The sequence below is a fragment of the Gopherus evgoodei genome, chromosome 4 (genome assembly GCF_007399415.2).
Source record: "Gopherus evgoodei ecotype Sinaloan lineage chromosome 4, rGopEvg1_v1.p, whole genome shotgun sequence".
NCBI lineage: Eukaryota > Metazoa > Chordata > Testudines > Testudinidae > Gopherus > Gopherus evgoodei.
The window spans coordinates 132,294,343-132,416,238 of NC_044325.1; the positions used below are offsets into that span (position 1 = coordinate 132,294,343).

The 121,896-nt window shown below is 53.8% G+C and overlaps 1 protein-coding gene across 5 annotated transcripts; it reads right to left on the reverse strand.

The window, feature by feature from the left end:
• Window positions 1-42,149: 42,149 nt before the first annotated feature.
• On the reverse strand, window positions 42,150-121,160 carry KIF21B (kinesin family member 21B). 5 transcript variants are annotated; one of them, XM_030561125.1, is made up of 35 exons: window positions 120,953-121,160; window positions 85,612-85,834; window positions 85,051-85,233; window positions 80,390-80,539; window positions 78,517-78,651; window positions 78,140-78,295; window positions 77,605-77,720; window positions 76,644-76,839; window positions 74,213-74,402; window positions 73,994-74,057; window positions 72,877-73,098; window positions 72,354-72,429; window positions 71,566-71,665; window positions 70,908-71,099; window positions 69,703-69,902; window positions 69,451-69,558; window positions 68,133-68,201; window positions 67,181-67,410; window positions 66,748-66,895; window positions 66,418-66,612; window positions 64,255-64,356; window positions 63,753-63,918; window positions 63,227-63,287; window positions 62,710-62,767; window positions 61,777-61,982; window positions 61,188-61,262; window positions 60,347-60,460; window positions 58,509-58,547; window positions 56,291-56,427; window positions 55,603-55,783; window positions 54,622-54,786; window positions 53,296-53,413; window positions 52,071-52,241; window positions 50,464-50,663; window positions 42,150-49,026 (listed from the first exon to the last, which is right to left on the reverse strand). In XM_030561125.1, the coding sequence occupies exons 1-35, from the start codon at window positions 120,991-120,993 to the stop codon at window positions 48,972-48,974; spliced, it is 4,842 nt and encodes a 1,613-aa protein (XP_030416985.1). In that variant the 5' UTR covers window positions 120,994-121,160; the 3' UTR covers window positions 42,150-48,971. The 5 variants fall into 5 exon arrangements, with proteins under 5 accessions (XP_030416985.1, XP_030416987.1, XP_030416986.1 ...); XM_030561126.1 differs by lacking the exon at window positions 42,150-49,026 and adding an exon at window positions 49,640-49,823 and having other exon boundaries at window positions 60,347-60,415; XM_030561123.1 differs by lacking the exon at window positions 42,150-49,026 and adding an exon at window positions 49,640-49,823.
• Window positions 121,161-121,896: the final 736 nt, after the last annotated feature.

The window sequence follows — 121,896 nt, forward strand, 5'->3', positions numbered from 1 at the left end:
TGCCCCAAACCCATTGCCTTAGCTACACGGCTGTCCTTCCGCGAGCAGCCTGGGGCCAGGAAGCGTTCAGTATGCACAGCCTCCCCGGCCTCCAGGTAACTAGGCTAGTGGCTTCCAGCTCCTGTAACCATGGCCAGTTCGCCCTAGCCCCTCTTCTTCTGCAGGTGTCTTGAAACACCCTCAGCAGCACTGCACGATTCCTGAGATGGTGCCGGCTCAGGGCCCTGATCCAATGGTGAAGCTGTGACTGCCTGGTGAGGGAGCCCTCAGGTCATTCACCGCGCAGCCCTCACTGGCAGCAGTGGGGGAATCTGTGGATAGGGCACCCCCCCTTGCCCAGCTCTGTGCCCACACTGAGCCCCAGTCCTGGGACCACACCTGGCACTGGGTGTAGTCCCTCCGCGTGATCCCCTCGGCACAGGAAGGAGGGGCGAAAGCAGGACGTCCGAGCCACACACCTGGAACTTGGCCTGAGGAACGGAAAGGCCTTTAATAACCTTGTGCTCCCTGGTTCTGGCTCCTAGGTGATGCGCTACAAGGGGAGAGCCGACAACTTCTTGCGCCATAGCATGGCCTTCCTGGAGAACCCACAGGCTCCAATTAGAGAAGAGGCCGTTAGGTTCCTAAGTAACCACAGAGCAGAGGAGTCCCTTTAGCAGCAGGGCTGGATCCAGTCTCAGACTCTCCTTAATCCCTGCCGGCAGCGAGAAGTAACCCCTGGGCACCTGATTGTGTAATGAAGGCTCGGGGATGTCAGAAACCCGCAGGAGCAAACCCCAAACTGCCCTGATCGGCTGATGGGCCCCTCTAACCCCAGTGCTCCCCATGCAGTCCAGATCTCCATGCTTCCTCCCCCCACCCCCGCACCAGCACCATGGCCTCTTGGTAGTGGAACCTCAAGGCACTATGCACTCCTTTGGCAACCAGCCCTGTAGTCATCCCTGGAGACTTGCCCTTTCCCCTGGGGACTCAGGAACATGGCCTGGCCAGTGAGGGGAGGGGGAAAGCCCCACTGCTTGGAAGGTGATAGGTGCTTTGACATCCTCGCTGGGGATGCGGTGATGTGACAAGCTGTTTGTGTGTATGTAGGGCTCACTGCCTGGCATCTGGACCAGAGGAGCCAGGACAAGCTGATTGCCATCTGCAACGGTGAGTGGTACCCACCTTGAGCACTGAGCGTTAGGGGGATGAACGGCCCAGGGCCATGGGCAGGGTTCAATCTCTGATGCCAGCAATGTGATCTCGGGTGAGAGCCACAAAGGGATGTTAAATGTAGATCCCCAAACTCCTGATCAGCTTCCCCCTCACCCTGTCGTGTCTGCTGATTGGTTGAGGAATGGAGCCTCCCAGGGCAGGGACCATTCAGGAGACCCAGCGTTGGGGGAATCAGGCCTGGGATTCTCTGCTGCAGCTGCTACCATACAGGCCTTGGAGAGATGAGCTGTGGAACCCCCACAAAGCTGGCCCCTGGCACACAGCTCTGTAGCACTGGGACCCTGTATCATACAGGGCATGGAGGCTGCTCTGTATGCCAAGATAAACCCCAAAGTGGCCGTGCAGAGCTGCTCCAAACCGAGTGGGAATCCTGCCCTCTGAGTTACCTGGCACTGGCATAAGAGTGTAATGATCACAGCTCTTCGGCAGGATTTCAACTCAGGACCTGCAGCACCAAAGCACAGGCCTCACTGTCCAAGATAAAGGAGTAACTCTCTCCTAGGGTAGCAGTAGTAGGCATTTATCCTTCACATGCACCTGCAATTACTGCGGAACAGACATTCCCTTCACAAGCACATTCATCCCCAGTGTGTGGCTGGGGGCACAAGCCTGAGATCGGCTGCTTCAGACACACACAGGCCAAGGGAACCAAAGCTTGGTTGGAAAAATCCCCACCCTCTCCAAATGTGGAGTCCTCTCTGACTCTTCCAGTGGGTTAGACTGTGTGCAGTGGCCTCCCTGGGGACAGCAAAGGCAGATTGGGTCCTGTTGCCAGGAGGAATTTGCAGTAGGTCCCCTGCGAGTACAAGTGAGTGGGTGAGCTGGAAACCAGGGACTGCCATGGCCTGGGGGGTGTCACACGCCTGGGGATTGGTTCATCACCTGGCTGGGTAACGCCACTTCCTCTAGCTTCTCCTCTGCTCTGCATGCAGACTCTGAAAGTCATGGATGAGATGCTGAAGACCTTGATGTGTGAGGATGAGAAGCCCAACCTTGTGAAACTGCAGAATATCTTGGAGGTCTGGAGGCATGGGAACAGGAAGGAGTCTAGTCCTGTAGCTGGGGTGAGGCTCTGAGACCAAGGCTCCATTGAATCCTAAGAATGTGACCCCCACCCCTGCCTTCTGTTCCTCAGAGTAAGTTCTCTAGAAAGGTTCTTGGACTGGAGGGCCAAGTGCCCAGCTGTATCTGAGACATCTGCATGGGGTAGGGGTGAAGGAGCACAGGATCTGCCATGTTCTCCACTGAGTCCCCATCTGACCCTGGTGCTCACGCCCTGTCCTTGGCTGTGCACAGGGCCTTGCCTCCAGAGCCCATCAACACCACAGCTGAGCTACCTGTGTGCATGGTGGGTCTGAGACAGCAAAGCTTTTGAAGTCCTTCCTTGGCCAAGAGACCCCCATCCAGCAATCATACTGGGATCCCTGGGCTGTGGGCCTGAAGCACCACCCATGGGCCCCACAAACCTGGCCAGAGCCCAGACCTAGATTTCCCCAATGTTCTAGTTCCGGGGCCACAAGAAGTAGATTCTTTGGGTGGTTTGTTGTCCAAAAAGACAGAAATGTCCTTGGTAGAGACTCTGTCTCCTCAATCCCAGAGCCTGGGAAGAAGGAATCATAGAAGTGCAGGGCTGGAAGGGCTCTCAATAGGTCATCTACTCCACCCCCTGCACTGAGGCAGGGCCAAGCATTCCTAGACCGTCCCTGATGAGTGTTTGTCCAGCCTGTTTTGAAAAAACTCCATGACAAGGAGTCCACCACTTCCCTACATCACCTGTTCCAGTCCTTAGCCATGCTTAGCCTTTTTCCTAATATCCAACCTAAATCTCCCTTGCTGCAGATTAAGCCCATTACTTCTTGCCTTACCTTCTGGGGATATGGAGAACAATTGGTCACCATCCTCTGTATAACAGTCCTTAACATATTTGAAGACCATTATTCAGTGCCCCCTCCATCTTCTCAAGACAAAACATGCCCAATTCATTCAACCTTTCTTCACAGGTCAGGTTTTCTAAACCACTGACCATTTTTGCCTCTCTCCTCTGGACAGACCCCAGTTTGTCCACATCTTTCTTAAAGCGTGGTGCCTGCAACTAGACACAGTGCTCCAAGCTAGTACACCTCAGAATGACATTTCCCTTTTTTCTCAACAGTATCACACTGTTGATTCAAATTCAGTGCGACATCCATGATAGCCCCCAGATCCTTTTCTGCAGTACTGCCACCTAGCCGGTTATCCCCCACTTTGTTTTCATGCATTTGCTTCTTTCTTTCTTAGTGTGTTATGGCACATATTTTTTTACTGAATTTCATCTTGTTGACTTCAGACCACCTCTCCAATTTAGCAAGCTCATTTTGAATTCTAATCTGTCCTCCAAAGTGCTTGCAACCTCTCTCAGCTTGGTGGCATCCACAAACTTTACAAGCATCCTCTCCTCTACGTTAACCAAGTTCTTAATGAAAATATTGATTAGTACTGGACCCAGGCACACCCCTGGGGGACCCCACTTGAGACACTCTTACCTTGTAGTCAGTGATAATTCCTCTTTGAGTACAGTCTTTCCATCAGTTGTGCGCCCACCTTATAGTAATCTCTTCTGGATCATACTGGCTTAGTTTGCTTATGAGAATGTCTTGTGAAACTGTCAAAAGCCTTACTAAATGTTATATACATCATCATATACTGCCTCCCTCCATCCACTAGGCAAGTAACCCTATCAAAGAAGGGAATTAGATTTGTTTGGCATGGTTTGTTCTAGACAAATCCATGGTGACTGTTCCTTATCACCCTATTATCTCCTCTAGGTTCTTACAAACTATTTAATAATTTGTTCAGTATCTTCCTGGGTACCGAAGTTAGGCTGACAGGTCTATAATTCCTTGGGGCCTCCTTGTTCCCCTTTCTGAAGACAGGTTCTGTGTCTGCCTTTCTCCAGTCCTATGGGACCTCAGCCCTCCTAAAGGTTTTCCTAGCTTTATCTAGAGTTAATATCATGAGGCTCTGCCAACTTGAATACATCTAACTGACCTAAATTGTCTTTTACCTGTTCTCTCTCTAGTCTGGTCTGTATTCTTTCCCGCTTGCTGTTAATATTGTGTTAAGCATCTAGTCACCATTAACCTTTTTAGTGATAACTGAAGTAAAAAAGTCATTAAACACTTTGGCTTTGTCTGTGTCATCCATTATTTGCTCTCCTTCCCTGCTGAGTTGTGGCCCCACACTTTCCTTTCTCTTTCTTTTGCTCCTAATGCATTTATAGAGCAGCTTATGATAGCCTTTTATGTCCCTTGCCAGTTAGAACTAATTTTTGCCTTAAGCTTTCTGATTTTCTCCCTATGTGCTTGTGCTATTTTTTGGTACTTTTCCTTAGCAATTTGTCCCAATTTGTTTCTCTCAGGTCCTGCTCCCCTGGACCACATCCTAGGAGGTGCATGGGCAGCTGAGGGCAGTGGAAAGGATCGCCTGGCTGATCAAACTCATGGCTGGTCATCACAGATTCAAGGTGAACGGCCTGTGACCCTGGCTGCCTCCTAACTGCACTGAGCAGCCTCATGGTGCAGCACTCCCTGGCAGGGAAAACCCGGGCCAAGAATAGTGACTCAGCAAGATCCTCGCTGGGAGTCCAATCTAACGAGCACTGATGTCAGTGGGTCTGTCCTCTGACTCCAGTGGGCTTTGGGGCAAGCACCATAATTCTATCTCCAAGGACTCTCCCCGCTGTTCCCGTAGGAACGCCAGTTCTCCAATTTACCATGATGCCTCTGAATTTTAGCTCTATCCTCCAAAATGTTGGCAACTCCTCCTAGGTTTTTGTCACCTGCAAACTTGACTAGTCTGCTCTCTCAAAGCAGGACCAACCCAACTAAATCATCACAGCCAGAGCTTTGTCAAGCCAGGCTTTAAAAACCTCTAAGGATGGAGATTCCACCACCTCCCTAGGTAACCTATTCCAGCGCTTCATCATCCTCCTAGTGAATAGTGTTTCCTAATATATAACCTAGACCTCCCCCACTGAAACTTGAGACCATTGCTCCTAGTTCTCTCATCTGCCACCACTGAGAACAGCCGAGTTCCATCCTCTTTGGAACCCCTTCCTGCAGGTAGTTGAAGGCTGCTATCAAATCCCCCCTCACTCTTCTCTTCTGCAGACTAAATAAACCCAGTTCCCTCAGTCTCTCCTCATAAGGCATGTGCCCCAGCCCCCTAATCATTTTCGTTGCCCTCTGCTGGACTCTCTCCTATTTGTGCACATCCTTTCTCTTGTGGGGGACCCAAAACTGGACACAATATTCCAGACGTGACCTCACCAGTGCTGAATAGAGAGGAGTAATCACTTCCCTCGATCTACTGGCAATGCTCCTACTAATGCAGCCCAATATGCCTCCCTACATGACACATCAGAAGATGCACTGAGGCTCATCCAAACCTGATCCCAGCTCCTTATCAGGCATGGTGGGAGCTTCCCCAGAGATTAATGCAATAAAATGCATCATTGTATCTGCGCACCAGCCCAGCCCCTCCTGAGCACTAGAAAGTGTATCTGTGCTGCACAGTACTGTGCCCCTGTGCACTGCCAGGCTGGCCTCTGACATGCACGACAGCTCCTGATTGCTGGTGTGGGTACTGTGCTGCCCAGGTGCAGTAACCCAGCTCTGTCCTGGCAGAGCAGGGTTTGCCTGCACTCCTGGCCGGGCCCGTCCTGGATGCTCAGCCACTGACTGGAACCACGCTGGACAGCAAAAGGGGTTTCACTGGCAGGTTTGTTTCAGGTGTTTGGGAAGTACTTTCACTCTTCCAAGTGCATGGACTTCCTCCTCATTGCTATCAATGGCATGAGAGACACCAGCGTCCACGACTTGGTGGCAGCCAGGCACATGCTGCATGTGATCCTGGAGGTCCCTGGCCCAAGCGTGGAGAGAGTAAGAGCTGCAATGAGAACACCCTGCTGGGGGAGCCCATCCGTGGGAGAGTCTGTCTCTGGGTGCTAGGCATTACTGGGGGGCAGGTCTCTGGCCTGTGCAATGCGGGGTGGGGTGTGTGTGTCAGTCTACGTTATCACCATGGTTGCTTGCGGCCTTTTGGTCTATGAATTAATAGACTGGGAACTGGTCCTGTGTTCTAGGACTGGGGCTGGCAAAGAGGATCTAGGAGGGCAGATGGCTCTCACACGCGGCAGGTTCCTGGCACCCCAGATCAATAGCAGTGCGAGGAAGCCAAGGCCCCCATCTCTCTGTTTCCCTTCTAGGTGTCGGAGGCTGTGACTAGCATGTACCACAACCAGGACTCCAACAGCGAGCTGCTGGCCCGGCAGGAGCTTCTCAGGGCCCTTCTCCTGCTGGGCTACCAGTACAGCGAGGAGGTGGTCAGAATCCTGCTGGACTGCTCATTGTCATGTGACAGGTATGGGGCTGGGGCTGCCGCCACTTGCACTCTGGGTCCCCCGGACTGGTCCCACTGCCAGGGACAGGGGAATGCAGAACCTTCCAGAGATCTCCTGCTCCCTGCAGAGCTGCTGCTTCTCCTGGAGGGTTTTGCAGGCTAGCTGGCCTGGAGACAGGCCAGCTTGCAAAACCCTGTCTGGCATCCCTTGGCCTCCCCTGGGGCTGACATTCAGACCCGGCTCCCATGCAGCGTGCACCAGCCAACGGGGGCCCTTGCTGGAGCAGGAGGGCAAGAAAGGGCCAGCCAGTGGTGGGAAATCCAGCAGGTGTGCCCGTGCAGGAGGCTGGCAGGACTCTGACCAGGTGCCATTGGCTCTTTCCCTTTGCAGCGTTGCTGCGGAGATGTGGAGGCTGCTGACATCCCACCCCAAGACCACAGGAAAAGTCCTAAGGGAGCTGGTCAACAGGCTGCAGGAGCAGCCGCTGCACCAGTATCACGTCTCTCAGAAAGAGGCTGGCGTCACCCTCTTGACCGTAAGTACCAGCCCCTGTAGCAAGGGAAGGACGCTGTGTGTCCCCATCACGGCCTGAGAGGGTCTCTCAATCTCTCACGGGGTATAGTCATCGGGCCAAAGAGAGAGAGTGTGACCCTAGCCAGTGCTAAAGTCAAGCCGGAACATGCCAAAACACTCTCCTGGTGCTATTCAGCAGCACTCCTAGAACCACAGGGTGAGAAGGGATTGCAAGGTCAGCTCATCCAGCCCCCTGCCAAGATGCAAGACTTGTTGTGTCTAACCCACCCCAGAGAGATGGCTCCAGCCTTCCTCTGAAAACCTCCAGTGAAGGAGTTTCCACAAGCTCCCTAGGGGTCTGTCCCATTGTCCTACTCTTCTTACAGTTAGGAAGTTTTTCATGAGGCTTAATCTACATCTGCTGTGCTGTAGTTTGACCCCATCGCCTCTTGTCCTGCCCAATGTGGCAAGAGAACAACTTTTCTCCATTTTTTTTTATGGCAGCCTTCCAAATATCTGAAGACCATTATCAAGTCCCCCCTTAATCTCCTCTTTTCCTAACAAAACATAGCTAGTTCCTTCAGCCTTTGCTTGTATGGCTGTGTTCCATTCCTCTGATCATCTTTGTCACTTGCCTCTAGATCTTTTCTAGTTTCTCCACATCCTTTCTAGACATTGGTGATCAAAACTGGACACCGTACTCCAGCTGAGACCTAAATAGCACTGAGTAGAGCAGTACTATCGCTTCCTATGACTTGCATGCTATACCTCTCTTAATGCAACCTAAAATTGCATTGCTTTTTTTGCACCAGCATCGCATTGCTGACTTATGCTGAGGTTGTGATCCACCACAGCTCCCAGATCCATGGGAGGCAAGTTTGTAGAAATTTTGGTGGTGCCCAGAATCCGCCCCCTAACTCCGCCCCCTCAAACTCCACCTCCACCTGCCTAAGTCTCTGGGCGGAGTTTCATGGGGGAGGTCTGGGGTGCAGGTCCTGGGCTGGGGATTAGGGTGCAGGAGGGGTGCAGGCTTTGGGAAGGAGTTTGGGTGCTGGGTGTAGGCTCCAGGCTGGGGCAGGGGATGGGTGTGCAGGAGGGGGTGAGGGGTGCAGGCTCTGGGAGGGAGTTTGGGTGCTGGGTGCAAGCTCTGGGCTGGGGGTGCGTGTGCAGGAGGGGGTGAAGGATGCAGGCTTTGGGACGGAGTTTGGGTGCAGGCTCGGCTGGGGGTGTGGTGTAGGAAGGGGGAAGTGGTGCACACTGGGGCAGAGGATCAGGCTGCAGGGGAATGAGGGTTGGGGCTGAGGATGAGGGGTTCATGATGCGGGGGGGGGCTCAGGGCTGGGGCAGAGGATTAGGGTGCAGGGGGATGAGAGCTCTGGCTCGGGATGAGGGGTTCATGATGCGAAGGGATGAGGGCTCTGGCTGGGGATGACAATTAGGGTGCAGGGGGATGAGGGTTCTGGCTGGGGATGAGGATTAGGGTGCAGGGGGATGAGGGCTCTGGCTGGGGAAGAGGATCAGGGTGCAGAGGGATGAGGGCTCTGGCTGGGAATGAGGGGTTTGGGGCATTGGAGAGGCTCAGGGCTAGAGCAGAAGAGCAGGGTAAGGGCAGCCTGCCCTGCCATTAGCAGATGGCTGTTGCTAGGACCCTGGGGCAGCAGACAGCAGTTCTGCCGGGAGCCATTCTCTGGCATCACGAGCAGAGCAGACGGACCCGGCGGAGGGGGGGATGCAGGGGGAGGGGTGGAAGGCAGAGACTGGGACCCGCTCCAGGCAGGGATGTGGTGGGGCGGTGTGGGGAGACCCACGGGGGCTGGGGACGGATCCGCTCCAGGCAGGGATGCGGCGGGGCGGTGGGGGGGAGACCCGCAGGGGCCGGGACCAATCCAGGTAGGGTCCGGGGAGAGACTCAGCTCCAAATATTGCTGGAGAAGGGCACCCAGCCCTGAATATTCCTGGAGCCCGGGCACCTCGAGCCCATATAACCTGCCGCCTATGCCCAGATCCTTCTCAGCAGTGCTGCAGCCAAGCCAGTTATCCTCCATTCTGTATCTGTGCATTTGCTTTTTCTTCCCTAAATATAGCATCTCACATTTGTCTTTGGTGAATTTCATTTTGTCGTCTATAGCTCAGTCCTCCAATTTACCATGATCCCTCTGAATTTTAGCTCTTTCCTCCAAAGTATTGGTGACTCCTCCCAGTTTTGTGTCATCTGCAAACTTGACCAGCCTGCTCTCTCTATCACATTCAGGTCATTAATAAAGATGTGAAACAACACCAGACAACAATGTTGTAGTCGAGCCAGAATGCACATAGCAGGCAAGCTAAATCTCATGTTTCGCATCTCCGGCACAACTGTCTGTTACAGCCAGCAGTCCTCTGATGCAGTGAAAAGAGCATTAGGAAATACTTCTAATCCTAACTACTTCTTTGAGAAGGCTAAAGATGCTGATGAAGACAGCAGCAGCCATGCATCGACTGCACACACAAACACAAAAACAGATCTCTTTCTGGAATGGCGTTCACTGAGGTGGCTATTGCAGTGAGAACTAACCGTGAAGATTACCCTTCAACAGCCAAAGACCAGCTGGCACAAAGTCTGGTTAGTGGATGCCAAAGAAGAGGGATTATCCTTGGTTGTCCTACCATGATGGTTAGCTTGGATGCCTTATCTGTAGCAAAGTTTCATCAAGGTCTCACCATAGCTGTAGGATGATGGTAGTTTTCTGTTTCTCCTTATGGGCCTAGTTGAAAGTCCAGATTAACATCTTTGACAATGAAGATAAAGGAACACAAAGATTCAACTGCATCTGAGGTAGCTTTACAGCTTCCAAAAGAACCAGAAACCACAACTTTTGAAGTTGAAGTGGTTAACATGACAAAATCAGAACTTGACACAACTGTGCAGGAAAGTGAATGGCATATTACATTGCTAAACATGGCAGACCCTACTCTGATCATCCCGATTTAACTGAATTGCAGATACTAAATGGTGTAGATATTGGTATCAGTCTGTGTTCACAATTCAGTGCTACAGACATGCTAGACCCTATCTCATCTGCAATGCACTAAAAGCATTGCAAATGACAAATGTGCGCTCAGGTGCCGGAGAGTGATGGAAAGATAGCCATGTCTACTGATGAATCAACTACTCTGAGCAATGAATCAACAGTTAGAATCTATTTAAAATGTGACACTTTGAAGGATGATAATCCTCACTTCATGTTTCTTGATCTGACTGCACGTCCACATCAGATGGCTTCAGGCACTGTAGACTGTGTGCTGAAATGCCTCCATAAATCAAATTCTGATTACAATTACTCTTGTGGTATTTGCGAGTGATGGTGCTAGTGTTATGTTTCGGAAGCACTCTGGCATAGTGACCTGTGAAGAAGTCCCCAATTATTCTAGCACGGTAGCATTTGAATCACAGGTTGGATTTGGCAGGTGCTGACACATTACATGAAGTAAGAGCTGTAAATCATTTGGAAATCTTTGACAAACTGTATACGCTTTACAGCTGGTCACCTGAAACTAAGAAAGAACAATGTGGATGAGCAGCTGAGAGACTGGGGGTGTCAGTTTCCTATTGCACTGTATTTGCTGCCTGGCATAATCCCAGTCATTGGGCTTCACCTTCAGGCTGCATCTCATGACACACAAAGAGACAACAAAGAAAGATCTATGTTTATTGGGCTGCTGAAAAGAAGTCAGTCCTCTGAATTCTTGATGGATCTTGGCATAATGTATGACACGTTGTTTGAGCTGTCAAGTCTCTCTGAATTGCTTCAGCACTGAGACACTTTGTTGGCATCTGCAGATAAACTGACACATGGTACCATCCACATGCTGGAAACCGTGAGAGAAAACCGTGGCACAAAGTCATTCCAAGTCAACTGTGCAGCTAAAAAACTGAAGCTCACGACCAGCACTCTGGCTGAAAACTTGAAGCCTGTGAAAAGTAATGATCTATAATTTCTGACAATATGAACGCCTCATTATTCTGCAGCACCTCATCAAAGTACAGAAACCACGGTGATGGTGTTGCTACTAAGGAAGAGAGACAATATGCCGATTGGCTGAAGCAGTTCTTGATTGCTGACAAAGAGAGCTGGACAATAGATAGGTTTCAGGGTAGTAGCTGTGTTAGTCTGTATCAGCAAAAACAATGAGAGGTCCTTGTTGCACCTTAAAGACAAACAAATGTATATGGGCATAAGCTTTTGAGGGCTAAAACCCACTTTATCAGATGCATGGAGTGAAAAAATACAGTAAGCTATGTATCTATAGCACATGAAAAGATGGGAGTTGCCTTACCAAGTGGGGGGTCAGTACCAACAAGCCAATTCAATTAAGGTGGAAGTGGCCTATTCTGAACAGTTGACAAGAGGGGGTGAATACCAAGGGAGGGAAAAATTACTTTTATAGCACTATTGAGGCCAATGCAGTCTAGGTGGCCCATTTCCAACAGTTGACAAGAAGGTGTGAGTATCAGCAGAGGGAAAATTACTTTTTGTAGTGACTCTTTATTCTTAGATAAAGTGAAAAGCAGATAGGGCAGCTGTGTAACTAATTTGGTCTACCAGTGACAGGAATTGTCAATGCCTAGCGTGACTTTCTTGACTATACTGGTCAGAAGTGCTAGCTGAGCTGAAACCTCTGCTCAGCTCCAGGGGTGTGATTTCATGCAGCACGGCTGAGTGTGAGCATGGATTTAGCCACATGACTATGATTGTGAATGGCAAATGTAGCAAGGAGCTTATTCTGCATATGTCATTGCTCATGTTTAGCAATCTACATGGCCCTTCATCTTCCATGTGGCATCCTCTCAGCTGTGCCAGAACTTGGCTCAGACATCCTTGTTCTCCCTCTGATTCACAGACACATAAAATACAAGATGTAGAAAGACGCTTTGTGGAAATACTTGTAGAAATTAGACAAATGCATTACAGCAGGTCTTTGCTGCTACAGCCCCTGTTATGCCTTGATGTATTTTGTGTTACTTGTGTAGCCTACGGGCTAGTTTCAATTTAAAATAAACTTTTATTATTTCAGCCTGATACGGTAATGTCTCTAGCACAGCAGCATGATTTATTTTGTATTTTCATTAGCCTATAGGCTAAAGTAAAAAGAAAACGTGCTACGCATTCATTGGGTTTTTACTACTGTACTGTACACTATCTATATTTTACATATTGTGCTGTGTACACATCAGTGGCACTTCAGCACAATGATTTCAACAGTTAAAATAAATTAAATAGCTACTATAGGGGTGTGTGTGTGTGTGTGTACAATTTAAAAAAAAAATCCAATACCTTGTTATTTTGGACAGCCAGCCTGTCTCTAGACATGCCTGGTTTAACCAAGGATTACTGTACCAGAAATTCAGTAGATAAATAAAATGTGAATTTGTATAATTCATGTTTAAGAAAATCAATATTTTAGTGGCATTCCAGTACCTTCAGAATTTGGACTCACCACTCTCTCTAGCCAACTGGTTAGGGCACCCAAGTGGGAGACCCGGGTTCTAAACTCTGCTCCAATGACTATTTAAGTGTTCCCAAGTAGAGAGAGATACCGAATTCCCTTTAGGGTTGGGGCTTAGGCCACATCCCTCTCCTCAGCATTTCCTATTGGCTGGTTTAGACAGCTCCTCACTCTTAGCTTCATAGATTTCAAGGCCAGAAGGGACCTCTGCGATCATCTAGTCAGATCCCCTGCATGACACAGGCCAGAGAACTGCCCCCAGATCATTCCTAGAGCAGGTCTTTGAAGAAAAACATCCCATCATGATTCAAAAATAGTCAGTGATGGATAACACTGCTCTACAATTTTTGAGAAGTTGTCTGCTTCAGAGATAAAATGTGATATTTATTATGTATTTTGATGCGCTGAATTCAAATATGACAATTAAAACAACTGATTGGCTACTGTTTCTAAGATATTTAAGTTTTTACATTTTATGTCTATGTATATTGTGTAGATAGTAGAGTTTTAATCATAAATTGTAAACCTAGGTCTTTTCATGTGTTTATGGTTGCTTTACATTATAATATTTCACCCGTCCTGTTTATGTAACACTTCAAATATCAGCAAAACGGTTATATAAATAAAATTTATTATGAAACAAAAGGCAAAAAACTATTATGTACATAGTTTAGTCCTATTCAGTGTCTACTCGGTGCTTCTTGGCTTGTCTCCTGTATTCATTAAATGGAGCATCTCTTGTCACTGTCCAGCAATAGTCTGCAAGCATTGATGGGCTCCATTTGCCCTTATAGCCTGCCAGGAGATTCCACTGCTGTAGTCTGGAGCCCAACAGCTCTGCCTTACTCTTGGGTAGTTCCAAATCCCTGACAAGGTCATTCAGTTCACCTTGTGTTATGAGGTGTGGTTCAGAGGAGGAGGATGGGAGAAAATGTGGGTCCTGTGACATTGATGGTTCAGGACCAGAAGTTTCATCCTCTTCCTCTTCTGACTCAAGTGAGAATGATTCTGGTGCATCAGGAACCGGCAGTCCTTCTCCGTGGGGTACTGGGCGTATAGCTGATGGAATGTTTGGATAATGCACAGTCCACTTTTTCTTCTTTGATACACCTTTCCCAAGTGGAGGCACCATGCAGAAGTAACAATTGCTGGTATGGTCTGTTGGCTCTCTCCAAATCATTGGCACTGCAAAAGGCATAGATTTCCTTTTCCTGTTCAACCACTGGCGAAGATTCGTTGCACAAGTGTTGCAGCATATGTGTGGGGTCCACCTCTTGTCCTGATCTCCAATTTTGCAGCCAAAATAAAGATGATAGGCTTTCTTAACCATAGTGGTTATACTGCGCTTTTGTGATGCAAAAGTCACTTCACCACAAACATAGCAGAAGTTATCTGCACTGTTCACACAAGAACGAGGCATCTCTGCTCACTTTGGCTAAACAGAAATGTGTCCCTTTGCAAAATCAAACACTGACAAATAAGAGAGCACAACACTGTATGATATCTAGAGCTGATATAGGGCAATTTGTTCAGCAGAGTGATGTAAGCTTCATTATGATTGCATCATCCATGACTTCTAGGAATAAGATGATGCAATTCATATAATGTATGACGCAATACCAGCTTCAGATTGCATCATTCATTGTTTTGCCTAAAAAGCAAGTACTGTCCAAACCCAGTCATAGATTTATTCATAGATCCAGTCAAAGATGTATTTTAGTCATTTCTGGTTTAAATTGAGATCCCTTCCCTTTATAACTCACTTATCCTCTGCCATTCCCAAGTCAAGGGTCGTATATACTGACCCAATAGCATATCTTGAAAACTAGAGCCAATCAACAATTTTACGCATCATTTTCGTTCTCAGTGACCCAGAATTAGTAAAGTTGGACTACATTTATTTCAGAAGCATTTTGGCTGTAGAGCAGTGTAATCTATCACCACCCTGGGTAAATTGTTCCAATGATGAATTACTCTCATTGTGATGTATATGCCTTATTTCCAGTCTGAATGTCTACCTTCAACTTCCAGCCACTGGATCATGTTAGACCTTTCTCTGCTAGACTGAAAAGCCAATTGCTAAATATTTGTTCCCCAGGGAGATACCTATAGACGGTAATCAAGTCACCCCTGAACCTTCTCTTTGTGAAGCTGAGTAGATTGAGCTTCTTGAGTCTCTCACTGTATAGAGTGACCAGATGTCCCGATTTTATAGGGACAGTCCTGATTTTAGGGTCTTTTTCTTATATAGGCTCCTATTACTCCCAACCCCCATCTTGATTTTTCACACTTGCTGCCTGGTAACCCTATCACTATAAGACATGGTTTCTAATCCTTTAATCATTTGCATGACTCTTCTCTGAACCCTCTGCAATTTATCAACATTCTTCTTGCGTTGTGGGCACTGGAATTGGAACCAGGATCCCAGAAGTTGGTCACACTAGTGCCAAATACTCCCACTCGAGATTCTTCTTTTTATTTATCCCAGGATCACATGAGCTCTTTTGGCCACAGCATCACACTGGGAGCTCCTGTTCAGCTGAATAACCACCAGGACTCCCAAGTTCTTTTCAGAGTCTCTGCTTCCCTGGATAGAGTCCCCCGTCCTGTTCCTAGATGTATTCATTTACAATGAGCCATATAAAAACACATACTGTTTGATTGCCCCCCAGTTTACCAAGTCATTCAGATCGCTCCTTATCAGTCACTTATCCTCTTCATTATTTACCACTCACCCAATTCTTGTGTCATCTGCAAACTTTATCAGTGATGATTTGATGATTGATGAAAATGTTAAATCATATAGGCCAAGAGCCGATCCCTGCGGGGACCACACTGGAAACACATCAGTCCAATTACATTTCGAGACCGATCAGCCAGTTTATAAGCCAATTCATGTGTGCACGGCCGGCTCTACATTTTTTGCCGCCCCAAGCAAAAAAAATTTTGGCTGCCCCCCCATCCCAACCCTGGGCTCCCCACCCCATACCCTGCTGCTGCACCAGCCCTGGGCTGTCCCCCCCCTTGCCGTCCCAGTGCTGGGCTTCCCCCGTTCCCCCCCACCAGTGCCCTCTTCCCACCCCGCTGCCACCCCAGTCCTGGGCTCCCCGCAACCAGTGCCCCCCCCCACATCTCCTGCCACCCCAGCCCTGGCCTCTCGACCCCCCCACCTGCACCCTCCTTCCACCGCAGCCTTATTTCACTGGTAATTCGCTCCCAGGGCAGGTCATTCAGCAGGAATTTTGGATGTTGTCATCTCTCCTACTCAGATCTGAACCTTAGAGTTCAGAACATGAGAAGCTAGCATGAGACCTCCAAAGCTTAATTACCAGCTTAGATCTGATATCGCTGCCACCAGCCAGAAGATTCCAGTCTCTGGCTCACTCTGGTCTCCCCAAAACCTTCCTTGGGGGACCCCAAGATTCAGATTCCTTGAGTCTCACAACAAAGGGGAATAAACCATTTCCCTTCCCCCTCCTCCCCTCTAAGTGTTCCCTCCCTGGGTTCCTGGAGAGATATACAGATTCAACCTCCGTGAACCTAAACAAAGGGATTCCACCCTCTTTACCTCCTCCCAGATTTCCCCGCCCTGGGGACCCTAGGATACTCCCTGCTTCAAGTCCTTGAAACACAAATACCAAGAGATCTAATCTCTCTCCCCCCTCACCCAGAGGGTATGCAAAGTCAGGCTTAGTAAATCTAAAACAAAGAGATTTTCCCCCTCCCTTCGTTTCTTAGCCTTAACCAATGAAAAACACTCAAACAGGTCTTAAAAAGAAAGCTTTATATAAAAAGAATGAAAAAGGACATAAAAGGGTCTCTGTATCAAGGTGACAATATACAGGGTCAATTGCTTAAAAGAAAAAATGAATAAACAGCCTTATCCAAAAAGAATACACTCCAGCAACTACACACATGTAAATACACAAAAAACAATATAAACCTATCGTCTTACTATCCTTGTACTTACAACTTGGAAACAAAAGATTAGAAAGCCTGGAGATTCCTGTGGTCACTCTCAGAGCCGAGAAAGAGAACAGACGAAGAACAAAGGACTCACACCCAAAACTTCCCTCCACCCAGATTTGAAAAAGTCTTGTTTCCTGATTGGTCCTCTGGTCAGGTGTTGTTTGTTACCCCTTTCCAGGTGAAAGAGACATTAACCCTTAGCTATCTGTTTATGACAGATGTACACAAAACATAGACAGGATTGGTTCCCATATGGTTACAGAGTTGCAGTAAGGTGGAACAATTTTCAGCTTGTGTGATTGGAGGATATCTGGATGCATATTATAAGACTGTCCTCCATAAATGAGGAAAAGTTGAGGTGCCTTTATTATTCTTTTGTTCCACTCTTTCTTTCTATGGGGAATTTGCCAATGCAATATCACTGTCTTCCTTTTAAACAAACAAACAAACAAACAAAAAGGCAATGGATGTTGAAAATAGCAATTCCAGTCTTAATAACCACTGGGAAGCATTTCTTGCTCAATTTTATCCTACTTTTTCGACAGCAAGTTACAGTGGATCAGTATATTTGATTTAAGAGAAATGAAGTAACAGCTACCCAAACTGAGCTTGAGCACTCCTGAATTTTGAGGTGTTCAAATTGGGAAGGCAGGTGCTGTGGGGGGAGAGGGGGGGCTGTGGGCTCCATGTATGCAGCAGCGTGTCTGGAGCTGCGCGGAGCCAGACACGCTGGTCTGAGTGGCACAGTAAGGCGGCTGGGGGGTTGGAGAAGGGGTAGGGAGTTCTGGGGGGCAGTCAGGGGACAGGCAGCAGTTGGATAGGCATGGGAGTCCCAGGGGTTTGTCAGGGAACAGGTAGGGGGTGGGATCCTGGGTGGAAGTTGGGGTCTCAGGAGGGGGCAGTTGGGGACAAGGAGAAGGGAGGCTTAGATATGGGGTGGGATCCTGGGGGGCAGTTAGGGGCAGGGGTCCGGAGAGGGGGCAATCAAGGAACAAGGACTGGCGGCACTTAGATAGGGGGTGGGGTCCTGGGGGGCAGTTAGGGGCAGGGGTCCCGGGCGGGGGTGATCAGGGGACAGAGAGCAGGGGGGAGTTGGGTGGGTTGGGGTTTCTGTGGGGGGCAATCGGAGGGAGTGGATGATGGCAGGGTGGGGCTACCCTCCACCTGGAGTGTCCTGTTTTTTGAATGTTAACATATGGTCTCCCTACCATTCACAGCACTCACAGCACACTGCTGCATGAGGTCCCCCTCCTTCCTTTCGAGTTGGTGGTGGCCAAGGGAATGCTGGGAAATGTAGTTCTTTCCCTGCTCCAGGGCTGGCTCTATAGGCAGGGAGCTAACCAAGGAACTACAGCTCCCAGAGTCCCCTGTTGGTTCTCAGCTCCTGTGCCGCCCCTGCAAATGGGCTGCCCCAAGCGGGTGCTTGCTTTGCTGGTGCCTAGAGCTGCCCCTGCATGTTTGCCACGTTAGTTTTGTAACCTTCTAGGTTTTCAATCAAAGTGGAGTGTGGTGCCAATTCAAGCGCTTTACAGAAGTCTACATACATTACGTCAATGCCATTTCCTTTATCTACCAAACCCATGTTGATTTGCATTAGTTAAATTATTCTCTTTAATTCTTTCTTAATTGAATCTTATACCAGCTGCTCCATTATCTTGCCTGAGATCGATGTCAGGCTGACAGGCCTGAAATTACCCACTCCATCCCGTTTACCCTCTTTAACAATTGGCCCAACTGACTCTCCCTCTGGAGCGTATCTGGAGCCTGGGCACTTCACTCAGGACTGCGAGTCCACTGGGCAGCAGGGCACATGAAGCTAGGCATGGCAACGCTGAGCCAAAGTCCCTTCTGTGGTTTTAGCCAAGGTCACACAGGCTAGGAATTGAACCCAGCATCCCAGGCCTTAGCCCCTAGCCAACCCCACCTCTCTAGGTGCCCTGGGGGAGCGTAGGAAGGATAAAAGCCCTGCAGTGATGTCTGTCTCCTGTTCTTACTTCAGGCCACAAGAGCCCGGTACGAGATCCTCCAGGAGCAGGCCTGCAGGCAGAAGATGAAGGAGCTCTTTCCTCAGCACTACATCACTCTGCTGTTCCACATCACCTATACAGTGGAGCTGTCCATGCAGAACATTGCTTTGCACCAGAGGGTGCATAACCAGGAGGACACGCCCACACTCCTCAGCTCCGTCAGGTACCGCCAGCCCGACACCCGGCCTGGGTTCTGCACCGTCGCCCGCAGGCATGCAGCAGGGCCTGGCTTGGGCTCGCTCAGTAACAAGAGGCTTGCTCTGTACACAGGTGCACAGTGAGGGCCATGAAATCCTTGCTTCGATGTGCTGGCTACGGGGATCAGGTCACCTTCATCCTGAAGCAGGGTGGCTGGGACATGCTGATGAACTCCGACACACACCACAAAGGCATCTGTCTGCTTGCCTGGTGAGTGCTGGCTGCCCAGAACTGACCACAGCAGCAGCAGCTTTTCTCCCTGGGCTAGGACATGGCCACATTGCCTTCCCTGCTGGGTGAGACGTGGCTCTCAATCGCCTACATGGAATAGGCCACAGCTTCTGTGCTGTTGATCGAGGGGTCAGTTGGCTACTTCTCCACCCTGTGTTGCCTGGCATAAACCACTTCCTGCGTGGCTCTGGCAGGCGTGGCTGGACAAAGACAGCCTCTGTCATGTCTTTCTGCAGCTTTGGTATAGCCCTGTCAGGCCTGGCACATGAGAGAGACAAGATGGGGGACGGAATGTCTTTGACTGGCCCAGCGTCTGTGGGTGAGAGAGAGAAGCTAACACAGAAAGCTCCAGCGCTTGTCTTGGGTCAATCTAAGATATTCCCTCACCCACCTTCAGTCTCTCATCACCCAATATCTGGGCACATGAGGAAGGCCACCAACCCCACCGACGCCCTTCTTTGTCTGCAGATCTCTTGCAGCCCCAGCGCTGCGTGCTCCGAGCTGGCCTCGTGGAAGGGATCCCTGTCGAGTGATTAAGGGTTTGGGTCTCTAGCACGTAGGCCGCTGGGCATTTTAAGCCAGCAGGAACTAGTCCGTGCCAGCTGCGCATGACTAGTCGCCTGGGATCCCCTGTCCTGTGGCACTGGTCTGGTTAGATTTGTAAATGGAGGACCAGTCCTTGCCCACCTCGATGATGTGATGTTTGTGTTTCCTATGCCAGGGCCATGGTTTCAATCCATTTCCAGGAGCATAACTGGATTTTCCACAAGCTCATGACCATCCTCAACTGCAGGGACGATAGGGCGGCACATCCTGGCCATGGCACTCTTCATTCAGGTGAGCCTCACCAGTGGGTGAGGGTCGTGAGAACAGCGATGACTGGGACATGGGGCTGACCTATGACCAGGGGTGGCAGGTGTGTAGAAATTTTGGTGGTGCTCAGCAGAGCCTGCCCCTTCAAACTCTGCCCCTCACCTGCCTAAAGCTCTGAGAGGGAGTTTGGATGGAGGAGGAGGCCTGGGGTGCAGGCTCTGGGATGGAATTTGGGTGCTGGGTGCAGGCTCTGGGAGGGAGTTTGGGGACAGGAGGAGGTGTGGAGGGAGGGGGTTCAGGATCAGAGAGGGAGTTTGGGGGCCGGAGTGGGGTGTGGGAAAGGGGTGGGGGTGCAGGCTCTAGGAGGAGTTGGTAGGGTGTGATGCCAGGGCCATGGTTTGGGACTGTATTCAGGAGTGATCCTGGATCTTGCGCTAGCTGATGGCCATCCTCGACACCAGAGACGAAAAGCGGCACACCCCTGCCATGGCCTTCTTCATTCAGGTGAGCCTCACAGGTGAGTGAGGGTTGTGAGAACAGCCCTGGCCCAGCGGTGACTGAGGCACGGGGCTGACGTATGGCCAGGAGAGGGGTGGCCCTCAAGGCCCTGGGGGTGGATGGATGAGCAGGGGCAGGGAAATCCCCTAGAGCCCTAGTGGTGGAGTCACTCTCTCTGGACATTGTGGTGTTACCTGCCCCAGCTGGTGTCACGGGGCTGAAGCAAGGCCCAGAGCCAGATGTCTCTGGATCCCCCAGGCTCAGCTCCACAGCCCTCAAGTCCCTTCTGACTTCCATGTGCTGTGCACAAACCGGGCAACCACCTGCCCATCCACGACCAATTCACCGGAATCCCCCCACCCCCGCTCTGTGTGCAGCTGAGCCTTAGTGAAGAAGCAGGGCAGGCGTTGATCTCAGCTGGAGCCTCAAGGGGCTGTTGTGCTAGCAGCATTTCAGTGGGGCCCACCCAGTGACCAATCACAGTGCCCAGTGTACAGTGTAGCCCATGCTAGGCCCATGGCCACTGAAGCTAAGGGCCACATGGTGGAGATGAGTTGCAAGGGGCCAGCCCTGTTCTCTAACTTGTTTTGCTGTTTGGGTGTTAGCTCCTCCAGTATCCTGACCTCAGCAACGAGCTGGAAGATGCCATCCTGGACCAGATGAGCAGGCAGCTGAGAGACCCCAAAACTGTGGTGCGCTAGGTGGCGCTCAAAGGCCTCCTCAACCTGGCCCTTCACCCAGAGAAGGTGAGAGGGGAGAAGGGCTGGGGGATAAACCCAGAACTGCAGGGACATGCTGCAGGGCTGGGTCATTGAACCCTTCCCAGGGGACATGGCCTTGGCCTGGGAGTCAGGAGCCCTGCTTCAATTCCTGGTTCTGCCACTGACCTGCTGGGTGATCTTGGGCAAGTCCCTGCCTGGCCTTTGTCTGTTGTTCTGCAGGACAGGGCCTGACTCCTATGGGGTGCATCTCTGGGTATGTGCAGCACCTGGCACAGCCAGGCCTGATTGTGTCTGGGATCTCTGTGATCCAAAGAACCCTAGCACTAGAGTAGCAGCAGAGCTGTGAACTCTAGACCCCCAGCGAATGCTGGTCACACCAGTGATCAGGGACGCCCGGACAGAGCCATTTCACTTAAATTAGGAACCATTTTTTCCTACAAATCCCCTTTTAAAGCCTCGTAGGTTTTAACTGTTGATGTCACGGCTCTGTCCCGCAGCACTCGCTCTTCTGAAGAGCTCTAGAAGAGCCTTTTGCTGTTCAGACCTCATAACAAGTTTGATACCCACAGTAAAGTGAAGGCAGAGAAAACGCTTGGGACTTAAATACACAGATCTGGCAGCCTGGTCAAAGAGGAGACAAACTGAAGGCAACTCTCACTAATGATAATTTACTTCCCCTCAGAATAGTGGGTCAGTCTGGTTTATTAAACTAGATCAGACATGGAGAGGGCGTGACTGTAATTCTCTTTGTTATACACCATTCCCATTGTTCCATGCGCTTCAGCCTGGTTTTCACTTGCTTGTAGTTCATTTTCCCTTCTGGAACTGGTTAGCCTGTATTTGACATTTTTTTTCCCTGATGCAGTTTGAGATTTTGAAAGGTTCAAAAATCAAATACAGAAATGATTGAATGTGGCTTTTAGTAACAGACCAACCCTAGAACCAGTGTGCAAAATCGGCTCCCTCCCCTAGGCTGGGCTGTAAGGACTGGGACTCAGGAGAACCCAGGTTCGGTTCCTGGCTCTGCCAGACTCCCTGGGTGATTGTGGGCGAGTCACGTAGCCTCTCTGTGCCTGAGTTCCATGTCTGTACAATGGGGATAGAAATCCTTCCTTCGTGTGTCTAGCCTGTAAGCTCTAGACCAGGGACCATAAATTACTGTGCCTGGAAAGCCCCCAGCACAAGCTCTGATTGCAGATAGGCCCTCGAGGTGCTATTCGAACAATAATACACTTGATTTGCTTGGGGTCAATGTGTTGTGTAGAGAACTTTCCACAGATGATACCGGCTAATAAAAACCATCCCCTGAGATCTGGGGTACAAGGATGCAGCTGCTTATGTTGCAGGTATCTGGCCCCGCAGCCCGTGATCTTAGCTGGCTTTGCAAAGGCTCTGAGGCTCTAACACAGGGGTCGGCAACCTTTCAGCAGTGATGTGCCAAGTCTTCATTTATACACTTTAATTTAAGGCTTCGCGTGCCAGTAATACTTTTTAACATTTTTTAGAAGATCTGTCTATAAGTCTATAATATATAACCAAACTACTGTTATATGTAAAGTAAACAAGGTTTTCAAAATGTTTCAGAAGCTTTATTTAAAATTAAATTAAAATGCAGATCTTATTAGCTTAGTGTGATCCTTGCCCTTGCTTTTCCAATATCTGGCACATATTTGGATACTTTAAAGTGCACACAGGCTTCTGAGTGATCACTTGTTAACCGGCTCTGAGAGGGACAGAGGACAGATTTCGTGTGTGAAAATACCTGTTCACACATGTATGTGAATCCAAATGCTGAAAGCATTGCAAACGCAATTTTCTTCAAACAATTACATTTCACTGGCAGGGATGTCCAGTAGGTCAGAATAGAAGCCCCATGATCTCTCTTGGTGGCTTCAAGTGCGCTCTGCAGATCCACAAACTTTGATGTCCACAATTCTGAGCTTTTTAACTGAATGAGTTGCATTTTGAAATCTTCAACACCTATCCACTGAAATACAGACAAATCCAACTCACTTTCGTTAAACTTTTAAGATTTAATTAGAAAAGAAAGCATTTGGCCAAATCACTGGAAATCTTGAAATCTGTCAGAGAATTCTGATTCCAGTTTTTGCATGTACTTTCCAATGTCATCGACATTGACAGTTCAACATGTCAATAGCTCTTTTATGAGTTGGAAATAGCGGAAAGTAGAAGTTTGAATATCCCTGGAAAAAACTGCTAGTATCACAACAAATACTTTCCAGGCTTCATAAAGATCCAGAACTGTTTGCCCTGCACCCTGGAGACAGAGATTGAGTTCGTTTAGGTGAGCGGTGATGTCAGTTAGAAACATGAGCTTACACAGCCATTTGTCATCATCCAGTTCGGGGTAGTTTTGTTCTTTTTCCAACAAAAAGGCCTTGATTGCATCAAAACAGTTTACAAAGCGCACCAAAACCTTGCCACGACTTAGCCACCGAATGTTGCTGTGAAGTGGAATGTCGTTATAAGCACTGTCCATCTCTTCTAGTAGTGCTTGAAATTGTCTGTGAGTCAAAGCAGATCGAGCAACAAGGAAATTCACAATTCGCACCACTGTATTCATCACATTATTAAGCTCTGAATTAGAAATGTTAGCACACAGGTTTTCTTGATGGATGATACAGTGAAATTTGACTGTTGGATGGCCAGTTTGATCTTCAGGCAACTTTACAAATCCCTTCTGTTTTCCAACAATGGCAGGAGCACCATCTGTTGTCACACAAAATATTTTTCTGATGTCAACTCGTTCTTCAGAAAGGTTTACAAAACTTTCCAGTATATCTTCCCCATTTGTTGTGTCATGCAGGGGTTTTAGGCAACAAAGTTCCTCTTGGATTTCATCGGAAGCACAATATCTTGCAACAACTGCAAAACGTGGAATGTCGTTTATATCCACGCTCCCATCAACTGCAACACTAAACACTGCTATGTCTTTCAGTGCAGTCGTCTGCTTTTCCTTAATGTTTTCTGCCATTTCACTTATGCGCCTCTCAACTGTTCTGGCAGAGATGGACAGTTCTTTTATTCTAGATATGATTGTATCTTTATTTGGCAAATCATTGAACAAAATCTCCAAACTGCTGAGAAAAAACTTCTTTTATATATTCCCCATCTGTAAACAGCTTTCCGTTTTTTGCAATGTACTGTGCAATCTTGTAACTTCCTTCTGTAGCTTGATTTTTACTTACACTTAAGCTTTTAAAAACACTACTTTGCTTCTCATAGGCTGCTACTGCTTTTTTGATTGATTCTGTCTTGTCTGTTTCGTCAAAAACAGTTTTCTCGTGCTTCGTTTCAAAATGTCGTCAAACACTTGACGTGCGACAAACAACACTTCAATAACAGAAAGCACAAATAGCACAGTCCTTCTTTTCAATAAACCCAAATGCATCTGTCCAAGCAGGCTGAAATGATCAGACATCTAGCTTCACTTTCTTAGGAGCTGCCATTTTGTCAAATGTTCCCTTCAACTCTCAGTGGGGAAAAAAAATGGCGATAGAAGGCAGGCACAAGGTCAAACGCAGTGTGGTCTGAGATAAGCAATTTTAAGATGGGGGTGCTGAGCTGCATCCCCTCTTCCCTTGTGTGCAACCCTCACTGTCCCAGGCTGGGAACAGTGGGCCACAGCGGGGAAGCTGCAGAGCAGTGATCCAAGGCCAGAAGAAAAGCCCAGGGTGGCCTGCAGGGACTCCAGGCCAGAAAACAGGCTGAGCAAGGGTGGAGGTCAGTAACTGGAAACCCAGACTGGCAGCTGAAGTGAGTGAGCTGGCCCCAGTAGGGCTGAGCAGGGTCGCAGGCCTGGACCCTGTCTGGAAGGGCGCCTGCGCAAGGTAAGGGGGCTGCCACAGGGGGGAACCCTGGCTGGCAAAGGGCCAGCAGCGGGAACCCCAGAGCGGCTAAAGACTTAGCAGCTCAGCCTGTCACCACTCTGGGGTTTCAGCCGTGGGCTCCTGCCAGCTGAGGTCTCAGCCCCCTGCCAGCCTGGGGTTCTTTCTCCCAGGCTGGCAGTGAGTGCTGAGTGAGGCTGTGGCAGGGGGGACCCTGGCTGGCAAAAGGCCAGCAGCGGGAATCACAGAGTGGCTCACTCAGCCTGCCATGACTCTGGGGTTTCAGCCATGAGCTCCTGCTAGCTGGGGTCTCAGCCCCAGGCCAGCCTGTGGTTCCTTCCCCCAGGCCAGCAGTGAGTGCTGAGTGGGACTGGCAGAGGGTCCCCAGCTGGCAGGAGCCGGCGGCAGAAAGCGCCAGAGCAGCAGTGGGTTGAGCAGCTCAGCCCGCCCCACATGCCATTAAAAATTCGCTCGAGTGCCACATATGGCACGCGTGTCACAGGTTGCCAACCCCTGCTTTAGAGCAAGCACTAGGTGAAGAGGGTAAGAGAAGAATTTCTGTGAGGGGTGAAGTGTTGCTTAGAGAAGCTCCTAGGGAAAGGAATCCTCATGGTAACCTGTGCAAGCAGCTTGCTACAGCTAAAGGATGTGAAAGTGATTTAATCAAGGAAGTTTCAGTTCCTAACAGCTAGAAATTTTGTGTTAAATGGATCCACTGACTTCTTCGAGTGCTTTCTCATATCCATTCCAGTTAGGTGTGCGCATGCCGCGTGCACGTTCGTTGGAAAACTTTTACCCTAGCAACACTCGGTGGGCCGGCAGGGCGCCCCCTGGAGTGGCGCCGCTATGGCGCTTGATATATACCCCTGCCGGCCCATCCGTCCCTCAGTTCCTTCTTACCGCCCGTGTCGGTCGTTGGAACAGTGGAGCGTGGCTTAGCTGATCTCCACCTACCTAGCTATTCGCTCGTTTATATAGTTATTGTGTATATAGTTAGATTTTCTATAGTTCTAGTTAACTTTGTTTTAGTACTTATTGTAGTAGTTTTTGTATATAGTTAAAGAGGATCGGGGCTTAGCCCCTTCTCCTCACCCGGTACTGGGGCCCATGCCCGGTTCACCGGGCTTCAAACCCTGCGTGGCCTGTCATAGGCCGATGCCCACAGGAGACTCGCACAACTCCTGTTTAAAGTGCTTGGGCGAATCCCACCTCGCGGACAAGTGCCAAAATTTCAAGGCTTTCAAGCCCCAGACAAAAAAGGAATGGGACATTCACCTGAAGCAACTTTTGATGGAGGCAGCTCTAACTCCTCCATCTTCAGCACTGTCTGCGGCACCGGGGACAAGTGCCTCCTCCGTACCAGAACTCACGGCTACAGTAAAGGCTCCTCGGCACCAGCCCTTCACCGGCCCAAGCTTCTGCTCGGCACCACTCCCTCTCCCCAAGGAGCAAGAGGCATAAGACTCCTGTGGCCCCTGTATCTACGCCGCAGTCAGAGCGTACTACCAAGTCGGACCGCCTGGCACCGCCAATGGCTGCAGCACCGCAGACCTCTGCACCGTTGATTCCGGTCTCACAAGAGCCATCGAGTCTGGTGCCTATCAGCTCCCCGGCACACGCTGTGGTCGAGCTTGTTGTGCCCTCTACGCTGGAGACTTTCTCCACAGCACGAGAACTGATTGCCTTGACGGAGCCAGAGCTGCCTCAACCCCCGGCACCGCCGGTGCTGGTTGTTCAATCATTGGGCAAGTCTGCCCTGATGAAGCCACCTTCACCTGGTACCATTGAACGTTGCCGGTCACGATCCAGGTCCCGCAGGCACTCTCGGTCCCACCATCAATCCCGATCCCAATGCCGCTCACAGTCCCGGTACCGCTCTCCATCTCTGTACCAGTCGTACTCGCGCACTGCTCAAGATCCCAGTTACCGTCTCGGTACTCTGGGCACCGATCCAGATCCCAGCACTGCCATACCTCTCGCAGCCAATCTCGGCACGAAGATTCAAGGCATCGGTCAACGTCCCGGCACCGTGCTGGTCGCAGGTCCCGGTCCCACTCTCGGCACCGATACGACTCCCAGTACCGTGCTCCAGTACCGCGTAGAGAAGGATCGACTGGACACAGAGACCTGATCCAATCGGCCTCAGCTCCCCCGTGGCCTCCTTGTCACCCATCCGCCTCATCCCATGCGGACAGTGCTTCCTATGGGGATTCGGAGACGCATACCCATGGCCCGGACCACTTACCTCATCAGTGGTCCTTTTGGACACCTTGGGCTTATCATCAAGCCCAAGGCGAACCGGCTGGCCCATCACGCTCCGGTCACTCAGAGCACCGCGTGCCAGAGGCCACTGTAAGCAGACCTCCCCCGGCTGGTACAGAGGAAACCAGTACCCACGCACTGGAACCGCACGATCTTACGGCTCCGGAGGTCCCCCAGGATCAGGAGTCAGTGCAGGACCCACTCGTCCTTGGGCTGTCATCCTCCTCTTCTCTGGATGAGGCAGTAGCGGGGACATCATCGTCGGGCCCTCTTCCGATTGACCTCAGGTCACACCAGGACCTTCTGCGGTGTGTTGCCCAGAATATTAACTTATCGGTAGAGGAAGTTCCAGAGGTGGAGGACCCGATGATAAGCATTTTGTCTGCGGAGACACCAACCAGAGTGGCTCTTCCCTTCATCCGTTCGATCCAGGCTAGAGCAGACACCATCTGGCAATCCCCAGCATCCATTCCACCCACAGCCAGAGGGGTCGAACGGAAGTACATGGTGCCCTCCAAGGGGTATGAGTACCTCTATGTGCACCCCCCTCCCTGTTCATTGGTTGTACAGTCCGTCAATGAACGGGAGCGCCACAGCCAACAAGCTCCTGCGCCTAAATCTAGGGAAGCCAGGTGAATGGATTTGTTGGGATGGAAATCTATTCCGCGGGAGGCCTCCAACTCAGGGTTGTGAACCAACAAGCCCTCCTGAGTAGGTACAACTACAACACCTGGGAGGCGGTAGGGAAGTTTACAGAGTTGGTCCCGCAGGACTCCAGCCAGGAATTTACAGCACTCCTGGAGGAGGGGAAGAGAGTTGCGCGGACCTCTCTACAGGCCTCGCTAGATGCCGCCGACTCGGCAGCTAGAATGGTCGCCTCTGGAATAGCCCTGCGACGTATATCATGGTTGCAAGTGTCCGGCTTGCCACCTGAACTTCAACATACCATACAAGACTTGCCATTTGATGGACAGGGCTTGTTCTCACAAAAGACGGACCCCAGACTGCAGAGTCTAAAGGACAACCGCGTAATTATGCGTTCGCTGGGAATGCATACGCCTCAGATTCAAAGACGGTCATTCCGCTCCCAACCTCAGCGCCCTTACCCCCCAGCTAGGCCAAGGCAAGACTTTGCCAGAAGACGAGGTCGTACCAACCACAGACGTCAGTCTGGACCTCAAGGGGGTAACAATTCCGGTCCCACCAAACCAACAGCGGGACCCAAATCAAACTTTTGAGGATGCACCCGAAAGCAGTGTACCAATTGCCTCCCAGGATCCCTTTCAGTTCTACAACTGCTTTTCCCCGTTCTTCCCTGTGTGGTCCCAATTAACTTCAGATCGTTGGGTCCTACGCACGGTGGAACTTGGATACTATCTTCAGTTTGTTTCACCCCCTCCCTCCCACCCCCCCCTTGTCCCTCTTCAGGGACCCCTCTCACGAGCAACTCCTCCTCCAGGAGGTCCGGAGGCTCCTTTCAATCGGAGCTATAGAGGAGGTACTGGAGGAATTAAGGGGCAAGGGGTTTTATTCCCAATATTTCCTAATCCCCAAGGTAAAAGGGGGCCTCCGGCCTATCCTAGACCTGCGAGGACTGAACAAATTCATCAAAAAGTTCAAGTTCCGCATGGTATCCCTGGGAACCATCATTCCTTCCCTGGATCCCGGAGATTGGTATGCCGCTCTTGACATGAAGGATGCATATTTCCACATTGCAATTTACCCCCTGCACAGACGGTATCTGTGCTTTGTGGTAAATCATCAACACTATCAGTTTACGGTCCTTCCCTTTGGCCTCTCCTCGGCCCCTCGGGTCTTCATGAAGTGTATGGCAGTCGTCACAGCTTCCCTCCGTCATCGTCGAATACATGTCTTCCCATACCTCGACGACTGGCTTATTCGAGGGGCCTCCGAGGCGCAAGTCATCAGCCATGTGACCATCATCAAGGACCTGTTCACGCGTCTAGGCCTGATAATCAATTTGGAAAAGTCCACTCTGATGCTTACGCAGAGGATAGAGTTTATTGGGGCCATGCTGGACTCCAACCTTGCGACGGCCAGTTTACCCCCACATCGTTTTCAGGCTATAGTCTCCCTTGTACAAAGACTTCAGAGCTTCCCAACAACCTCTGCTCGCACTTGCCTTGGCCTCCTCGGTCACATGGCTGCATGCACATTCATCACAAAGCACGCCAGACTGCGAATGCGTCAACTACAAATCTGGCTCTCCTCAGCCTATTGTCCGGGCAGAGACGCATAGACATTATACTCACAGTTCCGCCGACAGTTCTGGGCTCCCTCGACTGGTGGCGAACGTCATCCCTGGTGTGTGCAGGTCTGCCGTTCCATCCACCCCAGCCCTCCACGTCCCTAACAACGGATGCGTCATCCCTGGGCTGGGGTGCTCACCTAGGGGACCTTCGCACTCAAGGCCTTTGGTCGTCCCGGGAGTTGACATTACACATCAATGTCCGAGAGCTGAGAGCGGTCTGGCTGGGGTGCCGAGCGTTCCAACGCCATCTGCAGGGCTGTTGTGTTGCAGTTTTCACGGACAACACAACGGCCACGTATTACATAAACAAGCAGGGAGGGACATGGTCCTCCCCCCTGTGTCGGGAGGCGATCCAACTGTGGGACTTCTGCATAGCCCAGTCCATAGATCTGGTAGCCTCCTTTCTCCCAGGTGTCCGGAACACTCTCACAGATCAACTGAGCAGATCCTTCCTGTCACACGAGTGGTCCATCCATCCAGACATTCTCCATTTGGTTTTCTGGAGGTGGGGCTTTCCCCACGTAGACCTTTTTGCCTCCAAAGTGAACAGGAAATGCCAGTTGTTCTGCTCCCTACAAGGTCGCTCCCCAGGCTCCTTCTCAGACATGTTCCTAATTCCATGGAAAGGTCACCTCTTTTATGCCTTCCCACCATTCCCTCTCGTCCACCAAGTTTTACTCAAGCTCCGCAGGGACAAAGCCCGCCTAATTCTGATCGCTCCGGCTTGGCCGAGACAGCACCGGTACACACTGCTGCTTGACCTTTCTCTGACAGATCCGATTCCCTTGCCACTCTGTCCGGATCTCATCACGCAGGACTTTGGCAGGCTTCACCACCCGGACCTGCAGTCCCTTCCTCTGACAGCATGGCTGCTGTCTGGTTGAGCCAATCGGAGTTGCGTTGTTCCACCTCCGTGCAGCAGGTGCTGCTGGGAAGCAGAAAGCCTTCCACGCGAACAACGTACCTCGCTAAATGGAAGCGCTTCTCTCACTGGTGCACCCAGCATGACCTTACTCCACAAACTGTATCGGTCCCCACTGTCTTGGACTATTTATGGTCCCTCAAAGAGCAGGGCCTGGCAATCTGTTTTATATGAGTGCATCTTGCAGCTATTTCCACCTTCCATCCTGGGGAAACTGGCAGTTCCATTTTTTCTCACCCCATGGTTTCCAGATTCCTCAAAGGCTTGGAGTGACTCTACCCTCAGGTCGAACGCCCAACCCCTACCTGGGATCTAAACCTCATATTAACCAGGCTCATAGGTCCCCCCCCCCCTTGATCCTTTAGCTACATGCTTGCTGCTGTACCTGTCCTGGAAGACAGCATTCCTCGTCGCTATCACCTCGACTAGGCGAGTCTCGGAACTTCGAGCATTGACTGTGGATCCCCCTTATAAGGTGTTCCACAAGGACAAGGTGCAGCTGTGACCGCACCCGGCATTCCTCCGTAAGATGGTTTCTGCCTTCCACGTTAATCAGGACATCTTTCTGCCAGTCTTTTTTTCCGAAGCCGCATTCATCGCTCAGTGAACAACAGCTGCATACTCTGGATGTCCGCAGGGCTCTGGCCTTTTACATCGAGAGGACCAAACCCTTCCGGCGTTCACCTCAGCTATTTGTAGCGGTGGCAGAACATATGAAGGGCATGTCAATCTCTTCCCATCTTGGGTGACATCCTGTATTCGGGCATGCTATGACTTGGCTCACGTTCCGACCAGCCATCTCACTGCCCACTCTACCCGGGCTCAAGCTTCATCTGCTGCGTTCATGGCACATATTCCCATCCAGGAAATATGCCACGCGACTACCTGGTCTTCCATCCACACCTTTGCATCGCACTATGCATTGGTCCAACAATCCAGAGACGATGCCGCCTTCGGCTCAGCGGTCGTACATTCCGCAACGTCTCGCTCCGACCCCTCCGCCTAGGTAAGGCTTGGGAATCACCTAACTGGAATGGATATGAGCAATCACTCGAAGAAGAAAAGATGGTTACTCACTTTTGTAACTGTTGTTCTTCGAGATGTGTTGCTCATATCCATTCTAAACCCGCCCTCCTTCCCCTTTGTCAGAGTAGCCGGCAAGAAGGAACTGAGGGACGGATGGGCTGGCAGGGGTATATATCAAGCACCATAGCGGCGCCACTCCAGGGGGTGCCCTGCCGGCCTACCTAGTGTTGCTAGGGTAAAAGTCTTCCGACAAATGTGCACGCGGCGCGCGCGCGCCTAACTGGAATGGATATGAGCAACACATCTCGAAGAACAACAGTTACAAAGGTGAGTAACCGTCTTTTTCCTTTTGAAAGATCTAGTGTGGATAGTTTTGAAAAGGTCTCAGATGGAGTAAGAGCTGTTAAAAAAGTTAAGCAGCCCTATAGCCAAGTGGCTGTGTTTGGCCAGCTTGTTGGGAAGACAATGGTGTTGGGAAAGAAATTTCTTCATGCTGATTCTTTAAGTGAGCAGTATGTGCTTCAGGGTCTGAGGACAGATGTGGTTACTGGTATTTCAGAGCAGAACAGTTTTATGGCTGAATGCTTGAGGATGGAGGGGGGAGCAAGAGAATGCTCACCCTCAGACTCTTCGGATTTGTGTGGTATCCACCCATTGCAGTTTGGCTGGTCCATACTCTGCTGGGTACCAGGCCCTGCACAGAGAACTGCTAAGAGCAAGGATCAACGAGGCAGCAGGCATCTGGCCATGAACTCCTGCTAAGTGTCCCTGGAGTGATGTGAATGGGAGAGGCCAGGATGTGCCTTTTGAGTCTTGCCAGGGCTCCTGGAGAATCCTCCTAATTGTCCCCTGACTGGTGTAGCACCATGTCCCATGACTGACGGGTGATCCCTCTTCTTGCAGGCTCTGCACAACCGCTATTCGCGGAGCCTGGACACCATCCTCAGGGGCCGGCTAACAGAGACCCCCACCATGGAGAAGCTGCAGCACCTCTTGGAGGTGAGTAGAATGGATGGTCTGGGGTGGAATTGCCCCTGAACCCTGTGGGAGGGCAGCAAAGGAGAGACTAGAAGAGCCACGTTTCCATTGTGTCCTCCCAGCTTGGACCCAGCCGGCCACGCGTTCCCAGAGCTGCCAGTGCAGGGGGAAGGAGCTGGGACCGTCAGCCAGAGCTCTGCACGGCTGCATTAAGCGCTAACAGTGAGCACCAGGCCTGGCTGGAGCCTGAGAGACTGAAACCCCTGCGAGATGCAGGACATGGACCGCTGAGAAAAGTCACTGGCTCCTCTCTAGGGAGACCCTGAGATACAGGAGGAGCCTCAGGGAATCAGCACTTGTTTCCTAGGGACACTGCAGTTCCCAGAGGGATTGTCCTCATGGCCGCTCCATCCATCCTTCCAAGGCCTTTGCAGCTGGGGTCTGGGGTCCAGGGCATGTGCCTTGATCCTGAGGTGCTGTTCGTGGATCAAGGGTTCAGAGCAAATAGATCAGCCCCAAGACTGACCATTGTCCCAGCCTGGAGAAACAAGGAGCTTGTGCCCAGCAAGACGTGGGCAGTGTCATGAACCCCCTTTTCAAACTCTGTGACCAGGGCTCGGCTATTCCACCCTGAGCACAAAGTCTCAGCCCCTTGCAGAGGGGGAGAGGCTCGTTTGTAGAGCATGTACCCCTGCCCGCTGACCCTCTCCTGCCTCCTTCTGCTGCAGCACGTCCATGTCTGGCTCCATTCAAAAAAGACCCAGGAGAGAGCCAGGGCCATACAGACGAGCACTGCCCTGCTCAAATTCGCCACCTCCCTGCATGGATTTGACATAAGTGACCTCTGACCCCAGCATCCTGCAGAGTCAGGGCTTGAGTCAAGTTCCTCATGCCCTGGCTAACTGGTCTCCCCTGGATCCGTAAGGAACTGCGTTCCATAGGCTACTGGCTGGCAGGTTCATGCCTGGCCTCAGGGCCCTTGTTATACTGGAGCAGCTAGGCAGCGAGTGCTCATCAAGGGCCCTTGCCCCAGTCCCTTTGCTCTGAGCTCCCTTGGGGGCAGAGAGGAAGAGGGCTCTTGCTTCTCTCCCCCAGCGCCTCCTACAGATGAGTGGGAGCAGAGCTCAGGTCCAGGTGCGCTGGGTAGCTGAAGGGAGAATGCTGATGGATTCTCCTCTCCTCCTTCCACCAGACCTCCTCCGACTTCTCCAAGGCAGGCAAATTTGTGCTGCAGCTGGGTTTCTATATATCTCACCCAATCGATGATATAAGCCAGAGGTAGGATATATTGGCTTCACTGTCTCCTGCTTCAGAAGAGGGCTAAGAAACCCAGCTGGCAATGGGACCCCATGGAAACGAGCTTCTCGGAGACTAGCTCCAGCTGGCCATTGGGACACCTCTAGAACTAAAGCTCTCCATTTAGACCCACTGTAGCGGGGAAGAGGAACCCCAATAGAAACAAAGCCCCTCCTTTGAGACTCACTCTGCTGGGCAATGGGACCCTACAGAAAGAAGCCCCCTTCTCTGAGACCGACCCCAGCTTAGATGATGACTTTCTCTCCCCCTCTCTCTGAATTAGGGAGATGCGTGTGCAAGTGCCAGGGAAATTGGCTGCTTTATCTCAGAGCCCGGCTCTGTTCCCCAGCCCAGGGAAATCAGCCCACCCCGTACGGGGCAGTCAGCTCGTGAGGGGACAGGAACGGAGCTATTGAGACACATGGAGGGAAAGAGTCCATCATGAGGACAGGAGCAGGAGTGGGGACCACAGGAGACGGACACAAAGCTTGTAGGATGTCACCAGTCGGGTAGCTAGGGCCAGATCCTGACTTCGGTGTTTGTGGGGGGTTCACAGTACTAGACACCCCCATTAACAGCCACCCACTCCCAAATCACGACTGTAAGGGTCATATGATTACTGTGATGGCTGAAACAAATCCCCCTTCTAGTACTAACCCGCCTGGTATGGACCCTGTGATTCCATTGGGCCATGGATGCCAAGAGGACCCTGGCCAGTGTGCACCTAGAAGGAGACAGGCACTGAAAGCGGAAGGCCAGGCCTCCTCAATGGGTGTGTCTTTCTCCCCCAGGGCTCAACACCAGAGAGGCACCAGACCTGTGGTGCCGGGATGGGCTCCACGATCCCAAGCGTCTGGGGTACAGAAACCTGGCCAGGATGGGAGAGGAAGGACTCTCCGCCGGTGCATTGCAGCAGCTCAGGTGTGGAGTTGTCTCCCGCTGCAGTGAGTGTGTCATGGACACAGGGCAAGAGCCTGCTCCTTATTTTCAGCAGAGTATGTGAGGCTCCTGGGAATGTCAGTGGGGTGAGGCGTGGGAATGAACCAGATCTAAAAGACCCCGAACCTCTAGCGGGTGAGCTGCAGGAGCTATCACTGCTAGGAGCAGTAGGGGTGCTGTGTTGTCTGTGTGAGCTGGGTTCCAGAGCGCGCAGACACATTCCCAGCATCTCATGGTACCTGCGGTGAATCCTGCTCCATAAGAGCTATTTGAGGCTTCAGTGCCTGCAGCCTCTTACTGAAGGGGGTTCCTGGTCCAGGGGACCCCAAAGGTTGACTGCCCCAGGACTCTTCTCCACCTTGTGAGCCACTAGAGGGATTTAGAGCCAGGTTCTGGGCCATTGCAAGGGCTCTGGTTCTTTTGGTTTTAGGTCTTTAGCGAGCTGTTCACGGAAGACCAGAAAATATCTTTCCTCCAGGCGGGGCTGCTGGCCATCCACCATCCCTTGCTACGTGTCAGCCAGGCTGGCCTGGTGCTGACATATTCCATCCTGGGGGAAGCCGGCCAGCTGCTAGAGGATGAGGTAAACAAAGAGGGGTCACCTGGGGAGGGACCCCCAGGGCCTTTCACCTCCAGGCCATTGAAGATCACTCCCATCCCATCCCCATGTGCTGACCAGGGAGCAAGGAGAGGATGAACCCAGGCAGGTGCCATTGGTCGGTGCCAGCTTGTCCCCTGAGCAGCTCAAAGCAGGGCAGACCCAGCTCTCCAGCAAGGGTATTTCCTAACAGGCGTCACATCAACATGACATGCTGCCATTGCTCATGCTAGGGGCTGCCAACTCCCCTAGCCACCTCTGTGAGCCTTCCCTACCCCTCCGGGGCTCAGGCTGGTTCCTAGTGCTGTGGTATCATATTATCCCAGCCCCCACCTGCTCTGAAAGAACTGGAGGAGTCAGTCAGCAGAGGTCCCATTCACCAGAGCTACTGTCCATGGCATCATGTTAAGGGGGATCCCTTGGGGAATGGTGTCCACTTCCTCTCACCCCCCCCCCCCCAGCACTACTGCCCAAAGCCTCACAGCCCTTCAGCTGGAGGTTGCGAGGGTGGCTGAGGGGACTCTGGGGAGCGGAGCTGGATTCCCGCCGGGTTGGGAGGTAGAACCGTTCTCACAGGGGGGACTGAGAGGAGTGGGGGCAGGAGTTCATTCCACAATGGTGGGAGAGAGGATGGAAGTCACTAGAGAAGAGACAAGATTTCAAATTGGGGGTTGGGTGGGGAGGAAATTTTGCTGGCTCAGACATGGGGAGGAAATTTTGCTGGCTCCCGGTACTGTTAATACCCTTCGTTCTCGTGGGTGTCCGAGTCTCTGATTGATCCTTGTTCCCTTGCAACAAGAGGACATTACAGCCAACATCATGGTACAACTATTTAATATCAGGGGCTTGGGCCAAGTGCCCGAAGCACTGCAAGGGCTGTGCACCGTGGGGCAGTCTTGAAGACCCCCCACCCCGCTCCCACAGGCACTGCTCTGTTTCACTGTGCCTGGGGGGGGTAGGTCTTGGGGGGAGCGGCCATAGAGCCCGCAGCACTGAGAGAAACCAAGGCCGAGCACCTCGCTCTGAACACCCTGCCCCACCCAAACCCCTGGAGCTGGGGCCAGGCCAGATACTGGTTAGGAAGAATCAGGCTGTGGGGCTGGCCCAGAAGTGAGAGCATCCACAGAACCAAGGGTTATGCTCAATCGCCATTGCAGTCTGGGAGGGGTGTGCCTAATCTTTTGGAAAATCCCTTGAACATGTTGAAAGTGATACATCGGAACACATCTTATGTTAAAAGGCCTTGTAATGCTAATGTTGCACTATTAATGCCTGTAAACAGTATTAGAACTTTTCACAGGAGAAAAGATATTCCAGACTTAATATGCTGTATGAAAAGGGAAACTGAGGCACACTACCATATTGCTTTCATGCAATGCCAAAATTCCTGTTCTATGGACAAGATTGATATCTACATTGACTTGAAGCTAATTGGGTTCCAAACATTGGCCAGCGTTTGTATGCATAAAGTAGCTATGTTCTTTAACTCTTGGCAAGATCACATGAGACATACAGGAATCCTCCTGCAAGAGCAGATCCAATCCTCTATTGTTCTACCCAAGTTTTACCCTGAGTTTGTAAAAAGAGTCAGTCATGTTATTGAACATGAGTTGGATAAGTCATTTCTGTTACGCACTGACATGGCTTCTAACGCAGTACAAGCTGTAATGAGCCAGAACCCAGGATGGGAAGCTTTTGGGATGCAGTCAGAGATGTTTGTGTCATCTGTTCCTGCATCAATTTTGCATTGGGGGTGTGACGTTATGAGTGTAATATAATATCTCATTGAAAGGTAACAGGGCCAGAAAGAGTTAATTACCTCATAGCCTGACCTGACCCATGGCTGAATTTTAGAGACTTGTTAGGAAAATATGTAAACGAATAGAGCTTTGAAATGCAAGTCTGCATTGTTAGAGGTAGAAGAGTAGTTGTTTGCTCAGGTTTTGTGATATAAGCAAACAAGTCTTGTCTATTGCGATAGCTTTGATTCAAAGATCAAAAAGGGAATATTAAGATTTAGGAAGATACTTGAGTGAAATAGTGTTATTGTCTATATGTCTCTTTGAAGGTTGTGCTAAACTGTATCTGAACTGTTTAATGGATAAATTACCCTGTGCTAATTGCCAGGATGTTTGGGAGAAGAAAAGTTAAGCCTATTGTTTTCTCAAGCCAAAAGGCTGCTGGAAATGTATAAGAACCCCGGACACAATCCTACTTCATCTCAGATCTGCTTTGGGTTTCAAGAAGGGGAAACCTTAAGCCATAAGGATTGAGATCCCCAGTCACTGACTGGAGTCACCCTGAATATAGACATTGAACTATAACCTGTGGACTATTTCTAAAAGGACTTTTGGCAACTACAAACTCATCTCTACTATGTATCTGAACCTCAAGAATTGAATTCAAGTCTGTGTGTATATTGATCTTTTAACCAACTCTTTCTCTCTCTCTTTAAATAAATTTTAGCTTAGTTAATAAGAATTGGCTAATAGCATTATAAGATCTAAGTTATAATTGGACCTGGGTATGTGGCTGATCCTTTGGGATCAGAAGACCCTTTTCTTTTATATGATGAGGTAAGATTTTCAGTAATCATCATCATATCTGACGTTTGTGTCTGGATGGAGGCCTGAGGCTGGGCACATTAAGGGAAGTGCGGTGTTTGAACTTCAGAGTAACCAGTGAGGTATTATAGAAGCTGTTCTGTGCTGGCTTGGTAAATCTAAGTACTGGAATAACCACCAGCTTCTGGGGCTTGTCTGCCCCATTTTGTTTGCAGTTCACCCTAACTGAGTGACCTCAGCTGGCTCCCATGGGCAGCACTATCACAGTAGCCCAGAAACCCTCAGTGCCCTGGCTCAAGCAGGAGCTCAGAGCTGCCAGATTCCTTTCCATGGAGCTGGGAGCCTGGCTCCCTGGGTCTGTGGCCCCAAGGCAGTCCCACCACCAGCCAGGGAACCCAGGGCTTCCAGACTCTGCTAATGTAACCCATGTGCCTAATAGGGAGATATCTCTTTAAGAGACCCACTTCAGGAGGTAGGAGTGAGTTGTGTCTGGGTCACTGTTGCTAGGCTGATTAAGCACTTCACATCCAGAAGCTTTTGGAATTGGGGGTGATAGCTCTGGGTCTGCTCCAATAGGTTCCCCGTTGCTGGGATGAGACTCCAGGAGGGCAAGCAATCAGGACAGCTGCTTTGCAGAAGGCCACGTGCCCTGGGTGAGTTGGGAGAAGAAGCTGAGCCCAGGAGCAGGCAGCAGGTTGCTGCCCCTAACTCTGAAGCATTTTGCAGCAGGTGAGTGATATTGTGAATCCTCTAACAGGGATGCATGGGACGGAAAATCACTTTTATTTCAATTGTATGTTTTGAATGTTGTTTTGATTTTAGCCAAACTGTTCTAGTTACATTGTCTCAACTTGTCTGAGTCACCAGCTTTCCTCATTACTGCATTTAAAGAAAAGAGTCATTTCTAGTTTGCTATTCTCAGTTTTGTATTTTCTTGTAACAGGGTTTTCTTTAAATCTAGACATGTAACTGAGTGGCTGGTTAGTCAGCTGGCTGGCTGGCTAGCAGGAATTTCAGCAGAAGAAGATTCCAGCTGAAGCTTCCTACAAGCAATGGAGGGAAGATGTTTTAGACTCACCGCACTGTCTAGAGTTCGTGATAAAAGACTGTAACTGAGACTTGGATGAACAAAATCTGAGCATTTGGGAACTTCTCACTATTTCTGTGGGGACTGAACTGTTCAGATTTTAATTAGTTTTCTTTATTTGTTTTTATGTATAACTGTGAAGGTAATGTCTGTGGATTATAAAGTAGCCATGTCATGTTGTAAAAATTAGATGATTATTTGTCTATCATAAGACTTTATCAAGTTATTTAATTAAAATCATTTCAGTTCCTTTTGGGACTTGAATGTGGGGAGGTTGACCCCGTGCAGTCCTTACTGAAAATCCTTAGAGACTGAACTCTGAGTCTCCAGATACTTTCTATGGGAGTTGGGTTTTTTGTTTAAGGCGCTGGAGATGGAAAATGAAATGAGGTTACAAATTGGCACCCGAACAGACAGGGCAGCAGGTTGAACTGCTCAGCCCACTGCTGCTCTGGAGTCCTGGCCGCCACCCCTGCTCAGCCCGCTGCTCTGGGGTTCCGGCTGCCGGCCCCTTGAGACTCACTAGAGAACCACCTTTTGCGTACCTGACTAGACTATGCAGATTAGCCCAAGAAGTTTAGGAGGCTGATGGGGTAAAAGATACTGAATTGGACTCTCTCGTATACAAAATCAATTTTTCTGTGGTTTTTGGCATAAATCCTTATTAAATGCGCTCTTATTAAAAGGGATTAATTGTAGTGGTAGGGAAAAAAAAGTCTCTTATGCCACACTCCTTTTTGTGGTGAGATCCATTGAAAGGGAGCACTCTCATAAACAGAAGAGGAAACTTCAACAAGCACTAGAAGAAAAAGGAAGGCCACTGAGTAGGAGTAGTTTGCAGTTGATGATGGCATATGAAAATACTCCTAGTGCCCATGAAGAAGTCACTGCAATAGCCTGGAAGGAGAAATAGCTGCAGGCTGACGAGCAGTTGGTAGGACTGCAGTTGACCCAGCAAAGTTCTGAAACGTCCATTGCAGATACATGATTTACTCCTCAAAGACCCAAAGAATGTAATAAACAAGCAATACCAAGATTTAACAGAAGAAATTTTATGTTTTAATTGTGGGCAAATAGGACATTTTCAAAATGAATGTCAGAATTCTCCTGACCCAAATTTAATACATCAGCAGTTGACTGGTAGACATTCAAATCAGAACAAGTTTGAGCCAGGAAGAAAAGAAACTAACATCTCTCAGAGCAAGGCTGCTAGTCAATGGCTCCAGGAGACAGATGTTACCCAAATGGGTTAGTGGGTCCATCTGGCAGTTAGCAGGACTTGCTTATCGTGGCTATATATACCTAGATGGAGTAAAGAGTGTGTGCCTAATAGATACTGGTTCTCAAGTTACTTGCATATGTAAAACTCTGTAATGAGCAGTTATCTTATCAAAAGTTACAGGCAATTGGCCGTATAGTTCAGATAGAAGGGGCAGGAGGGCAAATGGTTCCATACCTTAGATACATAACCTTGAAGATATGATTCCCAAAGTTCATCTGTGGGACTAATGAACAACATGTGGTGCTGGTGCGTAAGAAGACTGGAGCTCTTGGGATAGTGGTGGATTATAGAAAACTGAACAGCATTACCAGAAAGGATGCCTATCCATTACCCAGGATAGAAGCCGCTGCAAAGGGATTAAGGTATCTAACTACAAAAGTAGATCCCCCAAGCCCCTGCCCCCTCACCCTGTAGATGCCTGCGTGTGTAGGCATGTGCCCAGATACCCGAATCCTGACCTCAGAGCCTGCGGCCTGGCAGATCCCCAAAGTAGGCCTCAGCTGCAGAGCCTTAGCTGCTTGGCCTTTACAGACAATTGGGTCCCCCCCCACAAACACAGCCAAGGTAGGGTGCTGCCTCTCCTCCTTGCACTCACTAGCACAGTAGTTGGAGCAGTCACCCATGACCTGGGGTGCCTGGGGTCAAGCCATGGCTCCAAATGAGGCCAAGGTGCCACCCGGTCTCCCACTTCCTGGCTGCATACCCAGACCCCTGGGCCAGCACCTCCCTCCACATTTGTTGTGGAAAAGCAGGGGGTGACATGGCTCAGTTTCCTCACTCCTGGAGCAGGTTCACAGCTGAGCTTCCCAACTGGAGCTAAATAAGGGCTGAGCTCCCTGGGCAGGCTGGGCTTAGCGCATGCCCTCTCCTTGGCATTTCCGAGGGGTGGTTCAGCAGGCTGGCCTCCAGGGAGCCTGGGTGGCAGCAGGAGGGCACCTACAGTTAGATACAGTCTGACAACACCTGAGCCCCCTTTGTGGATCACCCCCTCCCTGGGCCTAAGTGCCCATCTGTGCAGGGGGGCACTGGGGGAGGGTATGTAACCCACACATCTTCTGGGTTTGGTGTTCTGGCCCAGCTAGTGGCACTGAGCCCACTTGGTGGGGTGGGGGAATGAGTCTGCTTTGCAGCCTTAGCTAAGAGCCAGTTGGCTTTTAGCTCATGCGGTAAAGGCTCATGGCCTAAGCTCCTGAGGTCCCAGGTTCCATCCTGGACAAGCCCCCACTTGTAACGGTACTAGACCCCGGTCATCAGCAAGTGAGATTGAACCTGGGATCTGTCAAGCTTTGTGTATGGCTCAGGCTGTAGAGCAGAGACCTTTACCTCTCTGTCTCTCTAAGTGGTCTCAATGTCACTAGAGAGACCAGAACACCACACCCAGAAGGGGTATGGGTTACAGGTAAATACAGGCAGGGATGAGGTGCTCAGATACTGCAGTGATGGAGGAGTCCTAGAAATAGTGAGTGAATGGGATTCATTGGGACTTTTTGCTGGTGTCTGCAGGCCCCCCCTCAGCTATGGAGGGGATGTTTAGTGATGGCTGCTGATTGTTCCCACTAGTCTGCTGCCTCCTTGTCATGGGGTCGAGAAGTACAGCACTGGCCTGGTCTGCCAGGTCTCTCCTGAGCACTGTGGCTCTGACCTCTGCTTCCTTCCTTTCAATTGTGGTCCTCAAAGGCTTGAGCAGGACAGCAAGTCCTAGGTCCGCTGCCTGGCTTCTCAGACAATCCTAATCCTAGATGCCTTCAGGGACCAACCCCCCTCTGGCTGCAACCTACCCACCTTCGCCCACAGGATCAGAAGGATGTGTGCTAGGTAGAGTCCACCAACTGCCCCTGCTCTGCTAAAAGCCAGCCCCCTTCCTTTGGGGCTTTGTGCACCACAGCCTGCCTCAGTGGGGTGAAATACTTGGTGTCTATGGGGGAGGCTCTTCCCACCACCCCAGACCCTGGCCTCTTCCCCATCAGCTGCCTGCCCTGCTGTGTGCAATCCCTCCTCATACAGAGCAGCCCCACTTTTCCATTTCATTTTGATGCATTTATTTATGAAGACAGCACAAGGAACAGACATGTCCATTGGAAAAAACCATGTACAGCATGAGGCTTCAATAACCCCATTTACAGTAATACATCGAGGTATAAAATATATACACACCTTGTCCTCTACACAGAACACAGACTGTGCCACTGGATCCCACAACCCATACAGAGAAAAGCTGTAGCAAGCGTTGACATCTCCAAAAACATCTCAGGGCAAGAAAAGGCACCTGCTGTTTGCAACACTTGTACAGTACAGACACAGGGTGAGGGCTAGACTAAGTGCCCAGTGTTATTTCTGCTCCATCTCTACCATCTGGATTTCCATAAACAGCTGCTCCCACTGAAAAAGCAGGGCAGGGGTAAGGTTGCTATCCCATCACTAAAAGAGCCTCAGTATAAAGCAATGTTCCTTCCTGTGTCTGGGGATGAGGGAGAAATCACACAGACAACTACACCAAAGGCCAGGCATCATCCCACGGTAAAGTAGGGCTGTAGTGTAAGGTGGAGGAGCCCCTGGATGAACGAGGTGAGGCATGGGACAATGCAGCTAAGAATTGCAGGGCTGGGCACCAAAAGAATCTCCTGGTGGAACTCTGGGGTATGGCAGGGAAGGGGTGGAAGGATCCTTGCTTGGGGTCAGTCCTACTACCAATGGCCCACTGCCTTTGCAGAGGCACGAGGTCACCAATGAAGGCCATTCATCCTACTCCCTTGGGTCTCATGACCCAGCACCCCCAGGAACGTTAAAACAAGCGACTGTGTTGTTAGGGCTGAAGGGGGTGGTGGCGTGGGAGATGCTGACCCTGTGATGGCACCAGTCAACCAAGAGAGAAATCTGACCCTTGTGCTCTTTGGGGGATTGTACCTGAAATGAGGGTCAGTGCGAGGCATGATGGGACTGCAGCTGGAAGAATGAGGGAGTTGAAGGGCTGAGTGTAAAGGACCAGGAAGGAAGCAGGGTCTGGGAGAGGGTCAGTGCCGGGACATTCTGTTGCTCATGAGAATCCACCTTACAAGTAGTGCAGCACCTGGTCTGTAACCCTGACGCTGGGGAGCACCGCCAAGCGAAGACCACAGCTGCAGGCACACGGCCCTGCCCAACATAAAGCCTGCAGCACAGGGCCCTCAGAAGGGGGGGGGGGGAGGGTTTACTACTGTGTCCTGAGGAGCATGAGGGATGGGACTTGTCAGAATCACAGGCTTCCCACAAGGCTTGAGGGAGGGGTGGGGGCGGCTAAAGGAGTTGGCTTCTGAAGAGGATGCTGCCCTGTCACCAGTGATTAGAGGGAATGGGCTAGTACTCTGATTCTGGGGTGCTAACAGCTAATCCAGTGAGCTGTGGGGTGCTAGACCTTAGCCCTGGCCCTGCTGCGCCCATGGTAGCAGATGGGACAGAGTGAGTCCCAGCTCCAGGAGGGTACCACAGCCAGTGCTGCGAACGAAGCTGCATGGCCCATATGGCCGGGAGAGGACAAGGGTGGAGCAGTTGGGGCGGTGGGAGGTGCAGAGAGTCTAGCAGGACTCTAGACAGAAAGCAGAGCAAATAGTGCAGAAACAGCAAGTTCAATTGCCTCCATTGTCAGTTAGGGCATCTTCCCTGGGCCTGGGCCCCCTGGAGAGTTCTGCATGAGCAGAGGCTGCACAGACAGCAGATAAGGGAACAGGGCCCCTAGGTGCCATGCTAGGGGTACATGCAATGCCCTGCAGTGTAAACAAAAAGAAAGTCATTCCAGGGAGGCAGTTCAGACCTATAACTTCCATCATCTCCCCACTGGTCAATTTCACCATCAGTCTGCAGGAGGCACCATTGCTGCAGCAGCCTTGAAGGCTACCTGTGCTGACCTGTCCCTCCCCCTTCTTGTGCAGTGAATAGGGGAAGGCAGTCACTGGCCTGTCAAGTCCTGGATGGTTTTAGGGCCAGAAAGGATGAGGGAGAGAGAGGTAGTGGGAGCAGGGTTGGGAGAGGTTGGTGGTCAGATGCAGATGCCATTTTTAAGGGTGTAGGTTACACATCCATAAATGAGTGTGTCTATGGGCCTGACTCTCGTGGCCCCATAGACGCTGCAGCGACAGGGCAGAATCAGAATCAGGGCTAGGGAGACGCAGCTCACTGCAGTTCCCAGGCGTGCATCCACCTTGGACTCCTTTCAGCCCGAGTTGCCTTCCCCGGCTGCTGGTGCCAACACCACGGAGACTTGTGGGGGTGAATTTATCTCCTGAGCCCTCGCTGTCCTGCCCTGTTACCTGCTTCCCATAATAGATGTACCCAGTTAAACTCTCCCAGTTCACCCACTGCCCCTGCACGGAGGCATTTGTTCCCCATCTCCCCACCTTACATGGTACCATCAATGTGACTGTATCCAAAGGGGCCTCTTGATTTCTGCTGTCCTTTTGCCTGTGCTGGTGCCTGAAAGTACAATCACGTGCTATCACTAGCAGGCAGATTTTGAAGACAAGGAACAAATGACTCTTTAGTTCTTCCAAGAGGCTAATGTGCTCAGCTACCAAGGACAGCAGGGGTACATCAGGGGGTGTGCTTTGAGTTACTGGCCCCCAGAAGGGGTGCAACATATATAGTTCAGGGGAATGTGCTTCCCCTTTGATTGTACATTACAAAGCTGCCCCTTATTCCCATGATTAAGTGGCGTTGTGCTTTCAGCTAGGGCTGTTCCAGGATTTTCTCCCTGGTTAAGAGGAAGGATAATTTTGTGGCTAAAAGTCCAGGGAATAGATCCTCAGCTGGTGTAAACCATCCTTGCTCCATCAATGAAGTTGTGACCATTTTCACCAGCTGAGAATCTGGCCTAAGGGCATTTGGATTCAGAAAGAAATGGACATTAATCCGGTGGCTGGGAAAGAGTCCCTGTGCTAGGGGCCATTTCACCCAAACACAAGCTGTATGCAACATGAGCTTAGGGGAAACTCCATACCCTTATTCTCACATGGGTCCTGAATATGATGCCACAGGAGGCTCCTGTTAAATTAGGGTTAAGTGCAGCCAGATCATGATAAAATCGGTCACTGCATGGTTCCAGACAAGGAGCTATTCCCAAGTGGCCACAGCCAGCGTTGGGACCAGGAGGGCGCACGCTGATTTCACTAAATCTGAGGGCCCCACTTCCCAGGTCCTCAGTTTCAGCTCAATCAGTGTCAGGCTACCTCAGTGCTTTCAAGAACAGGTAGGCCGGGGGTTCGCCCGGGCCCTTCTGGGCTCACAGCAGGATTATTGTGGGCTTGAGAGGCATTCCGGTGTCCGCCTGGCCCACGTTGGCTCAAGGTGGCATTCGGAGCTCCTCTTGACAACTTGCAGACAGGGTCTCCATGTAAGAGTCAGGGTCATGGTTTTCAAGAGCAGCTAGTTATTTCAGGGGCCCATCCCATGACCCCTTAAAGAGAAAGCCCTGAGCACCTACTGTCTGGCGGTCAGGTCACTTTCAAGTGTCAGGTTGGGCCTCCAACAATCAAAGGCCCTTTTTTAAAGGCTAAAGGGGGCATTTTCCAAGCAGAGCAAGGTGCGGTATGTCACACTGCAATGCTAAGGCAGGACAAGCCTCCAGAACCCAAGCGGCTCAGCAATGCAGGTGTTGGCAGACTGTGCGTTTCCAGTACAAATTCAAGTTTCAAAATCATTAAAAAAAAAAAAAAAGGCTCAGACCGTGAGGTAGCTTAACCGAAAGAACCCCCCCATATGATACCCCCACAATGAAGAAGGACCACACGTGCACACACACACAGCTACAGTACAACACAGCCCCCTCCTGCTCTACCTGCCACACAGGGAGAGGAGCCGGCAGAGGCACCTCAAGGGAAGGGCTTTGCCCAGCACATTGGAGCTGACCGTGGACGCACACCAGGATCATCTGATGCTGGCTGGCTGAGCACAACTTGGGGGGAAATTTCCATCTTTAAACCTGCTTGTTCCTGTTGAGTTCCTGTGGGGTTTTGCTGGCCGAGAACACCCCAACATGCAATCATTTGGTGCAAGACAGAGAGGCCCAGCCACCATGAGCGCTCAGTCTTGCAACGTGCTGTGGGTCACTGGAGCGGAGTTGCCTGAGATGAGCCCCAAGGGAAAGAACCCCAAGAGGTGGCCACATGCAAGTGAAATCTTCCCTTCTCATGCAGCGACCCCCACTGAACGCCTGATCCAAAATCCATGGAGGTCAATGGGAGACTTTCTGCTGACTTCGGATCAGCCTCTTAAAGATCAGATGAAGTCCCATTAAAGCAGAGACACCACTGCCCCAGCTCTCTCCTGCCCCTAGAGCCATTCACACCTGCCAGGGCGGACTAGATGTCAAGTGTTATCCCATGAGAGCAGCTGCATTCAAAAGCCATTGTGATGAGCAGAGACTCAGACATCATCCTCCAGGGTACAGACCACCCACGTACGCACCAGCTACACGAGTGGCGACTCAGAGCCCCTAGCTCCCATCCTCTTCATTTCAGACAATTCATATTTGCTTGTCCCTCTTGCTGCCAAATGGAAAAAAAATCCATCTTTTCTCTCCCAGCCAATTTAATTCTGTTCCATCAGGGGTATCTTGGATATAATCCATTCTCTCGGTAGCGGGAATGCATCATTTTAACCTGCGTTCCCCTCTCCCGTGGCATCAGCAGAGCCCTGGGGAGGCTTCGCCTTTCGTTGGTGGTAGCAGTGGGAGAATGATGAGTGGTTATCACGCGTAGCTGAGCAAACCAAGTCACTGTGTTTGGATCCCACCAGAGCCAGCACCCTGGCAGGACTTCTGAGCTCCCCATCCCAGTCAGTAGCCAGATGCTCAGAGGCATGATGGAACTGAACACATTTTCCCACCTCAGAAACACTGCCTTGGTTCCACAGAGCAGCAGTGATTGGAGGCAATTTTTACTTTTTCCAGCAGGGGGCGATCAATCACTGTTTTTGTAGGGTTTGCTACTATGAGATGGCAGTTGGATTATCAAAAGGCAAAAGAAATAAAGAGGCTGCTGCTGTTTAGAAAGTTGAAACATTTCCCATCCAGGTTATAAGTTTGAAAGGAGGTCAAATCTGGTGAACCCCTTGGTGTTGTCCTTCGAGCTGCCGTGTAGAAGGACACCAGGGGAAATCACCTGTTAACCAAGGATACTGAAAGTCTTGGATCCCAGAGAACACACAATCCATTGCTGATGGGGTTAGCTAAAGGGCCAACACTTCACCACCCCCAGCACATTGACGGGGATCAATCCGTAAAACCAGACTCCAACCGCCGCCTTATGTGATGTGCGGCATGACACAAGAAACACACCCGGGGAAAACGGACAGCCTGCTGCGGTTCCCTCAGGTCCATTTCACAGCAAGTTCTGCACCCCCAGGGCGTTAAGCAGCAGCAAAAAGCTGGGTGACGAAGGGTCCGACTGCACTGGGCGTTGGCTGCGTGGGACTGGGACGCCTTAGTCAGTCCTTAGGGGAGGGGGGAGTGAAGGTAGAGAAAGATTCCAGTGAAAGCGTGTCCATGTGCTTTGGGGAGTGCAGCGCTGTGGGATGCTCACGTGGCTCTGGCAGCTGCAGGCACTTGGCTGTGAATGCCCCAGAGGAAAGGGGGCACCCAAGCATGGCGGGAGATGGTGGCGAGAGACCTTACGGAATTTTGACTTTTATAAAACCCAAATTTGGGGTGACCTTGGTGATTTAGTGTCTTGTGCCAGACTGGCAGTGCAGGTGGGTGGCAAACAGAGCATGGGCCGGCCATGGGCATGGGCAACCCCTCATTGCCCCCACAGCTCTGCTAACGCACCTCAAGTCTCATGTGGGTCCCTCCCACTACCCCCGCCCTCCCCTTCGTCCAGCTCCATTCTAGCCCTGCTCTGCTCCCTGCTGCAGATCCTGTCCAGAGCACCCCATGCCCTCCACCTTTGCCAAGGCACCTCTCTCTTGACCATATAACCACCCCCTGCCCGCCCTTCCACACACTACTCTAATCCCGGACCTCTTCCAAGCCAGGCCCCATAGGACTGCCCCAAGCAAACCTAAACCCCTCTTGTGAGGTGGTGCGGAGAGCTTAGCCCTTTTCCCAGCATTAAAGCCTTTCCCGGCTATTAAAAATCCCCAGGTTCCAATCCATTCTCAAGGGTGGTAAAAAAATTCTTTAAAACCCCCACTATAAAAGCTTTGATCCCTTCCCGCAGCAGCTGGGAATAAGCTAGTCCCATGCACAGCAGAGATGGCACCAAGCCGGGTGTCCAAATGGGCAGTGAGGGGACCACAGGGAAGAGTGAATGGACCAGTGCGCGATTAAGGCTCAGTCAGGTCGGTTGGGGGGGCAAAGTGAACAGATCCAGAAACTCCACTTTTCCTTGGAGATGCCCATAGAGATTTTTCCCCCAATGTCCAGCTTCCTTCTCTCCACCCCCGGGACAGAAGGGGGGGCATCCTGGCTCAGAACAAGGTGGGTCAGATGCAAAGGTCGACAATTGCCAGGCAGCATGTGGATCTGGTCAGGAGACCCAGCGATGGGGGGTGCTGAACAGGCTGTGGGACAGACTGGAATGATCCCATTGAGTCTCTCAGTTCATGGTCCTCCCCGTGGCTGGCAAGGCCATGTCCCGGTCAGCAGAAAGCCCTATGCATCATGAAACCCAGCGTGGGGCTGGATGGGAACTACGCCCCCTAGCCATGGAAGCTGGCAGTGCACAAAGCCCCAGCTGAGATGCGGTCACCCCAGAGTCCTGGAAACGAGCACACATAGGCCAGGCCGCTCCCAGCTCTTCACGGCCAGGGAGAAGGGATGGGGCCTGGGCCCCCCAGGGAGCCTGACAGTCGCCCTGGCTCCGGCCTTTCCAGCACCTAGGTCGGGCCGTTCAGGAATCTTCTCCTGCTCCAGAGCTTCACCGTCAGGTCACTGGGGAAGGAAGAGAGAGAGAGGAAGTGAGGCCGGGGGCTGCCCCCACCCCAGCTGGGAGAGGCAGCACAGCGAGTACAATTGGCTAGGGGGCATGCCCTGCCCCAACTCCCCCACCCCCAAATGCATCACGCTGCAGCCCAGGAGAGCCAGGCTGCTGTGCCCCAGGTGGGCGGACACCAGTGCAAGGAGGGAGCAGATGCGCCCAGCTGCCCACTAGTGGGATAATCCCCCAGAGCGCTAGTAACAGGGCACTCGGCCAGAGCACAGGCTCAGCAAGTGGCACCTCACTGGCAGTGGCCAGTGACGCAGTGGGGGGTGGGGATCCACCCCAGCAGTGGCCCAGGAGGAACAGTAGTCAGATGGGCAAACCCCATGCAGCACCGAGCCGGCTGTGGGATCCAATCACCCCTTCACCGAGCTTTGGAGAGGCCAGGGGAGCTGCCAGCCCTGGCCCCTCTTCCCTACTGCTACAAGGGGGCAGGCAGCCCGCCCCAAGGCACAGAGCAACCTGGGGGGGCAGGGAGGGGCCAAGAGGACAGTCTCCTCTTGCAAAGAGTTCTACATGGGGGGAAAATCCAAAAGAATTTCATACCGTTAAGGAGCAGCTGAGACCAGAGCGGAGAGAGGAGAGAGAGAGAGAGAAAAGGAGAGCGAGCTGGAGAGGGGGTGAGAGCCAGAGAGAGCAGGAGAAGGGTCAAGGCAGGCTAGTGGCACGCCCCTTTATGGCAAGGACGCGGCGAGGAAGGCAGGGAGTGAGCCCAGGCACGTAAGTCCATAGCTTTACCCGGCAGTCACTGCGGCACAGAGAGAAACAGAGTGGGGAAGAGAGGAAGAGAAAGGAAAGGAGAAAAGGGACATGGTCGGAAAAGAGGAGATCAGAGCCGATGCCAGCGACATTGCAGGGGCCGGCCTGAGCCTGGGGACCCTCTCTGGGGGCCAGGGAGGGGGCAGTCGCGCTCTCATTGGAGATGCACAAGGTGCCCTCGAGGAGGAGCTGGTGCCCGGCAGGCAGGAAGCCCGTTCTCTGCGCTGAGGGCGGCAGGGCCAGCGGCACCAGGTCTGGTTAGTCCCGGCACGTCAACAGAGCATCCCAAAAGCATGGCGGGGTAGGTCAGGACCAGCACTCGGCATAACGGGATGGGGTACAGGAGCCCTGCTGTGGGGCAGGCTAACAATGGCTGAGAGATGGAGTAGCCGAGAGGCTAGATGGGGTTGGGGGCCCTGCAGCCGACTGCTGCCCCACACCAAACCGTCTGCAGCCCAGCTCCGGTGCTGTTCCCATCCCTCGCTCCCTGTGCCATTCCAGGCCCTGCCACATGTGGGGAGCAACAGTGGGTTTGGAGAGCTCCTGTGGCTCTGTTGCGCCTGGTTGAGTTGGGGGTCACACCTCCCTCCCCCACGCTGCAGGAGCCTATCCCCGCCCACAGCCCTCACCTGGAAGCAGTGAATATGTGCTTGGAATTGGTGCAGATGGCATTGATGGGGCTGTCGTGGCCTTTGATCTCCCCAACAGGCGTGAAGTTCTCCACATTCCAGACCTTCACCATGCCCCCGCGGCAGGCGCTCAGCAGCATGGGGCGGCCGGGGACGAAGGCCAGTGCGCAAACCCAGTCCTTATGTGCATTGGGGATTTGCTGGCAGGCAGAGACAGGGCAGAGCCAGTGAGCGCACTCGGGCCAAAGGAACACGATCCGCGCTGCCAGCTGGGGCCACCAAGACCCAAACTACCCCCTGAGCTCCGGGGCAGGGGCAGACCAGCAGCCAGAGCCAGATGCTGGGTTTGCAGCTGCCTACTGGGTCTGTAATGGGCTGATGCAAACCCCCCACATCTGGCCGAGAGCTGGAATTTTTAAGCTCCGCTCAATTTCTCATCAAGCAGCAGCCGAGGATTTGAATTCAAGACAACGGGACTCTGGTGAGCTACAGAAGCAGCTCAGCAGGAGAGAAGAGGGCTCTGCCCCAGGAGACAATTGGGGGAGAAAATCTTTGATTGGACCAATTTCTGTGGAGGGGGAAAGTGACAAGTCTGCAACTCAGAGCTCTTCTTCCAGCTTGTCTCTTCCACCCACAGAAGCTGATCCAATCAGAAATTTCCTCCTATCCCGTCTCTCTAATTATTTGTCTGCCATCAATCCTCAGCACTCCAGTGGGAATCAAAATGAGCATTAGCCCCATTTCATAGCGGAGAGACTGTAGGGAAGGGGCAATGGTCACACAGCCACAAATGGCGACTAGCTCTGGGCAGCTTCATTTTGGGGGACACCCCGACAGCCCCATTTTCAGAGGGGCAGAGCCCCCACCGCTCCCCTTGACTCCTATAGTGCCCAGCTCCTCTGAACAACCCAGACCCGGGCGGACGCACGATAGGTTCTCCAAAACAGAGGGCCCCCCACAAAAATCTATGGAAGCCTCTGAAAGTGTTAGCCAAGTCTCATGGCAGAGCCAGACCGCCTGCCTCCCAGCACTGGCCTGCAGGCCCCCTTTGGCTGCTGCTCCATCCCAGACCCACCGGAGGCCATACCTGCACTGCTGCGTGTCACCACTGAACTGGAGAACCGGGCACTGTGGTGTGTGGGGCCCAGAGACCAGACAGTCACACTCACCGGGGTCAGAAATAGGGACAATGCTGAGCACCATCTACCCCCAGACCAACCTGTCCCCTTCCCCATAGGCCACTGAGCCCTTTGGCCGCAGCAGGTGGGGCCCAGCCCTATAGAACTGGCTATTGTGCATTGCCCACGGCTGTAAACTGCCTTCAGGACCCACCATAGCAGCCACTGTGGTTTGCAACCCCCGGGGCTCTTCCATTGCCTAGAGGCCTCATGTGCAATGTAAGGATGGGGTCCCTGTGTCTGCTCTCTGATCCTCTGCCCCCTGGACGGCGGGAGCACGCTCCAGACCATACAGGTGACTCTCCAGCAGGTTCTACATCCTTGCTCCAGACCCTGGCACCAGCCCTTGAAACAGCATGCTGCGGGTCTAGGCCCATCTCTCTGCTCCCCGCCCAGCAGCAGGGCCTTCCTGCTCGTCCTCCTCCATACCTGGAGGAGCTCCTGCTGCTCCAGGTCCCACTTCTTGATCCCATTGTCTCTGGAGCCGCTGAAGAGCACATCGCCCTGGATGGCCAGACACTCGATGCCGTCATAGTGCGGGGGCTCGAAGTTATGGGTGGGGCCGACATTCCCCACCACACTGTCCGTGATCTCAAACATCTGCAAGGCAACAGCCCGAAGGTCAGCCACTGTGAACCCCCGTGGCAAAGGAGACCAGCCGCTCTCGGCTCATCTGGCCAGCAACAGCTCTTTCAGCAAGGCAGGGGGATGGCAAGAGCATCCGATCACACAGCTACCGCTGGGATGCTGAGCCGAGGCCCAGTGAAATGAGACAGGAATGGATTGGCCACAGCAGGGTTCTGCCTGCTTACGCCAAGCCGGGATCCATGGGTAGAGGCCATGTGGGGACACGATGACCCAGCACCAGGGCTGAGATACAGGTCGCTGGTTCGAATCTCGCCCGGCTCAGCTGGGACTGGAAATCTCCGCCTCCTCCAATGGTTTGGCAGCTGACATGCGGGCGCAGCTCAGCACCCGGCTGGCAGGGGGCCACGTTGCAAAGATAAAATAGCCTCCAGGGTGGCAGGTTCAGCAGAGGCCGGAGAGGGCAGGAGGAGGCCGGTTCCACCTTCCACGCGTGAGGCACCAGGAGGTGGTGGGGGTGTGCGGAGGGGAGGCCTGGGCCAAGCACCAGGAATTCTGGTCTCCATGGCTGATGAGCAGCCCCGCACTTTGAGACATGGCAGCTCCTCCAGCATTTCCTGGATCTGGGTTCCAGGACGCTCTTAAGGGCAGTGCACAGACCCTGCTCCCCATGACCCACAGGGACACCTGGCAGGCGTGGGGCCAGCTGCAAAGCCAACAGGTCGTTCAGACCATGAGCACTGGGGGGCTCATGGCATTTCTCGGACCCTGATAGCATTTGCAAATGTGCTCAGCTCTGGCCTCCCTCTGCTCCTGCTGAGATCAACAGAACGCCTCCCTCCCGCCCCACATGGGAGCACAGTTAGGCCGACACTGGGCGCTCTGGACAACCCCACCCGGCGTGTCCCCTCCTCACCAAGCCTTTGGTGAGCAGCCAGCCCCTGTAGCTGGCACCTACAGGAGAGCAACTATGCATTGGGGTGGGGAGGGCTGGCACAAGCAGCAGGTCCTGGGCTCAAAGGCCCCTTGTGCTGCCCACGAGTGGGACGGAGGGAGGGTCCCAGGGTACCTTGACGTAGTGATCCTTGGAGCCGGTGATGACCAGATCATGGTTGCTCACAGTCTGGTTCACAGTCAGACACATCACGGGCCCGCTGTGGCCGGTCAGCTTCCCGATCGGCTGCAACCTACAAGCAGGAGCCAGGAGCATCAGGGTCTGGGGCACACTCAGCAGGAGGTGCTCCTTCCTGCAGTCCCTTCTCTGGCCCAGTCTCTAAGGCTCCCTGCAGGGATCCTTCCAGCCCCGGACTCCTCTCCACTATCCCAAGCAGAAGTGGGGACCTGGGGCTCAGAGTACAGAGCAATCTCAGGGATACCATATCCCTCAGCACCATGGGCTGTGATCGTGGCCTTGGGCTAGGGGCAGGGAGATGGGCTCAGGTGCAGTGTCGGGGGTGACCGGCTTGTCTGCTGAGCCCGTAAGGCAGGGGTGGGGAAAGCTACAGCCTGCAGGCTGGATCCAGCCCGTTGCTTAATTTCATCTGGCCCGTGGCACCCTCTGTCACAGAGCGTGCGGAGTCAGGACCCTGCACCCCCACTGCCTGCGATTCACCAGGACTCTCAGCCAGCCAGTAAAACAGAAGGTTTATTAGACGACAAGAACACAGTCCCAAGCAGGGCTTGTAGGTACAACCAGGATGCCCCCTGCCAGGCCCCTCTGACTTCAGGTTCCCTGCCTCTTCCCAGCCAGCCCAAAACTGAAACCAAAACCCCCTCCAGCAGGCTCTCTCCCCTTCCTTCTCTCCCCCTCTCCCTTTGCCCAGTTTCCTGGGCAAAGATGTTGACTCGCCTCACCCTCCCTTCCTGGCTCACATACTGTCCCTCACCTAAAGTCATCCCCTGCTCACCAACCCCCCATGCAGAGAGTCCCAGTAAAACCAAACAACATTCCCAGGTCAATCCACTCCACTCCATACTGCGTCACCTCCTCTCCCACCATCTGTTGCAGGGGAAGCCCCAAGCCTCCCCACCCCTGCCCCAGCAGGTGAGTGGCCCGTGATTGATTTTTTCTGTGGGTCAATAGCCAGTGCCAGAAAAAAGGTTCCCCAGCCCTGCCCTAAGGGCTGCAGCTGGGAGAGGAGCACCGGGTCCTGCTTTCAGCCACCCTTGGGCGTGATCAGCAGCTGCTGGGGTAGATGTAGTGCAAAGCCCCAGAGCAAACAGGCTAAGCTGCTCCACGCTGGGGTTCGAGCCAGTGCAGCTTCCCCCGGTGCCAGTCCAAATCCGCCCCTGCCTCAATAACAGAGCTTCCAGCCCCCGCCCAGCCCAGTTGCTCCCTCTGCCTATGCAGCACCCATCTCCCTCCCCCGGGGGCCCGAGCCAGCCCCACCCGGACCTGTTGAGCTCCCAGATGCGGACGCAGTTCCCAGCGGCAGAGTAGAGCATGGTGCCGGCAGGGTTGAGCGCGATCTGGTTGATCTGGTGCTCGCCTTGCACGCTGGCGATGGTGCGGGTCGTGGTTCCAGCACAGGCGTCCCCGGAGATCACCTGACCCGAAGAGCTAAGCCAAAGAGACAGAAACAGGTGAGCCTCATGGCAGAGACCCTCGGGGGGGGGGAGGGATTTACATTGTGTGGAATGGAAGATCTAGCCCATTGTGGGCTGATTAGAAGGCTGGAGAGCATCTGTCCTCAGCCATCTAGAGGGTGAAGCAACACCACTTCCTGGCCACATGCAGTGCCAGTGGTGCCAGGATGAGCAGCCTCTCAGCCCCACGTCCCCTCAAGCCAAGAGCAAAGGCACAGCAAGGGTGACCCAAGCAGCAGCTTTCGGGGGCGTCCCCAAGGGAGGTGCCTTGCTGAGCAACCAGCCAAACCCATACCAGCAGGCGTGCCGCTCCATGCCCAGGGCAGAGTGACACAAACCCCACCCCTGGCCTGGAGTTGATGATGACAGGCAGCCCAGGCATCTTCCCACCAGTCAGATTTTAGGCCTGGGGAGGGACTTCAGGCAAAGAGGCCTCTCAGTCTGTGTCTGGGCACCAGAGAGAGGGGCTGATTCGCTGAGGTCTGGAAACAGTGCTGGAAGCTGCAGATGGGTCACTACCCATCCCTGATCAAATCAAATCATGGGTAGTAGGGTGTAGGGTGCCCCCTGAAACAGACAAAAGGAGCAACTGCCCTGAGAGCAGAGCACCAAGCCACGGAGCCTCCGTGAGCCAGGCCAGCCTAGAGTGACCAGCATTGCAGCATTCCTAGACTCATTCCAGCCCGGCTGCCTGGCCTCTGCAATGCTGCCCTGGGTGCAGGACGCTGGCAGGGCAGTGCGTCGAGCTTGGCCAGGCCCACAGGGCATCCTCAGAGCACCAAGTACCTACGTGAGGGTGCGGACGCACTTGGCCGAGTCCCGGATGTCCCACACCTTGATGTAGGATGTGGAGACAGTGAAGACCAACCCTGAGTGGCTGCAGTACTTGATGGACACTACATTGTTGGGGTGGCCCTTCAGCGAGGCGATTTCCTGGCCCGTCACCAGGTTCCACATTTTGCAGCTCCGGTCTGCGGGAGGGGGCAAGAGCACATGAGACCATGGAGCCCTTCCTGTCCTCAGTAGAGGAACCCCCCGGTTCCTCCCCCACATACACTGCCTCCCCCTGCTCCAAGGAGTCCTGGGGTGAGAGGGGAGCTCAGTCCTCGTGGCCCATCCAGCCCCTGGCATCCTGGAACTGCTGATAGAGGGAGGGTCTATTACTGTCAGGTGTGAGGTGAACATCCAGCCACTAGGAACCCAACAGCTTGCTTCACGGATGTCACCACACAGCTGTTCAGCCTAATGACTCGTGCAGCATGACTCTGCTGGGGGGAATCCAGAACTGCACCTGTTGTGGTGTTTGGGGCTCTCAGGCAGGCCAGTGCCATCCAAGCAGGAGGCTCATGGCCTGTCCCCGCAGTTCGGGGCGGCTCAGCCACTCCCTGGGGTAACAGGCTCACTCCCCGGGGTAACGGGCTCACTCCCCAGCAATCACACCCAGAGCTCAGTGGCCAGCCCGCCCCCGAGGCGCGCACCTTTGGATCCGGAGAAGAGCAGCTCATCGGTGGCGTCCACGCAGAGAACAGGCTTGGAGTGTCCCTCCGCCACAGAGATGCACTGCAGTGGGGCTGTCCGGGCGCTCCTGGCACCGCCCACAGGGTTAATGAGGCCCCTTCCGTGAGAGAGAGGAAGGTGTCAGCAGGGGGGCACTGGCTGGGTGACCCAGAACGAAGCCAGATCCTGCCCCGCGAGGCTGCCAGGGCCTGCTAGTGGGGCTCCAGAGCAAAGCAAACCATAGACAGAGGCTGCGGGGCAGCCTGCTCCCCAGAAAGCCCCCCCCCCCGGGGATGCTAAGGTCTCAGGGACTCGTGCAGACCCTGCCTTGGCTGGGGGCAGGGCTTGGAAAGGAAACTAGCTTCACACACTGGCCATCTCGCTGCCGGCACAGAGTACCGTGCCCCTGAGTGAGAGCTGTGGGTGGCCCCTGTGCCCCATCCAGGCAAGATCCCGAACCAAACGGAGTCCAGGCTGCTGCATGGCACATGCTGCCTCATCCCCTGTGGAGTCAGAGACTGGCAAGGGCAGGCTGCCTCCAGACCCAACCCCCAGAAGCTCCAGGCTTGAATAAACTGGGGCCCTGCTCCAGTCGTGCTGTGTGGGGCATAAGGGCACCACCCTGTGGCCAGCAGGGGGAAGCGCCCTCTCTCCATCTGACCCACTCTGATTTCACACCCCTGACCCACTCGTTTGGCAGATGGGGAAGGGATTTTTAAAAGGTCACGTGGCGGATCAATGGAAGAGCTGGGAACGGATCCCAGGAGTTCTCAACCCCCCCAGAACAAGGAGAGAACCCAGGAGTCCAGGCTCCCCAGCCAGGAGACAATCATGTCTCAAACCATTTCTAGGCTTTGCCCCAGCAACAGCCAACGGGGCTGTGAGTGGAGGTTCCAGAGCACCGAGCACATGAGAATCGACATCCCTGAGGAATGAGCCCATCATGGAGAGGGTCAATATCCCCAATGCGGCTTCCCAGCCAGGATCTTTAAGCACCTCCCCTCCTGTGAGTTCAATCCTTAAGGGGGCCATTTGGGGATTGGTCCTGCTTTGAGCAGGGGGTTGGACTAGATGATCTCTTGAGGTCCCTTCCAACCCTAATAATCTATGATTCTATGACACTGAGGCACGGGGAGAGGAAAGGGCTAGCCCAGGGTCACATGGCACATTTGTGGCATGGTTGGAATGGATTTTTCGAGGGGCGTTGAGCAACCACTACTCCAGCTGATGGTGCTCAGGGTGTCAGAGTCAGGCCCATGGCGTCTCAAATAGGCACCCAAAGGCCAGTGGGGAGATGCTCCTCTGCCAGCCTGGCCCTTCTGATGTGCAGGGCATGGGAGAGGGAGAGTTGTCCTGGCACAGACACTGCCTTGGGCTAGCATAATTGGTTCTATGTGGCTCTTGTTGCAAACCCAGGCCAGGCCTTAGCACATCCCATTAGGGGAACTCTGGGCTGTGGCACGTCCGGCAAGCAGCCCCTTGGGAGGTTGCAGTGAGTTAGAACAACCCCAAGGCTAATATATGTGGGAGGCTGCAGAAGCCTCAGCAGCAGCCACAGGATCCTCGGTGCCATGAGGCTGCAGCCCAGGTGTTTACTCTTTGAAGATGGGGAAACCGAGACACAAGACTGGGATAACAATCCTGACCAGCCTCGCCATGGGTGCTGGGAGGCTGAAGCCACGTTTGTCAAGTGCTTTGAGATGTCTGAATGGAAGATGCAAGAGAAGAGGACAAAGCATCATAGCTGGACCCTCCAAGCATCCACCGGCTCCAACAGCTGGCCTGCCCTGCCTCTTGCAGCTAGGCCAGACACAGCGCAAGATATCATCACTACCCGCCCTGCCCTGCCCTCGAGGCAGAATAGAGCATGCAGCTGCCCCATCCAGTGAAAGCACCGTACACTATCTGCTTAAACACCCAGCACTGCATTTCAAGACGATGGCTCACACCTTAAGGCACTGGAGACCAGAGGCAGAAAGGGACTTCCACAGCTGTATACGGCATGCCAGAGCCATGCGGGGAAGCAGAGAGAAGGAAAGAGGGACACACAGCGAGCAAGAGCAGCACCAGGACAGAGTCCCAATAGATTTAGCAAAGAAGCAAGGCCCAGAGTTTGGCCAGCATGGATTCAGCATGCAGGGCAGGGGGAGGAAAATGCAAGAAGCAGGAGAGTTCTAATCAATAGAAAGTTGTATGTACCTCAGCACCTCCGAGACAGAGGAATCGCTGTCGTCAGACCTAGGGACAGAAAATTAGCGGGATTATGGGAGAAAAAATCCTGGATAAGAGGCACCAGCGGAGTCAGGGAGTGGAGCGTTGTTATTGCATCCAAGCTAGCGGGGTAGAGAGGGAGAAGCGGACACAGAAAACCAGAGAGGAAAGGGGCAGAGGAGCAGGAAGGGACACGTGGCTCGGACACAAGATCTTTCAGGCTGGACTGGAGTCATTCAGCCAGAAGGGACTGTTACAATCACCCAGTCTGACCAGTACAGTGTAGGCCCAGAGCCTCGCCTGGGGATTCCTGCATCCAATCTTCCCATGGTCCCCCCTCCCAGTCCCATCACTGCCACCAGCCATCCAACCTAGCCCCACAGGTTCAGCACTTCTGGTTTTGGGGTATGGCCGGGGTGTTCTGACACGGTCCGGCTCTGCGCTATCGTGAGGTCTGCTAGCAGGCGGGATGGGGACAGGGGCTGTTCCTGAGCTGCAGGCAGCAGCCCCCAGTTAGAATGTCACCTTCAAACTGGGATTCTGCAGGGAGGCAGATGGGAGGTGGTTAGCTACCAGCTCTCATAGGGCCAGGCCCTCGGGGGGCTGTAAATCAAAGCCGCAGCTAGGCCAATTTGTACCCACGCAAGGGCTGGCCCGTGTGTCAAAGGCAGTCCTAAGGTGGACTCGTTCCTCACAGAAACCACAGGCTGCCCCTGGAGAGCACCCCCACTCCACCTCCAAAGGGTCACAGCCCCTGGCACCAGGAGCAATTAGAGCACCTACAGGCCCCTAGCACCAGGAAAGCTCACCCCACCCCGAGCAGCCATGTCACCTCCTGAGGGGGACCGGGACCTGCGAGCACCCGGCTCTCCCCACAGAGCACAGCAGGAGAGAAACCAGGGCCCAGAAGGTACAGGTGCGATGGCACAGCAAGTGCCCCACAGAACCAGGGGTGGGGCCAGCTGGGAAATGGCCTCCCCACTGCCTGGGGCCCCCTGCCAAGCCCAGCACCGATGAGCCCCACACTTCGCTGGGGACAGGACGGTGGCTCAGTGTCCTCAGCTAACAGCCCCCTGGGCCCACCTCACACATTTTATAACTGCAGCCAAATCCACCCAGCAGCGTCCCCGGGGGTGAAATTCCCCTCTGCAGGCAGCCAGCATGACAGCCGCCATCTTGGCCAACACACTGGGGCCTGAACCAGGGCCCTCCAGAGCTATCAGCAGGAGCTGAAGAGCCCAGGGCCACTAGTGGGGCCTGTGACAGATCCAGCCCCCCAGGGGATCCCCACGGGCCCAGCGGGGGACCAGGCAACGCCACATATGCGCGCACGGTACTAAAGGCCAGGACACCGCTTCAGGCCTATTCTGAGGGCTCTAGCAGTGCAACGTAACGACGAGCCTCCAGCTGGATCATCTACAGGGAGGGCACCTGCCACCCCAGGCTCTCAACAGCAGCTGCTTCTGCCTGAGCTAAAGGCCCAGGCTTGGCAGCTCAGAGGCAGCCCCAAGCCAAGGTCCAGCCAGTAGAGGGGTGCCAAAGAGCCCCCCCCCATATCAATGGGGTTATAGACAGGCCTGGCATAGGACCCTGCCCAGGGAGATGCTGCCCCATGTGAAGTTCTACCGCACCGGTATTGCAGCTCTCTGCCTTCGCCCTGGTTGCATCACAAGCCCGGCAGGAGCCTGGGACTGCCGGGCCCGAGGCAGAGCGGGGATGGTACCCTGGGGCAGCCATGGGACTCACCATCTGCCATTCACTGCTCTTGGAGCTGGGCTCCTTGGAGATTCACCCCCCACCCGTTCCTTGCCCCACGAGGCTCTTACTTGTCCAGTGCGGAGCCCTGGCTCTGGTTGCTGGTGAGGCGGGAGAAGACGTTGCGATCGTTGCGCGGCCTGGTGGGAGGGGATGAGGGAGGCGTGAAGCCAACATCTGAAGTCCTGAGCCAGGGTGTTGAGAAAGAGACTCACGATCACAAGCCTGGTCTGCGGACCTACCCCTGGCCCAGACCTCCACTCAGCACAGGGAGGCCTGCAGAGCTAGCCTATGGTGAAGTGATTATTCCCCTCTATTCGGCACTGAGGTCACATCTGGAGAACTGCATCCAGTTTTGGGCCCCCCCACTACAGAAAGGATGTAGACAAATTGAAGAGAGTCCAGTGGAGGGCAACAAAAATGAATGGGGAGCTTATGGGGCATATGACTTGAGAGGCTGAAGGAACTGGGGTTGTTTAGTCTGCAGTAGAGAAGAGTGAGGCGAGATTTGCTGCTTTCAACTACCTGCAGGGGGTTCCAAAGAGGCTGAGCTTGGCACATGACAGTATACGGAGCAATGGTCTCAAGTTGCAGTGGGGAAGGTCTAGGTTGGATATGAGGAAAAACCATTTCACTAAGAGGGTGGTGAAGCAGTGAAAGGCATTCCCTAGGGAGGTGGTGGAATCTCCTTCCTTACGGGTTTTTAAGGCCCAGCTTGATGAAGCCCTGGCTGGGATGATTTAGTTGGGAATTGGTCCTGCTTTGAGCAGGGGGTTGGACTAGATGACCTCCCGAGATCCCTTCCAACAGCTGGATCCAGCACCCAGCGCCGTGCCTGGGCACAGCTGAGTGCACAGGCCAGTCCCCGATGGGGAGCTAGGTCCACATGCTCTCCAGCCTCTCCCCACTCACCTGGCAGGCTGCCCCCGATCATAGGATTTCCTCCGGGTCAGAGGCGAGGTGTCCGAGCCACGAGACGGCCTAGGGCTGGAACAGAGCAAGACCAGATCAGCAATCGCCCCTCCTTGGGGCCAGGGCCCTTCAGCACCGAACAGGCCTACCCGAGAGCAAACGAGCCGAGAGCTCTGGGGCAGCGCACAGATCCACCTCCCGAGCCAGGGGCCTGGCAGGCTGGATCAGGCCCCGGCAGGACCCAAGGCCAGGCCAGCGGCCCCAGCTAAGGGTTTGCGCTGTGAGCGCAGATCCTGTTGGCTTCATCATCGAGACTCTGCCAGAGAAGGCAGCTCCGTGCCTTTGATAGGAGGGCTCTTGGGCGTCCAGTCTCCTTCCCAATGCCCCATCCCCCCGACAGGCAGTTTGTGGACACTGGCAATCCAAGATGGCAGAGCAAGCTGGCCCCAGCACTGCATGCTGGGACAGGCTGGGTCGACCAAAAGGAGCCCAGACTCAAGACTCCAAGGGCAGAATATATGATGGCCCAGCCCACCTTGCCCCCTCAAGGGCCTGTAAGCATGTGGGGCCCACGCTCGCCAGGGCTTACAAGGTGCTGCCACGGGTGGGCAGGCTGATGGTGCGGGAGACCTTGTCCTTGTAGTAGGAATCCCGGATGGAAAAGCCAATCCCGTCTTCCTTGATCTCCATGAGGGATACCAAGGACTTGGTGATGTTCTTGGTGGAGATGTCCAGCGTGGGTCCCAGGCACTCAGCCGACACAGCCTTCATCTGGCCTGACAGCTTGGGTTCCCCCTATGGTGGGACACAGTGAGGGGAGGGCTGAGAGGGGAGGAGTTCACTGCCTGAAGGTAGCACGCGGAGTGAGTCCGAGACGCTGGCACCCCTTGGCCATTCAGTTCCAAGAAGCCTCTGGGGCCAAGCACTCAGCAGTGGCAGATCTAGGGAAACCTTTCAATTGGACCCCGGTTGCCAGCATTAACGTTTCATGAGCTTATTAATGAGGGCAACAGGGAGTACCCCCCGAGCCAGGCTGGAACGTGTATGGCCCAGAGTGCCGGAGCAGCCCTCCCAGGAGGATTTGGCACATGGAGGGACTGGTCCAGTCAATTAGCCGCTGGGAAGGGCGCACAGCACCAGGGTATCACATGGGTTTTATTTGCTCCCAGAAGAGGGCTAGATAGCACCAGGGCACCTTGCTTGGATTCAGGGAAGCCCAGTACTGCCCAATGATGTGGCATTTGAGGGTTTAAAGTAGGCTCTACAACTCAAGGAGCCATTTATGGGGCCGAAGTAACACGCCAGGCATGGATGTCACCAGGAGACCAGACCCTGGACTATTTCAGTTCCAGACCCAGCTCCTCAAGGCATTCCACTCATGGAGAAGACCCCCGCTAGGGGCCACCACCCAGCTGTGAGCACAATGGGAGAGGGGGTACAATGGACTGAGGACCCCACACCCACATCCAGCCACAGCCATCTGGACTACGTTAAACGGCCCTGCCTGCAGTCAGGAACTGACCTTGAACTTGAAGTCATCCTGGCTGGCTGAGCCCTTCATGGTGAAAGACTGGGAGAAGCTGTAGGGAACAAAGGGTTAAACAGCCGACCCCCTTAAGGCTTCACTCCCACCCCATAATGCCCTATCACCAGCCCGGCTATGGTTCCTCCTCCCATTCCCCGAGGTACAGCCCCATCCCTCAGTCTCTTTCAGGGCCCTCTTCCCTCCCAGCTCCATCTTGCCCCTGGCCCTCAAGAGGAACGATTGCTGGGACAGTTCTGTACAGCCCCTGCATGCCTGGGTTTGAGCACGGCCAGTCATCGCGTGTGGGTAGCGTGTGCATTGTCGAGTCACACGTAGAAGCTCTGAGGGGCTGGAGCATGCTCAGTGCAGACAGAACCTGGAGAATTTAGCTGCCAAGCTCTAACGGGTCTATCTTGCCAATGAGTGCCACAGAGATGCGCCCCCCTCCCTCCATAGATCCTGCCGCTCGGGGATGCACAAGGCTGGGACACTGCATGCTCCCTGGTGTGCTCACCTCCCCTCCGAGGCCAGGCTGAACTCCGAGATCTCCTCGTCTGTGCTGGCATAACCATTCTCTACACAAGGAACAGCCAACAAGAGTGTGTCAAAGTGACAGAGGGTGGGAGAGCACCATACTGGGCCAGTCCGATCACAGTCAGCCAGCAGGCAGTCGCTGATCAGCGTGTGGCCCCTTAGGTCCTTAGGACACCCCAGATCACTGCTATCGTATCATTAACTCTATGCCACCAAAGCACTATTAGTGCATCCTCACGGCTGGACAGGCTGTGACCACGTGGGCTAAAACATCTGGAAGAAGTGGGCCCATCACTCTTGCCCACAGGATCAGAGCAATGCCAAGAGCCCTGGGGTGGGCTCCATCTGTACTAATGGGCAGACATGCCATCTGTAGGGGCAGAGAAATACCCCAAGCCTTCCCAGCTGCTGCCAGCCCCAGGCCCCACATCAGTGCTGCCTGGTCCCTTGCCAGCCAGTGCCCAGTACCCATGGAGGTCCCCAGGAGGGAAGAGCCCAGCACTCACCTTGCTGCACGTTGTGGATGAGCGCCTGCAGCTCGGGGTGGGACTCCGCTTTCTCCCGCAGGGCATCCAGGATCACGTGGTTCTGGGAGGAGCCGGTCACATCCGTTTGTCTCAGGCGCCCTTCCAGCAGGCGGATCTGGGCTTCTTTCTGAGCCACTTGCAGTCCCTGTTTGATGGGAGCAGGATGGGACAGTGGGTGGGATGAGGAATCAGCTCCTGGCTTCAATCCCTGTCCCTGGGCACAGCTGCAGGTTCCACACCAGCCTCACTCAACTGCTGCTTGTAATCCATTCCCCTCCCTGGGTCCAGCAGCACACAGGCCAGGCTCTCACAGTCTCCCTCACCCACGCACAAAGGATGCCCCAGGCCCAGCCAAATAGCCATGGCTCCAAACCTGACCTGCAACGATTGTGATCCCATCCCAACAGGGGGCCTCCTGAGATCCCATGCTCTGTGACCCACCCCCAGAGCTGCACCCCCACTGGAAGGCCCCTTGCCTGACCTTATCGATGGATGCCTTGAGGAAGTTGTCCAGCAGGAGGCGCGCCTCGGCCAAGGAGCAGGAGCTGATCACCACAGAGGTGTCGGTGGAGTCCAGCTCCTCCTATAGCGCAGGAGAGACCCCGAGGGAGGGGAATTAGAACGGCGCTGGGGGCGGTGAAGGGCAGAAAGCAGAGGGCCAGCAGAGACACCGGCACCATATAACTGGGGGGGTTCCCTTGACTGGCTGACGCCGGCGGGGACGAAGGTGCTCTGCGAGCAGGCGGCGGGGAAAACAACTTGCACGCCAATACTGTGCATGAGCACTTGCACTGGATGCGTGCCTGGAACCAGGCCCCTGATTGGGCCATCTAAGGGGACTGAACCACACACCTGTGGATCTAAAAAAGAGGAGCTTCTACCGCCTGGACAGCAGGAGCTGCTCGCTAGCCAGGTGATCAGAGCAGACCAAGGGCAGGTTTACACTGGGAACTTACACCAGCATAGCTGTCTCTCTCCAGGGTGTGAAAATCCTGCCTCCCTCAGTGTAGCTCTGCCGACCGAACTAAACAGCCCCCTCCTTGGGAGGTGGATTACCTACTGCGACGGGGGGTGTCTACACCTAAGCCTTCCAGCTGTAGCAGATTAAGTGTAGACATATACTAATAAACCTGTTTACGTCCTCCAGACATTAGGAGGGGAGCAGAGAGCTACACTGTGCTAACCTGGGTCAGACCCCTCATGTCATTAACGGTGTGTCCACACAGCAAAGTAAAACCCACAGCAGCGAGCCTCAGGCCGAAGGATTCGGGCTTGCGCTTCGGGGCTAAAAAGTAGCAATGTAGACATTCCCGCTCATGGGCTCCAAGACCCTCCCCCGGCCAGGTTACAGAGCCCAGGCTCCAGCCCTTGTGCAAATGTCTACACTCTTCTTTTTAGCCCCGTAGTCCTGCAAGCCCAAGGCAATGGATCCAGGCTCTGAGATTTGTGCTGTGAGGTTTTCCTTGCGCACAGACACCCTACAGGTGCCAGAGAGCAAGGCCACATTGTTAGGGCTATTGTTTTTCTGTGGAAATATTTGATTAAAAATGGCTTTTTGATAAAACAAAAAAAGGTTTCCTTTTTCGTCAAAATCCCAACCCCCCTTTACAAAAATTTGACATCAGAAAAGAGACTCAGTGTTTGACAACAGCTTTCAGCTTCAGTCTAGGCTACAGGAACGCCACTGTGGAACTGGGCTTTGTCGAGGCAGTTTCTCACAGGAGGCTGTGTTGCCGTATATGCAGGGAATGGAGAAAGCCCATGTTCTAAGCATGTTTGGAGCTTGGCAGCGACCCAGGCTGGGGCCTGGTGCTGACATGGATTTTTCTATGCACACAAACAGGATTGAGCGCGGCTAGACCACGCCTTGCCCGCAGCGCTGGGTACACCATGGGTACGATTGTCCCATGGTATGGACAGGGCTTCCACTGACTCCAGCATGTGCAGGACTCCCATCAGGGTTGTTGGGCCTAGCAACTGACGGTGGACATCATACTCTCCGCAGCCGTCCCTTCCACAAATAAACCTTCCAGCGCTGATGGAGGCCCTGACGGACCAACATATAAGGGCCTTCCTAAATCCTGGCCCCAGCCGTGCAGCTGAAGAGGGCCGATTCATGGCCTCCGCTGATTCAAGCCAAGCCATAGCCATGTCCATTAGCCTGGCTTGGGTCTACGGGCCTATGGCAGCCTATCACACCCACCCCTCAAGTGCTCAGGCACCTGCTGAACTGGGCCTTGTACAGCTGTCATCAGCAAACACAAGCACAGAAAGCAGCCAGATTGCAACAGCTGCTCTGTGAAGTTTCTGTAGGGAGGGGTGAGCTCTGGGGGCTAAGAGCAAGGAGCCAGCTCAGCCCTGACTCCCTGTGTGACTGACGACAGAACGTTTCAACCCAGAGGTTGGGGCTTAGAAAGCAATGAGGACCTCCAAACCTGCCTCCTGCACCCCTTATGCTTAAACTGCCTAGAGGGATAGTCCAGCAAGGCCCCCACCCCAACTATCAACCAGCCCCCAGAGCACCCTGTTTCCCTTACAGCACACAATGCCCTGAGGTGATCTCCCCCCATTCCTCCCCCATGAGACCAACTCCCCATACACAGACCCCTTGAAACCTGCCCCGGCAGGCCCCCTCCCCCAGCACCTTGGTCTCCTCCAGCTGCATGATGGTGGCCTGGCAGTCGGCGATGCTGTCGTTGATGTAGTCGATGTTGGCTGTCAGCACCTCGATCTCCTCATTCAGCTCCTGCAGGCCCTTCTGCTCCTCCGGGCTCTCCGCCTGCAGCTTTCCCCTCTTCCCCAGCAGCGCCTCCTGCAGCAGCGCCAGCTCCTCGCGTTTCTGGGGGGCGATTGGGAAGGAAACGCCTCAGCCGGTGCTGTCCAGGTGCCAGCAGCCTCCCAGCACTCCTGGCCCTCGGTCATGCTCAGGCCACTCAACCCCCCGCCCACCAGGCCACGGCCCCCGACACCTCACCTTGATCAGCCGCTCCATGTCCGCCTCCAGGTTGACGATGGTCATCCTCTGCATGACGACGTCGAAGATGCGCCGCTCCAGTGACTGCCACTTGAGCCGGGCTGCCTTGCTGAAGGTCTGGCTCATCCCCTTCTTTGGGAACTTCTTCCTGCAGTGAGATGGGACGTGGTCAGGGGTCTTCCGCCGGGCGGGCGCTCGGCCATCACGCCCACTAGTGCTCAGGACAGAGGGGCATTTACACATTGGGGCTGCCTTCAGCCAATGTAGAGAGTCCCACATGTCAAAGCACCTGGCAGAGTCGCCCACGATGATAGAGTGATCCTTTCCCATGTTCCCACAGAACTCTGCTCCCGGCTAACACCCAGGAGCCCAGGGCCTGAGGGCCAAGCAGGGAACAAGGCCGTAGGGGACACATTTTAAGCGTTGGTCTGACCTGACGGGCCGAGCCCCATTTATGGAGGGTGAAGGGTCTCCCAGGAAGTGGTCAATTTTCCGGTTCCACTGGCGCACGATGCTGGAGACTGAGCGGGAGCCGGACTCCGGTTCCGAGGAGGTGGCGCTGGCAGACACCTCCGCACCAGAGTCCAGCATGGCTGGCTTCTGACTCAGCCTCCCAGAGACCCGATCTGACATGGGCTTGGCCAGGCGGCGCAGAGCAGAAACCTGGGTGAGAACAGTGCCTGAGGGCTGGGCCTCCTAGGGAGCATCCCAGTGGCAGAGCGACTCCAACCCTTCTCAGGTGGCAAGGGAAGTCTGGGAGCAGCTGAGCACCTTTCAAGAGCACTGAGCCTATCTGGGCTGGGTGTAGGTCCAGTACCCTTGGATAGCAGTTTCCCATAATGCATCAGGAGGGGCTTGGGACCTCGAGACGGGATCGAAGCACCGTCCCATGAGCTGTATGGGTGCTGGGGCAGGAGGCAGCCTGGGTGAGTGACCGACTTGGCTGCCAGGACCCAGAGGAGGCTGGATCAGAGAAGGGCCAGGATCCAACCCCAGGAATGGGGGAGGGGGACACAGCCTGTTGTGCATGGGCCCACATGCCATGTGGAGAATTCCTCCTTCCTGACCCCAGAAGATCAGCTGCCCCCAGAGGCAGGCGTTTCCTCCCTCGCAATCACTGTCATCTCCTGACTGGTTACTTCTGGCTATAAAACGTCCAGGCTCTGTGGCAAAACCACTCCATCCAGGGCCAGCACCTTGGGAACAACCCAGCACTAGTGGAGCATGACCCACTGGGATGGAGGAGGGGACTATTCCATCTGGAGAAGCCCCAGGGCCCTGCCCTGCCAACAGCCCAATCCAGGAGCCAGGCCTCAGAGCCGACCCAGTCACGGCCCGGTGAGCGGCTCTCCAGACCCATGCAGGCACAAGGGGCTGGCACATACCTCCTGGGTTTTCCTTCGCAGCACGATTTCCTGCTGCCGCTTCTGAGACTCCAGCGCCCGGATCTGAAACTGCGCGGGAGAGAAGCCGAGCCTCAGTTGAGTCCTGAACGGGCGTGAGCCGCTAAAGAGAAACCCAGGGTCTGGGGTAGAACCCATGATAGGAATGGGGGAAGGGAAGAGGACCCAGGGCTCCTCCATCCCCTTGCCTGAGGCCAGCACGTGGGATGTTCTCAGTGCAGGCCATGGGCCAGATTCTGATATCACCAGCAGTGGTGTAAAACCTGGAGCAACTGGGACTAATCAGGATTTATTCTGCTGTAAATGATGGCAGCACTGTGGCATTTATACCTGCCCTGAGGAACAACTAGAAATGCAAGAGGAAGCAATCACCTCTGACCTGGGGAAGGAGGAACCTGCCACTCCACCAGGTGCTGATCTCAGAGAATGGACAGACAGATGGACACATGGTTGGGGGAGGGGATGTGCTGCGCTTTCAGCAGGGGGAGGAGTCCCCAGACAGATGGTGGGGCGGCTGGTTTCTGCCCAGGGCGCCCAGCACACAGCTCTCCAACCAGGAAGGGCTTTATACTGTTCTATGCTGCTGGGCCGTTCCTTGCTTCACAGAACCTGCAGGCCTTGGCCGGCCAGTGGCCCATCAAGGGCTTCGAGAGGAGCGAGCCTGGAGGCCAGGCCAGGCACTGATCCCAGCGGCCAGGCACCCAGAAGAGCTCTAGCACACTGTTGAGCAGGGCTGAACATGGAATGTTCTTGATGCAGGTGACAGCTGGATTCACATCTCCGCGGCAGCGGTGTAAATCTGGAACAACTCCGCTAATGTCAATGCAGTAACTCCAGATTTACAACGAGCATAATAGAGAGTGGAATCTGGTCCTCTGTTGGTGCAGCGCTTGCTCCAGATTTCCCATCGTCATGCTCCGCCATCCCCGTGGCTCAGCTCGGCTTTGCAGGGCTCCCCTGCTATCCCTAATGGCCCCACTTCCTGTCTCAACCCTGCCCTGCCCTGTCCCCGCCCCACCCTGCGTCAGGGGCTCTGGGAGCAGGCTGGATCACATAGGTAACTGCTCACCTGTGCACAGGGGAGGGGACCTGACACATCACACCTTCAGCACCCTCCCTATCTGGTCCCAAGGAGCCTGACTTGGGGCATTTCCCAGGAAAGGCCCAGATCCCTTGGAGACCCCGCACTCCATGCTGCACCCATGCCAGCTGGTGTGGGAGCTCAGAGCCGAGTGAGGGGCACAGGCCCCAGCCAGAGCTGCCCTGTCTGCAGAGCCCTGGCAAGGCACTGGGTTCTCACCTCCTGTCTGCGCTGCTCCTTCTTCAGCTGGGCGATCTCCCGGTTCCGCTTGGTCTCCAACAGCCGCCTCCGCTGTTGCTCCTCCCGCATCTGCTTCATCAGTGCCACCTGCGGGCCCCCCAACAGCCCACACCCAGCATAAGGAGCATGCACAAGGGGCCGTGCCCATCCACTGCCCCTGCCCCAGTGTGAAGAGCTGGCACAAGCGGGCCGTGCCTCTCCGGCCCCCTCCTCCTCTGCCCAGCCAGGTACCTTTGCCTTCTTCATCTCTGCCACCTCAGCCTGCAGCTTCTTGAGCTCCCGCTCATAGCGCGACTGGTTCTTGAGCAGGCGAGCATGTTCCTTCTGGGCCGCCTGCAGCTTCTGCAGGTCCCGATTCATCTCCTTCAGCCGCTTCTCATAGTCCGCCTTGATCTTGTTGGCCTTCTCCTCCGTGTAGCATTCCATAGTGCCTGGAGGAGGTGGCGCAGAGACGCTCAGAATGCCCGGCTAGGCCGAGCCCCTCACATTCCATTCCACCCAGCTGCCCCCTGGACCCACCAGGCCCCCAGGAAAAGCACCCTCAGTGGGGGCATTCTAGATTAAATTCCTGGACTCCAGGGACAAGCCTGCCTGGTCCAGCAGCTCAGGAGACATTCAATGGCTGAGTAGCCTGGACCAGTCATGGCCTGCAAGCCAGAAACATGGGCCTATTTTAGACCAATAACCCTGGCAGCAGACCAGTGCCAGGGACCGTGCCGCTCCAGGGACTGGGTGTACACTGTTCTCCTCCAGGCAGCCACTGCTGTTCACACCAGAGGGGGATGCTGCTGAGATGAGTTTGGTGGGACTCAGCTGGGAGCAGGTGTCTCAGTCATTAAAGCCTCAGTTATAGCATCAGCTGACCCCCTCGGGGAAGATGCCCAGGACTGAAAAGCCCTGGAGATGGAGCTCTCCGCATGGGCAGGCTAAGTTGCTGCTCCTGCATTGGGGAGCCACAGTTTCCTCACTGGGAAGAAGTCGGGAGCAGCTGGGAGCTTGGTCACAGATGCCAGGTGGCTTTACCTCTTTGCCTGGGCCTATCTTGCAAGGGAGCAGAGCTCATTAATGCGTGTCAGAGCTTGGAACTCCTCCGAGGGAAGGAACTTTACACAGCCCTACACCCACACACTGCACACTGTGCAGCTGGGAGGTCACGGGGTCACCAGGCCCAGCCCTGATCAAGAGGCAGGACAACTGGCACACAGCTGAGCTGCCAGGGACCATGGAGAGGAATCAATCCCAGGAGCTAGGAAGCCAGACACTGAGCAGCCACCGGTAATCGCTGGGGACTGCAAGAGGGGCATGGAATGCCGGGGGCAGTGGCCAGTTTCGGCCTCATTGGGCACTGGAAGAACCGCAGGTTTCCTCTGCCAGAGCTGGCTCAGAGGGCCCGTGCGGTGGGATAAGCCAGGGGATGGAGGGGGCACTGCCCGTACTTAGGTTCTGCAGCACCCGGTCCCTCTCCAGCTGGGTGTCACGGATCTTGTTCTGCAGCAGGATTAGCTTCTCCTCATACTGGTGCTTGAGCGTCTGCAGGCGCCGCTGGCTATTCTCCAGCTCGTCAATCAGCTTCTGCTTGATCTCGATCTCGCAGGTCAGGTCGGCCAGGTCAGCCTGGAAATTCACCACTAGAGGTAGGGGGAGAGTCAGTTAGCCAGGCAGCCCCAGGGAGGTCAGGAGGAGAGAGCTAGGCAGCCCTGGGCAGGCTTGGAGAGAGGAGGGGCAGTGCCTGGCTCACAGGGCCCCTATGGACTCTAGTATTGCAGAGGAAAGGAGGCAGACGAGGCAGGACTCAGAGGGGATGGCATCTCGCTCCTGCCGTCTTAGCCCAGCCAGGGACCCCGGAAGCAAATGCCGGGGGCTGAGGAGGAAGGGGCAGAGCTTTGGAGCCAGGCCTGTGCCATTGAGCACCACCTGAGCCAGCCCACCTCAGCACCTGACTGGCACCTCGTGCACCTCCAGCCAAGACCTGCCCAGCTCACCCTACAGGCCCACTGTAGCCCCCTGCCGCTTCCCCAAAAGGGACACAGCCTTGAGTCACTGCAGATGTCCCCAGCCCGAGCACAGAGCCGGATGCTGTGCCCTCCGAGTTACCCTTCTCCTCCGCATCGGAGTCTGAGTCCACCAGGCTCTCCTCGCTGCCCGAATCCTCGTCCTCATCCTCACAGCCACTCTCCTCCCGCTCCTCCTCCTCCTGGGAAACAAGCGCAGGGTTAGGGTAGAGATCAGGAGCCTTCAGCCCCTCTATCGTCCCAGGGGCTCAGGCCTCTCCCCATCCGCCACCCCCAGACGTGGGTGAATTAAAGCGATTGCCTCGGAAACCAGCGCCAGGCAGAGGCAGGAGAGAGGACGTTTGACTCGGGGCCAGGGGCAGGGCTGATCCCTGTGTGCAAAGGGAGGGGGCCATGTCTGGGGAGCTCCCCCTCCCGAAATGGCAGCTGAAAATGAAGGGCCTGATGAGAATCTCTGGGACGGCTGGGGCAGAGGGGACACGGTTCATGGGACAAAGCCCAGCTGAGCAGAAAGGCCTGCGGCTAGTTGCCCTGCTGTTGCCAGTGTGTCAGATGGCACAGGGCACTGCTAGGGGGCAGAAGGGACTGTCTTGCCCGCCATCCTCAGCCCATGCCCTGCCCCCATTCTCCACACCTAGGCGGGGCCAAACAGCAGCAGACTGGCTGCCCTATGGGGGGTGGTCATGGACCCTGCCTCTGCCCCCTGGAGCTCCTGCGTCCCCCACGGACAGGCTGGGCTTTGTCCCACCTCCCAGGGGCACGGCGAGACACAGCTGCCCTAAGCACTGGCAAGGCACAGAGAAGGCTGTTGGCATTCTGGCTAGCGATCGGGCTCCCACCCCCGCACTCCACAGGGGAAGCCTCCCTCACCTCCTCGTTCTCGTCCGTCTCCTCCCCATTCTCCTGCTGCAGCTTTGGCCTCTTCTTAAAGGCCTCCTTCTCTGGGCTGCCAGGAAGAGAAGGAATGAGCCCCGGTGACAGGGGAGCCCTGGCACACAGTTCCCAACACCCTTCCATCTCAGAGCCCTTCAGGAACCCAGCTTCACTGCCCTCCAGAGAGATGGGCCAGGCAGTGTTACCAGATGGGGAGACTGAGGCACAAGGAGGGGAAGGGACTCACCCAAGGTCATGTGGCACGTCAGAGGCAGAGCGGAGAAAAGAACCCAGGAGTCCTGATTCTCTGCTGTATGGCTTTGGCTTCTCCTAGGGATGGGGGAGGAGGGAGCAGGATGTCTGGACCAGGAGGGCTGATGGGGGTGGAGGGTGCCAGGGCTGGAAGCCAAGGGAGAAGTGGGCACCCCAATAACTATAGTCCTGCCATAATAATGAAGAGCCAGGGGTGGGAGCACCCAGAACAGCCCCCCTCCCCCCCAGCCAGGGAGTTGGCCATCACCTCTTCCTCCGCTGCCTGGTCTCCTTCTTCAGCCGCTCCAGGTCCTGCTTGGCCCGCCGAAGGACTTCAGAAGCCTCTGCCTCCATGGAGACCATGGGGCTGCTGAGTGCTCCCAGGCTCGGGCCTGGAGACAAGCCCAGGGAGTACGGGGGCCTGGAGGAGACCCGTGACAGACTCCGGCGGAGTGACTCATTCATGGCTTCGCTCTCCAAGAGCTTTGTCCTGGGGACCAGAGGGGCTTTTGGTTACTGAGTTCAGCCACCCTGGGCAGATGTCCAAACACCCCAGGGGAAAAGACACCCCTTCCCTCCTCAACCTCCAAGGAGGGGTGACCAGGAGTGTGTGTGTCTGGAACCCCAACTGCCCTCGCTCAGCTCGGTCAAAGGGGCTCAAGGCTCTGCTGCAGAAGGACATTGCAGGGGAGGAAAGCTGGCATGGCCACCATTAACCATCTCAGCAGGAGGGGGGTAAATCAGCATTGCTCCACCGACCACAGTGGGATAAGGCTCATTTTACACCAGCTGACAATCTGGCCCAGAACGAGCGAGAGGATTCCCTGTCTCCAGGGCTATCAGTTTCTCCAGCACGAAACCCACACTTACGAGCAGCATTTCAATATACCCCTGGGAGGCATTTAAGTCTGGATCAGCCAAGGCTCCAGAGAAGGCTTGGGAGCACGAGGGCCGGACACGACACCCTACAGGATGGAGACATTTCCCTCTCGAATGTGGGGCTTTTATTTACATTTCAGCAGCACTGAGAGAGACGGGATCAGGGCCCCGTTGTGCCGGGTGCTGCATGCACCTGTGAGACGGGCGCTGCCCCAAAGCGCTGACAATCTAAATGGTCATGTCAGGCCAAAGAGAGGGGAAGTGACTTGTCAAGGTCACCCAAGGTCATGGCAGAGCTGTGATACCGGCCTGCTATTTGAACCCAGTGCCCATGGCACCAGTCACCCATCCGGAGAGCAGCAGAACCAGAGGGAATCTGGGCCTCCAGAACCCCAGGTCAGCATCCGCCCCACTAGCCTGTGCTGCCGCTTTGCAGGTCCTCTCAAGCTGCACGCAACACGCGGCCCCCCAGATGGGTGGAAGGGGAGAACACAGCTCACACCCACCTGAGCTCCTCGATCTCCCGGATGTAGTTCTGGATCAGGGCGCCAATGGCCTCGTCGCCATCACCTGGAGGGACAGAATTAGGATCATGGACTAGATCAGAAACACCTAGCAGCTGGGTTGCCACTCAGCTGCCCCTGGACCTGAGCTCTGGCTGTAATTTACGTGGCACTGATCCGTACTCCCCACCTCACATGTCCTCCGGAGGTGCCCATCCTCACCTGCCTTGGCCAGTATCAAATTGGCCTCCTGGCTCATCAGGTGGGTGACCCGGCTGTTGATGGCATCAATAGCCTCCTGCATGGCCTTCACCCTCATGCGCAAGGTGGCGTTCTCCTTTTGGAGCATGGTGTTCTCCTGGAACAAGTCACTGTAGCCCTCGGCACCATCCTCCCCGATCACGCGCTTGCCCTGCGGGGAGAGAAAGGGAGATGCAGAGAGGGCAAAGCCGCAGCGTTCGTCAACGCTGGCCGAACCCAGCCAGCCACACGCTCAATGGCACCTGTGACGAACTGGGACTGTTCTTACTGCAGTCTGTGAATGCTGAGGAAGGACGATCTGTATTGGGGGATGAGAGACTGGCTGTAGAGAGAATATGTAAGCATGTAGTGTGAGAACCCAGGAAGGGGGAGAGGCCAGGTGACACCTCTGCCCGGGAAGCTGGACAAAAGGCTGGAGGGTGAGAGAAGTTTCAAGAGGTGGCTGGGGAATGGAGGGAAGCTTGGACAGGGCTCTGACCCCCCCCAAGGGGGCTGTGGTGCTCCTGGGACCCCAAGATGGACCTAACTAGGGAGGATCCTGTTATCTGTGCCTGTAAAACCTGTGTTCCTGTGGTCTAAATAAACCTTCTGCTTTACTGGCTGGCTGAGAGTCACGTCTGACTGCGAAGTGGGGGTGCAGGACCCTGTGGCTTCCCCAGGAGCCCGCCAGGGCGGGCTCGCTGTGGGAAGTGCATGGAGGGGCAGAGGATGCTAAATGCTCCAAGGAGAGACCCAGGAGGTGAAGACGTGTGAACTTCTTGCCCTGAAAACAGTCGCTCCGAGGGAGAGGAGGCTCCCCAGAGTCCTGACTGGCTTTGTGGGGAGCAGTTCCAGAGCATCGCCCGGGGACTCTGTGACAACACCACACTGAGGAAGATGGGTAGGGTGACCCTACGTCCCATTCTGGCTAGGACAAGTCCCTTTTTTAAGCCATGTCCCAGGCGTCCTGGCTTTTTTGGCAAAAGTGGGTATTTGTCTCCAAGGGCAAATGGGACAGACACACACTCACTTTTGTCAAGAAAGTGGGGTGCAGAGGAGCGTGGGGGGAGCAGCCCCACGCAGTGGGGGGAGGCCGGGATCCAGTGGGAGGCAAGCAGGGCTCAGGTGAGCAGTGACACTAGCCCCAGACTTTGGGAAATACAGTTGCCCTATCCAGAATGTGCTTTGCTGCTCACCTCAGCCCTGCCTACTCTCTGCACAGGTGAGTGGCTCAGGCCAGCCCCATGTGGGGGGGAGGGACTCAGGCGAGTGGCTTGAGCCAGCCCCGTGAGGGGGGAGGGAAGGAGGAAGAGGGGCTCAGGCCAGCCCCACAGGATGTTCAGTTTTCCCATTGGGAAATATGATCACCTTAAAGATGGGTCACAGCAAGAGGAGCAGGGAAAAGGCGGAGACTCAAAATATGGCAGGCGTGCCCGTGAGAAGGCCGTGCTCAGGGGATGGCAGAAACGGAGCAGCTGACATGCTGTAAGTGCCTTTTACCCTGGTAAGGTACTGATCTGAGCCCCATGACAGCAGGAACTGAGCACCTCCCAGTTTAATGCATTTACCCTCATGCACCCCAGGGGGCAGGGCAGTGCTCTGACCCCCACTGGGCAGATGGGGATTGAGGCCCAGGGGCTAAGTGAGTTGCCCAAAGTCACATGGGGAGTCTGTGGCAGAGCAAGGACTTGAACGCAGGGCTCCCAAGTCCCAGGCCAGTGCCATGACCATGGGGCCATCCTTCCTCTCAGGCTGGGGAGATACATGACTCAGCTCAATAGCAACCTCTGGCTGCCTAAGGGCTGATGCTCATGGGAAACCAGTCCAGACAAGCTCAGCATGAAGCAGGATGTCTGATATGGCACACAGGACAGGGATATAAAGCAGGAGGTGCCTTCCCAACTCCGGAAGATACCCTGAAGCCTTCTCCCTGTTCATACATGATATACAGCCCTTTAACAGCCTACCTCGCCATTGTCCCTTGCCTCCTACCAGCAAACTACAGCGCCACTGAAACACAGCCATCTCTGGGGTGGAGCCCAGTGCCACAGTGTACACCGCACCCAGGAGGGCAGGGTGCTGGCCAAGGCTGTACACACAGCATAGGGTCATATCCGTGCAGGGGAGGCAGGAATACTTTCCCCACGCCATTCGAGGCTGTACTGCTGCAGCTGGGATTTGAACCCGTGACAGCGAGGAGTCCAGGTCATACCCAGGCTTTGTATATGCAAGTAGATCTCCCTCTTGCAGCCAGCCCAAGCAACCACAACAGCCTACCACAAACCCAGATAGCAGAATTACTCCGTTAGCCCAAGTGGCAGGGGCTGGTGTGGAAGGTCCTGGGTTCAATCTGCGCCGGTGACCCGAGTTGGCCAAACACCTGCAAGGCTTTGCCCAATCAGTTGCCCCTTACCGCCTTGTACTCCATGAGCTCCATCTGGAGGCGGGCGATCTCGGCCCGCAGGGCACTGATCTGCTGGCTGGTTTTGTCCTGGTTCACCACCACTTTGTTCTTGATGTTGCGAGCCCGGTTGGCATACTTGAGCGTGTTCAAGGTCTCCATGAAGTCCCGGTCAGAGGGGCTGATGCAGGCAATCATGATGGTTTGGCTAGGGAGGACGGAGAGCCAGCGGGGTCAGTCAGAGCTGCCATCAAACAACACAGCACCTGGGCCACATCAGATCAGCCAGTTCCAACACTGGCACATGGGTGCCCATTGCCAGCTCCAGCCACACACCCCTTTGACCTTTATTTACTTTATAACCGGGGTGTGATCAGCATCTGGGCCCTGCCTTGGGCCCCTTCCACCCTGGGCCGGCACAGGCTGGGAACGTGGCTCAGGCAGTAGCCTGCGTCATGCTGGCAAAGAGAATCCTGGGTGGCCTCCTCTGCTCATTACAAAGTGGTGTTCCGGGAGTCATGACCCCAGTCAGCCCACGGTAGGGCATTCAGGGCATCACTGAGACAGGAAGAGGGGAGGGATTAGAGCAATCCCGTGCTGGGAACTCGGCTGCCAAGTCCTGGATCACGAAGGGCTCAGACGCATTTTGCAAGAGCTAATTCCGCGAAAGCTGCCTAATTGCGTCTGGGGCCCAGGACCAAGATAATTACATTGGAAAAAAGTCACCATGGAGATGCCACCAGACCCTCGGCAACACGCCACCCTAGGAAACCCACACAGCACTTCAGATCCATCCCTGAGTCCGACCAGCCCTCCTGTTACTCAGAAATCCCCCACCTCCCGCATGTGACACTCCCAGGATGCAGACCATAGCCCCAGCGAGGGCACAGCTCTTCCATTCTGGGTCATGCACACCCAGCTGAAGTTGACACCTGCTGAGTGACCCCATGTTCTGGCTCTGGGTGCCTGTTACCTGTTCCCCCCAAGGGAGTCCTGTAGGAGCCGGGTCAGTTTGGAGTCTCGGTAGGGTACGTGCACCGCTTTCTTGCTCTGGTCTCCAAGGGCGCTTATGACGTTTCCCAATGCCAGCTGCCAACAAAACGGAAGGAACTGAGTTCTCCCCCCGTGCTGGGGAGGGCCCTTCCCCGCTGAATACAAAGCTCAGGGTGATCGGAGCCACCTCTCTCCAGGGAGCGGGGGTCTCTGGACCAGATGCGCTAACAGCCAGCCAGTGCAGCTATATCAGCCAGACAATGTGCTGCACCTCTCCTGCCTCCACGTTATTCCCGAGCCCCCAGATCCAGGAATCTACCCATACTGGGGACAGCGCTGGGTAGTGCAGCTAGTGGCCTGGTCCCTCATCACCAAGTCCACTGCGCAACCCCTAGTGATGACCCATGGCGGCTCAGTCTGGGAGCTAGTGAGCCAGGCAAGGTCTGTCTGTGTCCCGCAGCCCCTTTATATCCACTGCAGCCTGTCCCCATCTCCTCCGCTCGCTAAGAGCCTACCAGGCCGCAGTTGATGGAGATGCCCTCCTTGGCTCTCTCGCCCGTAGCTCCCGTCCGCTTCAGCCTCTCCGAGCCGGCCAGGTCGACGAAGTGGAACTTGGCGGTGAGGGTCTCATACTCGCTGGTGGCCTGGGATCCCTCTGGAAGGCCAGTCACCTGGCAAGCAGACACATCGCAGCGTCAGCACCTCCCTCAGGGGAACGGGGCATTATCCGTCTGCTATGATAGCTTCCAACCCGCCCCCTCTGAGCATCCCACTGCGGCTGTGCTGACAGCCAGCACGTGGCAGGGAGTCGTAGGAACTAGCCTGACAGCGGCTCATGCTTGCTGTGCTGTGGGGCGAAGGGCACTCCCTTGACCCTCTCACACAGTCTCACCAGGTCGGGCTGGGCAGAGACTCTCATTTGGCACAGGTGGATGGTGAAGATGGCGTGGGAGCGGGAGCTCTGGACATTCATCTGGGTGCTGGCGGTTGTGCGGGACAGAGCTCCCTGCTTCAGGCACTGGATCAGCTGCAACAACAAGGAAAGGATTCAAAGAAATTTCCACCCAAGCCTGGCGGGAGGGCGGGGGGGGGAGATGCCAAAGTGGGGAGGGCACCCTAGGTCAATGTGTCATAGTCACCCTGGGATGGGGGCAGCTGAGGCCCTGCATGGCATGCAGGCTCTCCTGCCGAAACATCCCGGCCCGGGTGCCAGGGCCCCGCACTGGGGAGCGTCTCCCATGGCCACAGGGAACAAGGGAGCAGGTGCTACAGGGAGACCCTGGAACAGTCCCGCTCATGAGTTACCAGGAAAGCCAAACCCCAGGCAAGAGACCAGGGTGGAGGCTAACTCGGGGTCTGTGTGCTCAGAGCAGGGACTGGGAACCCACCCATGCACAGCTGTGGCGTGTAATGTGACACTCTACAGATTGAGGGCGTGATGTGCTAGGTGCTGTACAAATGCAGTGAGAGAACCCCAGCCCCGCGCAGCTGGCAGAGAAGGGGCTTGCAAAGGTTACATCACAGCAAGTGGCCTGGTGGGTAACAACCCAGCTCTCCCAGGGCCCAGCCCAGAGTCCTAAGCACTGGTCCATGCTGCCCCCATGCTCTCTGCTGCACACAAAGTGCCTGGAGGCAGCAGAGGAGGGTTTTGACCTCCAGGTCCTGAGGGTTGTTTCTGCTATCCCCAGCCGGCTGGGAGACATTCCTGCTCACAGACACAATGCACAGGGCAGGGGCTTCTCCAGGCCCAATCCCCTCCATGTGCTTTTGCCAGAAGATACCCGCTTGACGCAGCGGTAGAGATGCGTCCCAGCGTCACACGCTCACAGTCCCGCCTTTGGGCCTGACTCATTTCCCCCGGGACCAGAGCCTCCTGCAGCGATGCCTGGTTAACTAAAGGCTCGTACTACCCGCTGGGCGAGAGATTCCCTTGCCCCGGAGCTACAGGATGGGGGCAGTGTTCCCACCGCCCTTCGCCCCAGGACGCTGCTCCCATGGGAGACAGGTACCAAAGGGGCATGGGAGGGCTGGGCATAGAGCCCAGACGCCAGCCTTTGGGTAACGGAATGAGCACGTGGGCACTGAGGATGCCAGCGGGACCGCTCTCGCTAGGCCCTGCACCACATGGCACAGAGGGCAGGAGCGGGGGCCTGGAGAGAAGGAAGGATCCAAGCACACAGATTAAAGGAGTGGGGAGTGGATTTAAAACGCTTCCTCTCTGGGGCAATGAGAGAGTTAACTCTGTCCAAGCTGGGCTCCCCTCTTGCTGCAAAGGGGGCTGGGATCAGGAGGGTGACAATTCCCCTTCGGGGGGGGGGGGGGGGAGAAGGGGAGGCTAGTAGAGCAGTTGCGGGGGGGTGGGGGAAGGGAAAATCCATTCACAGTCCATCCCCCTCTGCCCTACTCAGACCAGCTTTGGGACAGTCGTGCCACGAAACCGCTGCAGGAAAATCCAAAGAGCTTGGCATCCTGGTGCAGTGCCCTCATGCCACCCAGGGGCACGTCAACTGGCCATATGTCAATGCCACACCCTGAGTGTGTCTGTCCCAGGGCAGCAGCAGCCAGAGCCTCCCAGGGCTGGCTAGGAGAGCCTGCAGGAGAGCTGCTGCCCTGGGGCTGTGGCACGCTAGCACCCGACCCCCCTTGTCATCACTGGGGGGCTCTGCCCCTCACAGCACCCGGCCCCTCCATGCTGCCCCTGCCTGCTCTCTGGCAATTCCGAGCAGCTGACCACTCGCAGCAGCCAGGCCCTGGGCATCGCCCACCTCATCCTGGGAGCTGATGAGACGGGAGGTGACGCCCGTGGTGTAGATGCTTCCGCTGGCGTCCTCGTGGATTTTGATGTTGGACTTGCGGTGGCGGGAGTCGGGATCCCGAGCGCTGTCGAACAGGTCCAGGATCTCCTCGTTGTAGAGCTGCCGGGGAGGGAGAAAGGGTAGCGAGTAACTGGGCGGCCCAGAGCTTGCTGCAAAGCCTGGTATGGGGCTTCACAAATAACCTCCCGCCACTGCGGGGTGCACAGGGGTTGTGCTTAGACAGCCTCTTTGCTCCCTCCAGGTAACCCCTACCTCCCCCATATGCCTCTTGGGTCCCCCCCCCACCTCCAGGTACCCCCAATCTCCCCCATATGCCCTCTCGTTCCCCCTCCACCTCTCCTTCAGGTAACCCCGACCTCTCCCCAGTGGAGAGGGGAGGGATAGCTCAATGCTTTGAGCATTGGCCAGCTAAAACCCAGGGTTGTGAGCTCAATCCTTGAGGGGGCCATTTAGGGATCTGGGGCAAAAATTTGTCTGGGGATTGGTCCTGCTTTGAGCAGGGGGTTGGACTAGATGACCTCCTGAGCTCCCTTCCAACCCTGATATTCTATGATTCTATGCCTCCTGGGTCGTCCCTCCCCACCTCTCCTCCAGGTACCCCGACCTCCCCCCAATGCCTCTTGGGTCCTTCCTCCTTGAGGCCTCCCCTGCCCAGCACACACAGAGCAGCACAATGCCAGCATGGTGCCCCGATGATCCCTAGCTAAGGGCACAGATTGGAGCAGTGAGTTCCCCAAGGCCATGCACCAAGCCAGTGGCAGAACCAGGAATAGAAAGAACTCAGGCGTCCTAGCTCCAGACCGTGCCCACTAGGCCTTGCTCTCTGCTTAAAAGCTCGCAGAGAGCAGACAGGAGGCCAAGGAGCCAGCTCACTGCACCCGGTGCTCCCCCTGTCACTGCCCATACGTCCGGGGACCCTGCTGTGCCCCTAGTTATCTGGGACTAGAGTCCGGGCAGGGTAATTGTCCAGAGCCTAGCAAGTCAGGCCTGGCCCATGGGGGTGGGAGGGTGTCACTGATGGATTGACCTGCCCTGGTGGAGAAAGGGCTTAATCAAGGCTCTGAGCCGGGAGCTCCTCAAAGGCAGGGAAGCCAGAGCCAATTGTGCACCTCGCCCTGGATTAGCTTCGCAAGCAAGCTGTGTATCGCCAGCCCAGCTCCTGCTCCCCTGCCGCGAGTGGGCACAGCGTGGAAGGGGCAAGCACTGATCAGGAGGAGGAGGAAAGGATTTAGTGCCAGTGGCTAAGGGGGGGGAAGGGGCAAGAATGGCAGGGCAGGTGCATTGAGACCATCCCAGTCACTACAGGGCAGGAGAACAGGTGGGCTCAGGTCCACAGAGGGGCTATGCAGGGGCTCTTCCTTGGCAGAGCAGCATAGAACGGACAGGCTTCACCCCATCTACGATATTTACCAGGTCCCCCTTTACCCTAGTATGCAAGCATCTCACAATCTATCATTTTTACCCTCACGCCTCATTGTACAGATGGGGAACGGAGGCCAGAGAGACCAAGGGACGTGCCCAGAGTTATCCTAGGCGTGCAGAGCAGAGCAGGGAGGAAAAACCCAGGTCTCCGAAATCCTGCCATAGGGCTGATCCAGGCAGTGACCGTACACGAGGAATAGGTGATGTGACCTGGGCGTCCCCCTTCCCCAGCCACCACCTGCAGATGGGACCCTGCCCTGGGGTGGTGGGTGTGCCTGGCCTCCCAATTCCTTTGCCCAGCTGGCTGGCAGTTCTTTGGGTGGCACAGGCTGGGACCTGCCCATTTGCGTAAGAGATGGGAATCCAGTGTATCATTACAGGGTGGATGGTGCGCTGAAGTCCCAGAAGGAAGCTGGGTTGGGGCCTCACTGCTTGTGGTGCTAGACGAGCTGCAGATCCTTTGTAAAGCACCTTGAGCTCTCCTGAGGCAAAGTGCTAGATACCAGCTGGGTCTAGATGATGTGACGGTAAAGCCTGAGCTCTGCTACACTAGGGCCTTCACAGTCACCGTGATTCTGCAGATCGCCTGGACCGAGCAAGGCTGGGCACAGCCCACTGGGGAATACAAACGGATGACTCTGAAATAGACCAGAGGGGTTTGTCTGGAGGAAACTCCTGCCTCATGCTGGGACTGGAGGCTCCAGAAGCCCAGACATCTAAGCCTCTGAAGTTATTTAACAGGCAAAAAATATCCTGACCGGAAAACAGACAGGACACAATAAACTCAGCAGGCAACCCCCAGCTCCAGCACTGCCAGTGTCATTAACCCTTGCAGTGCTGGAGTCTCTGCTGTCACCCAAGCAGCCTCTGGGCTTTGTCAAAACTTCTCTATAGCCAAGAAGCTAGCATCTGCCAGCCTGGCCTTCAGACTGGACGGCTTCTGGTGCTGAACCTACAGAGCTGCAGCAAGGCCAAGGAGAAGGGTTTTCAGATGTAGCTCCTCTTAGCCTCGGCGGGATGGTTCAGTCCATGTAAAGGGTCCACTGGCCACCCCATGGCAGCCATGGCGTTAGCCAAGCTCGCACAAATTCTCCACCTGCCAGTGCAGTGGGGCCAGAGCCTCAGACATAGCTTCACTGAAGTCACTGGAGTTACCCCAGCCCATAAACTCTAACAGGGTGTTCCCAAAAGGGGGAGTCGCTGGGAGGAAAGGGATCGAGCAAAGGGAAACGTAGGCTGAATAGCAGGAGGTTTTCCCAACAGCGAGATCTCCTTTGGCGACTTATGCAGTGGAGTCCCAGCACCCTGTGGCATTCACAAGCAGGACTGGCTGGCTCTGGGGAAGATGCTATAGGAGGGGGAGACGGGTTCTCACAGGCTTCACTGCAGCACTTGTGTCTGATCCTATAGCTCATGCCCGGGGCTGGGCAGTCACACAACACTGCTGGCGGAGGGCACTCCCCACTGTACTGAATGACAAGCAGGGTTCACCACTCAGAATAGCCTCGCCCTGACAAAGGGATTTCAAAGGAGGTGCCAATGAGCAGGAAGTTCTCCTGCATCCTGCTTCCATGCCAGCTCATTGGCGCTCAGGGCAGAGCCAGAGCCCTGCCAAGGCTAGAGATCCTTGGGAACATGGTCACGCTTCTGGCTTCTTCAGATCTGGGGCAGAAGAGATGAGGAGGGTGTCATGGAAGCCGGGAAGGTTTCCTATTGGGATAACTCACCCAGCCAGGTACAGGAGTCTGAAGTCATACGGGTCTCAACTCTTTGCACAGATGGAGAAAATGGAGCTCAGAGACTTTCCAGTGGGAACTCTGTGCTCTAGTGATTTGGGCCTGATCACCTGGAGATGTGCAATCCACTTCTGGTTCAGACCCAGGCTTGCCTGATCTTTGGCTGGTCACTATCTGTACCTCCATTGTAAAATGGACCATTGGTATTTATCTAATTCATGAAGGTGTTGAAGCCCAAGAAAAAACACCTCTGAAGGGATAGATATTCAAGGATCGTTGAGAGCACTGTGTCAGAAGTGGGATTAGAACTCAGGACCTCCCTGCTCCCTGTCTTTCAGTCCTTTCTAGGCTATATAGCCTTACAGCAGATGCTTTCTCCTCTGTACTTTTCCAACAGGGGAGGCATTTCTATGTTGGAGTGGAAATAGTTTTCAGATCACTTGAGATTTTGCACATTCTACAAAAGAGCTCAAGTTTCAGGATTCCATGCAATTACACAAAAGTGATTTGGCAAAACAATGTCACAGTGGTTTTCCGTGATTTCACAAAAATCTCCCTCACCTAGCTCTAGTCACTAAACAGAAGGGTGGCATAGTCTGGATCTATTATACCACAGCACACATTTCTCTATCAACATGATCTGAAAGCAAAATGCAAAGCCAATCCTTTAAAGATCTCCTGGCTTTTCCACATGCGTTTGGGGCATCACCAAAACAGAAACTTTGTCAGAACAGTGGGGCTAGATATACAGCCTCCCTGCATTCATCCAGAGAAGTCATTCTAAACCCATTCCTGTCCTGAACTGCTAACTGATGCTGCATTTGGTTTTTTCCACATTCCACCCCTGAAATAGCTGCATGTGGGTAAGAGCTGAAGCGATCACGAAGTACACACAGTCCACAAGGCATGATGGGATCATACTAGATGAAAGGCGCAATAGGAAAGGTTTGGATAATGATAGGAACGTGCTAAAATCAGGCTCTGGAGACTGAGAAACAGGGCAAAGAGGTGGGAAGGGCCAGTATGTTACTTTCAGGGTGATGAGAAAGCCTGAAGCCTGATGGGGTGGAAGGCACCACAGAATTTCTGCTTAGCCCCTGAATTGGGGAAGGCTGGAAAACCTGCATTCTTTGTCTAGCCACTGGACTTTGGCCCAAATCTGGTTGCTGGCATGTGGGTGCAGAGTACGCAGACGGCAGTGGAGCCAGCCCCGCAGACACAGAGGGGGCACAGATAACCAGCACCACTGCCTCCCAGAGAAGCCAGAACATAAGCAGTCAGCACCGTTTTATGTAGGGCCCCCAGCACGTGCCCCTCTGCAGTAGTGCATGAGCAGCTGTGGCTTGCAGTCACCAGGACAGACACCCCCACCCATGCCCTGTTCCGGGGTGTGGGAACGGCAGCTCCTCACACTCCTGGGCTCCAGCTTGCTCCCCGCTCGCTCACACCCACCTCCAGGAACTGGGCGCTGACTTTGAACTCCGGCACGGCTGTGCCACGCTCCTGCGCCTCCCGTTTGCGTTGCTCGATGCCGCTGAAGAGGTGGGAGATGGCCCGTGGGATGATCCCGTGCTCCTCCTCCGAGATGTGCGTGTCAAAGCCAGTGCCCATGGTGTAAGTCTTCCCAGCTCCGGTCTAAAAGGGGCACAGGACGAGCACTTAGACAACCCCAGGGTGCATCGGCCTAAGAGCAGCCCCCTGCATCTCCAGCCCTGGGCTGTCAAACCCAACCTGCAGCCGCCTCTCCCAGACTATTCCCCCAACAGCTCTGTTGATGCCCCAAAATCCCAACCCACAGTCTCCCCAATATTCCAGCCCTGGGCCTCTGCTCCTGCACCTCACCAACAAGCCTCAACTCCGACCTGCAGGCCCAGCCAAGCACCTTCCTGCATGGCTTTGCTGGCGCAGCACTCTGTGCCCAGCCGGATAGCCCACAACTGCTAACAACCGAGCCTGGCTTCAGTGCAACTGCCCAGGTTTACTGCCGAGACACAGGACGGGGACAGCCAGTACCTGGCCATACGCCAGCACGGTGGCATTGTAGCCTTCAAAGCAGCCCTCGATGAGTTTGCTGACGCAGGTGGTGTAGATCCGCTCCTGCCACGTGTCCAGGTCGAACACAAAGTCATAGGTGAATGCCTTGTCCTTTCCCAGCAGCACCTGGGGCTCCCCAGAAGTCACTGAAGTGCAGATGTGGCATCCCTCAATCTTCTCCTTTGACAGCTGGGGACGGATCCTGCCAGCGGGAGAAGAAAGACAACTGAGGACACAATGATCTTCCCTCTCCCAGAGCACCCTGCATCAAGGGAGATCACCTTGCCCACCAGTGAAATGCAGCCACTTTTGGGCTGCAACCTGGCAGCAGCTGCTTAACCACACAAAGTAACAGTCTGGAACAGGAACACCACACCCAGATGAACCTGCAGGATGCAGGCTTTAGAAAGACAGCTGGAATTTGGTCAGGGTGGCCCCCCGACTCTTGTGATTGATGCAGTGAGATAATTAGAGACCACACAAAGGGTAGGGACCATGGTGTTACTGTCACCTCAGTGTTGCTGGTTCAAAACCCCCCGTCAGTAGCTACTGACAGCAATTCCCATGTGATGGTTGCTTGGCCCGTAGCAAGTGATATTGGTGGGTCCCAATATACACACCGTAAATTGTGGGGAAAGTTTATGGAAAATACCCTTCTGCTATTGCACAAATAGTTCCTTATTATTATTTGTCGTGCAGTAGCTCATAAGAGCCCAAGTTATGGATCATGACCCCCCGGCGCCAGGTGCTGTACAAAACACAGAACAAGAAGAGGGTCCCTGCCCCAAAGAGCTGATGATCAGTTGTGAGACAAGATACCACAGGCGGCTGCTGACAGACAAGCACAAGGAAACATGGCCCTGCCAAAGGCTAACAGAAGTCTCAGAAGCACCTTTCCTATTTATTAACGGCTCCCTGGCCTAGTCAGATGCTTTTCTCCTGCCTTCGCCTCATATTTTACTAGAAAGAGCTAGACCCATGTTCTCTGCACTGGCCTTGGATTCTGGAGGCTTCTCTTTCTGGGGAGCCCATTTTGAGACAATTGGGGCCCAATTCCCAGAGGTACTGACTGTCCTGCAGCTCCCACTAACTTCAGCTGTGCTCAAACCTTCGGGGTGGGAACATGGCCCACTGTGTCTCAGGCTGGGCCCCCAGAAGCAGAGGCACCCCAAATCCATGGCTGCTATTCAAAGTTTGTGTTGACGAGCTCCCATTTTCATTTGCATAAGTGGGTCAGGTTAGAAGATGCTGGATGGTCCCTAAAGACTGTTCTCAGGGGCAGCTTGGGCCCTCGGGTGGATTCTCTCTCCTTCCAGACCTCTCTCCCCCTCCTTGACTGCTTGCAACCCCTCCCCCCATTAGATACGTAGGGGTTCCAGCTGCTGCTTTATGGCAGTCGGTGCATCAGTCTCCTAACTGGAATAGGAGTTTGGATGACCTAGGCACCTACAAACTACTAGGACAGGTAAAGCGAGGTTTAGACATGCAGATCCTCTATCTGCAAGGCATAGGTAGGTAGTCCCGTACATCTGCGCACAGCCCCAAACTGCACACCCGCTTCAGGGATCTAGAAGAACGCATGCACTCATTTAAAATGTTGTTTATAAAAACTCTTAGATTTCAAGGCCAGGAGGGACCATTCTGACCATGCAGTCTCATTTCCGGCATAACACAGGCTTGCCCCAGTAACTTCGGAATCAATCCCGTGACATGCTGGTGAGCTAAAGCAGATGCATTAGAGATGCACGTTCTTGATTTCAAAGCTTCAAGGGATGGGGCATCCACCACAGCCCTGGGTAAGTGGCTCTGGTGTCTACTAACCCTCACTGGTCAAACAAACACACAAACCTGGGCTCTATTTCCAGTCTGAATTCACCTGCTGTCAGCGCCCAGCTGCTAGACTCACTGCAGAGAGACAACTGCAGCGCACACATTCAATCCACATCATTGAAAGCTCCCTTGATGCAGTTTCCCATCGTACAAATTCGAGGCTTAAACATTTTTTGCCCCAAATCAGTCATTAAAAATAAACCCTGTGGTAATCTGAATATTGCTGATCAAAACAGACAAGGGAAAGGGACAATACAGACCCCACGGGAGCGAGACTGGGGAAGCCAGAGATGAAAACCAACCTAGTCTGAGCCAGGAAGGTAAAAGCTCCGCTAAGGGTCTTTTCAGTAGATTACCTTCTAAATCACGGCGCTGAAGGCCAGAAGAGACCATGAGCCAGTCTGACCTCTGTAGCTCACAGGTCATCAGCGTCAGCCCAGCATCCGCACAACCCAAATCAGATCCATTAGGAGTAATTACACACACACACACACACACACACACACACCTAAAATCCTGCCACTACATGGGAATCAACGAATAGAAATGTACTGCTAACAAAATGAGCTGCAGCTTTGCTTGGTAAGACAGCTGCTTTCACTGAGATTTTAAAAAGTCTACTATTTTCAGGGGATCAGCCTGGCAGCTCTGAAGCTGGCTTGCCTGGAAAGAATCAGGGAGAAAAAACAACATGACACCAAACACTCTGATAAAAACTCTTTTTGGAGACTTAATGACAAAACAACTTCCTGCATTGGCCATTTTATAAATACTTATATTAATTCCTTTAAACCATGGAAGCCGGTAGAACAGACCACATGCTTAATACCACCACCACCTCCCTCTCACTAAGTGGGGCTTATCAAATAGCATACAATATTACCCTCAGCTACTGTTTAGTGTACTTTAGCCATGGGCGAAGCAAATCCTGTATGGCCACTGTGCCTCAGTTTTCCCATCTGTAAAGCAGAGATAATTACATCAGATACTTTGTAAAGCTCTTTGAAATCTCTGGATGAAAGACACTGGGTAAGAGTTAGGTGTTATAGACTGAGACTTTAAGGCCAGAAGGGGCCATCTTGATCATCTCATCTGGCCTCCGGCACATCCCAGGCTGTAAAACCTCACACACCCACTCCTGTAGCAGACCCCTAATCATTGGCTGAGTTACTGAAGTCCTGAAATCATGGTTTAAAGACTTGAAGTTAGAGAACCCATTATTTACACTAGTTAAAACCTGCCCGTGCCGCAGAGGAAGGTGAACCCCCCCACCCCCCAGGGTCTCTGCCAATCTGACCTGGGGAAAATTCCCTCTGGACCCCAAATCTGGCGACCAGCTAGACCCTGAGCATGTGGGCAAGACCCACCAGCCAGACACCTGGGAAAGAATCCTCTGTGGACAGTTTGTGTGTCACTGAAGGATGGAAAGGGATGTCAGATTACGGCAGCACAAAAATCTCACTACGTGGGGGCTTTTCTCAAGGTTTACCAGGCTGGAACTTTGTTTAAAGCCTACAAACAGAATCAAACAGCACAAGGCTCAACTGGGCCCTTTGGGCCAGAATTTCCAGGCAGAGCTCAGCAACCACAGCAAGGTTCAGATTTTCAGAAGGGCTCAGCACTGGGGCCGCTCAGGTTTCTTCTCCCCAAAGATGTTTCCTTCCCTGTCCCCTTGGACAAAAAAAATAATGGCTTTTTGACAAAAACGATGGGAGTGGAAGGGCTGTGTGCGTGTGCGTGTAAAACACAGCACTTTGTTTTTGACCAGAAAAACATTTTTTGGTCAACATTTTCATTGTTTCTTGTGGAGGGAGGCGGAAGGAGGAAAAAATTTTAAAATATTTCTTGCAAGAAGAATGGGTAGTTTTCAACCAGCACCCGACAGGCACAGCTTGTGTGAAAGCCTGGTTGTGAGTATCACAATGGGAGCAGCAGGAATAGCTAGCCCCAGCTGGGGCTGCCGGGCTCTTCTGAATGTTCTGGCCAACTGCAACTTTGCATGGCCAGCTGCACCCTCCCCGAGATCTCTCCCCTCAGAGTCACAAGAAGCTACTGTTAAATGCTTTGGCTTTTACCCTAATGCCCAGTAGCACCCTGCTCTCCCCCTCCCCTGCCCTGCTTCCTTATGCCACCCCGTACAGCTGGGAGAGCTGGCACCCTGCCTGCTGTTTGCTGTTTTGCTTCTGTGCTAAGGGAGGCAGACAGGGCCCACAGCATTGCAGGGCCCATGCTTAGACCAATGAGCAGAGCCAGAGGGTCTGAGCTAGGCAAGGTATTTCTGGCTGAGTCTTCCAACCTGATCCCACCAGATACCCAACCACTCAGAGTCCTGCCTCAGGCTAATGCCTGGTGTCAGCTAAGAGTGAAGTTCTAGGAGTGCCTAGAGGTACAAGTCATGATAGAGGCCCTATAGTGATAGTAGAGTTGTCACCTTTCTAATGGCTGGTAACTGGAGCTCTGAGACCCCGCTCCCTGCTCCACCTCTTCCCTGAGGCCCCACCCCCTGATCTGCCTCTTCCACAGATTTAAAAAAAAAACAAAACAAAAAACCCACCAGGGCTTGTCAAATGGCACCCAGACACAGAAGCCAAAAACTGGATGGGTGACAACCTTACAGTGGCGGGTGCTGTACAACTTCACCAGGCGAATGCACTTAGCACAGCATCCCATGCTAGAGATCTTTTAAACCAAGGGGACCTGAAGAGTGGTGTACAATGAAGAGGCAGGGGATGTGTTCAGTATGAGAGGGAAGGATGGGGAAGGGGCATGAGAGCTAGGAGCACTGGGATAAAACTGACCAAAGGAAATCGAGACTGAACATCGGGAAATGTAGAACAAAAGTCATGAAGAATATAACAAAGAGAATACTCCTTCATTACCCACCACACAGTTAGCAATGAGTTCCACAGGCTATCACATAGCCCAGATGACAAAAGCTTAGTTGGACTCAAAAGAGGGCTGGATATTTACAAAGATAGTGAGAATTTGAGAAGGTTCTTTTTTTAAAAAAAAAAAAAAAAAAAAAAAAAAAAGTTAAATCCTCATGCTTCAGGGCATGAGCCAACTTCTAAGCAATGAGGGTCAGGAAGAAACTTTCTGTGGGAAGGCTATTCCTTAATTTTCCACTTGGTGGATTTCTTGAAACTTCCTCTGAAGCAGCCCCCTATTGGAAATGGGAAAGTGGACTATGCCAGTTCCTAAACCTGGTTGCTGGCCGGGGAGCAGGCAGATAGATGGGACCAGACCTACCAGTATTAGAGATGGAAGAAACCTCCAGGAGGATTAGCAGAGCACACAGATTTCTTCACCTTGCACAGCCCCTGTAATGCTCGCTCCATGCCTTGTCTCAACTGCATTCTCGAGAGCTCCCAATAACAAATTAGAAATGGAAATAGCCACAGGATTACCCTGTATAACTAACAAACTTGCCTGATCACGTGTCTAACGGTTACAGTATTACAGCACTAATGAGGCCAGGCAGTTCTAGTCAGTTACTATCATGTCTCAGGTGAGTAGGATAAGGCACGGCAGGTTCACAGATTAAAATAAAGCCCGGGACAAGACTAGACCCTTACAAATCAGCACTCAGGGTTCTAATCTCAGATCTGCCACTGACCCATCATGTGACCTTGCCTCAACCTCGCTATGCCTCAGTTTCCCCACCCACTCAATGGGGCTAATCACACTGACCAACCTCATGCAGAGCCAGGAAATTGGATTGAGCAGTGTTTGCAAAGCACACTGAGACCCCAGGCCAGGAAAGTGTTCGTAATGAAAGCAGGGAAGTTGCACCAGGGCTGAATTTGGCCCACTGAGGTAAGAGTGGTGTGAGGCCTTTTTGTGGCTCCCTCTTGGTTATTAAGCTGTGCTGAGGAGGGGTGGGATGCTACGGACATTGGAGAGGTCCTATCAGAATCCATGCAGCCCAAACAGCAAAGCGAGGCATGGACTTTGCTCCCAACCTGATCCCAAACCGATGGGAGCCAGGGCAAAGACTTCCAGTAACTTCAGGGGCTGCTCCAAAGTGCTCCACACTTGTTCACCCGGATGCCTAAGCCCATTTGGCAGTTAGGGAGTTACCCACTGGTCACAAAACAGACCAGGGCTTCACAGGCAGGGAAATCATTCATCAGGCCAGAGGTGAGGCAGTCTCCTGCAGGCACTGCCCAGAAAGGATTGGACCCAAGTCCCATCTGCAATGATGCTGAGAACAGTTCTACTGCCAGTCGCGGCTTCCACACTGGAGCACAGGACGGGGCTTGTTCCAGCCACATAAGCCGCTTCCAGTCTCCATTTCAGGGGGACCCCGGCTGTCAGCCACTTTTCAGGTAGAGGAGGCTTGAAAGTTCCCAGCCCCGTTAGGAGTGGGGTGTGCGCACCAGCCCTGGCTCAGCACCCGCTCCCTCCTGCGGACGGCCCCACAGCAGACATGACACCAACAGCATCCAGGGGACACTAGCAATGCATTCTGGGAGTACAGCACCCCTTGGGGCTGGGTGCAGTCAGACTGGCTGACCAGCCCATAGACAGACCTGTTCACCAGCACCCGGGGTTCAGGGAGGGGGAGAGGGAAAGGAGATGGCCACAAAGGACTGCACAGCATTCACTGCTAGCAAACAGCCCTGCACGACGCTCCTGCTGGAGTCTTCCTGACCCTCCGGACGGAGAAGGTGGGGGTGTGACGGATGCCACAGCCGGGTGCAAGAGAGTTTGGGGGAAGAAAAGAGGACAAGAGTCCCCTCAACCCACTAAGGCACATCCAGTTGGCTGAACTGTTTGGAGGCGTGGGTGGTGGGAAGGCAGCAAATAGATCTGGTCCGAGCAAGGGCTGACTGACATGGCCGGACGGAGCTGCAGAGCCTTCCTGCAGGGCTGGTCTATTTGCAAACCTGGGCCTGGCCAGCTGAGAGAGCCAGGAACACACAAGGCACAAAGCTGCAGGCTGACAGACACACTGGTAGAGACAGAGACACGGGTAGGAGGAAGAGATCTGCCCTTTCCAACTGGGAGCTCTCGCTGGGCCGATGACTGACAGTGCTGGGCCCCCAGAGCCAGGCTGCTGCCTCGGAAAGTAGCACTGTGTGCCAGGGAGCCCCTATCCTGCATCCGGGCTGCACCAGAGCCAGACTAGACTAGGAAAGAGAGACAGAGCAGTTTATAAAGCAAGAGAGGTGGCACATAGGGCTCCCCGACTGGGAATCTCTCTAGCTTTTCTTTCTTTGCTGGCAGGATGTGAAAGCAGCCATCACCATGGCAAGATTGTCATGGCAACCAAGCATCTGCCAGGAGGGGAGGAGGGAGCGGGACACTGAACCCGAAAGGGTGAAAAGCGTTGATTGACTGACACACACACACACACACACACACACACACACACACACACACACACACAAATCCCCGGTCAATTTCTTCAGTGGCCCTGAGTCACACAATGGCCAGCTTGTTCAGCTCTGTCACCATAAGCCAACATTGACAGAGGGGGAACCAATTGGGCTGGCATCCAAAGTCTTGAATGGGCATTGGCCTAAGAGTGAGTCCACAGTCCCCATGCCAGCACCAAGCAACTCAAGGAGCCTTCCCCCGTAGGGTGACCAGATGAGAGACGTGAAATATCGGGACGGGGGGGTGGAGCGAGCTGCCGGTGGAGAAAAAACAAACAAAAAAAACCAACCAAGAGCCACCAGAGCATAGGAAAAATTGGTGAGTGTTGCCATAGTATCATTGCAGACGAAGTCTGCGCAACTGAGACCCTAGGACTTGGGTCCCCTGAAGCTCAGGGCACAAACCCAGATGATCTGCCGAAGTTCTAGAGAGGGTGCTGTCCAGTCACCTCTCCTCAGTTTCCCCTTCCATTGCTAAATTGTCTCTAGGGGAATATTTTACATCTATCGATCTCCGTTCTGCCCACAGAACTTTGCCAATCAATACTTCAACAGAAGTGTCCCACCAGGCAGGGGACATGGGGGGTGTCAAGACTGATTCCCCATCTGGCACGTCAAGTGCAGAAGGTGGGGGCCCATAAGGATTCTAAAAATGAATACTGGCTTCTCCAGGTTTGTATTAAACTCCCAAGGTTACAGCTTCTCTCTGATCTTGGATGGGTAGATGCTGCCACCACCCAAGTGCAACCCCCCCGCCCCTTTTGGAACACAGGAAGGCACACTTATTTAGAAATTCCTTCCTGTAGGGTACCCTCAAGCCCTGTCACCACCCTCCAGGGAAGAGCTGAGAAAGAAAACAAAGGAAATCAGCTGTTTCCACCAGCTAATTAAACAATATGTGCACAAACCTCTTAGGACACAAAAATCCAATCCTGTTCTTAAAAAACAGGTAAATTTTATTAAAAACAAACAAGAAAACAAATACCTTTGGAACTTTTTTTTTTAAATATAGCAAAAAGCCTATTACAAGGATTAAGCATTAAGAATAGCTCTCCTCAGGTCCAGCTTAAAGGCTACAAGCAAAACAAAAGCACCTCGGGTTAGCACAGGGGAGTCCACAAGCCATAAAGAAATAAAAAGTGATAAACCTGATTGTGTCTTCCTAGACATTTCCTGATCTACTTACATATCTGAGATTTCAAATAAGTAGTTTCTAGGTATGATCCAGTGATTTCCATACCTGGCCCACAGCTTATTACAGCTTAGCTCCAGCCGCATCTCTGCTCTGTCCCCTCTCTCCGGAGAACAGAGACACACAAAGGGAAAGTTCTTTCCCCAATTTTAAAAAGTTCTAGCCCTCTCATTGGCTGTTTTGGTCAGGTGCCCACTCCCTTCCTTTTACCTCTGCAGGGAGACTTTTTCATCCTTTACAGGTAAAGCAAGTAGAGAACAACCTACTAAGAGGGATTTTATAGCTAACTGGCTGGGTGTTCATAAAGGGAGCTCTTCCCCCCCCGCCATTTATCACAGGGGGAAAAAATTATTTATCACCCACGCAAAGCAGACAGTTTTTAAGATCTCACCCCAAAACCCTCCGAGACACCCACCAAGCTGTGCCCACTAGTAGCATTAGAGTTTGCCATGCTGCTCTGGTCACACATCCACACGGGGGGCTTGGTAACCTGTAGCTCATGCTAGGGCCTGCTAATGCTGTTTGCACAGTTGCCCAGAGCAGCTGCTGTATGGATATGGCTGTAGAGGTCCAAAAGGTCACCCCGCACCGGACATCAGGGCAGGCAGAGTGACAGAATCATGCGATAAAAACAACACAAGCTCTCGGGGCTGCAATGCACCGGCCCAGGGAACTCTGACCTCAGCAGCTCAAGACACACACACACACACACACTCACACAAAACACCTGATTGATGAACAATCAATGGTCTGGAGGCAAGAAAACTTCTCTGTTCGATGCAAGTCAGTATCCAGGCCAAAGATTACCTCGAAAGACAGAAGATTCTGACATAAGATGGGGCGGGGGGGGGGGAATCCGCTACATGGTGGAGCAGGAAGCCCTACATTTAGAGAGGATAGAAATGTCTCTTTGGTGCACTCAGCCAGCAGTTGGCTCAGACAGAGGGTTTTCTTGTTTAGTCCAGCTAGCTCCACTTTTCAAAGGGATTAGACTAGCCGAGTGAACAGGCTGCTCAGAATCCTTGGGGGTTTCTACCCTGCACCACTCAAATTTGGCTTTTTGTTGGCCCTGCTGGAATTGGGATGGGATGTTACTGCTACGTTAGCACCGTCTGCCCCGGCAGAGACTTCAGAGGTCAGGTCTGGAGCAGCAACAGGACAAAACACAAAAACAACGAGGAGTCCTTGTGGCACCTTAGAGACTAACAAATGTATTTGGGCGAAAGCTTTTGTGGGCTATACCCTACTTCATCAGATGCAGGGAGGGCAAACACAGTTGTAGCTCGGTAGTGGGCGGGGTGAGGATCGCAAGCATGAATGCTACCATCTTGGCCAATGCATCAGGGATGCCCACAGCTAGAAGTATGAGCTACAAACAGCAAACAGTTCCAGACTTGTGTCCTCTATGGACCTGCCACACCCACAGGCCAATGGGTTGCACAGGGAAGCTGAAAGAGGTCAAAGCAACTTGACCTAATCCAGTCCTGGTTCTAGCCACATGCCCCAGCCTCTGTTTTTCTAGCTTGGAAGGGCAGAGCAGACGCTGCCTGAGCAGAGCGCTGCCTAACGTGTAACCTACATCTGCTCTGCTGCAGCTCCTGCTCCTGGCACCTCATCGACAGCAAAGGCTGTGCTTGTCTATTTCTGCAGCAGCCGCGCGTGGATGACTCACACTGGACCCGTCGCTCGCTCCAATCCCCCTGAGCTTTCGATGTGGTGCGACTGCCTGCTTAGCCAGTCCCCTCCATTCTCATTGGGCATCTGAACCACGCTATGGGGGGCTCTATTCCAGCCTGCATCTCCAGTGCCGCTGCTCAGCCCCATGCATCCTCCCCAGTTTAGGGGTCGCTCTCGATTCTAGAAGGCACCCGGATACTGTGTGAGGGCAGCATAAGTGCCTAGGTCAAGCTTATTGGCCACCAGTGTGATTAATATTCTCCAGGTCACTAATTAAAAATACTGAGTAGGACTGGACCCAGTATCACCTCCCGAATGCTTTGGTCCATATGCTGTTACTATAGTAAGTGCACCGTACTGCAGCAACACGATAGCCATGACCCTTTTCACCACCGCTTTGCCATTCTCCTGTTTCACACGTTGGTTGGTCCCTCACCCATTGCAGAAAGGATGCAAGAAATTCCAAGGAGAATGGAATCGCCTCTCAAGCAGCAAGAGAACAAGGCCTCTTGTTCTGGCACCGATAAGATTGATCCAGAGCTACCCCGACCCCCAGCACAAGGTCTGCTGCCAAGTCCAGATCCACACTGTTGAGCAGGTGCAAGTGCCCAGACAGACTGGCTTCTTTGGGATACACCCAGGAGAGCTGCTGCTACCCAGAGACCACACTGAAAGGCCTTGATCCCCATCTCCCTCATGTCACCATGTGCCCTGGATCACTCGGACTGGTGGGAGGACTTCACCTTGGCGTAAATGGTGGCACAAGGTGCGAGGTGGGGAGAATCAGACTGATGTGCATATTGTAGCTCTCACCATGGCAACATCTTTCCAGCAGAGGACTAAGCCTCCGGCTACAGCAAGAGGGGGCTGCCAGCCTCCCTGGGGGCGGGGGGGGAAGAGGATCAGTGGACGTATTCAGATAGGTTCTCTCCAAGGTACTTATGCAGCCCCCATTACTGGGGTGCACTGACCATCAAGCCCACTGCCAGGGCATTGCTATTATCCCATTGTACTGAGGGGAACTGAGGCCCAGAACAGCTATGCAAGGCTGAGGGACTTGCCCAATGGCATACGGAGTGTCTATGGCAGAGGGGGGACTGGAACCCAGGTCTCCAGAGTCCCAAGCAAGCAGCTCAGCAAAGCCGCCGCTCCAGATCTGGGGCTTTCCCTGTGGGGCAGGGGAGAGATGCTGGGACTGCTTTGTCCTCTGGAGGGAAGGGGCCAAGTTCCCACACAGGGGAAGGAGAAGGAGTCACTGGCTTAGGTGTGGGTTAGGCTGGGCCCTGTACATTGGGGGGGGGCACGGGGAAGAGTTTGCTGTCTGCACATGGGACTCTCTGGTTGGTTTGGATCAAATTCAAGCCTAAGTGAAGCATTTAATTACAGCAGCCAGAAGGCAGCTCAGGCAACTGGAGAAAATCAAATGAGGCTCCCGCAGGACTGTCGGGCCTGAACAGCCAGTGTGCTCCCCTATGGCTCAGATTAAAAGACACCATTAGTCACCTCCCAGCAGGGCATTAGCTCGGTCCTCAGCACGCCTGCCTGAAGCAGGGATTGGATGTTTGAGCTTTGTGCAGAGGTTCTAGGGAGACTCCCAGCAGCAGGCAGAGCCTGCAACCAGACAGAATGGCCTAGCACCTAGGACACTAAACTGGGACCCAGCAGATCTGGGTTCAATTCCTGGCTCTGCCGCAGAGTTCTTGTGTGACTTTGGGCACGCCCCGTAATCCATTTTGTGCCTCAGTTTCCCAATCCGTGCTCTGGGGGAAACAGCACTGCCCTGCCGGGGGTGGGGGTGGGGGGGAGATAGAGAAAGTAAATACATGAATGGCAGTGAGGGCCGGATAAGGGAGAGGCTCACCATGTTTCATTTAACCAAAGGGTTAAGGGGTGTCTTGATCCCAGTCTACAACGACCTATCCAGGGAACCCGCGGCTGATAACGGGCTCGTCCGCCTAGCAGAAGATGGTCTAACAAGATCCAGCTGCTGGAACTTGATGCTAGACAAAAGCAAACAGGAAGGTCGTTAACCCTTGGAACCGCCTCCCAAGGACTGGGCTGGATTCTCCAGCCTTGGCAAGTGTTAAATCCGGATAGGGTGGTTTTCTCAAAGCCCTGCTCTAGTTCCACCAGGAATGAATGCAGGGGAGCCCTGTGGCCTGGGTTACACAGGTCAGACTGGGGGATCCCTCACCCCAGAGCAGGTCCTCTTCTGTTCCTGTGCAGGGGGCTGCACTGGCGCACTAAGGGGCAGCCCCCGCACACACATTACCAGGATTGTCTCCAACATGGCACTCCCTACAAGTTCAGTTTGGCCACGGGACCCTGTAAGGACCCAGTTCAATGCAGCCTTTGCTCAGCAGGAGAAATCCTTCCGGGGGCACTCTCTGCCCTCCCTCCACAAGGCCCAGGTTCAATTCCTTCCCTCATCCCTGGGGAGCAGCCTAGGAAACACCCTAACTTCCCCCAGAGGCTGGGAACTGCTCATCTCCCTCCCTCCAACCCCTCCAGCCATTCAGAAGCCGCAGGGCCTGCCCCCTCTGCCTCTCTTAAGCCCCATTTCCCAGAATGCATAGCTCATGAAGAACTGGCTCCCTGGCCCCTATAATCCCTGTCTCTGGGCTTCCGCAGGCAGCCCACATGTGTAGCTCATAGCTCTGGCATGGCACACCTGTGCTGAGCCAAGTCTTCTGCCCTCTGTGTTTCACTGAGGCAGGCTCTGGGCGGGCAGGAGACTGGTTTTCAGAGAGGAACGAACACACAGGCTTTAAACCAGAGAAGACCCTGCAGAAGGGAAACCCGCCCCCCAGGGGCCCAACCAAAAACCCAGAAGATAGAAACAAGGGGCAAACATTAGCAGCCAGTGCTCCATCTTATTTTAAGCTAGCCTCATGCAGGGCTGAGGGACTGGCAGGCCAGCTATAGGATTCTGCCGTCGGGATCCTCAGTGGAGTCTCGAATAGCAGCACCCAAGGCCATCCGTATTTCTACTGGATTCTAGAGCCACACACTGAAGGAGATGAACAAAAAAAAACAAAACACAATTACACACACAATTACACACAGACACACACTCCAACCTGTCCCTGCAAACAGAATCGCACTGACGTGCCCTTTGCAGCTCCTCTTCGATCACTCGGCTTGTCTGTTTCAGCCCTCTCCTGCAGCCGAGAGGCAGTTTGTCTTTTACTGTGTGTTGTACAGCCCCTAGCACAATGGGACCCTAGTCCCTAGGCACCGCTGAACATAAATTCTGGCTTCTACTGGGTGTTTCCACCCTCCCAGAGATGGGTGGAGTTCTGATCGGGAGCCGCCCTCCACGTCCTTTGGGGAGATTCTGGGCCCCCATCCCTGCTAACCACTGAAATATTCGTGCGAAAGCAGAGGCTGGTCCATGCTGTTATACCAGTGATACGGCAGAGGAACTCCACTGCCACCCGCAGAACTGGCAGCAGCTCCTATTTCCTTCCATCCCCATAGCCTAGGGCCTGCGGCACAGGTTTCTCCTCCCTGACCCCTGCCTTCAAATGGGCTGCGTGCACGTGGCTGGCTGACTTATCCCGTGCACAAGCCAGAGGGGCTTGGAGTATCTCAAGTCCTTGCCAAAATTGGAGCAGCTTATTCCATGGAGTGTCAGTTCCTTGGGGGCCTACACAATGGGGACCCAGTCCATGACTGGGGTGGTAGGTAGGCACTATTACTACTACTACTGACTGATGGGGGACAGGTGCCAGGCAGATCCAGAGGGAAAAGCACCTCCTACTGGATTGCCAGCACCCTCTCCTGCAGCGCCTCAGCATTCCGCTCAGTGTCCCATCCGGGGGGGCAGGGGAGGGCGAGGCAGTGCAGCACCCGGGAGTGGGCAGGGAAGGGAAGGCAGTGCAGCATCTGGGGGGGGGCGGGAAGAGACTGCTGGATTTTTTGCTTTCCACAGCAGGAAGCTTTGAAGGCTTCCCAGGTTCTCAGAGTGCCTGGCTCTTCGAGAGCTAGTTCCCATCTCCAGGCCGGGACACCAGAGCAGAGCAGGAAGGCAGGGCTGGGCGGAGACGAATACACATGGGATGCTTTGAGGCTACTGGACACAAACCGACCTTGCGGTCTCCCAGAATCCTGGCCTGGAACCCGAACCCATGAACAGGGTCAACCCCACTGCACCCATGGTTTGAAACAAGACCCTGCCCAGCACTGCAGACAGGGAGGGGAAGGGGTCCTTTGTGCAGTGGGTCAGAATCTCAAGGCACAGTGTAACCCACACACCTCCGGGGTGTGGTGCTTTGTCCCACGTAGTGGCACCGAGACCACTTAGAGATTAATGATTCTGCTCCAGCCTTAGCGAAGGGCCATGTAGCTTTTACTTCATGCAGCAGAGGCTCATGCATTAAGCTCCAGAGGTCCCAGGTTCCACCCCACTCGCTGACAACAGGGGTCTGTTGGTGTTACAACAGATCCTGGCTGTCCCGGAAGAAATCAATGCAGGACGGAGCAAGGAAGCCATCAGAGGATATTACCATGAAATCTAGATGTGCAGAGACTCCAGCAACGATGGTCCAGAGGAGCCCATTTGTCATAACAAACCAGCTCTGCTCAGCCACAGGCATAGGGGGAGCTGGGGCAATCGGAACCCGAGCGTCTCATCGAGTAGAAGTTGGGGTTCCCTCTGCTCCCCTATTTTCTGGGCTGACTTCCCCCATCCACTCTCCCCCCACCCCCAAGGGAATGGGAAGAGCTCTCACTCTGTTGAGAACAGGATAAGAGATAAACTCTGCTCGCGCCCCCACCCCCTGCATCGCCATGCAACACAAGTGCAAATGGCATTCTCCTCTTGTGCCGGTGCAAGCCAAGTCGCACTACTGGAATGTGTTACTATTTATATCACAATAGCACCTCTGAGCCCCAGTCACGGACCACAACCCCATTGTGCTAGGCGCTGGACAAACACAACACAGACATGGTCCCTTCCCCAAATAGCTTCCCATCTAAGCAGTATTTCACTCCGCATGTGGCAGTGATACAGGAGAATATGCAAGGAGCGACCCTAACGAGCTTGTAAGTTACACAATCCCATTCCAGCCAAGCAAGGCAGGAGACAGGCGATCGGGGCAGGGAACATTTACCCTGCTGCCGGGAGCGACTCTCAGCCCAGGTGGGTGGACAAGACTCGCGCCATCACACTAGAAGTAGCAGTGTGGCCATTTCGGCACAAACTCTCCAGCCTAGGGGGTCAGGGAGGCTTCGGAGCCCGAGTCGCAACGGCAGCACTGCTGTTTTTAGTGTGCTGGGGCATGGCTGTCTGCCTAGGCCGGAGCCTGGCTCCCAGTCGCAGCAGAGATGTATCCTCAGTCCAAGTGCCTGCCGCTCCCAGCAGAGAGTGAGCGCTGATCTGCATTGAGAGCATTAACGTTCCCCCACCCAGTGCAGACATCAACAACCTACATATGCTTTGAGCAAGCCCCCCCTCAGGAGCTGCAGGTCAGTAGTTCTGTGAACTGAAAACCAGACAGCCCCCAGCACTGGAGGTTCATACACACAGCTCAGGGCCAGGGTATTTCATTAGCAAGAAGCAGAATGCACTGCTAGAGGCTGGTATTAGGCTGGCCGCAGCCTGGTCCAATTTGCACTGCTGAGCCTCTGATGTTACCGCAAACTAGGTAGGCCTTCCCGGATTTTGAGCCTGTTCCACGCATCTTACTACAGCTGATGTGCAGGAACCCCCAGCCGTGGGGCAAGCATCCACCGGCTTTTTAACACCCCCCTCCCCGCAACATCTGATTCATGCAGAAATCTGCCAGGACAATGAACCGCATTATCCCCATTGCCTTTGCTACACGCCCTGCTGCCGTTCTCAGCTGCCTCACCAGCCCATGCCAACCTGCCCATCCCATTCAGAGAGCTGTGGCAAGGGACAGCAGCCGGGCATCATCCCAATCCCTCTCCATTTCTTTGAGCCCACGCTAAGAACTCCAGCTGCTGTGGTTCTAGCCCCGGCTCCCATCCCGGGGCCCTGGCTCACCTGACCCTTACTGGACGGTGTTTCCTCGCTGGTCAATAGAAGGCGCTGGATCGGCCAGAGGAGAAACAAGGTCGGGCCAAAAGTCCCGTAGCCAGCTGCCTTCTCAGCCACACAAGAGGCCGAGGCTACATGCTCCAGGGTCTCACTCCCTCAGTGCCTACAGCACCTTGAACCCATGCTTTACTTAATGGGGCAGCAGGTTTGCAAGAGCCCTTTGGCTGCCCCCAGAGGCAGGAAGGAAGCATTGCAGGGGGCACTGCAGGGCATGAGGCTCTGAAGCCAGCCTGCCCAGCTGCCAGGGAAGGGAACTTCAATGGAGTAGGGCAGAAACAGCCACTCATTTGACTGTAAATATATTGCAGAAAAGGATTTAACCACTCCCACAAGGGCCATAGGAGCAGAGGCAGGAATACAGCCAGCTAAGACCCCTCATCCCCTCCGTGTCACCTAGCATCACGTCCCTGTGCACTGTCAAACAGCTGCTACATGCCACCCCAGGGGTGGCTGCACTTCACTGTTTGGGTGAGGCGACTGCCATGCGTACAACATGCTGTCTTGGTTTTCACAAATGCTTGCTTCACTTCTGGGTGAGTCCCGTCGAGCGCCGCCGCCGTCCTGTTTCACTGAAAGCACCCCCTGGTCACGTGCTTTGGGCTGGAAAGGCTTATTTCAGTCAGCAACTTCGACAGCAAGCTCGTTGGGGCAAGGCCCTGCTTTTTGTTATACAAGCATGCAGTGCCCAGCACAAAGGGGCCACGTCTGTCCATCTAAGGCCCCCCACCAGCAGTCTGAGCACCTCCCAGTCTTCATTGTATTTATCCTCATCCAACCCCACCCCTCATGAGATAGGGCAGTGCTGCCATCTCCATTGGACGGATGGAGCCCCAGAGACACTAAAGGGATTTGCTTGCTCAAGGTCAGGCAGGACATCAGGGTATCAAACCCAGGTCTCTGGCGAGCACCCTAACCACTGAGCCATCCTCCCACCCCGGAGCTGTGGTGGCTTCTCCAGCCCTGGCAATTTTTAAATCCAGAGCGGAGGGTTTTTTTCTGAGCGATCTGCTCTCAGGTTTATGGTGGGGGCAGGTCTCCACCCTGTGCTATGCAGGGGTCAGACTGGATGGTCACTGCTCCCTTCTGGCCATGGACTCTGTGAAAACTCGTAATACACACAAGTGCCACCTGGCAAAAGGTTCAGCTCAATTCAGACTAAGGAACAGCTCTGGAGATGGATTGGCACCTTCCCATTTGAATGACGGATCTATGGAGGTAGCACCTAATAGCCTGGACTCACTGTGGCAGGTGCTGCACAGACACGGAATAGTTCACTGACTGAGCCTTGGAGGGCTCACACCCTATGCACAGACTTACACAGCCGTAATCACCACCAGGGTGATGCCTGCACAAACCAAGAAGGAATGGGAGAGTTAGAGCTTTGGCAGGGGCCATTTAAAAATGGTCACTCACGGTTCTGTTGGACAGGACACAGGTGCCTAAGGGATACGAACCTTCATGTTTCAGGGCATGCACCAGCCATTGACTGACGGGGGTCAGGAAGAAGCTTCCCCTGTTGGCAGGTTATTCCATAATTGTCCACTAGGGGACATTTCTTGTTCTTTGCTCTGAAGTACCTAAATACCTTTGAGGGCCAGAGCACTAGGGTGGCTAAGACAGACACAAGCCCTGAGCAAGGGGGTGTTTGATCATGCTCCCGGGGACGAGAGTTAAGAGCACACCCAGGCTCCCCTCCAACCAGCCCTTCCCGCTGCCACCACCAGCATCGCACAGCTGGCTAGGGGAGGGGGTTGGCCCTGGCGCTCTGTGATCAGACACACACAGGGGCAGATTCATTCTGTGCCTGTCAGACCCAGACGTGGGCCTCAGACCTGAGGCTGCTCCAGCCAAGAAAGAAGGGGCCCAGTGGGAGCCATAACAGGAGGCTTTGTCCCTTGGTGGTAAAGGTCAGGACATTGAGGGATAAGGCTCCCTCAGAAATTGCTCTCCAAGGGAGGGGCCCACGACAAGTTAACAGCTCCCCCACTCCCTTCCTCCGTCCTGCCACTTGCTGCAGCAAAGCCCTGGCTGCAAGAGAGGCCGGGGGGGGAGGGGTTCTTCACTCATCGCGCAGCTAGGGGCTCGGGGCTGGGGTTTGCAGTCGCTGTCCCATGTCTACACATGACCTATGCTGTTTGGAGCGGCTTTGAGAGTGACGCCACCCCAGTCTTGTGGCTGGGGCCTTTCCCAAGAGGAAGATCAGTCAATTTCATGGGCTCTTCCCTGCATTCATGGGGAGAGAGGTCAGGGGATGCTGCCAGCAAGCCCTGGCGAGGGGGACATGGAGCACCATGCTGCCCTACCATGGCCCTGGGAAAGCAGCGCTGAAAGCCAGAGAAAACCCCCTGTGGCCCATGCAGACCTACTCGATGGCCCCTGGGTTTCCTTCAGGGATACTCTCCTGGACTAGGCCAGATTCATGGCAGGGACCCGCTGGATGGCCAGGCAGGCAGCAGTGCCACACTGAAGAGAACCAGGTGGCCGGCAGGCACCAGTACAGAGTTAGCAAGAGAGCGCAGGTCAGAGCAAGTTGAGCAGGGAGGGAACCACAGGGCCTGATCCCAGCCAAGGCGCCTGTGACATCTGTGGGCGCTTTGCCCCTTGAGGATCCCAGCAGAGCTGAGGGAAGAACTGAACGTTTGGTTTGGCAGCAGCTTCCCCCGTTGCCCCCCTCCAAAAAAAAATCCATTCATGTTGAACAGACTCTGAAGCTTTTTGGACTTCCCAGTGAGTTGAAAATATCCATTTGGGGTCTATTCCAGAGCAGGGATTTGAATCTGGGTCTTCCACACTCCAGCTGAGTGCCCCAAACACCTGGCTGAACGTTAGTAAGGGCAGGGTGGTGGGGAGGGGAAGGGAGAAGGGGCACAGGGGTGGCACCTTCTCCTCTGGCCATCTTGTGAAGGGCCAAAATTATTCATGTCAAATACACGCATTGTCTTGGGTTGGCCGAAACAGCATTGGTCAGCAAACTGTCCATGTGAAAAATTTTACCATGCTCTGGCCCACAGCAGTGGAAAAGTCAGATCCAGAAGAGGCTCCTGCCAACATGTTCTTGTGTCATAGGGCGAAGGGCAGCCGGGAAGCACGGCGTGACAGACTCAGTGCTGTATCAGAGAGGGCAAAGTTGGATATTGCCATTGCACAAAGACCAGCCAGCCCGACCCAAATGACCTTCCCTTGGGTTGAGAGGGAACAAAATGAGAAAAAGGGAGAAAGGATGGCCAAGGGTCAGGGCACTGGCCTGCAACTCCCAAGATGTAGGGTCAGCTTCCTGCTTCACCTCCAACTCCCTGTGTGACTTTGGGCAAGTCACTCAGGGTCTGTCTACACAGGGAACTTAATCCAGCTTAAATTCACACCCTGCCTTAAACCAGAAAAAGGCACTCTTAGTCCAGAACCAGAGTGTTCACATGGGGAGCTAATTTCCCTAAGTGCACAAACCCTTTAGTCTCTGTGCCTCAGTTTCCCCCGCTGTAAAATGGGAACAATGAAACTTGACCTCCTTCATCAAGTGCTTCGAGATCTATAGACGACAAGCACCAGAGAAGAGCTAGGTGATGTTATCTGTCAATGGGGATAACAGCACTGCTCTACCTCACAGGGCTGTCTGAGAATAAAGACAGTAAAAGCCCTGCTGGGCTCAGATACTACACAACTGAGGGGCAGAGGTGTGCAAGAGACAGATCACAGCCTGCACTCGCAATGACTGTCCATAAAGATAAGCAGCTGAGTTCTTGCAGGTTTAAAGGGACAGCCTGCAGAAAACAAAAGCATCATGGTGACAAAGGGGATGGCATCCCCTGGATCAGCACCCCAATTCGTGCACAGCCTGACCAACAAGCGGCTGGGTCTGAGCCCGAGCCCCACCTTCTCAGGCAGCAGAGAGAAACAGCAGGGCTTGATTTTTTTCTCCCAACATATTAACTCTGGTTAAAGCAGGATGCTGGGAATAAACCCGCTGTGTGCAGAAGGGAAGCCCGACAGACAGCGGCCGATCTGCTCAATGGGCCAAGCGCCCACATATCCAAACCGTTTGAGTCATGGAAAATGAGCCATCCCGGGAAAGCGACCACCAGCACCTGCAGAGTGTGAGCCACGTGCCTGCTAAGAGAATCACCAGGGTACGGCAGGGTCACATGCTTAACCTCCAACCGAAACTGTGGCTAGGGGGAAAACCTGCTAGCATTTAACATAGGCGGAAACAGCCCAGCTGCACACAGTTCTGCCCCCACTGCACACCTCCCAATAGGGAGACCTCTGCGGCCGAGCCCTGCGTGACCTCCCATTGCAATCAGGAAGGTCCCAAGCCTCTCGGCTGTTTAATCTAACAGGGTTGTATTTTGACAGCCTCTGGTAGGGGATATCCCCTCCGGGACCAAAAAGGCCTGCCTGACAAATGGGGGAAGGGCTGGGCAAAACAAGGAGCTTGCCTGTTTTTCAATTAGCACCAGGGTCCACTGGGAAAAGTGCAGCCCCCCCCCATGTGTCAGATTCTTATTTTGAGCAGGGTGTGGTTTTTGTTTTGTGTTGTTTTTTTTTTAAAGAGCTTTGCCTTCTGTCATTTTCTCCCACGACCTCCACCACAATTATGCTGCGTGACCATAATTAACATTGCTAAACCGCCAGGACGACACTGTCAGAACTGCCACAGCCCAACAGTCCTGTAGCCTTAAAATCTCCCCTGATCCCCATTTTCCACCTTGCAGGGTGCATCCCATGGACTAGCACTGATCTCCATGGGGGGCTCCTTTTCCAGGCGATATCCAAGCCCAGGAAAAGGAGGAGGACAACACACACACCTCTGTCATATGCAGAACTCTCTTTCACCCTTAGTATAAAATTAAGGTTATTCAGATGGAAATTACCTGGTTCTTCTTGTGCAAGGCTGAAAGGCACCAAATAGGAATAATTAAATGTGTTTTGTCTCCTCTACTGGTTGGTCTGCATAGAGGATAAGAGTCGTCTACTGCTGTCAGTTAGTTTGGATGTTTCAGGGTAACAGTCTGTGCTTTGGAGCTGGAGGTGTTGAGTACAGAGATGGGGCGGGGGATATTCATAGTGTGGAGACGCAGCATCGCAAACAGCACCTGCCCCACTTTATGCTGTAAATGCACTGTGAAAGAGCGAGTCTAGAGAACTTGGAGGCTTTTCCACATGGGCTAGATACAGGGGGTAACATTTTCAAAAGCACCAAAGGGACTTAGATGCTTAAATCCCACTGACTTTCAATGAGCCCCTAAATCACCTTTGAATGTACGAATTGCAAGGCCAGCGAATGACGCCTGTCACTCTTGGGAAGAGGCTCCCACACCATGGAATAGTCTATCTTGTTTAAATCAAAGGGGGCACTGTCAGGTATTTTGGCCCCAAAATGTAGGTTTAGCAAAACCCAATACCAACGAGATATTTTTTCTAACTGATGTGAAAAATGTAGCTCAATGTGGCTGATAGAAGCCAGCTTTGTGAAACTCCAGCTCAGCCACACATCTAAGGCAAGTGACTTTTTACTGAGCAAGTCAGGTGCTCTTTATCCTTCCAGTATCATTGCACTACACTGGAATGAGTCACCCGACTCCCTCCTAGCCGGCAGCGGAAAGGGTGGGTGACTCGACTCTGCGCCCGCCCTGGTGAGTTCCTATGACCGTTTTAAGCGGCCAATTTAAACCACTTCTCTGGAGCAATGGATACCAAACACACCACAGCACTCTGCCAGGGCATGGGAACCCGGAAGTGAAACTGACTAGCTCCGAAAGAGAAACTGACTGGTCTAGTTATCCCTGTCTAGTCTGGGTCAGATGGCACCAGGCAACAATTCCCTTGCAGCTTTGCTACCAGGATAAGTCTCCCCTTGCTATAGCCACGCACCTAAAAGGGGAGGCTGCAGCTGAACATGGCCAGACCCCCGAACACTCGTTCTTCAGTGGATCTGCAGTTTCTCGAGGTTTCTGTTCTACGAGGTCATACCACTCCACACTCCAGCCCTCAGTCACGCAAAGATTTGCTACCTCCTAAGGTGGAGATTGCAGTGGTTCCAGCCCCCAGGGAACTGGAGCTCCGGTCTCTTGACAGTGGTTTGGAGTTAGGGGAATAGATACTGGGTGAACTTTTCTGCTCATGAAAATGCAAAGCCAAACAGCACTGGCTGGAGTGGAACAAAGCCTTGGCTAACGTTCCTCCTCCTCTCAGCGCTGGCCCACAGCCCCTCTTGTTCTAGCTCTGGGCTCCACCGACATGTCATTTCTGACCTGCTGCCTCCTGTCCGGCAACTCTCCTGAACAGAAGCCAGCTGGCAGGGTGCACAGTGGCCAGAGAAATCACAACTTGTTTCCCCTGTGCCTGTCACTAGCCTGAATCCTCTCTAAAGAGAAGCTGAGCCAGCTGATCCTTCACACTAATCAGCTCCCTGCAAACCTGCAGCCACCACACCCAACCCCCTGGGCCAACAGTCCTGAGCAGGAGACCAGACAGCTGCAAAGAGAGGGCCCTGATATCTCCCGCAGAGCCCCCGCCCTTCTCCCCTGCAGCCATTCACCCCATCATGCCTGTTTATCTCCCTCTACCCTATCTCATGTGTGTGGCTGGTCCCCATTCTCATAACCTCCAGCCCCCTGCCAAGACACTGGCTGCTTTTGCCTTCCTGGGGGCTGGGGCAGCCCAGGGCAGGTTGTGGCTGCAGGGGATGCACCAGCCAACCCAGATTCAAAGAGGTCTGAGCCAGCAGTGGGAGGGGGTGTTAGGGACGAGTGGGATTGCAGCCGCTTGCAAGATGAAATAGCTAGAAACCCCTAGCCCTGCAGGGCAGTTGAGAGCATCAGGGTTCACTTCCCCACCTGGAGCCAATGCTAGGCCAGGACAAGGGGGGCAGTGATCTCCCACCCCATCTCCCATCTCTCCAGGTGGGAGCCCAGGCCCTGGGGCCTCTGCCATTGGCTGGAACGGTTACATTTTCCAAGGAGCTTTTACTGAATTTCCCTCATTTTCCTTCCAGCCTGTCCAGCTCTGTCTCCTCATCTCCTTCCCCAGCCCATGCCACCTCCTCCTCCTGCACCCTCATCCCCAGTGGTTTTGTAGTGTGAAGAGCATCACAGCACGCCCCCTCCTCTCTGCCCCAGGAGGAAGATGGGGGTGGGGATGGAGTGGGAGGGGCTCCCATTCTGCCATGTGCAGGTCTCTCACCACACCAGGTTGAGAACCTGGGACCACAGCTCAAGCCAGTTGCTGAGGGGCTACAGTTCAGCCTGCCTAGGGGGAAGTCATGCCCCTGGCGAAGAGTAGCCAGTCAGGGGTGCTGCAGACAAAGCTCGGGGTGGCTCTATTCTCTCCTCCCCGCTCCCATCCTGTGAACAACAGGGTGTGCCCCTCAGCCCAGGGAGCTTGGCTGCAACTCCCCCAGGCCTAGGAGGGCAGAACCCGTGGGGCTCACAGTGGGTCTGGAGGGGGCAGACCAGATGGGGACTGGGGAGGACAGGCAGATGGGATGTCACTTTCATTTCTAGATCCAATAAACAGACGCACACACACACCACACACACACACTTTTTCAGCCTACATTAGCGCTGGCCTTGCCAGGCTGCAGGCACCCTGTTCTCAGCCTCGCTCGCCCCATCCTCAGAGGGCACTGCCCCAAGTCGCAGCAGGACTGCCTGACTTCCTAAGGCCGCGGTGACAACAGACAATGTCAGCCTGTTAGGACTTTGTATCTAACCTGGCCAAGGGCAGGAGGCCACATAGACCCCACCGACAGGGAACCAGACCAGAGAGGCCCATCAGATCAGGAATGGCCCCTTCCCACCGGTTCAGAGAGCTGACCCAGCACCCACTGTTCTGGTCTGGCTCAGATCCCAAAACACAAGACACTGATTCTTCTTCAGATGCAGCAAATGGGCTGCTCACAAGACCGAAGGAGTCTTGGGTCCAGCTTGGCTCAGGATGCTGAAGACTATTTTAGGTAGCACTAAAAAAGCTATTGGATTATCTAAAGGTATTTATATCCCCCCACCTCATTGTATGCCTCACGAAACGTGTTTACCCTCACTCCCATGGTACAGCAAGGGGGCCTTACCCTCACCCCAATGCTCTTATCCCCATGGTACAGCCAGGGAACAAAGCCATAGCGAGGTCACGTGAATTGCCCGAGGTCACACACACAGTCTGTGGCAGAGCAGGGAATGGAACGCAAGTTCTTTTAAGTGCCAGGCAAGCACCTTAACCTCTGGGCCACCCATCTCTATTTAGATACAGGCCCCATTGAACAGGGACTTTTACTCCTGCCTTTAGAAGGCCCTCCGGGCCAGCCACGTGGCCTTCAAGACATGCTCCCACCCCAGGAAGGGCCATGAGAGCCCCACTCCAAGGAGCACTCTGTCAAGGGTTAATACTGGGAACGTGCTGGATCCAGGATGGCTGTGGGAGGCAGGACAGTGTGTAATATGAACCCCTGGCTCCAGGCACCGAAGCACTCAAAACCCGAGGGTTAGCGAAACTCCGGGAGTTAGCCTGAAGTCAGTTACACCCATGAGGGCACAAAAAGCCATTTGTTGCTCTCTTCCCTTAAGGGCTGGGGAGCTTCTCCATCTATCTCCAGCCATGTAGACAGGCAGGTGACAGCACCAAGTTCCTAACCATCTCTCTTCCCCCCCGGCCCGCAAAGCATTCCCCAGGGTTTAGAATACGGCCGGCAATGGAGGGTGTGCAACCAGGGCCAATTCCCGAGCACCAGCCGAGCTGCCTGTTCCATTCCCTGCACTTGGGAGATAAACCGAGCTGCCGTGACCTTCTCCAAGCGCAGACATTACATCCCACCTGCCCCAGCTCCCAGAGACCCACCTGACACAACCCCCTCAGATTCAGATTCCCATCTAAGGCAGCTGCCACCTCCCCAAGCACCTAATTCCACTTGTAATTTGAGTAAATTATCAGCTAATAACTGCAGGAAAACGTCCTCCCCACAGGATTCTGCACTTTCCCCACACAGCAGAGCCAAACGGGGTCTAAGCAGCATGACACTAAGCCCACTATGGACCCCAAATGGAAGAGGCAGGGGGGCGGCAGATTAGCTGTGGCTGCACTGAATTCCCTTCCGTGTAGGGAGCAGGGCTGCAGAGATAGCCCTCAGCCAGCCTAGCAGTGAGGGTTACAATGCAGCTCTGGGGCCTAGAGCCCTGGGCCCAGTTCTGGTCAGCCCATATCCAAGGGGGCAGAGCAGAAGGAGATGGGGTTCAGAGACAGGCCACAAGAGCCGCTCGTCTGAGGGACTGGGGCTGGAGAGCGTAGAGAGGGGACGTGAGGGCAGCATCCACAATGAATGGGACACAGAGGCTGGTCAGACCCCGCTATTCAGCCCCTCTCCTAGTGAAAGGACAAGGGGACAGTTAATAGGATGAAAAAGCAGCATGTTTCAAAGAGATGGAAATGCGTGCACACACGGCCTATGGACCGACACGGCCTGTGGAACTCAATGCCACAAGATTTCACTGAGCCCCAAAGCTTAGCGGGATTCACAACAGTCCGGCATTCCTACAGATGGCGAGACCCGTCAACATTCTAGTCACGATTAAAGAGGCGGCAGATATTGCCCCATGTCATGGCCCAGGGGCCAGCTAGGGGTTTTGGGATGCTCCCCAACTGGAGGATTTGCAACATGGACAGCCTGCCTGCAGGTTTCAGCTCTTGCTTGTGGCCACTGCAGAGCTGCCTCCCTTGGTCACTAGAGCGTCCCACCATGGTCATCTCCCCAGGCTCCAGTCAGCGCCCGCCCTGCACTCCCACAGCCCTCCTCACATACAGGTGCTTTCCACTGGAAACACACCAAGGCTGGCTCTGAAGCAGAGATCCCAGCCTGCCGCTCCTTGGCCAGGGTTATGAGAATCCGCGCAGAAAGAGGCTTTGCCCACACATGCCAGTGCTAGGATCCTCTAAGGGTTATCACTCACTCAGAAGCTAGTTTCCACCACTGCTCCCAGTTTTAAAATCCTGGGATCATCACTGGTGTCCGTGTTCATACTGGTCTGGCATCTTCCTTTAAATAAAATTATTATTATTTATTCAACTGTTTCAATCTTTTTTTCCTATAACAAACCAAACAAATGCTAGATGCCAACATCTACAACGAGCACAAAGACCAAGATCCTGGCCTGGCATCTCCCACACAATCCCAAGTCATCATCTTCTCTGCCTTGGGGGCACCCGGTGGGCAAGGTCCTTCTAACACAGCAGTTGGCCAATTCTCATTCTGCCACTTGCACCAGAATGGCAGTAAGTGGAGCTGGAACTGGATTCAACTCCTTCTCTGCTGCCTTGAAAAGCCAAGAACCTCTTTGGTTTGCCAGCCAGCCTCATAGGAGATCTCAGACAGCCAAGCCCAGACCCTAATCCTCTCCCCCTGCACCTCACAGCCGATCTCTGCTGGTAACGTTAGCACCACCTGTTTGACAGCAGAGATGCTAATGCTGCATCCTGAGCAGGTCTGGCAGTGCTTCTGCTCCCTTCCCCCAGCAACTCTGCTCCAAGGGGACATATGTTCTCAGCACAGCCCTGGCTCTTGCTCAGCATCACCCAGGGCCAGCGGGACGGGCTGCAATCCGCATGAACTCTGTTGGAGGAAAGGGCCCAGGTAGAGATGATCGAACTGTGGAGGTAAATGCATGGTTACACAGGTGGTGTTGGAGAGAGGGCTTTGGATTCTTCAACCCTGGGATTTTGTTCCAGGAAGAAGAGGAGATGGGATCCACTAATGAAGAGAGCGAAGAGCATCTTCGCAGGCAGGCTTGCTAACCTAATGAGGAGGGTTTTATACTAGGTTCACTGGAGTATGGAGACCTAAGCTCTGAGGAAAGTGGGGAAGTGGAATACTGGGAGGAAACACAAGGAGGAGGGTACAACAGGGGAGGCTTCCTGATTCATACTGAGGAACAGGGCAATTGGCTAGTTAGGTGCCTGCACAAGAACGCAAGAAGCCTGGGAAAGAAGCAGGATGAACTGGAAGTCCAGGCACAGTCAAGGAACTATATGATGTGATTGTAATAATAGAGACTTGGTGGGGTAACTCATGTGACTGGAGCACTGTCATGGATGGGTATAAACTGTTCAGGAAGGACAGGCAGGACAGAAAAGGCAGTAGCACTGTATGTAAGAGAGCAGTATGATTGCTCAGAGCTCCAGTATGAAACTGGAGAAAAGCCTGTTGAGAGTCTTTGGGTTAAGTTTAGAGGCGAGAGCAACAAGGGTCATGTCATGGTGAGCATCTGCTATAGACCACCAGACCAGGAGGATGAAGCTTTCTTCGGACAACTAACAGAAGTTTCCAGATCACAGTCCCTGGTTCTCATGGGGGACTTCAATCATCCTGACATCTACTGGGCGAACAATACAGCAGGGCACAGACAATCCAGGAAGTTTTTGGAGAGTGTTGGGGACAACTTCCTGGCGCAAGTGCCAGAGGAACCAACTAGGGGCCATGCTCCTTTTGACCAGCTGCTCACAAACAAGGAAGAATTAGTAGGGGAAGCAAAAGTGGATGGGAACCTGGGAGGCAGTGACCATGAGATGGTCGAGTTCAGGATCATAGCACAAGGCAGAAAGGAGAGCAGCAGAATATGGACCCTGGACTTCAGAAAAGCAGACTTTGACTCCCTCAGGGAACTGATGGGTAGGATCCCCTCGTACGCTAATATGAGGGGGAAAGGAATCCAGGAGAGCTGGCTGTATTTTAAAGAAACTTTGAGGGCATAGGAACAAACCATCCCTATGCACAGAAAGAATAGCAAATATGGCAGGCGACCAGCTTGGCTTAACAGAGAAATCTTTGGTGAGCTTAAACACAAAGGAAGCTTACAAAAAGTGGAAACTTGGACAGATGACTAGGGAGGAGTATAAAAATATTGCTTGAGCATGCAGGGGTGTAATCAGGAAGGTCAAAGCACAACTGGAGTTGCAGCTAGCAAGGGATATGAAGGGTAACAAGAAGGGTTTCTTCAGCTATGTTAGCAACAAGAAGGTGGTCAGGGAAAATCTGGGACCCTTACTGAAAGGGGGAAGCAACCTAGTGACAGAGGATGTGGAAAGAGCTAAAGTACTCAATGATTTTTTTGCCTCAGTCTTCACAGACAAGGTCATCTCCCAGACTGCTGCACTGGGCAGCACAGCATGGGGAGTAGGTGAGCAGCCCTCAGTGGTGAAAGAACAGGTTAAGGATTATTTAGAAAAGTTGGATATGCACAAGTCCATGGGGCCGGATGCGCTGCATCCGAGGGTGCTGAGGGAGTTGGCTGATGCAGTTGCAGAGCCATTGGCCATTATCTTTGAAAACTCATGGTGATTGTGGGAGGTCCCGGATGACTGGGAAAAGGCTACTGTAGTGCCCATCTATAAAAAAGGAAAGGAGGAGGATCTGGGGAACTACAGGCCAGTCAGCCTCACCTCAGTCCCTGGAAAAATCATAGAGCAGGTCCTCAAGGAATCAATTCTGAAGCACTTAAAGGAGAGGAAAGCGATCAGGAACAGTCAGCATGCATTCACCTAGGGCAAGTCATGCCTGACCAACCTGATTGCCTTCTATGAGGAGATAGCTGGCTGTGTGGACATGGGGAAAGTGGTGGATGTGATATATCTCGACTTTAGCAAAGCTTTTGATACTGTCTCCCACAGTATTCTTGCCAGCAAGTTAAAGAAGTACGGATTGGATTAATGGATTATAAGGTGGATAGAAAGCTGGCTAGATCATCGGGCTCAACAGGTAGTGATCAACAGCTCGATGTCTAGTTGGCAGCTGGTATCAAGTGGAGTGCCCCAGAGATTGGTCCTGAGGCCAGTTTTGTTCAATATCTTCATTAATGATCTGGATGATGGGATGGCTTGCACCCTCAGCAAGTTTGAGGATGACACTAATCTAGGGGAGAGGTAGATACACTGCAGGGTAGGGATAGGGTCCAGAGTGACCTAGACAGATTGGGCCAACAGAAATCTCATGAGGTTCAACGAAGACAAGTGCATGGTCCTGCACTTAGGAGGGAAGAATCCCATGCACTGCTACAGGCTAGGGACCAACTGGCTAAGCAGCAGTTCTGCAGAAAAAGATCTGGGAATACAGTGGACGAGAAGCTGGATACGAGTCAGCAGTGTGCCCTTGTTGTCAAGAAGGCTAACAGCATATTGGGCTGCATTCATAGGAGCACTGCCAGCAGATTGAGGGAAGTGATTATTGCCCTCTAGATGTGACCTCACCAGTGCTGAATAGAATATTGGATCCAGTTTTCAGCTCATCACTACAGAAAGGATGTGGACAAATTGGAGAGAGTCCAGTGGAAGACAAGGAAAATGATCAGGGTGCTGGGGCACATGACTTATGAGGAGAGACTGAGAGAACTGGGCTTATTTAGTCTGCAGAAGAGAAGAGTGAGGGGGGATTTGATAGCAGCCTTCAACTACCTGAAGGGAAGTTCTAAAGAGAATAGAGCTTGGCTGTTCTCCGTGGTAGCAGATGACAGAACAAGGAACAATGGTCTCAAGTTGCAGTGTGGGAGGTCTAGGTTGGATATCAGGAAAAACTATTTCACTAGGAGGGTGATTTCCTAGGGCTCTGAATGGACGTGCAAGACTGAGCTAGTGAGGGGCAAAGTGCAGTGAGAGGCCCTGGAGGAGCTGGCCGAGAGACTGCAGCCTGGTGCACTCTACAGTGGTCTCAAATTGCAGTGGAGGAGGTCTAGGTTGGATATTAGGAAACACTATTTCACTAGGAGGGTGGTGAAGCACTGGAATGGGTTCCCTAGGGAGGTGGTGGAATCTCCATCCTTAGAGGTTTTTAAGGCCCGGCTTGACAGAGCCCTGGCTGGGATGATTTAGTTGGGGTCTGTTCTGCTTTGAGCAGGGGGTGGGACTAGATGACCACCTGAGGTCTCTTCCAACCTTAATCTTCTATGATTCTATGCACCCACGCAAGACCCAGGCTGTTCCCTCTGGCTATACATCTCTCTCCACCCCATCTGCAAAGCTAGTGGCAAATTCAAACCAGAGCCAGTCCTTGTGGCTGTAGGGGGTGTGCACCCTTCCCACCTGACAGGGCAGGGGAGTGCAGCCCCAGCAGCTGTGGGGATAACAGGCACTTGGCCTGGCCACGAGCGATTCAGCAGCCCGGTTAGGGGAAGGCTGCGTGTTTCAGCAGTCTGTTTAGAAGAGTGCCTGAGGTCTGGAGGTTGCAGGGTTTAAATAAACTTGAAATCTGACTCGACTTCCTTCCCCAATTTCACAAGCTCCATTTCCTGGCCCTTCTCGGGCACGCTCAGCTGCTGCAGGAAATGCTGGGCTAGGGACTTTGGGGGTAGTTATTTTTTTAATATTTGAAAGTTCTTTGACATGCAGCAAAGGTGCTTTTGTGAAGAACTCCCCTACCCCAAAGCAGCTCTGGGAGGGTCAAATCCCCTGCCTGGCCTCCCCAGACACCCCCCCGCCCCGCCCCGCCCCCACACACACACACCAAACCCAGGGCACACAAAGAAACAACAGCACTCAGTGGACTCCATCACACCAGCCCCATGTGGATCTGCTTCCTGGACCTAGGGGCATCCTCTATTGACACAAACAAGCCTGGAGGGCCGGCCTGACCATGGGAGAGGGAGCCTGGGTCTGCTCCCATGAGCCCAGTGGGGCCTGGAGTCTGTCCACCAGCGGCCGCACCTCTAGCCCTGTTCCGAGGGCAGGCTCCTGGTGGTTTGCTGATGATGACCAGTGAGTCCTTGGGACTTGTGATATCATAAGCCTAGTCGTTCTGCGGTCACACACAGAGTCATCCAGGGAAGAGAGACAACCTGACTCTCAGCGGTAAAAGAAACAGGAAAACAGTCAACAAAAGCAAAAACTAGCAGCTTATAGGCCTTCCTCCTACTGCACGTCATTAGATGAACCAAAAAAGGAGCCTAAACCCCATGGTTTGCTCACCCTTCTGCCCTCAAGTTTGCAGGACAGGCCTGGCTCCATCTTTGCAGCAGAACAGCTGGCAATCCAGCCCTTGGGCAGTTTAAACAGAAAGGAGGGGTTTTCGCTTGCGTTATCATGAGAGGAGATTAAAAAGGCATCTGGATAAGCAGCGAGCTGGGGAGCCAACAGGGCCAGCTCAGCTACATGAACAGAAGCTGGCCACATCACTGCCTGTCATACGGAGGTAATAAAAGAACACCCCAGCACACCTTGCTGGCATGTCTGCACCTGGAACCAGCAGCCATTCAAGAAAGCACCACTATCTTAGCTGGATTTTGCTTTGATGCGTAAAGTGCATCCATGTAACAAACTCATCTCTCTCCCTGTTGCTTTTGCAGGCTGGGCTCTTTGATCTGGATCAGGTGTTGTTGTTTGGTTGGTTTTTTTGAAGGGTTTTTGCTGCACAGTAGAAGCCAGGGGTACGCCAAAGATCCCTGTGAATTCTGGGTCAGGGTGGATCCATGGACTGAGGTGCAGGGTCTGAATGCTTAGCTGCAAGTCCTGAAGGTCATGGGTTCGAGTCTCGCTTGATCTCACCCTGAAAGGCCACCTGCAGTTCACCCAGCTGCATACCGGGTACCTGATCCATTGGGGCAGGGCGGGGCAGCTGGACGGGATGCTGGCCACATGGTTCTCTTGCCAGAGCTATGAAACTTACCTGCCTTCATTGCAGCCTGATAAGCCATTGGCTGGGCGAATTTTGACTTTGTGCATCCATGGGCTAAGAGGGAGGGTAGAACCTCTGGCCATTGCACCCCCTTCCTTCCCGTGCCAAAGGCAGTTTTTCAAACCCCTCTGCTTTCCAGGGAGCCAGAACCTCCCAGATTGGATCACGCTGCAGAGATGCAACTCCCCACTTCTGCACACACAGGCACTCGTTAATGCACAGAGGGGGGCGTGCCAGAGTCCAGCTGCTCCCTGCTGGCTGGAGAAGGGAGGTTTAGTATCATTCCGAGGGCTGTGATCCCAGTCTGATTGAAAATGGGGATAAAGCTCTCAACACTCCACCCCCCAGGGCACAGAGTCATTAGTGTCTGTCTGGGTCTTAGTAGATAATGCGCTACAGATTTCCAAGTGCCTAGCACAGTTTGCAGGGGAGTTGGACAGCCTTCCCCCCAACACATTGAAACCTCAGTCCTAGCTCTGTGTTAGTATTAGCCAGAAAGTGCTATGACCTTCCATGGCCCAGGCCGGTGTTCGGGAACCTGTCTGCACTGTTCCGGCACAGTGCTGCAATCCTGCCTCGCTGTCCCATTAGCCACCACTGGCCTCATCATTACAGTTTATTTCTAAATCCCCTCTTTATCCTGCCAATTCACCTTCAGCTTCCAATGCATGCACCCCGCTCACCCCCTCAAAACCAGCTTTCATTGGCCAGATCAGCTGCAAATAGCCTCGTCCCTGAACCAATATCTGGAACTAGGAGAGGCTCATCTCTAAAGACAATGGAGCACAGGGCAGACTGGGTAAGGATTAGACTGAGAACCAGCAGCGCTCACACATACACCCCCCCCCCGGCCCTTCTGCACACCCTTGGGCCACTGAGGGGTTTCAAAAGCCACCCACCAGCAGTGCCCCCATGTGAGCCTGGGAATTAAAATAACCCCTCTAGTAGACACAGGCTAATGGGGATTAGCTGGGAGCAGGACACAGCCGATTATAAAGGCCCACAATACTCCTCCTCCAGGGCAACAGCCATCCTTTCACCTCTGAAAAGGGGAGCCCCCAACAGCCCAGACTGGGAGCTTTTGTTAGAGGATGTGTCCTGAAAGAAATGCAAGATGAATGATGGGTTGGTCTCTGACCAGTGGGAGACCTCTGGACTCAGGCACACATGGGATTGTAAGAGCACCAGTGCAACTGCCCAGGCGAGACCATTTAAACCCATGCAACACAGTAAAATGCAGGTTACCTGATTTAAGATCCCAGAGCAAACAAGGTCTCCCCCAGCAGTAACCGGTCCTCTCCCTAATGTCAGGGGCTTGGGCCGCTCCATTTAAGGGGTTCTCATTGACTCCACTCCAGATTTACACCAGCTCAAGCTAGCTCAGAATCAGGGACACCAGGTTCATCCTCTCCTGAGCTAGCGGGAGGAAGAGTTGCCTCCCAGGTAAAAACACAGGAGATCTGGGTGAGCTGGGGTGCAGGGTGGTTCCCGTTGATGGCCATTTCTCAGACACACTGCATTTAAAATGCTGCATTTAAAATAGTCTCTTGCATCATCAGTCTAGCATTAGCTGCCAGCCATCTCCCAGCAGAGATCCCACCATTCACCCCCATCACAAAAGACAATGGAAAACAGAGAGGTTACCACTATAACCAAGGCAGGGACAAGAATTTGGACACTATTGGGCCCTGTCTACACAGCCTGGCCCAATCAGATTCAAAACCGATTCAGCTGGACTATATTTCAGAGAATTCCTATGGAGACCAACTCTCCAGAAACACTAGGTTTAAATAACAGGGCTTCCAATCCTGCCTCAATTAGACCCCCAGGACCCTCGGTGGTTTTAGTGCAAGCGTGACAGCACTGGGGCTTTAAGAGAACCCAGGCCAGGGTCACTTGAACAGGGTGATCCAGCAGCCAGGCTCCCAGGTTTGGTGACCACTCAGCATGGGGCAGGTGGTCACCTCTGTGCAGACCGAGCCGAAGGGGAAGTGCTGCCCAGGGCCAGAAGTCAGAGCTCGTCGTCCACACCGGGACAGCAGCTCAAACTGCAGAGGACTTGCATCCCCTCCCACCTGCCCCAGCGCTGGTCTCCCCATGGAGCACCAGCTCTGGCGTGCTTTCCACATGGTACCTCAATAAAATGCACTTATACAGTGGGGTCTCCCCTCCCTCCCTCACCTCTCCTGTCTTGGCAACAAGCAGCATTGAAAATGACAGACAGCTTCAGGATCCTAGTGGCTGCACTCAGAATACACCCGGCCTGGCGGCTTCAACAAAGAAACCCCGAATTTGACAAGGGCTCTGCAATCCTCCTTGAAACCCAGTGCCGATATCTTACTAGAAATCTTGCTGCAGTTTCTCCCCTAATGCCCTGTTCACCTTAACACCACCTACAGCCACCCAGCACAGTTCACAATAATCCCATTAACTGCAAACAATGTAGGTGCCTTTTACGGATCTCTTATCAAAAAGAAATCAAATGCAAAATCTCTTCCCTATTGTTCCCGGGCCAGGAGGAAGCACAAAGGATGCTGAAATGATGCACTGTCTCCAACCTTCCCACTGAAGCAGGAGAGTCGCACCTTCGGGTCAGATAAAGGGACTGCTGCAACCACATTTGTCACTGATTGCAGTTAACACACACAAAATGGCCATGAAACAAGCAATTTGAGGAGTGGAAGCTGCAAAGCGGAAACCCACAGGGGAGAACAAGGTAAAGCAGTATTGACATTCAACAATGACATTTGGGATGTTCTCCCCCACCTCCAGAAGATCGCTCAGACCCAGGGAAGAGGAGAGTCCTGGTTACAACAGATTAACACCAAATTATTACAAAAAGGAGCAGCTCCTGCCAAACAAAACAAAACAAAACAAAACAACCCCCCGCCAAACTGTCAGACCAGGAAACGGAGTTTTGGTGGATGGAGATAAAGGGGGTCATCCAGCCCTCAGGGAAACAGGCAGCTCTTTCGTTGTACAACCCAGGGCTTTGTTTGGCTACAAAAATATAACAAGGACACGCAAGTCGGAGAGGAAACCCAGCAAACAGCTAGGCTAGTATGTGAAATACAGGATTTCCTCACTGGTTATCTTTTAGAATGGTCAGCGCCTCCGGATTGAGAGAGGCAGAGAGCAGCCCAGTGTTTTCTCAGAAGACAGAACAATATTGATCTGTGCATCAGAAACACACATCCTAGACAACACACACAATCCCCTAGGCAAAAACCAGAACAATGTCGAGCTGTGGAGGCGCACAGTCCCCATACCGATCACTGCCTAGCCAGACACCAGATAAAGCTTACACAACCCACCCCCAGTGCAAGGCACACAACAGACCAGTATTGATCTGCACCCCAGCCCCCATGCAGCCCCCCAAGAATTTTGCACCTTTGTTTAAGCCCATGAAACAGCAGCAGCAGGAGAAAGGGGCGAGCCCGCAGAAGAGGCTGGAGCACCACCAGGTACCTTTTGTCCGTCCCCTGCCCACCCATCACCCCACTTCTCGGCGCCAGCCCCGCACCGCGGCCGCTTACCTCACCGCTACCTGGACGCAGCAGTCCCCGGGGGCCGCCATGCCCGCGGCCTCTCACCACCCCAGCCGCGGCGTGTCTTGCAGGCGGAGCAGGGGGTCCCGGGGCGGAAGCCGCTCCGGTTCAGCTAGGGACGGGCGCAGCCACGGGGTGTGTGCGGCGGCTGCAGGAGGCGAGATCATGCTGAGCTCGGGCCGCGCGGGGCTGAGCAGGGCGCTGCTCCATCCGCCCCGGCGGAGAGATGCTGAGCCGGGCACAAGCTCCGCCGTGAAACTGACAAGCGGCGGAGCCTGAAACTGAGCCGAGCGCCGGGGCCAGCCCAGCTGCGGAGCGTGGAGCCGGGCCAATCCGCGCCGGGGAGGGCGGGGCCGGGCCGGCTTTAAAGGGCTGGGCGTGTGACACAGGGTGAGTGACACACCCACCCTGCCGCTACCCCTGTTCAGTATAGAGTGACAAGACAGCAAGTGTGAAAAATTGGGATGGGGATGGGGGTAATAGGTGCCTATATTAAAAAAAAATCCCAAATAGCGGGACTGTCCCGATAAAATCAGGACAGCTGGTCACACTATGTTCAGTACCAGAGCAGAAATTGGCCCAATAAAAGCTATTCTCTCAGCCCCCACTCTCCTCTCCCTGGTGAGTGTGAGAAAGACCCTGGCCCCATTCCCCTCCCCTAGGGGGTGAGGGAGCCAGGCAGGCTGTCCATGAAGGGGCGTGCAAGAGAGAGACACGCTGCTGGGCTCTAAAGCTATTTCTCAAGGACCAGTCCATGGACCAGCTCTGGACCCTGAGATCTCCCTGACACAGCTGAGGAAGGCAGCAAGCCGGGCCCTGGTGTCAAAGAGGTTGAAAAATGAGACCCAGAGACACCCTGGAAGTGTAAATCAGGGCCCATGGCTGTGAACTAGCTCCCAGGACTGTGCATTAGCCAGCGTGTTGTGGCCTCA

Coding starts and splice junctions, on each gene's coding strand:
- KIF21B (XM_030561123.1), bottom strand. CDS start 120,993: ATGGCGGCCCCCGGGGACTGCTGCGTCCAGGTAGCGGTGAG. Junction 69,903..70,907: donor CCGGGTGCTGCAGAACCTAA/GTACGGGCAGTG, acceptor CACCTCCTCCAG/GCACTATGGAATGCTACACG. Junction 61,983..62,709: donor AGGATGACTTCAAGTTCAAG/GTCAGTTCCTGA, acceptor GTCCCACCATAG/GGGGAACCCAAGCTGTCAGG.